Below are 144179 nucleotides of genomic sequence, written 5' to 3' on the forward strand. Positions count from 1 at the left end.
TGTCTTCCATTGCAAATTCTCTCCCACATGGAATCATCTCCCCAGGTTTGTGTTTTCGGCTTTCCTTCTGTTGGTAATAGACTGACTCAAGCCAACCCTCCAAATCTCCTTTATGGCCAGTTTGTAACCAATTTTGGTGGACCCTAGCCCTCCCCACTGCCACTGCTTCGCTCATGTGCTAACTATACTATCTTCTCTGCACTCTGAATGGCAACACTGTCTCCCACCCTCCTTCCACACTCTGCTACTCGGCCAAAGTAAGAGAGCACTGTGAGGCGCCAACCCACTGGGAGTTATGCAACCAGATCAATGGACTGCATTGACTCTTCTAGATGAAATAGATTAGAAGGGAGGCTATAAGGGCAAGCCAAGTTTCATCATGTTTTCTTTTCATATATTCATTAGCATATATGAATTTGTGAATGAATTGCCATGTAAAATATACTTATTCCTTACTCTAAATGTTGGTCAAAGGAGCTCAAAAACCACTCCCAAACCCATATGTTCAGTTTTCTTTTACGGCACCTCCTTCTCCACAGGCAGCCTGAGGTTATTCTGTGGCCACCACACGGGCACCATGGCGCTCACTTGCGCATGTAGCCCCCTCTTAAACAACAAGATTATTTCTATAAGATTCAGCTTGTAAATTGCTTTATGCCAATGTTTTATATAAACTTTGATTTCTAGTAATACCTGGGACACATAATTTTAATTTGCTCTAGGTCATAGAAATTTTCTCTTCAATTATACCAGTAGTGGATTGGAAAAATACAATTATGCAGGAGTTTTGTTTTGTTTTGTTTTGGGTACTGGGAATTCATTCAATTGGGGTGCCTCACACATGCTCAGAAAGCATTATACCACTTAGCTCTATCCCCCAGCCACCTTTTTACTTTTTAGTTTGAGACTAGTCCTGTTGGAGTTACATGAAACTGTCAAAGTTTAGGAAGTTAGTAGCAAGTTTAAAAAAAAATAGAGGTTCTATTTAGAGAAGAGATGATTTCAAAATTCACTTAGTAGGCCTGAGGAGATGATGAGAGCAGCAGTATAACTTTTTCAACCCAAATTTCAACATTAGAACACACAGAGAAGTTAGTTACTCAGTGAAACAAAAATCCATGGACAACATCCATGATGGTGTAAGTCACACAAACTTAAAGACATGCACGAGGAAAAACCACCAAACAGCCACAGGACTTGAATTCTCTCAGCGCCAGAGCAGCAGGGAGCTTGCTAGGTGAACAGAACTGGAGCACAGAAGACGGCCACAGCTCAGCACCGCACAGCCCTCTTCATGTGCACGTCAGAGGACAGCTTGCACGTGTCAGTTTGAGACAAGGTCTCTTTCTTATTCATCACTGCAGCCTACACCAGGCTGGCTGGCCCATGAACTTCTAGAATTTAGTCATTACCTCCCATGTTGAGGTAGAAGCACTGGGATTACAGATGTTTACACTGTATCCAGCTTTACATGGGTTCTGGGGATTCAAAATTGGCAAGTACTTTTATCCATTGAACTATGTTCCTATCACCCTTTCCCATTTTTAACACACACACACATAGAAGGAAAAGTTTGTGAAGTTAGAACAGCTACTTTAAAACACATAGTAAAAATTCTAGAAAACCATTTTCATATAAAAAAGGAGAAACAGAAATGAGAATTGAGACTAAGTTGCTCAAAAGGTTTTCACTGTGGTGGTGTTGGTGATGTGTGTTTCTGTTTTTGTTTTGCTGAAGATGGAGTTTTGTTGCTGGTGGAAATGTGTATTGCTAATCTGAGTTTACTGTATGTAGAATGTAGAATAAAGTAAATGAGTAGTTATGAGATATTCCAGCTATGGTTTGAATATTTGTATTTTCACAAAATTCATGTGTTGAAGTCTTAACCTCAAGGTGATGGGATTAGCAAGTAGTGCCTTTGGGGATATGATTAGATCATGAGGACCGAGTCCTCATGCATAAATTTGTGTCCCTGTACAAGATGCTCAAGTGGACTCATTCATCCCTTCTACCACATGAGGAAACAGAAAGAAGGAACATCCACGAACAGGAACTGAATCTATTGGCACCTTCATCCTGGACTTTTCAACCTCCAGAATTGTGAGAAATAATTGTGTGTGCGTGTGTGCGTGTGTGTGTGTCTGTGTGTCTGTGTGTCTGTGTGTCTGTGTGTCTGTGTGTACTCACATATGTGCACTGGTACCCTGTGGAGGTTAGAGGACAATCTCAGGGTGTTGAGTTTCTTCTTTCACCTTGTGTTTCAGTCCGAGTCTCCCCTGGAAGGCCAGTCTAGCTGGCCTACCAGCTTTGGGATTCTCCTGGCCTCTGCTTCCCATTGCTGAAGATATGTTGGGCTCACAAATGCTGCACATTGCATCTGGCTTTATGTGGGTCCTGGAGATCGAACTTGGGTGGGCAGGTTTATGAAGAAATCACCTTTAACCACTGAACAATCTCCTCAAATCAAGAAGCAAATTTTAATTGTTTAGTGTTTTGTTATTGGAGTCCAAATTGACTGGATCATTCACTACTCTATCCTTTGAAACTAGGAATCTTTATATGGAAGCAAAGAGATTCAGATCTTTGAAAAAGTGGAAAAAGCCCATAGTTCTGAATTTTAATTGGAAATCTCAGTATGACAATTAAAAATTTCATCTGTCCGACTGGAGAGATGGCTTAGTGGTTAAGTGCTTGCCTGTGAAGCCTGAGGACCCCAGTTCAAGGCTCGATTCTCCAGGTCCCACGTTAGCCAGATGCACAAGGGGGCATACACATCTGGAGTTCGTTTGCAGTGGCTGGAGGCTCTGGAGCGCCCATTCTCTCTCTCTCTCTCTCTCTCTCTCTCTCTCTCTCTCTGTCTCTCTCTCTCTCTGTCTCTCTCTCTGTGTCCATCTCTTTCAAATAAATAAATAAAAACAAACAAAAAATTTAAAAATATTTCACCTGTAAATCATGTCTGTAAGCACCTTGTAATGGACAGAATTCCCAGCTTTGCTACTTAAAAGTCTCAGAAGCAATAACCAACCTGGTAGCACTAAGCATTAGCACCCAGACTGTGCTCATGAGATCCTATTTCCCACTAGTAGAAAGTGGGATTTTTGGAACTAAGACTGAATCCCTATATAGGACAAGAAGCATACAAATGAGCTTGAGACATCTGATGTCAGCTATCAGGGAAGCTAATAATTACTAGGTAATGTCAAAGAACCCAGAAGCTCAAAGAGTCAGACTGCCAAATAGAGGACAGCTTGAACCTAAAAAAAATGCTAATAGCTGATATGAACTGAAATCTTATCAACTGTGCTAAAATCCATGGATTTTTTATGATGCTTTTTAAAAAAATAAAAGAATTGTTTAAACTCAGAGGACGATAAGGAGCCAATTTATTGTCTTGAAAACTGATAAATAGGGGAAAGCAATATTCCAAGCAAGAATCCATCTTTTCTATTTGAAACACACACATGTGGTAGATGATATGTGTTTCCTAATAAAGACATCCCAGATAATAACTGAAAAAGAAACTGTGGAATTTTAATATTGACATTTTTGCAACCCCCAGTGAAATGGATCTAAATATCAACAGCTACAAAAAGAGAGCCAGCCACACATGATTGTGTCCTGGTGAACATGCCTAATCTGTAGTTTTCCCCAAAGGGTCAAAACCCAAGTCTGATGGCGCTTCTGAATCTAATTGCCAGTTAGTAGGAATACAGAGGACAGAGGCACATGCCCACCTGCCCCAAGATAGGGTTCAATAAATAGGATTGCTCCAGATCTTCAAGAGATAAAGCAAGGTAGGTAAACATTTCTAGCTGGCTGGAGATGTAAAGACACTCAAAGAAAGCTTACTGCATGGAAAGAGAGGGTTTGTTGATGGACACTTGGGTCACACGTGACTAACAAAACATATGGAAGTAAGTGACTACAGTGAATGTCAGGATGGCAGAAACTTTGGAAGGAGAGGAGAGGTTTGCCATGGAAACAAGCCTAATGGAGAAATTTTGGGGTATCTGGAAAACCCTGTTTCTTTTTTTTAAATTTGAGGACTTTGTTGTATGAACATCTTGCATATTGGTCATCTTCCCACCATGTTACACTCTTATGTTCCTTCTCCCTCACCCTCTTCCCACTGAGAGACCTGCTCAGTGGGATTATCTGTATTCACGATGTGGTCATGACTGTGCCAGTCAGTGTCTGGTTGGGGGTAGGGAACAATGCCTCAGAAAAAACCCTGTTTCTTGATGTGAGTGTTCACACAAGAATTTGCCACGTAATAACTCATACAAGTATACACTTATTTTGTAGGGCTTTTGTAGCATTTACCTTCTTGTTTCTGAGACAAAACATTTGAACCAAAACAGCTATGGGAGAAAAGGGTTTATTTTAGCTTTTGGTTTCAAGGGGGAGCTTCCCCATGTTAGGGAAAGCGTGGCACTAGCAAGACAGCAGGGTGACTTTCTCGTCACACCAGCTGGAGGAAGGAGCCTGAGTGAGTGAGCTCTGAACACCTCCAAAGTGTGTCCTCCCAAAGACACACTTCCCCCCGCAGGGTCCACCTCCCAAAGTCCCAAAATCAGCACAACTTTCCCCAGTTGCCACCAGCTGGAGACCAAATATTCAAAACACAGGGGCCTCGGCAGGATACTTCATTCAAACCACCATAGCTTTCAAAATCTCCTTATTTCACAGCATATATAATGATGTAAAGGAATAAGAATCTCTTTAACATACATGATAGTTGTCACAACAAAGGGGGAACTTCGACAAGATTATCTCATGTGTCTTTCAAGATCTGAGGAGCTGAGACTGTGGCTTAGGGGCAGAGAGCTTGCCTTGGGCTCAGTCATCTGTGTTGCCACAAGTACTGAAAGTATCTATGCTAATACTGTTTCCAGTGATTGCTATGTGTGGCAAAAAGGAGAAAGAATAAAAATCAAGAAAAAGGCCATTAAGAAGCACAGGAAATGGTAACAGGGAAGACAGGGTGAGAACCTTGAAGTTCTAAATCCAAGAAATCTCTATTGAGGTCACTCCTTCACTTTAAATTGTGCTTAAATTTCACATAAAGAAACAAGGCTTTTCAAAGACCTATTGCTTGGAAGGTCTGGCCAGCTCTTTTGAAACTCAGGGCAGGAAAATTTCCTTTCCAAGGGACCAGCTCAGTGGTAAGAGCACTTGTCTCCCATGCACAAAGCCTTAGGTTCCATCCCCTGCAACACACACACACACACACACACACACACACAATAAAAGAAGCAAACCACTAGGCATAGTGGTATAAACAACTTTAGTCCCAGTACTTGAGGGGCCAAGGTAGGAAGAGGCTTGCCCTGAGTTTGAGGCCAGTCTAAGGCTACAGAGACCAGCCTGGGCTAGAGTGAGACCCTACTTCCAAATACAAACAAGCCAAAACAAACCAAACCAAAAACAATCAAAGCCCTAGCAATGGTGCATGCCTGTAATCTAAGTGCTTGGAAGGTTGAGACAGAAAAATCGCAAACATAGGCTGGAGAGATGGTTTAGCAGTTAAGGGCTTGCCTGTGAAGCCTAAGGACACCGGTTCGATTCCCCAGGACCCACGTTAGCCAGACGTGCAAAGGGGTGCACACATCTGGAGTTCGTTTGCAGTGGCTGGAGGCTGTGGCATGCCCGTTCTCTTTCTCCCTGCCTCTTTCTCTCTCTGTCCATCGCTCTCAAATAAATAAATAAATAAGAATAAAACAGCAACAGAAAGATCTCGAACATGAGGCCACTTGAATGATACAGCCAGAAATAATCCTTGGAGCCAGAAATGATGGTATGTACTTTTGATCTCAGCACTTGGAAGGCTAAGGTAGAAGGACTGCCATAAATCCGAGGTCAGCCTTGTTTACAAAGTGAGTTCCAGGTCAGCCTGAGCTAGAGTGATACCTGCTTCAAATATGTGTGTGTGTGTGTGTGGACACACTTAGGTCATACAACTCTAACAAAACATGTAGAAGTAAGTGATTCCTATGAAAATCAGGATGGTAGAGAAAAAAAAAAAAAAAAAAACAGTGCCACTAGATTTCCAATGCCAAGCAATATGAACATGTGTTTCCAGGGACACACCTGCTCTGTGGTTAGGAGGGACAATTTATAACTTGTAGAATGAAAGTCTGGAGAAAGAATTGACTTTCTCACTCTAACTCCCCCCCGCCTTTTCTGATTTATCCTGAATATCATTCCAAGCGACAAGTGACCTACTTAGCTGACCTCACTCACATTAGCCCATTCATATTAGTCATGTCATTCTACTCCTCCCTCCTTTTTTCCTGTCTTTTTCTTTTCTCACCAATTCTTTTAAAAATATTTTATTTATTTATTTGAGAGAGAAAGAGGGAGAAAAGCAGATAAGGAGAGAAAATGGGTATGCAAAGTCCTCCAACCACTGCAAATGAGATCCAGACGCATGTGCCACCTTCTGCATCTGGTTTACATGGGTGCTGGGGAATAGAACCTGAGTCCTTAGGCTTTGCAAGCAAATGCCTTAACCACTAATCCATCTGTCCAGCCCCTTTTTGGCCAATTCAATCTTTCCCTTATATTCTGGTTAAAACCTCCCTTCTTAGTTGATTTGTATTCATTATAAGAATAGAAATTATCCAATATTTAGGAAGTAGAATGATTCAGAATGTCATACCAATGTACTGAAGACAATAATTGGGAAAAAAAATACGTAACTGGTATAGAAGCAACTCCCACTTTGAGTCAATGTGTTAATTCCAAAATAGAAAACACATTTGTAAGAGTTTAGAACAATGAATCAAACTCATTTATGAAGTCACCATAAAATTTCAGATTACCATTTCCACACATTCATGAGAGCTTCGGGAGCTGTCAGAAAGTATCACCATAATGATTCTTCCCTGTCTATTGCTATCCCAGTTTTTGTCTTCTATGAAACCACTTCCAGCCATATATATACCAGCTAACTCCTTCCATCACCTTTTGAAAGTGTATAGGCGAGAAATTTGCCAATTGACCTGGAAAGGCAGACTGCTAGGGTCAGGAGGGCTGGGGTAGATGAGAGCTTCCTTCTCAAAAGATGGGAAGGAAGATAGCCCAGTCCCCTCATATTTGGTCCCAGTTGTGTGAAGACTCATGTAAGCTCCCGTGAAAGCCCTTTTCAGTTACAAAGAGAGAAGTTTAAGGACAAAGTCCAGTAAGCTGCGTGTGGTGAAGTAGAATGCTATAAACATAAGTGCTTTAGCTGCTAAGCTCACTTGCCTTAGAACTTATCTCCATGTGACCTAAAGAACATGTCATTGTTTAAGGTACTTTTAGGGCTGGAGAGGTGGCTTAGCATTTAAGGTGCTTGCCTGCAAAACCTAAGGACCCAAGTTTCATTCCCCAGTACCCACATAAAGCCAGGTGCACTAGGTGCATGCATCTGGAATTCTTTTGAAGTGGCTAGAGGCCCTGGTGTGCCCATTCTCTCTATATCTGCCTCTTTCCCTCTCCCTACCTTCTCTCAAATAAATAAAATATGTTTTAAAAAAACATACTTTTAACTTCTGCTACTTGTAGTAGGAAACATTCTAGCTATTACAATTCTGATTCAGGTCTTTCTTAACTCTTGTTGATGGGGCAGAGCCTGTAAGTCACACTAGGGGACTATAAGAAGTAACTAAAATGTATTAAGTAATAATAATTATTATTCATGTAATTTTATAGACTTTGCATAATAAAAGAAAAAATATATTCAACTTCAAGTAGTCATTATAGGGCAATATGATTCATAACATCAGCAAAAATTAGAAGTATATTAGAGGAATTATTTATACATCTCTTTTGAAACATGATTCATCTAGACATTATTTTGTTATTGAAACAATTCAGAACAAATAGACTCTCTTGTGTCAGTTTTCTTCATAAAGTATTAGGAGCATCTAGGATATAAATTTCTTCCCAAAGGCTATGAACCTTTTTCTTTGTGACATTTGTGAATTTTTTTTCCACTCCTGTGATCAGCAATGATATCCCAGAAAAAAGAGGGGGTGAAGAAATCTTTTAAAAAATACCAAAATACACTTAGATCTGGCTAGATTTAATATACATAATAATAAATATTGGACATAAATAAGGCTATTGAGACAAAACTTTTTTAAAAAGAAGGAAAGGAAAGTGAGAATATAAAAAAAGGAAGGGCAAAATCTGAGATTGTTCTATTTATTCCTCCCTCTCAATCTCCACCCACCCCTTTTTAAAATGCTTGAATTATTTCCAAAAATACATGACAGAAAACAGACTTAAGAATTTTCTGGATAGACTGTGATGGCTAGGGATTTTTCTACAGTGAAGGATCAAGAACCAAAAGCCAGGCAGAAAATTTCTGTTTTATCTAATTTAAAGGGCTCTTGAATCATGCACAGATATTTTTTATTATTAATAAGTGTCTCATAAATGCAGTTAGGAATGTAAGCTAAAAGGATATCTATCTGTTGTTTATAGCTACCTCAAAAACACCTTTAAAATATGATTCACCTTCTCTACATAAATCATTTTTATAAAAGTTATACAGTGGGGAGACACTAGATTGTAGAGCATAGCTGATTAAGAAAAATGCTTCTTCAAGGTATGTTGGTTGTGAAATAAACTGGGAGTTTCCTTAGAAATGAAGCAAAGTAGGAGAGCTGAATTGGATGGTATCCAGGGAAGAGATAAACTAGATTTCCAGCCTCAGGAAAATGCATAGTTTATTGTGCAATCCTAAACACTGAAATTTTTGTTCTTTCATTTTCCCTCCCTCCTTTATTTTTCCTTTCTTTTAAAATGACAAATAGGGCTGGAGAGATGGTTTAGCAGTTAAGGCACTTGCTGGTGAAGCCTAAGGACCCAAGTTCGACTCCCCTCAACCCATGTAAACCTGTTACACATTGTGGTACAGGCATCTGAAGTTCCTCCGTGGTGGCTAGAGGCCCTGGCATGCCCATTCTTCCCCTTCCTCCCTCCCCCCCTTTCTCTCGCATAAATGAATAAATAAATAAATAAGAATTGAAGCATAATAACTACTAACTAGTTTTCTGTTTCCTAATTCCTTAAGTATACTCTTACCCAATTATAATTACTCATTTGTTTTTCAGATTAACCAATTATACTTTGTTTCACATAGATACCAGTTCCATAGATATCAATTACAAGTCACTAATTCCCAATCATATTTGAATTGTTTTCAAATAATTCCTAGAGTTTTCAGAAAAAAAATACCTAGGTGCTAAACAATATAGCAGATTTGCTGAATATGAGAAAGAACCCCCTCCCCAAAACTGAGAGCCAAGCTTTAAATAATTTCACATCTTTTGGGGCTGGGGATAAGATTCAGTGATAGAGCACTTGCCTAGCATGTGCAAGGTAAAGTCCATATTCCTCCGTTTATGGAGTTAAAGCAGTTTTCTTTTATAAATTTTGTTTATTTTATTTATTTATTTGAGAGCTACAGACAGTGAGAGAAAGAGGGAGAGAGAGAGAGAAAGAAAAAGAGAGAGAGAGAGAGAGAGAGAGAGAAAGAAAAAGAGAGAGAGAGAGAGAGAGAGAGAGAGAGAGAGAATGGGTGCACCAGGGGCTTCCAGCCTCTGCAAACGAACTCCAGACGCGTGCGCCCCCTTGTGCATCTGGCTAACGTGGGCCTGGGGAATCGAGCCTGGAGCCAGGGTCCTTAGGCTTCACAGGCAAGCCTTTAACCGCTAAGCCATCTCTCCAGCCCAAAGCAGTTTATTTTTTTAAACCAAAGACTTTAGCAATTTAGTATAGAGGACTTTCACATATTTCTTAATAAATTGTTTTTATTCTAATCCCAGTATCATTTATTAATACTGATAATGTCTATACTTTAATTTTGATAAAATATAATCATATTAAAATTACCGAACTATATATGGCAAGTTAATTTCAAAGTATTTCTAAATAAATATGCTAAGGAAAACATAAACATATAATCCAACAAGTCAACTTTTTATTGTTTTCTTTTTCTTTTTGTTTGGTTTTCCATTTTTTTCAAGGTAAAGTTTCTCTCTAGGCTGACCTGGAATTCACTATGTAGTCTCAGGCTGGCCTTGAGCTCACAGCAATCCTCCTGCCTCAGCTTCCCAAGTGCTAGGATTAAAGGTGTGTGCCACCATGCCCTGCTTAGTGTTTCCTTTTATTTAGAAGCTTCATTCTTTTTTTTTTTTCTTTTAATTTTCTTGATGTGTGATACTCGGAAAACTGGGGTCTTGTTTTAGAAAGAAATCATGACATGTGGCTTCAGTAATGATCACAGTATTAAGCAGTCTCATTGCAAATAAATAGATTCAACCTTTCCTTACAAAAGAACACCACGTAGAATTTTTCTTATTTTGTTCTTGTTTAATTAAGTGTTCAGCCCAGAAACCAAATGAAAACTCCTAAACAATTTCCGACATGAGCTGAATTTTTTCTTCTGATTCATAGTGACTGAATATAACCCTTAGACAGCTATGGAAAATTAATTAGCTATGAAGAGCAAGAATTCTAGAAATAAAAATGCAGAGGCTGAAAATTGAATTAATATCTTTTTTATACCCCATGAAGATAGTTTAGCAGAATTAAAAATCCTAGGTGATTAAAATAATATTTTCAGATCTTTATTAGATGCAGTTCTTGCCAATAGTTATGTATATTGTATTAAAGCCAGATGAGTTATCCAGCATGCACAAGCAATATTTTAGTTGTGATTACAAGCTTGACCCAATGCTCCTGAAGGGTATAGAGATGAAATATCTCCTGAAGGGTCATGTGGCTTCTGACACAGCATTTTCAGAGGAGGAATTTACAGGATCATGACGGTTTTGACTTCATCCATGGAGTCATCTATTGATGGATGTAAATTTTAATGGCTTTTGGTAAGTGGTGAAAATTGTATCAGGTGGGGCCTGGTTGGAGGAAGTGGGTCGCTGAGGGTGTCTTTGAAGGGTACACTTTGTCCCCAGCTGTGGTAGTTTGAATGCCTGTCCCTCAATCGATTCAGTAGTTTTATTAAAGCTTGCAATTTAGATCTCCAGCTGCTTGGCTGGAGGAGGTGTTGCTGTGGGCAGATCCTGGGATCCAGCCCTAAGGTAGGGGGGCAGATCTGAAATTTCAGTCTAAAGAGAAGCAGAGTTGCTTGAGTTCTGCCTGGGTTCCTGAAGTGCGCTTGCTTTGTGGCATTGGTGGTGATAGTTATTTCTCTCTGTACAGATCTGTGTAAAGGAGGCCAGCTTATTCTGCCATTACAGAACTTCCCCTGAATCTGTAAGCTTCAAGTAAGTTCTCTTCCTCCCATAAACTTGTGTCTGGTTTGGAAGTTCATCCCAGCAATGTGAAGCTTACTGAAATACAAGTCCTTTCTTGCCTGACTCTCTGTCCTTCCCGGTCACCACAGGTAGAGACCCTTCTGTGCCGCATACTCCCACCACCGTGACCATCTGCCTCATGTGGGCCCAAAGTAATGTAGCCAGAGGAGGAAGGACTGACACCTCTGTTAAAATTGTTCTTTTCGGGTATTTGTCACAGTGACAAGTGTAACCTACTGTCAGGCATGCTGCTTGTTAAGCTCAGTGTTTAGTCCATGGTCCTGATGCTTCTGAATTACTTGGACACTCAGTCAGAATCTCTGAGGATGTGATGTGCATGAGAATCTGCAAGCACCTTAACCACTAAGACATCTCTCCACCCTCAATGTTTGCCTTTTAACTGGAGTGTTGAAGCCATTTATATTTAGTGTAATTATACATATAGTTGGCTTAAAATCTACCAAACTTTTGTTTTCTATTTATCAATTTATTCTTTAGTCTTTCCCTACATTCTTTTCATTTAAATTATATCATTCCAATCATTCAAGTACTAGTTTACTAGTTAACCATCTTTTAAAAAGGCTCCAGTATTTCTTTCAGTTTTCTAATATATATATTTGATCTTTTTTAGTTGTAAGTTTTTCTTCTTTTTAAAATTGATATTTTGGTTAGCATCCAAATAAATGCATTAAATTGTAACATGTCATATGTATATATGGATATATATTTTATATATACATATATGTATATAAACATATATATATATATATATTCAGTCAGCATAATGTTCTCCAGTTCAATTTTCCTGCAAAAGTTTTATTTTTATTCTTCCTTATAGCTAAATAAAATTTCTTGTGTGTATGTGCAGTTCTAATCCATTTATCTGCTGACAGACATCCATGCTTATGTCATATCTTGTCTATTGTGAATAGTGTGCGCTAAACAGGAACATGCAAGTTTCTCTGTGGTATGCTGACTTAGATTCTTTAAGCTATAAACCCAGGAGTGGCACAGATGGATCATATGGTAGGATTTTTGTTTGTTTGTTTGAGAAATTTCCATAGTGATTACACAAGTGAATAAGGATTTCTTTCCCCACATTCTAACCAGCATTTGTTGTCACTTGTTTTCCAGAAGATAACCATTCTAGGTGGAGTTAGATAGAATCTCAAAGTAATTTTAATTTGTGATTATGTGGTAGCTAAGGTTATTGAACAATTTTTTCAAACATTTACTGGTCATTGGAGTTTCTTGCTTTGAGAAGTGTTTCAAATCATGTACCCATTTATTGATTCAATAATATGTGTTTTAATGTTTAATTGTTAGGCTTATTTATAGATTCTAGAAATTATTCTGGTCAGATATATATCTTTTAACTTATTATATATCAACTTCAATTAGTACAACATTATTTAATGTATAATGATCATATCATAGTATACTTCAATTTCTCTCCATCCTTTGTACAATTGCTGTCATACATGTTAATTATAAAGATGGACCTCACCATACTTTACAACTTATTTAGAAGATTTACATCATAGCTGTCTTTTAACTTCAAAGCTTTATTAATTTTGAAGTTTTATTTATTTTTAGGTCCATTTGTTTCTGTCTATTCATCCAAATTTCCATCTGTCATCAAATTCCTTTTGTCAGAGAATGTCCTTTAAAACAAGAAATAGGAAGAAAAGAAGCAACGTCAACTTCATTTTGGAAGATATTGGGGACTTCCCCATTTTCCAGCACCCCTTCTTACCTCCTTGAGTAACAGCTCCATCTTCCTTCCTTCTCTTAAATTATGTCAATAATCTAATGAACAAAATCCTGTAAATTTATCCTCTGTTATGTGGATTTCAATTCTTGGAATTCATAATACCAGGACCTGGAGGTCTCTGATTCAGTGGAAGTTTTGTATGACTGGCAATCCAGCACCCTAACTCCTGAGTGAAAGCCCAACCGAGTGCCAGATAAGGCTTTGCCACTCTTAAAAACACCTCAGTCCCTGTATCATATTGCCGCATTGGACAGGAATTCCAATTCTATAGCACATTGATTCCAGAAGATCAGAGGGTAATTTTTCTCCTGCTTCCTGCCATCCTCATGGCAGGAAGCATGATCTGTTCTATTTCCCAGTTCTCTCTTCTCTGCAACTTGGGAACTGGATGCATTTGAAACTTGATGGATGATAGACAGTGGATTTGCAAATTTCTATAGGAAGATACTGTAGCTAGTACAGAATTTTTTTTTTTTTTTTTTTTTATTTTTTTTGTTCATTTTTTTATTTATTTATCTGAGAGTGACAGACACAGAGAGAAAGACAGATAGAGGGAGAGAGAGAGAATGGGCGCGCCAGGGCTTCCAGCCTCTGCAAACCAACTCCAGACGCGTGCGCCCCCTTGTGCATCTGGCTAACGTGGGACCTGGGGAACCGAGCCTCGAACCGGGGTCCTTAGGCTTCACAGGCAAGCGCTTAACCGCTAAGCCATCTCTCCAGCCCTAGTACAGAATTTTTGATCAACACTTTCTTTTATTCTGTTGCTATGTCCAATGTGCCATTCCATTCTCTCTGACTTACATATTTTTGAAGCTGTGTTTCAACAAAGATTTTTAAAAAATTGTTTTGTTTTTTTAAAGAAAGAGTCTCAAAACTCAAGCTGACATCAAATTCATTTTTGATACATAGCAAAGACTGGCCTTGAACTCCTGATCTTCCCGCTTCCACCTCCAAAGCGCTAGGATTGTAGTTGTGCGGCCCCATGCTTAGCCTCAAGACATCTTCTTTGGTGTTTACAGAGGATCTCGTACTATTCGAGTGTCATTTTAAGTAGTACTTCATTGTCTGTCCCCTTATCTCTCTACCAAGGAAACCTGATTCTTTTTGTCACTTTCCATCAAGCTACCCCAAATTAACCAAATCAAGATGAATGTAGTTAGGGCAAAAACCTGTCTTCCAAGGGGTGAGTGAACACCTCCCCAAGGGAAGTCAGGGAAAAGTTGGTTCTGGGACAGACATGGTAGAAACCCAAGTTATGATGACTTTTTTGAATGTGTATTTTGTAATGTGGTGTGTGCATGTGTGCATACAAGTTTGTGTGTATGTTGGCACACATATGTGTGGATGTGCATTCACAAAGTGTAGTTGCATTTGGAGGCCAGAGGTTGGGAACCTTCCTCAATTGATCTACATCTTATTTACTAATGCAGAGTCTCTCACTTGAACTTACATTGCATTGATTCAGCTAGCCTAGTTAGTCAGCCCCAGGAATCAGTTCTTGTCCTGCTTCCTAAGCATTGGGATTACAGGTAGACTGCTACATCCACTCCACGTTTACATGGGTACTGGGGATCCACACTCAGGTCCTCACACTTGCATAGCAAGCACTTTATCCATTGAGCCATCTTCCCAGCCCATAATGGATTATTTTTGAAAATCATTTCCCTGAAGAGTTCCTTACAAGGAAGTTTCTGAACTATTTTTTAAAAAAATCATATGTGAGGGCTAGAGATGTGGCTTGGCTCAGTGGTAAAGGTGATTGCCTGCAAAGCCCTGCTGGCCTGGGTTTAATTCCCCAGTACCCACATAAATACAGATGCACAAAGTGGCATATGCATCTGGAGTTCATTTGCAGTGGCTGGAGGCCCTAGTGTGCCCATTCTCTCTGTCTGTCTGTTTGTCTCTCTTCTATCTCTCCCTGCTTGCAAATAAATTTAAAAAAATTTACAAAATCATATGTGGACTATTCATGTAAGGGCATTTAGCTAAACCTTCCTGTTAGGCGGGACTGTGCTCAGAACAAAGGACCTAACGTGATGGCCATGCCCTACAATAACCCCATCACCCACATTCCTGAGCATGATCAGGACCAGCAGTTTCAAGACTCCCCTGCCGGCCAACAGCTGGTCCCCCTCCCTAGTTGGAACCTTATAAGGAGACCTCTGCTTTCTCCCATCCTTGAAATAGTTACTTTCCTCAGCCTGCCCCTGGATTCTAGCTAGCATCCCCCCACCCCTTGAAAAGACCTGCACCTTACTTAGGTCCTGGATGTGATTTCTCTGGCCTCACATCTTGGGACCAGTGAACCTCGCCCAAGAGCTGTGCCAATAAACCTGAATTAGCTTTATAGATTTGGTCTGATCTGGTTCCTCGTGTTGGTCAAGCCTTTCACTTCCTTAAGAAACTGAAAGGGTTAGTTCATTCTATTGCGAAAAAATGAGGCTGAACTACTTAAAAAAAAATGATTCAGGGACTGGGGAGATGACTCAGCAGCTAAAGGCCTTGAAAAGTCCTGCTGGCCTGTGTTTGATTCCTTAATAGCCATGTAAATGCAGATGCACCAAGTGGCACATGCGTCTGAGTTCATTTGCAGTGGCTAGAGGTTCTGGAATACCTATTCATATTCTCTTCTCTTCCTCTTTCTCTCCCCCTCTTTTCTCCTTCTTCCTCTCCCACTGCTTGAAAATAAAAATATTTTTTAAAAGTAATTTGGTCACATTGCTTTCTCTAAGGACTGTTAGTAGAAGGCCAGAATTAGAGAAAAGAAAAATAACTTTTTTTGTTTGTTTGTTTGAGGGAAGGTTGGTGGAGGTTAGGAGAGGGTCTTTTACAGCCCAGACTGGCCTTGCACTCAGACAGGCCAGGGACTATGTCACTAATCGTTGAACTCCTGCTCCTCCTGCCTCCATCTCCGAAGTGCTGGGATTACAGGTGTGGGCCATCACACCTAGCTTCTATCCTAGTTGTTTTAGTTTGTAGCGCTCAGGATTGACTCCAGGACCCTGTGACCCAGGCGAGCACTCCAAGACTATAAGCTAAACCCCTAGCCCACTGTCCTGGGTAAGTATGGTTTATTACATTATATTAATAGCTTTCCAGTCAAGGCCATTCCTATGTTTTAATTTTTTTTTTTAATTTGTTTGAACGAGAGACAAAGAGGCAGAAAGACAATGGACATCCCAGTACCTCCTGCCACTGCAAATGACTCCAGACATATGTGCTACTTTGTGCATCTGGCTCTATGTAGGTGGTGTGGAATCAAACCTGGGCCATTAGGCCTTGTTAAGCGAGCGCCTTCAACCGCTGAGCCACCTCTCTAGGCCTGTCTTCATGTTTCTTGATGCAATCTTATTTGCAGAGACACTATATTGGTGAGGGAACACTGTGTAGCCCCTTTGGTCTTTGAAAAGTGGTGCGTTCACGGACTTAAGACAAGTCGTCTGCTTTTTGGAGGCAGCGTCTTACTCTAACCCCGGATGACTTGGAACTCCCAGTGACCCTGCGACCTCAGCCTCCCAGGGTGCTGTGATTACACATGAGCCACCATGCCCAGCTGCAAGTCGGTAAATTACTTCAGCAATCCAGTTTCCAATTTATTGTTTCTGAAAGAAAGAGAATCTGATTTTTATTTTAAGGGAGGGGGAGCGCTTGCTTTTTTTTTTTTTTTTTTTTTTCTTTAAAGTGCGGCTTGCAGAAAGCCTGCCCCTTCCTGGGTGGTCCCGCCCGCAGCCCAGCGGGTCAGGCGTCGGGCGCGGTTAGGGAACGCCCCCTTCCGAGCTCGCCCAGCGCCCGGCGAGCGCCCCCTGGAGGCCGGGCCGGCCCGAGCGGGCGGGGCGCCGGCGGCTCCGCCTCCGCCCCCTCCTCTTCCCGCCCGCGGGCGCTCGCCCCTCGGGCGCCTCGGCCGTTTCCGCCTCTCGGGGAGCCCTGGCCCGGCGGGATGCGGCCGGGGCCGTGGTGGCCCGCGCTCTGGCTGCCCGTCCTGGTGGCGCTGCCCGCGGGCGCCGGGCGCGAGGAGCAGGCGGCGCTGTCAGGTAACGCGGGCGGGCGGGCGTGTCCCGCGCTTGGTCCTGGGTCGCCCCGGCTCGCCGGCCGCGCGTCCACACTTGGGTTCGGGGCTCTGGCTCCTGCTCACGCCCAAAGGCTCGTGTCTCCAGATGCTTCTTTAAACTCAGGGCGCCGGGGCTCTAGGAGGGAACAAGTGTCCCGCCCCGCCTGGCCGCCGTGACCTTGGCTTGCTGGTCGCGGTGCTGCGGTGCCTGGGCATTGTGTTGGCGCCGCGTACCTGGGCCGCGGGGCGCCCGAGCTGCTTCGGGTGTTGTGGGCGCTTAGGATCCTGACACTGAAAAGGAAGACTTAAAAACTTGAGTCTAATTCCAGAACTGATAGTAATTCGTCGTTGTCCCACCCATAATTCCTTTAAAAGATTTCCTGGATGGGTTTTCTACAAATGTCCTTTCATTATATTGGTCACTCTTGGTCTCAAGAAAGGATGTCAAGGGTGGAATATACAACCCCCCCCCCCTTCTTTTTAAAATTAAGTTGGAGCTTTACATGGATACATCATGAGGTGGATGTGTTGGTGCCATCATTTCCCTCCTCCCTGACCCCTTTCCCCTGAGGGCCTTCCTCAATGGGATTGCTGGTATTCTCTGCACGGTTTGGGTTTTGAGTTGTGAGACCAGTAGTCAGTAATGGAGAGGGGGAATAGGCAATGCCTCTGGACATTCCCTTCCACCCTGTGGCTCTAAAAGTCTTTCCAACCCCGCTTCCACAACATTCCCTGAGCCATGGTGGGCGTTTAAGTCTACTTACTTAGTCTAGTAGCAGACTCTGGATTTCTGCAACAAAACAAAGTCAGGGTATGTAAGAATAAAGGAGAGAAAGAATATAGAGTATGTAGATAGTAGCTTCTGTCAAGTCCCACAGCTCCCAGGTAAAATGCAGTGAGTTATAATCTAGGGGACTGCTGTTGGAGTGACCTTCTTGTTGGGACATTTGCGTTCAAACCACATCAGAGACTGTAGCCAGTTTTCATTAGGCACGTATTTGTTAGGTGTTAACTGCATGCTAGATAAGTGTTTAAACTTTATTGTATTATTTAATAGCCATAGATGCCCCATGAGCATTTATATTCCCACTTTACATATTAGAAAAGAAATCCTTAGTAGTAAATAAAACAAGTATATACGGATGAAGAAGGGAAACAGATTCAGTCTAAGGAGGAGGGCCCAAGGCATGGCATAGCAGCCAAGTAGAAGTAGCCATAGACCCTCAGAACCTTGGGCTCTAGTTCAGTTACTGCATTCAGACACCAGTTGTGCTATAACTTTGAGTCAGGCAGATATTCTATAGACAGGATTTTCTCATCAGTAAAATGAGAGTGTTTATGGCTAACTAGTTTCTGATATTTTCCTCACTTTTTTTTTTTTGCCTTGATGAACCCAGTGTTTTTCTTGTACTTATTTATTTTTATTATTAGATATGGACATATTTTGTATGTAAACATCCCATGTGGGTACCATCCTTTCCCTCCTCTCTGCCCCTTTACTGAAGAGGCCTTCCTCATTGTGGATGCAGGTCAAGCCCATGAAGATTGTGGGTCATGCATTATGGGGGCAGCAGTCAGTTATGGGGGAAGAGGCCAAAACAGAGGTGCAAAATGTCCCAACTTGTGGCTCTAAAAATCTTTCTGCCCCCTCTTCTGCAAAATTCCCTAAGCCATGCTGGGAGCATTTTAAGTCTACTTCAGTGATGGGCACTTAGGAGCATCGGGATCTCTGGTTTGGTAGGTATTGAGTGTCCTCAGTGTCTTTCTCATCACCCTTGTTCTGACACTAGCTTAACTAAGAAAGCAGCTTAACTAAGAAATTCTTGCTAATTTCCCCGATTCCACTGGGGTGGAGTGTGCTGGGTGGTTTAATCTCCTCAAGTCCAGTTCCCATCTAAAAAAGAGAAACAGATTCTCCAACACAGAGTGAAGCCAGCACTAGTAAATTGGGATAACCATTATTAATTTAGGGAGAATTAAAAGGGTTTAGACACTTTTATAGTCTAAGGTTAGTGGGAGCTTGACAGTGGAAAGCAGAATCATTATCTGGATATGATTCTGACTTGTTTCTCAGTTCCAAATATGATTTCCTTTCTACTGAGTGGATCTGTTAGCTAATCTAAGAGCAGTTGGTTACCTACCATGGCTGTGTGCCACTATTGCACTTGTGTGAGCATCACCTTAGGTTGTTTACTTCTGAGATAGAACCCGGTGTTTTTCAAATTTTGTGGTTTTTTTTAATATTTTTATTTTTATTTATTTATGTGAAAGGGAGAAATAGGCAGGGAGAGAGCGCGAGAGAATATGGGTGTGCCAGGGCATCCAGCTGCTGTAGACAAACTCCACACACATAGGCCCCCTTGTGCATCTGGCTTATGTGGGTCCTGGAGAATTGAACCTGAGCCCTTTGGGTTTCCAGGTAAGCACCTTAACAGCTAAGCCATCACTCTAGCCCTGTTTCCTTTCTTTTGTTTGTTTCTGCATGACTAGTAGTAATGTCTCTCAGTTTTGTTAAAGGCATACATAAATGCTTGCTTGCCAGAGCTTTTTGTTCTCTTTGAGGCATATAAGATGCCAGCTGAGTTGATAAAATGTAGTCAGCAGCTAAGAAAATGGCTACTTCCATTTCCATATGGTAAGGCTTGCCACTCCAGATGACTTTGAATACAACTGGAAACGGAACGCTGATCTGGAATGTTCCACTGACCCTGTTGGAACTCCTGGATTAGCCTAGGTCTAAGAACTTCTGCTGCTGTAAATCTATGGCTTTATGAGAAGCCCTGAGAGCAAACAGCTGGTGCAGTAAACACCCCCATTCACAGGAGATGTTCCAAAGCCCTCAGTGGATGCCTAAAACCTCAAGTGGTACTCTACCCTGTATATACTTTTCCTATATACATTTACCTATCCTAAGGTTTGGTTATAACTCAGGCATAGTAAGAGGATGGCAACTAAAAATAGATCAATTAACACAGTATAATTGGTTTTTTGAACTTAAGAATTATTTCAAGGATTTTTCATTTAATATTATTATACCTCCGTTGACCACAGAAAACCAAAGACTCACTAAATGAAACTGTGTAACATTGTTCTCCCTGTAGCTGTCCTTCCATAAAGTAGGGTCCCTTCACAACATAGTAGGCGTAGATTAGATGGTACTTACCCTTCTTGTTCTGAAAGTCTGTGTTGGACACATACACACTTCATTGGAACGGAGAACATTCAGCCTTCAGAGGCCAGGCTGCTGTCACCGTTTTTGGAGGGAAGACAGACATTTGGCGGAGGAGGCAGTTTTTCTTCAAGTATCAACTGTAATTTCCAGCCAGTGGCTTAGATCCTTAGAAACCATCTGTTTCCCTTGCAGGAAGTTCAGGTTACACAAATGGCTTCCGGGAAAAATCTCTACTTGAAATTAAAATCAGACCTGTATATACAGTAGAATGTGTTAATTTCCATTTTGTTTTCATATTATTAGAGGAATAAAAAGATCCATATTCATGTTAAAAACAAAATGGTGTTAATAGAGAAGTTATCTGTGTAACAAATAGCTTTTAGAAATCCTAACTCCATCCAGATCTATTTGGTTACATTTGAACTGCCACATGGAAATTACTGGCTTTTTTTTCCCCTGCTCTTCTCCCTCCCTTTCCTTGTACCCAAGGAAGATGGATTGAATGGAGACAATAGTAGCATAACTTTACAAGTAATTGTATAATTTAATGTTTTCATTTGTTGGGAGTTTTTCCTGTCTAAGAACCAAGGAAGGTTAGATTCCCAGGAGGAATGCTGGTGAAAGTTTTTTTTTTTTTTTAATAAGGGAGGTGATTTATGATCTGCTAAGATTTGAGAAAAGTTTGCATTTTTCACTTTTAGAACATTCTACAAGCAGGTAAAGGAACTACCTGCTCTTTTCTAAAGGAGTATTTTTGCCATATGTCTGAGTAAACTCTAACTTAAATATATTCAGCCTTAAAAAAACTAATAAATGTCAAAAGTACCATAAAGGAGTAATTTTTATACTGATCTTATTAACTAAAGCAGGTGATGTGTACTTGTCTCTTTTTCACATGTACCAAAGTATCTCCTTGTCCCCAGAAAGTCTGGCCCATATTCAGGTGGATGTCTCCTACTGAGCCCCATGTGTGCTATGTGTTTTTCATACACATAGCTGCAAAACAAGTTCAATTAATAAATTGCTTACAGTTAGGGATTAGCAACTAATAATATGATGGACAAATCTCAAAGTTTTCTCAAATAAAAGTTACTTAAAACTTTTGTGTTATTTCTGGAATTTTCCATTTAATATTTTAAAATATTTTATTAATTTATTTACACGGAGAGAGATAGGAGAGAGACAAAAGGAATGGGCATGCCAGGGCCTCCAGATGCTACAAAGTAACTCCAGATGCATGTATTACTTTGTGCATCTGGCTTCATGGGGTACTGGGAATTGAACCCAGGGTGTTAGGCTTTGTAGGCAAGCACTTTAAACTTTGAGCAATCTCTCCAGCCCCCCATTTAATATCTATTGACTATAGGTACATGTAAAGTGGAAAGGGAAGCCACAGAAAAAGGAGACCCTACAGTGCCATAATTATGTGCACTAACCATTCACAAATTGAATGGTTATTGTAAAGTGAACCGAGAAGTCTGCCTCATTGGTTCAGGTAACTTGACCTGAATTCTTTGAGAATATAAGCAAATGCCTCATGTACTTGGCTTAGGACTTAGGCACAGCTTCCCAGACACCCGCTGCTCACCAGATTGCCAGGTTAGTGAAAGGCTTGAGAGAGCCTGATGAGACTAGAGAGGAGTTACAGAGGTGATGCTCATTCTGAGACCTGGCTGTAGTAGAAGTGGCATTCAGTGTTGGTCCCACAGAACTGTTTGTTGTCTGAAAGGTGAGCCTGAGCTGGAATGGCTCACATTGTCAGGCCTTTCTTAGGATCCCACTCAGGAGTGAGGAAAAGAATCGTTTGGAGATGAAGCACCCTGCAGGGCGGGCACCTATTTCAGCCTCAAGTAGAGGCAGTGGCTCTCCCTAGGCAGTTGTAATAAAACCCTTCTGACCAAATAAATGATCACCGTTTCTGTCTTATAAGTTCCTAAAAATGCCTTTTTGTTTTCTGGATTGCATGAATTTGCCCACATCTGTCACCAGGTCACCGTAGCAGCGATCACCGGCAAAGTCTAGGGCTGCAAGAATAGAGGAAAGGTGTTCATGCCAGAGGCCAAGCAGTCATCAGTGTCAGGTTTTAACCAGTGGTAGAGTTCATACTACCACACTAGCTGTGTTTTCCCTTTCCCACCCTCAGTGGGACACAGAGAAGGTAGACACTGACCAGAGAAATGTCTCTAGAAGATGGGAGGAGAAGGCTAGGAAAGACGTGGTCTTTATAGAGACCAAGACAGGTAGGGCAACCATGATATCATCTTGTCACAAGTGGTCTTGTCTCATGCCTTGTTAGTTACCCCATGGTTTAGGATTCACTGGAGCTCATTTGGGACTAGACTTGTGGCTGACCGAATTGCTGGTCTTTTAGATATTTAGGAACTCTTTTGTGGATGGATGGAGTTACACTGCCTTTAGGAGAAGGTAATAAGAACAGAGGGCAGGGCTGGAGAGATGGCTTAGCAGTTAAGCGCTTGCCTGTGAAGCCTAAGGACCTGGGTTCGAGGCTTGGTTCCCCAGGTCCCACGTTAGCCAGATGCACAAGGGGGCGCACGCATCTGGAGTTCATTTGCAGAGGCTGGAAGCCCTGGCGCACCCATTCTCTCTCTCCCTCTATCTGTCTTTCTCTCTGTGTCTGTCGCTCTTAAAAAAAAAAAAAAAAAAAAAAAAAAGAACAGAGGGCAGCCAGAGGACCCATGACATGTTTGCGCATACTGCCTGGAGTATTTTATGGGTCCTGCATCAGCTGCACCTCAATAGCCAGGGAAGCCTCCACAGGGCAGCCTGCTTCTTTTTTTTTAAATAGATTTTATTTATTTATTTATTTATTTGAGAGCAAGAGGCACAGAGAGAGAGAGAATGGGCGTGTCAGGGCCTCCAGCCACTGCAAACCAACTCCAGATGCATGCTTTCCCCTTGTGCATCTGGCTAACGTGGGTTCTGGGGAGTTGAGCCTTGAACTGGGTTCCTTAGGCTTTACAGGCAAGTGCTTAACTGCTAAGCCATCTCTCCAGCGCCTGCATCCTGCTTCTTGAAGCATGTTTCTGGTCATCAGAAGGTCAGCCTCTTTCCATTTGTATACTCCTTAATCTGGTGAAGACTGGAGGGTCATTCAGAACAGGTTCTTTTCTTCTAATCCCTTACACAAAATCCACTGATGGACGCCATATGAGTAAAACCAAACCAAGATTATTGCCACTTCCTGCTTCCCCTTTCCCTCTTTAATCTGGAGAGGAGCAAGAAGATGGTCCTCAGCCAGGGGCTACTAACTGTGACCAGTTCAGTCATTCCTGTAGTTAGGGTACACCGGTGATGAGGTAGGGGAGGTGTAGCCTTTGACTTCCTGCTTGGCCCCACCATTGTGTGGGTTCTGCAGGTGGATGACGTGGTGTGGGCTAAACAGGGTGTGATAGTGCATCTGGAGGTTTTGGGAGGTGGGAGTGCACCATGTCTTGTGCTGGCAATGGTAAATTGGTTGGGTTTTCACTGGCTTGGCTACGCCTGCTTAAATAATCCTTTAATCCTCTTAAATTGCAACACACATGCAAATGACAAGCATTTAAATGCTGCAGGATACAGTAACTAACTCCATAGGGAAACAGCTAGTGAGAGCATAAGATGAAGAAGACAAAATAAAGCCTCGTCAGCAGCAAGCAGATGAGTATGGTTGAGTATGCATGTTTAGGCATGGGTCAGAGCCTAACACGCATCACTTGCTAGCTGGCGCAAGCTCTGCTGGGATCTGCAGAAGGAAGGCTGCAGTCCAAGGACACCCGAGGCAGGGGTGAGGACTGGAGGGTAGACAGGCTGCAGTGTCATGCTGGAGAGAAGTGAAGGGGGTCATTGAGATGCTTGGGACTTTAGAGGGGAGGGGAGATGTGATCATGGTGAGATGGGAAGTCATTGGAGGGCAGTGACGGTCTCTGAGTCATTCTTTTTTGATTGAAGGATAGGTTGTGGAGGGAAACCAGCTAGAAGGCTATTATAGTAATCTAAGTGCAAAATGCATGTGGCTTGGGTAACAAACCTTTACTCCCAAATTCAAGTAAGTACACAATACTTAACAGTGTCATCTTGCTTTTGAGAGCTATAGGTCCTGTTGATTTAAAAGATGACCTTAGGACGCAATGGAACGATTTTCTTTGAAGCAGCATTTATTTGCAAAGCCCAGGCCCCACAAAGAGGATATTTCCCTCAGACTACTAACATAAAGGGACTCTTCTGTGGGTGCGAATTTAGTCCTTAAGGTAGTGGGGCTAATTAGGAGAGGAGCTGTAGGGAGGGTCCTTGGTGACATCCATAAGAAAAGTTCCCCCAACACAGAGCACACATGTGGTGGCAAAATACCTGGCTGGAAGTGAATATTTTACAATGTCTTGGTACATGCACTGTGGACCTGTGGCCTCATGCTCTTTCTCTGCCCCACTAAGATGCACTCTTTCCCACTGACAGGTAGACCTTTCCCAAGGATTCCCAGTACAAAATTCCCAACTTTAGCTGCTTGATTTAGCCTTGATTCCTATTCCAGAACCCTATGGAAGGTTGTGCAAAGAGCATGCAATGTGGGACAATCAGCCTAGAGCTCTGCTTCCTCCTCTGTCACTTCCTAGGTGAGGACTGCTGTGCTTCTGGGTTATCAGGGCTGTCCAGTGCTTCCAGAGTTTCACAATACATTCTTTGATGTTTTATCTTTCTTTAGCAAGACTGTGCTTTCCTCCATGCTCTCCTTGACCCTGAGTTCTGTGCATCTTAGATGTGCCCAAGAATGCCTCAGCCTTGGCTATTTTATGTGCTCATAGCACTGATTTTGCATTCACTTGTGGATTCCTGGATGTAGTGATGCCATACTGGAGTATAATTTTTTTTTTTTTCTAGATAGTGTTTTACTCTAGCTCAGGCTGTCCTGGAATTAACTGTGTAGTCTCAGGATGGCCTCGAACTCACGGTGATTCTCCTACCTCTGCCTCCTGAGTGGTGGGAGGCACCACACCCAGCTCTGGAATACAAATTTTACTTTTTAATATATTGTGCTTATCAGAGACTGCTCAGCTTCATTCTGTTATTATTTGGAAACCTGACTGTTGGCATGTATTCTTATATTTTCACCTCAGATTTTTCAAATGTTGGAACTTTGTTGGCAAGTTTAAAAGCATATGCATTTTATTACTGTGTTTACAGAGTCCTCACATAACTTCCCTGCTTTGTGTAGCCTTCTGAGAGCTCTGTTTTTCATGCAGGGGGTGGGAATAAGTCTCTTTACTGTTCTTCAACTGCATACTAAGAATGTTTCAAGCCAGGGTAGGGACCTATCTAAGTTATTCAATAGTAGTCTCTAAATGGGTGTAACCGTTGACTAGTAACCACTGGTTATGTAATCCTGCCCCAACTTTGGTATAACAGGTCGTTCTGCCTTCATTTCAGGTCTGTTTGTAGAAACAGCTGAACACTTTCCTTGGAGCCATGTGTGGCTAGGTGTAGGGCCCATTCCTCTGGACACCACGAACATTCCTTTTTCCTGTTTCCTTGTTGAGAGAGGTTTTCTGTTGGGCACACTGTTTTGTATGCAAAAGAATTTATTTCAAATCCAAGCACAGCAGAAGTTCCAGAAGAAAACGAGCCCTATTACTTTTTAACTTCTGTAGCGTTTATCCCAGTAGCCTGTAATGTAGTACCTGTCTCCTCTTCTCACACACACACACACACACACACATTTTGAGGTAGGTTCTTGCTCTAGCCCAGACTAACCTGGAATTCACTATGTATCCCAGGCTGGTCTCAAACTCATGGTGATCCTCTGACCTGTCTCCTCTGTCTCCTGAGTGCTGGAATTAATGGGGTGTGCCACTACGCCCGGCAGCTTCTCCATATTTTATTGTACTATGTTACATCTACTTATTACATATGATATACAGCATGTTCTTTGTACACATGGATCTACACACTTACATTTGTTTAGCTACATCCATCTCTAGCCATACACTCCATGCTGTAGACCTAGTCCTCTTTCCTTAGTCCCACAGTGAAAAACAGTATCTGTTCAAAGCTGGATTCATCCCCCATTCCTCTCACAAACTTGCTTGCACACCAGCACTTCTGATCTGGGTGAAGGGCCTCACCATCGCTCCACGCACCAGAAACATCCTTTGCATCTTCTTCATCCAGTGGATCTCGGAAGCCTTTGATTTCACTTCCTGAGAGTCCACCAGTTTGTTCCTCCTCCTCAATAGTTTGAGTCGCATGGTGTCCGCCCCTCGTTCTGCGGGTGGAGAGGTGATCCAAGCTTCATCCTGTTGTTGGTGCCTGAAAACTTTCCAGGGCCTTGTTACTGGTGTCTTAGCCCTGCCCACACCTTACTGGTTTGTTCAGTTGAGCCACAGCAGTGCCCTGCTGAGACTGGTATTGACCTGAAGTCCCTCAGTGCTGCAGAAATAACCTCCCTTCCTTCACTCCCCCAGCTGCAGGTCTTGAAATCTTTCATGTTGCACCCAGTCTTTATTCCCTGATCTGTGTAACAGCTGGATATCCCTAAACTGAATTACTCCTTTGACTTTTCTCATCTCCATAATTTTGTACACATTTGTCACTCCTTCAGCCCAATTGTGTTCTGTTGCTTCCAATTTACACTTGAGTCTTCCACTCATATTTCATCTTTTCTGGGAAGACTCCTTAATTTCTGCCATCCATTTCCGAACCAAAGATACCCTTATTTTCTGTGCCATGTCGTTCCCTCATGAGAAATAAGATTGTCATCACTGGACTGTGATGTTTTCTGTCTCCCGCTAAGTGGGAAAGACTGAAGGACTGCAATCACTATAGAGAAGAATTTACTGGTCATAAAATGTTACAAACTGCTATTGTCTCCCTTTGAATAAGTATTTTACAAGACTGGACAATTAAATCCTTTGGAAATTACTTATTTTTTGATCTCTCAGTTTCAAGGTGTAAATCTTTGAAGGAAATGGATGTCATTAAAACCTCTGAGTCAGACTGTTACTGCTACAATGAAAATTACCACATGCAGTGGACATATGTGTGGTCAACCATTCAGGTAAGGGCCAGCTTTGACATCATGTTTTCAAGGAATTAAAATACATCACTTCAAGACTAAAACGTATGTTTTATATGGCTTATATCTGAGTATCAGGATAAACGCTAACGCAGGGGTGCACACAGTAGCTCAAGGAGGGGTGATGTGGGCCAGGACATTCACTCCTCCTTATACCTTCCCAGCTTCTTAGATCATTCCTAATGAGTATACCATCTAAGTAAATACAGGTTTCTGTATTAAAAACAGCAATTAGAATAGTCCTCAATGAGAATGTGACATTTAAAATTTCACTGAAGTAAGTTATCCAAAAGGATATCTGGGGAAAGAGTGTTCTAGGCTGAGAGGATAGTCAGAACATTGTGTCAGGAGGAACACGATGTTAACTTGTACCATTGCTAATTATATATACCAATTTGGTTGCTTGATTAAGGTTGTATCTGTTAGATCCTTCCACTTTTTGCTATTTTCCCCTTATTAATGAGTATTTTAAGGAGGTAATTTGAGCCCATGAAAATATTGCTAATAATCAAACTTATATCCCCAAGTTTTATCACCCATTTGATGATTTTCTAAATCTGTTTTTCCTTCTATGCATGTTAGACATGTATGTATATTTGTGCGTGTACACATAAGTGTGTGGGTGCGTGTGTACGTGTGCATATGGAGGCCAGAGGTCAATGGTGGGTTGCTTCCTCAGTTACTCTACATTTTATTTTTTGAGGCAGGGTCTCTCACTGAACTCTGAACTCACTTATTTGGCTAGATTAGCCTGAGATTTCTTATTGGCTAGAAAGTAAGTTAATCATAAAACTGCTAGAGTGAGTTAAAAGGAAGACAGCAGGCAGTTTGAAGGAGCTTCTATTGGCCAAATCCAAAATGATTTGGGAATTAAAATAAACAGCAAAAGTAACAAATTATAGTCCATTGGATAAACTTGCAATTCATGTGACTTTCAGGATATTAATATTAATAATACGTAGGGAAGAAATCTCTACCCTTCAGTAGATGCTAATGAATGTAAAAGGAACCGTGGAAGGCTGGGGAGAGGCTTGGTAGACTGCTGCACAAGCACAGGACCTGATTTTGGATTGCAAGAACCCATGTACATGCCCGGCATGGTGGTGTGTACCTGTAATCCCAGCCCTTGGTAAGTGGAGACAGGAGGGGCCTGAGATCCCTGGCTGGCTAATCTCGCCCAGTGAGTACTTTCCTAGACACTTTTTCATGTAGCATTTGGGACTAGGGGTGTTCCTTAGTACTGGGGTTGCATTATCATGCACATGTGCACAAACGTGCACACCCACACTGGTACTCATCCCTCCATTTTTATCTACCTGCCTTAAAACCATGAGTTCTGATAGCTCCAAAGCCACAAGGTTCATTTTAGTCTTCCAGTGTATTTCTTGGCCCAATCTAGACTATGTTGAAAGTAATTTCAGACTTGCTAAGTCATACCACTGTGAAAAGCAAACCTGGTAGCAGGAGTTGAATGTTAGTTCACAGTGTTTTAATACTCTGAGAACAAGTAGTTTATTTTGTTTTATTTACTTGAGAGAGAGAGAGAAAGAATGGGTGTACCAAGGCCTTTAGGTGCTGCAAACAAACTCCAGACGCATGCGCCACCTCATGCATCTGCCTTACATGGTTCCTAGGAAAGTGAACCTGGGTCCCTTGGCTTTGCAGGCAAGCACATTGACCGCTAAGCCATCTCTCCAGCCCATAAGTAGTTTAAAAGGTGTGCTTGAGACCAAAAATAAACCCAACATGGCTCAGGGAAATCTTGTGGAAGAGGGGGTGGAAAGAATGTCAGAGTCACATGTTGGGTCATGATTTGCAGAGACATTTATCATACCAATAACTGGGGGCTAACTCCACAATGCACGACCCATTTGCATTAACAAGGAGGGTCTAATGGGAGGGGGTAGATCACAGATGAGCCTAAATAATGGTACCAAACTGCCTGTATTTACTGAAAAGAAAACTAATAAATTAAATTTAAAAAAAAAAGGTGTGCTTGAAGGTTACTTGAATTAATCCATTCCTACTGCTCCCCTTCAGAATATGATTATAGTATTCCTTCAAGAATATAGTTTGTTTTATATGCTTCCATTTCAGATGTTATAGAATCATTGTTGATTTTGTTATTATTATTATTTTGAATATATACAACACAATATGGCTTAAAGTCAAAACATGGAGGCTGGGAGATTGCTTATGGTTAAAGGCAATTGTTTGTAAACCTGCCTTTCTGAGTTTGAATCCTGGCAAACACTCACAATCCTCATGCGCTCATGACAATGGGAGGTGGAGCCCAGAGAGTCTAGAAGCTAACAGATCAGCTAGACTAGTGCATATGCAGCAGGAAGAACAAGGGGGAAGGAGAGTACAGACACAGACACCCCAGGGTTGTGGTTGTCCCCAGACCTCCACATGAGCTCCATGGCCTGTGCCCACTCATACGTACATCTCTCTCTCTCTCTCACACACACACACACACACAGTGTGAAAGTGAAAATTCTCCACAGAAGTCTTCTTAGAGAAGTCTCAGTCCCCTTCGTCCCTTTTATTTTTTTTCTTACTGGCAGTTAGTCAGTAGTCTCTGGTGTCTGTATTTCTGTACTTCTTTGTGTAAAAGTAAGAGTGCCACTTTCTTACGTATGGAAAACTTAAAGCAGTGGGACTGAAGAGTGAGTTTAGATGAAGAAGAAGAGAGGTTTGTGTTTGTTTTTTATTACTATGATGAAATAACCATGGCACGGTAATTTCGTGAAGAAAAGTGACTTATTTGGCTCCCAGTTGAGACTGTAAGTCTAAGTAGTGTGATTCAGGCTTTTGTCTCAGGTTGGGTGACAGTGGCAGGAGCACATTTGGAAGGGACAGATCACATCTTGAAACAGAACCAGCAAGCATTTGAGGGGTTAGGCCTGTTCCTAGAGACAACTCACATTTCCCATGGGAACTCTTGTAGCCCTATCCAAGGGCAGCTCTCTCAGTGATCTAAGGCTTCCTGTTAGACCCCTTTGGAAAGTTTCACACTTCTCAGCACTGCTATGGTGGGACTTAGCTCTCAGTGTATAAACTCCTGGGGATCCCATGGAAGCCATATCAAACCATAGCAAAGACCAACTTCTGGGCCTAGGCCCTTCCTATACTAAGAGGTCACGGGGAAGAAGAGCTAGTTAGAGGAGTGAGAAAAGGGACAAGGAGCGAAGAAGGATGTGTTTGGGAAGCCCTAGAAAAAAATACAATAGGGAAGGGAATGGTGAGTAATCCCAAGCGCTTTTTGCAGGGCAGTGAGCCTGAGGGTTGACTCATTGACCATGCAACTTAGCAACTGGAGGCCCCGTGTCGGGACAGCCTTTTGGAGTGAAGCCGGAGTGTTTTCAAGAGAATGGGAGGAACTGTAAAATACAGACATAGGCAGCTTTATACAGAAATCTTACTGCAGCTTAGAAGCAAAGAAACAGGGGCTTGCTGAAACACGAGTCTGTTCTTTCCTAAGTGGGCAATGTATGTGCATAGAAATGATCTAGGGGAGAAGGAAGAAGTGCGGGTGGGCTGTACTTGAGTGGGCAAGGGTGAGGCGGGGATCCAGTGCCTGAGTTGGGAGCTTGGAGCATATAGGTTTCCTGGGGGGCAGACGGATCCCCGGCAGGCAGGGAGCGGAGTATGTGCCTGCAGATGCTGACCGTGGGCGGATATGGGGACAGAAATCGGGCCATGTTCATTTCATTTTTAGTGAGGTGAAAGGGTCATCATCCAAGAATGAGGATAGGAAGGAGATATTGGAGTATGAGGACGGCATTGTGAACGTGTGTTCAAGAGAGTAAAAGAGTGAATGGGAAGGGGTGTGTGGTGGGAATGACAGTTTTCCTGTCCCGTCTCATGTTCGTGGTTGTGCACTTGAGGTGAGGCCGCTGCGTTATGTGGCACGCGGTGCACAGATGCAGGAGGGGGTGGGTTTGGAGCTGTGCTTTGCAGGTGAGCATGATGAAGCAAGAAAGATTCAAGGCAGGCAAAGCTACATTCAGAGGAATGCTGGAGGGAACTGAGGGGGTCAAGGGGGCGAGAAGCATTGGAAAGATGCCCAGATCTGTGGTAGGGTCAAGGTGTTCAAGGGAAACTATATGTAGCCGGCGGTGGTCAGCCAGAGGCAGCATGAGCATACACACTTGTAGGGCTACAGTCATCATGAGTGGTGAGCTGAGGCAGGGTGTGGAGAGCAGGTTGCTCGGAGGAGTTTTAGCGGGTGTACTGTGTAGATGAAAGGTCCTAAGACGAATGAATGTTTAAAGGTTTGCCAGCCCAGGTTCGAAGCCAGTACTGGGCTTTTCTGTGTTCTTTCCTCAGCCAGTCTTGGGTTAATGCTTACTCCTCTGCTTGTGCTTTTACCAAGCTTAGGGAAAGTTTTGCCTGTGTTTATGAATAGATTTATTCCGGTTTTGTAGGTGAAAATCACCAGCCCAGGCCTGCTCCACATTGTGTATATCACAGGAAGTCATAACTGCCAATATCCAGAAACCATCCTATCTTTCATCAAATGTGCGAGTCATAATTTTTGGGCACCAAAGGAGTCTACAGAAATAACTCTAGTCTTCAGTCCCTCTGGAGAGCCTGTGTGCTTCCTGGTGAAGCCCATCAGGAAGGTACTTACCTACACAGTCAGTGTGAGTCGAGACAGTAAGTACACTTTCATCACACTTGACTTTGGGCTCTTTTTCCGGAGTGTCTTTCAATAAGTTGATGTGTCTCTGCTTCCAGCAATGCTGTGTATTGACACATGATGTGTGTTTTTGTCTTTTCCAGTTGTGGATTTCAAACTCTTCGGTGTATTTGTGGCAGGCATTTTCCTTTTCTTTTGTGCTAAGACGTTGAGTCGGTAAGTATTCCAGTTTTACATACTTAATTTTGTGATTCAAAAGGGTCACATTAGATGGTTTTTGATTCTAAACTAAGTATTTCCATTCCATTGTACATTTGTAGTTCTTGCTTTGCTGTTGCAAGTGATAGGGTATAAAAGAATGTTTGAAAGATCTTTAAAGATCACAAGTAGTTATTTCTGTAGCATTGGCCTTTTCATATATTTTGTTTACACATGAACACATCTTATTAGATCTTCATAATAACTGTGAACTTGGCATTACTGTTCTTATATTACTGATGAGAAAACTCACATCCATTGTCACTCAGCTAGTCAAGACTCACACTCAAGGCTTTCTGACACCAGGAGCCTCCTTGACTTGTGCTTGTGAAGGTGACAAATGTCTGCCTCTTGGATAAACGTGTGATTTTGATACTTTGTCTCTTGCAATTTCTTCTTTGAAAAACAAATCTCTTTTCTAGCATTTTACATCTTAACTTTTTCATGCTAGTTACTATTTGTCAACTATTTTTTATCATTCATTGTTCACTTTTGAGCTTCTCCTTACAGCGTAGTAGGGTGTGTGTGTGTGTGTGTGTGTGTGTGTGTGTGTGTGTGTGTGTGTGTGTAGTGTTGTCTGTGAGCTTTACAAACTGGATGATGTGTATGTAGCAGCAAGGGTAAAGCTTGGACTCTGAGGATCTGGGCTGCAGTCCTGAACCTTTCAGTTAGCAGAGAATCACTTGGGAAGGTCTTTTGACTTATTCATGATTTAGTTTTCTCCTCTATAAAATGTAGACATGAAGCCAGGCTTGGTGGCTCACACTTTTCATCCCAGTACTCAGGAGGGTGAGGTAGGAGGGTAACTATTAGTTATAGGCCAGCCTGGGCTACAGAGTAAGTTCCGGGTCAATGTAGCTACAGAGAAACTCCGACTCAAAACAGACAGACAAACAAACAACATAGGCATGGATAGCTAAGGATGCATGTAAAGCTCTCAGACAAGTACCTTCTACATGATAGGTGATCATTTACATTTACCATCATTGGATCATGTCTGAATATAAAAGATAACTCAGACGTTCTTCTCTGAGCTAGTTAACATGCTATTTACCACAGATTTCAACTATTTCAGTTTTTAGAACGAGTTACACTCTTGAACTTTTCTTAGTATCCTTTATGCTGTGGCTTTGGTTGTCATGTTAAGCATGTTTTTCTTGCTGAAAGTGCTGCCTGGAATTTGAATGGTGTTTCTCTGTTTGTCTCAACAGAAGCCCTGCTTTCTATTATTTTGCGGGGACGGTGCTAGGTGTTGTAATGCCGTTAATCTTTATGCTGCTGATGGTTAGAAGATACATTCCAAAGGTAGGTGTACCGTGTGCAAATGAATAAAATATGGAAGCGAAGGTCTTGTAGATATGAAAAGATCAATTAATTCATATTATGATGGATCCTAATTCAATCTATGTTCTTATGCTACATAATACTAGGTATCTGCTTTCCTGGAAGGTCAGGTTTTATTTATTAGTATATCTAAGGATTAAGTTTGGTGATACTTTTGATACCTCTTTTTTTTCTAGATAGTTGGTTTTTGTTTCTTGCAGGGAGGGTTGTGGTAGGTCTGATACCATTTGATTGAGGATTGCTCTCAACTTTGCAGAGTGACACTGAGTCTTTGGGGCCTTGAGTAACAGCACTGCTACCTCTGGAGCGGTTCTCAGTCTCCTGTACACCTTCAGTGAAAGAATGCCCTGAACATAACTGAGGACAGATACTACTTCAGCGCTCTGATTACAGGGCAAAATACGAGCTGCTCGTTTTTTAAATTAATTAACTAATTTATTTGTGTGGGGAACAAAGACAGAGGGAAAGGTATGGGCCAGCTCATACTCTATTATATTTATTTGGGAGTGACAGACAGAGAAACAAAGAGGCAGAGAGAGAGAGAGACAGAGAGAGAGAAGGGGCGTGCCAGGGCCTCCAGCCACTGCAAACGAACTCCAGGTGCACGTGTCCCCCTGTGCATCTGGCCAACATGGGTCTTGGGGAATCGAGCCTTGAACCAGGGTCCTTAGGCTTCACAGGCAAGCACTTAACTGCTAAGCCATGTCTCCAGCCCCGGCTCATACTTTTTAATAGTGCTTCTCCAAGTTTAGTATACATGCCAGCCACCTAGGAATCTTATTATAATGCAGTCTGGTCTAGCCACCTGCAGTGAGACCTGAGAGTACATATCCAATAGGCTCTTATATGAGACAGTGCTGCTGTTTTGAGGACTGTGCCTTGAATAGCAAAGCTTGTAGATTGTAATCTAAGTACTTGGCTTTGGTTTGACCAAAGTTTTTAACACAAAGTGTTTATTTGTTTGCTTCTACTTTTATGTGTGAATGAACCAAAAGACGTGTCACTTATTTTCTTCCGCACACAGTATAGCACGTTTGGGGCGCTAATGATTGGTTGTTGGTTTGCTTCAGTTTATGTTGTATGCCAGTTGCTGGAAGATCTGAAGTGGCTATGGTATGGAAACAGAATATATGTAATAGGTAGGTAAATATTTTAAAAGCACATTCTATTAGTGGTGGACTTGGAAGTACACCTAGAAGACTTACATTGGCTTGTTTCTCTCCAGCATCTAAATTTTCATTTTTGACTAAGGAGAGGTGCTGTGAAAAGCAACATTTTGTTTCTGTCACTTCTGTTCTTTTAGAGTTCATTTAAAACTGTTTCCCTTTATAAACTTAAGTAATAATCAAGAGTTTATGAAGTACCTGAGGAGATGGCACCTGGTAAAGTGTTTGCCATACACGCATGACCACCTGAGTTCAGATCCCTAGCACCCATATTCAGGCTGGACGTGGCAGCACACATCTGTAATCCCAGCACCAGGGAGGTGGGAAACTGGTCTAGCTGAATCAGCGAGCTCCAGGTTCAATGAGAAACCCTCAACAAATAAGGTAGAGTGATTGAGGAAGACACCTCTTGTGGACCTTTGTCCTCCACATTGCATGTACATCCACACATGTACATATACACACAAACACACATGTACATGAAATAAATGCGTAGGAAGCATCTGTCACTTTGGACTGCACATGGTGGTTAAGCTCTAACCACATCTAACCTGTAACGTAAATTCTTCTTTAAAATGTGGCTCTTTTCTTTTTATTAATATTTTCCGTGTAAAATGTAAAAAATTGTATATGTAAATGACTAATGAAAATGGTCTTTCCAGAAATACAGAGGCTGGTCTGGAGGGATTGTTTAGTGGTTAAGGCACTTGCCTATGAAGCCTAAGGACCCAGGCTTGATTCCCCAGTACCCATGCAAGCCAGATGCATCAAGGTGATGCATGTGTTTGGAGTTTGTTTGCAGTGACTAGAGGCCCTGGTATGCGCATTCTCTCCCTCCCTCCCTCTCTCTCTCTCTTCTCTCTCTTCCTCTCAAATAAATAAATTAATTAAATAAAAACAAATGCAGAGGCTAAAAACACCATTTACTTCCTTTGTTTTATGTTATAAAATTCTTGTTTTATTTTGATTAAGAAATAATGGAAACTGGCCAGGCATGGTGGCACACACCTTTACTCCCAGCACTCGGGAGGCAGAGGTAGGATCACCATGAGTTTGAGGCTACCTGAGACTACAGAGTGAATTCCAGGTCAGCCTGAGCTAAAGACCCTACCTCGAAAAACAAAAAACAAAACAAAACAAAAAATGGAAAATGGAACCCTTGAATGCCAAATTTCTTACATAACAGCTCTAAAACAAAAGTAAGTTTTTTAAAAAAATCATTTTTTTCTTTTTTTAAAAAAAGATTTATTTGATGATTTATACTCTGTAGACATTACCCTGGAGATGTCTCAAGATGTAAAATCCCATCCTTTGGGTTGTGGGTTTTTTGTTTTGTTTTGTTTTCTCCAAATCTGATCTTTAAAGTTCAAAAAAAAAAAAAAAAGATTTATTTGAGAGAGAGAAAGAGGAGAAGGAAGGAAGGAAAAAAGAAAGGAAGGAAGGAAGAAAGAAAATAAATACATAAATATATATGGGTATGCTTGGACCTCCTGTGTTTACAAACCAACTTTGTGCATTTGGGAAATCAAACTCAGACTATCAGGCTTAACAAGCAAGCACCTTTAACTGCTAAGCCATCTTTCCAGCCCCATTATTCCTTTTATGTTAATGTATTCTTGTTTTGTTTTGAAGCAGGGTCTCACTCTGTAGCTCAGGCTGGTCTCAAGCTCACAGTTATCCTGATACCTCAACCCAAGTGCTGGGATTAAAGGGGTGAGCCACCATGCCTGGTTTTGTCAATGTATTTCTAAAATACGAGCATTCTTCTATATAATCAAATGTGAAGTGTTTTAGCACTGGGAACTGAACCCAGAGCTCATTCATGCTAAACATGTGCTCTACCACTGAGTTTCATCCCCAGCCTATTACATTTTAAAAATCAATAGTTGTACAAAGTCATCTAGTACCTAGGTCATGGTAAAATTTCCCAGTCATCCTTGATGTCTAGTTTGTGTACACTAGCATTAGTCCAGAACCTCATTTTATTTATATCTGCTGTGTTCAGTAAATCTCTTTTAATCCACAGCAGTTCCTTTTAAAAAATCTTTTTAAATAATGATTTTCTTTTTGAGAGAGAGACAGAGGGAGGGAGAAAGAGGCAGAGAGAGAGTGCATGTGTAAATAAACCCCAGATGTGTGCACCCCTTGTGTACATGTGGGACATTGCTTGTTTGTCACATTTGCATTTGGCTACATGGGACCTATAGGTTTGAACAAGCATGTTAGGCTTCACAAGGCAAGCACCTTAGTCACTAAGCCATCTCTCCAGCCCCAGGTCCTTTTTATCAATCACAAGAAGCTGGGCCAGTTGTCCTTCAACTGTCTGGATTTGTCTGATGCCTCCTTTCTGGCATGATCTAACTTGTTCCTAGTTCCTGCACATCAGAAACGAGACCTTGAAGGTGTGCTGAGATACAGATCAGTCACTTCTGGTGGGGGGTATAAGAAATGGAGTGCACTTCTTGTCCTCACAGTGGAAACGGTGTCCTGTGGTTACACCAGCAGTAATGGCTGAGTATGTCATTAGAAAGGTCACCATCTGATCGCTCCTCTGTAAAGTTGCACTTTCCTTTTGTGACTAGAAGATAAAAATTAAAAGCACAGTTTATATCAGAATATGACATTCACTGTGACTTATTTCTTTTGAAAAATTTTTTATTTATTATTTAAGATAGACAGAAAGCGAAGGAGAGAGAGAGAGAGAGAAAGAAAGAAAGAATGGGCACACCAGAGCTTCTAGCCAGTGCAAACAAATTCCAGACACATGCATCACCTTGTGCATCCGGGTTATGTGGGACCTGGAACATTGAACCTGGGTCCTTAGGCCTCACAGGCAAGCACCTTTACCACTAAGCCATCTCTCCAGCCCCACTGTGACTTATTTCTGACCAAAGCATCCATGACAGCATTTGTCTGCCCAGCACACTGAACTAACATATAGACATGACTATGCCATTATAATGACTATATATCCTAAACAGAATCAGCATATTAGCTTATGTGTAGACTAGCTGTATATATGTATATATTATTTTTCAACCTTCATTGGGAAAAGAAAACAAAAACAAGGTTTTCTGATAGAGCTTACCTTTTCTTTTCCTGTTTCAATTAGCATATAGAGTAACAAATTTCCTTAGGATGTTTGCATACGAACTTAGTTTTAGAAGATTCCCCCCTCCTCAGCTCCATCTCGCAATCTCCTCTGTACCCCACTGCCCCCGTGTTCTCCCTTCACTTTCACATCACGTGTGTTGTGTTCCTCTCCCACCCTATACTTAAAGCCTCTCTTTTTTCCATCTCATGGGTTCCTTTCTAGTTTCTTGGCCTCTACCAACACCGACTCCCGCATAAATACACATTTATGACAACTCAAAGCTAGGCTGTGCATAGGAGAGAGATCATGTGGTATTTGTCTTTCTGAGCCTGGCTTCCCTCCTTACGTCAAGCTTGATTCTTCTACCAGGTTTTTTCATACTCGGCTTTATGTCACTGCACCTTCTGCTTTTCAGGCTATGTCTTGGTGGCTGGACTTTCGAGCTTTGCTGCCTGTTACAGACATGGGCCCATTGCTGAGGACGGGAACAGAAGGCTTCTGATGTGGCTGCTGCGGGCCCTTGCGCTGGCCCTCATCTATGCAGGCGTGGCCGCGCCTCAGCCCGCGTACGCAGCGGTGATCCTCCTCCTGTCCTCCCCAGGTCTGCGCTTCCCCCTGAAAGCACTCAGCTACATGAGGGGGTACGTGCCTTCTTCTGTTCCTAGCAAATCTGACATGTTGAAGTCCATTTTTATTATTTAGCAGACGTTTTCACATCCTATTTAATCTCATAAATAATTATATTTAATCTAGAGATTTCACATAGTAAGGGGGAAGGAAAACAGCTCCAAGCATCAGATCCTATTAATTTGCTTCATTAATCCTTTCAAGGTATACTACCAATTACTAGGTGATTAGAACTCACTCGAAATTTACTAAAATCACTGGCAAAATTACTTGTACTCGTTCCTACCTTTAATTTGCTCTCATCAGAGCCAAAGGCTGGTTTAGTGACATTAATTATGCTCCTGAGATAAGAATGAGGGAAAAATGAGTCATAAGTTATTTATGAAGATATTATTCAGTCCATTGTATTAAGGCCTTTCTCTTACGTTTTACGTTAAAGCTCAAGTCTTGGGCAAAGAAAGAAAGGTAAGATCACTTTGGTTGTCATAGCTTTGTTAGGCCTCTCTTCAGTCTTGGAGTCTGGGCATGTGTTTTTGTGTTATGTCATAGGTGGAGATGGCCCCTTGCCCGTGAAGTGTACTTTTGGAGACAAATGCCTACATTTATATATCTTTTAAGTGTGAAATAGAGCTTGCTTGGAGACTAAAGGGATATATTTTTTAAAATATTTTATTTTTGTTTATTGGAGAGAGAATATGGTCACAACAGAGCCTCCTGCCACTGCAAACAAACTCCAGCCGCATGTTCCACCATGTGCATCTGGCTTATGTGGGTTCTGGAGAGTCAAACCTAGGTTCTTAGGCTTCACAGGCAAGCACCTTCTCCAACCTAGAAGGCTTTTTTAATGGGGTTTAAGAAAGCTTTCCTGGAAGAAGTATCACTGGGCTAGAAGTGGACTAAAGGAAGGGACTAGAGTGGTCAGTGGGTAGTGAGGAGCTTCTCGGAGGGAGAAGACCGCATCTGATGGCATCTCCAGGCAGCAGTGCTATGCGCAGTGGCCAGGTGGGAGCACATCCCGGGCTGCGCTGAGCAAGGTGCCCCCGTGCATGGCGGGGGTTGTTCAGTGCGCACTTTAGATAAGGTATAAATCCAGATGCTTGGTGCCGAGGCAGGGGTTGATCATGAGGGCTGTGGCACCCATCAGAGCGGAGCCAGTTACCCTCGGTGTAAGCTGACTGCTGCTATGGGAAAATGAGGGTCCTGTGGTGCTGGGCTTATCATTTTCTAGGAAAACTGCAAATGTGGATTGAGGTTAGGATGTGAGTCCTTATGGGTTCAAATGTTGGAAGCAAAGCAAATATAATTAAAAATAAACTCAGCAGACAAAAATCAAACCAGAGACCATGAATGCTAATGGGCAGGTGGGATAGCCCATCTGTCTACTGACATGGAGTGTTGGGAATGGGCACCCTCTGTGGCAGGAGACATGACCTCACATGCCACCACGGTCTGAGCAAGTACGGATGAGGATCTGGAGTAGGACAGTGAGACGCAGGCTGGTAAAGGGAGTCACGGGTGGTTAGTAACACCGCCTGTGAGGAAGGCTGCGGTGGCGGGTAGCCTACGATCTGGTGACTTCGTGCATGGCAGTGTCAGCGGAGTGGAGGTGTCTGCACCCAGGCTGAAGCTGAAAGACAGCAGTACAGGTTGAAGGGTTGAGATGAAGGCATTCTCTCTGCCCCATCTGCTCAAGGCAAGCAGGGTCTGGAATTTCCAGCGGCCACTCTGCCCGGAGGAGGCTGGCCACTGCCCATCCTCCAGGCCTCTGCCTGGACCAGACTTGTGGCTTGAGGAGCCCAGGATAGAAGTCCTCCCTTCCCTTCGTCCCCAGCTGCCCCGCCAGGAGTGTGTGTTTCCTCTCAGCTGCATGGTGGTTCTGTGTGTATCTGCTGGGCATGCTGCCACAGTCCACATGCACTATAATCCTCTCTACTTTCCGTTTTACCAGCACGAAGAACTGGGAACTAAAACAGGAGCTTACAGGTTAAATAGTAAACCAGAGAAATATGCCTTGATTTTGTATCGTACCTTCTGGTTTGCAAACATTTTGATAATATGTGGCAGCTACTCCTTTGGTTACCATTGAACACTTGTAATAGGCCACTCACCGTGCCGGTCAGTTATGTAAAAGATCTCAGTCTGACTTAATATGATAAATTTTACTGCTTTTGTTATTTTTTTTTGTTGTTTGTTTTTTTTGTTTTTCGAAGTAGGTTCTCACTCTAGCCCAGGCTGACCTGGAATTCACTATGGAGTCTCAGGGTGGCCTTGAACTCACAGCAATCCTCCTACCTCTGCCTCCCGAGTGCTGGGATTAAAGGCGTGCGCCACCACGCCCGGCTGCTTTTGTTATTTTTATGAGACAAATGAGGCCCAGAACTGTGAAGGGATTACTCAAGTTCATGCATGAGTAAACCTCAAAAGCCTGGACTGTGCCCCAGTTTTCTGAGTCAAAATCTAGGGTTTCCCCAGTGGGGAATCTGGCCAGGTATTTAGAAGAACAGTATCTACCACTGCCTGCTCAATGCATTTTACCAACCATTAGACAAAGGTTTATGACTTATAGGGTCAGAAAAAGAAAATCCCAATTATGAGCCTCTTAGCAAGTATGTAGCAAAAGAAAAACTAATGGCAGTGAATATTGACACAGCTTTTGTGCAGTGTGACTCTCCCTTGGTTTAGTCAAGCATCACCACTAGGTGGAAGTAATACCCCATAAACCTGGCTTCCTGGGTTAGAGAGTAAGTCAAGTGGTATATGTCCTGCTGGGTTTCCATAAAAGGACATGTCACAGGCTTGCTTCTGTTTGTGTCCTAGAAAACCAGCAGGCCAAGCACAAAGAAGCCAGGCTTTTAGTTTCTGATTGTTTGATTAGAGCTTACTGAAGGAGAAAAATATAATTAATGTCTCTTTCAGAAACTGACTTTCAAGGGCCTTAGGACCTTGTTTGTCGTGGTCCAGGAAGCAGGGAAGCATATTAGGCTCCATGCCTGTATGTTCTCTGTGCCTCAGCCGCAGCCTGATGGTGGAGAGTGTGGGTAAGAGGGGTAGGGAGCTGGGAGGTACTACTGTTGCCGTCCGAGAGATGCATGTTTGTATGTGGGCAGAAATCCAGTAACCAAATGCTGCATGTTTTAGGAAAATGAAGCCATGGTTCACCTCAGAGCCGCTGGTAGTCAAGTATCTCACTGATGAAGAGTACCGGGAACAGACTGAGGCCGAAACCACCAGTGCTCTGGAGGAGCTGCGCCGCGCCTGCCGCCGGCCTGACTTCCCGTCCTGGCTGGCCGTCTCCAGACTGCGTGCTCCTAAAAAGTAAGCCTGCTCCGCTGCTCTGGCCAGAGCGTGGGTTCTAAGTCACTTGAAGATAACAGTATTCGGGACAGGAACTTGCACGTAGACTCCTTCCCTGGATCACATATGATGCCAAAGTTGTCCAAGTGCCTTTTCCTAGGACTCTGACTTTGCAATGGAATTGCTAAAGTCTGATTAAATACTGATCCTGTGTGTTGTATTAATCTCTGTGAGGCATTGACGTTAAGATAATGAATAGTAAACCTAAATTTATATAAAATAGTAGAAACAAGCACACAGGAGTGGGTATGTCTGGCTATATTGGGCCTCAGATGTCCGCATGGTTTTCCACTTTTCCCTCCATCACTGTCCCCAGAGGGAAAAATCACAGAAGCCATGCTCAGTACAAAGTGGCATCCTCTGGTAATACAAAGTCAGGCTTAACTGAAGGGAATAAGTAGCAAGAGCACACATTGTCTTCCAGATAAACCTTTCTATGATAACATTAATATTGTTTAAAACAAAAACTGATTAGATTTGCAGAGTTTGTTCTTGGAGCAAGCCACCTGTCCCCTGAAGAAGTCAGCATTCATGAAGAACAGTACGGTCTGGGGGGTGCCTTCTTGGAAGAGCAGCTCTTTAGTCTTCAGACTGACACTCTACCTGCAAGTTGACGTCACTCAGAGCAAGGATGCGGATAAAGGGCTAAGATCTATTAAAGTTGGGCAGAACCGTTCCAATGAACAGTGGAAAAGTCCTGTGTGGAGAAGAAACACGAGCCATACTGGGAAGCAAAGTTAATCTGTGTTGAAGATGACTTACTTCTGCTCCTTCCTGTGCTGGACGTGGACATGAAGATTCTGAGAGTCACTGCCACTTGCCTTGAATGAAGACCTTCACTGGGTACAAGGGAAACATGTTCTTCGGGGGAAGAGCAAGAATGAACCAGGTGCCTTCTGAGCACCAGAGCACTAACTCCTAGCTTAGTCTCCTGAACCGAGGTCTAAAGGCTACATTACGCTTCCTCCACCTTGGAGACACCCAAGATAACCTGAGCCAGTGTGTTCTAAAGCATAGTGGGAAGGATGCTAAGAAGAGCTCGTGAGGAGTTCGGAGTCAGCTGTGCTTGGTACAGAGTTAAATGCATGCAGGCTTCTTGGCCTTTCATGCTCTCACATTGTGAATCTTCTCCTTGTGTGGAGGGTTTCTGACTCAATTTGACCACAAACCCTTTTTCATGAAATTAATAATTTTAGAACACATGTTTGGAAAATGCCAGTGATGGTGAAATTTAGGTTTGGGGGTGTAAAATCACTTTCCCTAAGACCACAGAAGTGTAAAAGTGCAGCCTTGGTCACACCCGGCTGCGGTTTCCTATCACTCAGGTAGAAGACACTCTAATGCAGGCTGAGAACCTGTGTCTCAGGGTTGGCATCTTCTTTTTTTATATTTAAATTTTGTTTTTTAAGTAATGGCCAACTACCTAGTTTTTAGTTTATAACAGGTAAAAAAATACAGAATTATTTCTTAAGATTACATTTAAAGTCTGGATTAAATTTTTATATACATAAGGATTTAAAATTAGAATTTCGCTGGGCGTGGTGGCACACGCCTTTAATCCCAGCACTCGGGAGACAGAGGTAGGAGGATGGGCTAGAGTGAGACCCTATCTCCAAACAAACAAAACTAGAGTTTCTGTACTTTTTATATATTGAAGACATTTAACCTTTTGTGACATTTTAAAGTTGATTTTTACAAATTGGCTATATATTTTTGCAATGCTTTCCTACAAAACAGATTTATGATATTTTTTATAAAAAGCAAATCTGTTTCTTGATTTGTGATGTTTCACTCTGGACTGAAGTGAGCAGCTGTGCTTTGTACCTGAGGAAAAGTCAGAAACCCAGGTCTAAGATTTGAACATGGCTGCACTGATTCTCTGAGAATCAAATGCAGGCTTTTTTTTTTTTTTTTTAAGTGTGATGGGATCATAAAATCCCTATTTATCAAGAAAAGGGCAATAAAACAGAAACAGGAAATTCTGACACTGTTACTTAATTGAGCCACATTTAATATGCTTTGCTAAATTGTTAATGAAAGTAAGGCTAACCATTTGGAACTTTCTAGATTAACAAATGATATTTCCTCTTTGAAGCGTCTGTCAATGTTCATGGTCTGCTTTTTGCCAGACTTCTTTCAATAATGTATTTCCATTCAATTTGAGAATGTTAGCCATTTTCCGTGTGTAGACATCATTTTATTACAGTTTACTCTGAGTTTAATTTTTTGTAATTATATTTATGGGTGATGTATTTTACTACCAGGTGTGTCTATGCTTGCACTCACCAGGGGCACCTCTCAGAAGGCAATTTCTGTGGCACAAAATGTGGGGGTAGTAACTGGAGAGATATCTCAGCAGGCAAGTGAGCTTCCCTAGTACGCATGAGGATCTGAAAGGGCCTGAGTCTAGCTGGCAAAAGCCAGACATGCATACCTGTAACCCCAGTCCTGAGGATGGGCAGCAGACAGGAGAATCACTGGGCCTCACTGGGTCAAGTGTACAGTGACTGCTGGAAAGCCACAGCTATAAGCCCACCAACAAACTGCTGTGACCATCAATAAAACAGCTACACACAAGAGTCTTCCAGGACATTGTTTTTCATGTTTATTTTTAGAGGGATTTTTCATTTTGTTATGTGATACTGTGAGAAGATAAACAATTAAAAGCATTTATTGATTAGGTTTAGTATATTTCTATGGTTTTCTTCTGAATTGGGTTTATTATAGCATTAGTCACAATTTTAATCTCTTTCTAGTAATGTACAGATTCTTCCCTCCTTTCCTTCCTCCATTTTTCTTTCCCTTACTCTCCTTTTCCTCTTTTAAAGGTCTTTAAACAATGTAAGTGACCGATAAGTCACTTATAGTGGCTGTGCCCTGCACAGGAGGCAACAGTGACTTTGTGTCACACTCTCCTAGGTGTGTGTTTCTGGAAAACAACAGAACCATTTGGTGTGTTCTAGCTTACACTAGGTGCCTCACAAAAGCTGACAAGTAGCAAACAGCAAGCTGTTGGACTATTTGACACCAGAGTTGTGGGTGAGAATAGCATAGGTGCCATGCTTAACAATGATATTCAAATGCTACTTCTAAAAAATACCATTTTACATATCACAAAAATGCTTTGTGAACTAGTTGTAAAGTTTACCAGTAATAGTTGGGTCTAGTTATAGGGGGTGTCTGTATGACATTTAGATGACATTTAGGAGGCCTGCATGCAGTGTAAGTGGGAGAGTCAGATTTGAGCCTGGGGTGTGTGTGTGTGTGTGTGTGTGTGTGTGTGTGTGTGTGTGTGTGTGTGTGTATGGATCCCATGTGCTTTCTGCTCCCTCTATTGTCATTTTTTAAAAAATATTTTTTATTTTGATTTATTTGACAGAGAAAAAGGGAGAGAGGGTGAAAGAATGGGCATACCGGGGCCTCCAGCTACTGCAAACGAACTCCTGATGTGTGCGCCCACCTGTGCATCTGGCTAACGTGGGTCCTAGGCAAATGTCTTACCTGCTAAGCCATCCCTCCAGCCCTATTGTCATCTTTTTAAAATGCTGCAAAGCTGAGGTGTCATTCAGTGCAATGTCCCTGTGGAGAATGCATTTGAGTGATAAGTACATCTGCCCTGCTTATGTGGACACTTGCTAATCCCAGGTGCCTTGTAACTGCTGATTGTGGTCCAGGCTGTGCTACACAAGCCCTCATAGGTGATGGGTTACTTTACCCCAACTTCATTGCAAGGAATACTTGTGTAAGATCTGTTAAGTTACTATAGAGTTGAAACAGTATTTTCATTTATTTGAGAGAGTGAAAAAGAGATGGAGAGAGATGTAGAGAGGACAGCATGGGCGTGCCGGGGCCTGTAGCCACTGCAAACAAACTCTAGATGCATGTGCCACCTTCTGCTGCTGGGTCTACATGGGTGCCAGGGAATCAAACCCAGGCCGTGAGGCTTTACAAGCAAGTACCTTTAACTTCTGAACCATCTCCCCAGCCCTCAAATACTATTTGTAGAAGACATAGAAAATATAAGCCCAGTAACTTTGTGCCAACATGTCACACAGTGTCATATTGCCATACACATTTTGAATGCTCCAGCACCGGTCTATAACCACACTTTGAATTATGGTGTGCTTGATGAGACCTGAAAGAAAGTATTTTTGACATTTTTAAAAGACAAGTTTATAGTATAAAGGAATGTCATTGTCAAGCTATGTGGGAAAGAGCATAGTGTACAGTTGTTTAAATTATTATTTTTTATTTTTATTTATTTGAGAGAGAGAGAACGAGGCAGAGGAAGAGAGAGAGAAAGAAAATGCCAGGGCCTCCATCCACTGCAAATGAACTCCAGATGCATGCGCCACCTTGGACGTCTGGCTACATGGGTCCTGGGGAATCGAACTGCGGTTTTGGCTTTGCAGACAATTGCCTTAACCACTAAGCCATCCCTCCAGCCCAATTGCTTAAATTATTATAAAGTTCTTTACTTTTGGTAACACCTTAGATAAGCAAGAAGAATGGAACTCATAGAATAAAGATCACTTCTGCAAACCTTATGTGATTGTCATTTCTTCCATCTTTTCCTGCTCTTGTTTTGGTTAATCTTGTCTCTTAATCAAGTCATCGGAACTGAGAGCTTTATTGAACAGCTTACTGGGTATAAGCACATTCTTGTAGCATAGCACCATAGTTTGGGGGAATGGACTCTGATGAATGATTTAAGTGTCAGCAAACACTTAGGACAAGGAAGCCAGCAGCTTCCTTCTGTCCCATCTCTGCCACACAGCTATAGTGGTGCTTATGACACATGAAGCAGGCATTTGAGTTACCTCAGTTTTCCAGAGGAGGGGCCTCAGTCCATATAAACTCTTACTGGCAGAACTGGACTTAATCTAGATTCTGTAAGTCCCTGGGCTGGGGTCACAACAGGGCAAGTGGTCCTGTGGTTACATTAGCTGCCCAGAAAAGATGGAATTGGGTGAGGTGCCCACTGGTTCCAGTTACTTCCTTGTAAACTAAGCCACAGCTGGTCCTGGCATAATGACCATTACTTTCTAATTTGAAATTTCATTCCTCTTTACATTCTTTTTTTTGTTCATTTTTATTTTTTATTTACTTGAGAGCAACAGACAGAGAGAGAAAGAGGCAGATAGAGAAAGAGAGAATGGACGTGCCAGAGCCTTCGGCCACTGCAAACGAACTCCAGATGTGTGCGCCCCCTTGTGCATCTGGCTAACGTGGGTCCTGGGGAATTGAGCCTCAAACTGGGGTCTTTTGGCTTCACAGGCAAGTGCTTAATTGCTAAGCCATGTCTCCAGGCCCCTCCTTACATTCTTAATCTGTCCCTATCCAAGTATTGCTCCTTCAACTGTCCAATGGTTTAGAAGTCTTAGCCACACATTGTGTGTGTGTGTGTGTGTGTGTGTGTGTGAGAGAGAGAGAGAGAGGGAGAGAGAGGGAGAGAGAGAGAGAGAGAGAGAGGTGATTTACCTGTGTGTTCATGTAGATGTTGACACCAAGTGTCTTCTTAATAGCTCTCCACTTTTATTTCTTGAGACAGGGTCTCACCTGAACCCAGAGGCCCACAGTTTGGTTAGTCTAGCTAGCCAGCTTGACCTGGGGAACCCATCTCTACTGGAATTACAGGTGGGCTGCCACAGCCGCAATGTTTACATGGGTGCTGGGGATCTGAACTCTGGTCCTCAGGCTTGTGGAGCAAGCACATTCTCCACTGAGTCGTCTCTCAGCTCCCAGCCAAGTATTAAGGTGTAGCTGAAACAGCACAGGAGTGGTTTAGGGCTGCAGAACCAGCCTTTGTCTTGTGCCAGTGCACGAAAAGACTGAAGAATCTATAAATGGAAAAAATCACCATTTTTCTTTTGACAATCATCTCTTTCATAAGTACACCCTTATGTTCACAGGAACAATGTGATTTGGGGTCTAACTTTCCTGTGGAAATCAAGGAAACTGAGGCCTTGAGTCCTTCCAAAGGCAACGTCTTCCCCCTTCCACACCTGTACTGTCTAGTATGGTGGCCATGCAGCACAAGTGGCTGTTGGAAATTAGAAATGTAATTCCTCAGAGCCACTAGCCACATTGCAAGTGCTTAAGAGTCATACATAGCCCATGGCACCCTTCAATACTGGAGAGCAGAAGCAGAATTCACCCTCTTCCCAGCAGTTCCACTGGCCAGGCCGTGTCCTTAGGATGTTCGGGCACATACGGTTCAGGAAGGTCTGCTTTCTGACCTGCTCTGTGTGACAAAGGCAGAGGAGGTCCTCCTGCCTCCTGGGACGGCCGATAAAGGCTCTAGCACTACGCGGCTTTGAGTGTGAATTCTGGCTTCATGACCTTCGTCCCGTACCTCAAGCTCTATTAGTTTCGGAACCCTCGTATTTAGATGGAAACTGTGGTAAGTGCCATTGGAGTTTTTCTAAGAACAAAGGTGGGAATTTTATCAGCACATAATGACACCCATTTTGCAGATTTGCTTCACGATGCCATGGTTGGATTATCAGGACAGTAAAGAGGCACCGTTCTATGGCTTTCTTAGACTTTGTAGAAGGTGTATTGCTGACTGGAACATCCCGTCATTTCTTCTGTTTAAGGCTTTAAGGAATATTCGTGATTAGCATCTGGCTTCTGGGTCCATACTCACTCAGCACTTGGGTATTTACTGTCGCTACAGGCACAGGGGAAGCAGTGGACAGCAAGTCATTAAGATAGTGATTACCAGCCTGGGCTTTGTGACACCCCTGAGTCTGTCTAGGGATCTCAAGAGGAGTTATAAAATTTTCATGTCAAGTTTAATTTGAATTCACTTTAATATGTTTTTAAAGTGGCATATGGCACTTTGAGGACAGGAAGAAGTCACAAAGTCCACAAACTCATGAAGATGTAAATGACTGCACTGTTGGAGCATCTCTCACAGTAGACATTTCATAGCAAAGGCATGTTGAATTTGGTCTCATTCATTACAGAGCAAAGGACTGCTACTTGTTTGGTCACATTCTTCATTTAAGAAATATTTAAAAATGCTATTTACTTTTTATTTCAACATGTCCACTGTGCATTTCCACAAAACAGCAGGCTTTTCAAAGGAAAAAAAAAATCAGAACTATAAACACAAGGTACAAGGTTTTGACTCCCTACAGTCAGTTTTACAAATCCACATACCGTACATTCATAGGTGGGATTCAGCCTGTCACCCACTTTTACACATCTGTAATTCCACAAGCATAATAAATACATCTGATTTTTAAAGGTCACTTAAAATGAGCCATGATAATTTACAGTACAGTATGGTTCAAGTGCAAAAATAACTTATCTGTTTAATTCTATTTCTCTCAATTGTTTGAAGCTGTGTTTCTGGTGAAGCTTGACATCCAAGTACAGAATCTCTTCTCCCAGGCAGGCATAGGGTTGAGCAGAATTGAGTCATGGAGGATCTTTACTTTGCAAGTCATCCCGGCTGCTCCAAATCAGCTCTACCTGTTTGTAACTGTCTTCTGGGTTCTGTGTTCATCCTCGACATCTATATACATATAACTGGCCTTCACACAGTTAGAGCAGCATTTGCTTTCCACAGGCTTCCCCTAGGTTTCCGGATAATCTGCTTCACTCTCTAGCAGCAAGCATTTTGGGTGAGTCATCTAGCCATACTTCTTACACAGTGGCATCCCTATATCTGAAAAGTCCAGTGTCCGACTATGTTTTCTTGGGAAAGAACATTCTGAGATTTGTTTCTTCAGTCACTAGAAAGCATTTCCTATTCCCCACCCCTCTTGTTCCAGTCTTGTTCTGTTTACTATTTCACAAACAAACTGACTTAACTATGTCATTTTGAAAAAGTTGTATCCCTCCCCCAGGCACTTAAATCTTATACTATCCTTTGTAAATAGTACTGCTTAATGAAAGGAACCCTCAGGAATTCAGTGATTTTTAGTTGTTTTATTCCCTTAGCTAATTAGAGCCCAAATCACTAGAAAATAGTAAATAGTGACAGAGGCTATTTGAAAATATTAGTATATTTATAAACCCATGTCTACTGAGCCACAGGATACTGAGTTGGTTGGCGTCTTTAAAATGTTCCCTCATTTCTGGTCATTCTCAAAGCCCATTTAAAACAAAAGGCATTTTAAAGCTCTGCTTAGCTTTCAGTAGTCACTAACAGCTTTTGCTGTTTAAAGTACTATTTTCATTATATACCATATGCATATAAAAATATATTTGCTTGACATATGCAAAGTTTATAATGAAACTTAACATTCATTTAAACAAAAGCATTGTAGCACTAGTTTTTATCTGGTTATTTTTTAAATATGTCTGTTTTAAACACGGTTCTCTTCAAGACAAACAAAACTACAGATGTACTGCTCCTTCCCAGTTTGTATTAGGAACTCAATAAGTAGAATAAATAATCATAAGAGGGAAATTATATCAACATTTACCTGGAAACCCTTTCATTCCCTCCACTTGCTGAATGTAACTGCTGATGTCCACCCTTACAGCACTGGCTTGATGACCTAACAACCAGAAGTCCTCACTAAACACCATTTCCTTTAGCATCTCCAATGAGACTATGCAAGTTTCCCTTTTCCTGACAACATGTACTGTAGCTCGTGTGTGTGTTGTATGTGTGTGTGTTTCATGTCAATGAATTTAGATATTAGTAGCTTACGTATGCGGTGCTAGGCTCCTCTGGTGAGGTGTGTTCAGAGTTGGGGCCTTGCCCTCTGTCCTGGCTGAAGTGCCCAGTTCCATGCAAGGTGTAGGACAAATGGGACCCCTCAGTGTCCTCCTGCAGCTGCCTGAGCCTGTTGCCCCTCACTCCGCACACCCGGGGCCACGCTGGGATGAGCGGGGATGGGCTGAATCTGAGACGTTGCTGTGTCGGGCGGTGGCTGGTTTCTAGGTGTTTCAGAGGGAGCCTCACAGGGGACACGCTGGGTTCCGCTAGCTGGAGGATTTTCCCGATTCTCACTGGTCCCCTGGAAGTAAAACCACGTTCCACAGTGAGAGAGAGCAAATACATCCTATGCCTTATATATGCCACAGCAAACATGGGGAGATTGCTTGAAGAGCCCATTTCAGGGACCAAGAAATAGAGGAATAACAGAAATTCTTACCTTTCATCTCTTTTCCTATGTGCAACTGCCAGAGCCGCATGAAAAACATAAACACTATAAGCACACTCATCTTGTGGATAAGGAAACCCCAATACCAACATTCCTGTCACTGCTATGCAAACATCTTACATCAGCAAATATTTCCGGAGGCCCCCCCCCCCCCGACATGTGGCATGTCACCATGGGATAACCGAAATGCTGGCCAACTGCTAAGACCACTGTAGTAGGAACCAGATGATACTCTATCCAAGAGTGAGTATAAAATGGACTCTCAGCCTCAAGACAACCAGGAAACCAATGCCCCATAACTTAAGTCCTACTGTAAACCTGGGGTTTCAAAATAAGCACTAAAGGCTAAGCAAGACAGAGCAGGGTATGCCAATAACACACATGTAACCAGTGGTGAGTAACAAGTACACACACACTCACTCCGGTACAGTTCAGTAAAATGCTATAGAGTTTTGCAAGTCAAGAAACATGACTGTTGGGCTGGAGAGATGGCTTAGTGGTTGAGTGCTTGCTATGAAGCCTGAGGACCCTGGTTCAAGGCTTGATTTCCCAGTACCCATGTAAGCCAGATGCACAAGGTGGCACATGTTTGTTTGCAGTGGCCAGAGGCCCTGGGGCGCCTCTTCTTCTCTCTATTTACCTCTTTCTCTCTCTCTCTCTGTCTCTCTTCCAAATAAATAAAAAGAAAAATAAATTTTAAAAATGTGTGGTTTCTTGAAATCAGGCACATGCCTTTAATTCCAACATTTGGGAGGCAGAGGTAGGAGGATTGAAGTGAATTCAAGGCCAATTCCAGATCAGCCTGGACTACAGCCAAACCCTACCTCAGAAAAATAAATAAATAAATAAAAATAGTTTCTTTTAAATAAATACTAGTTTCAATAGCTGAATACCCACCCAAACTTTTCATTTCTGTGAGTGATTTTGCAATGTGAACAAAGTAGCATACTATAATGCCTTCATAAGAATAACCTCCACCACTCATTAGTTCTTACTGCTCTTGACTCATACCAGCAGAGAATCATCTTTGGAGCTGGATGAGCTAACGTGCCTGGGAACCCTAGGAGTACAGGAAGTAATGCAAATACTGCCACTTGGGCCACTAGCCTTTGTCCCACTTCACTTTCCTGCCTTAGAGTATGAAGGTCTTCGGGAGCGCCCCCCACCCCACGTGTAGTCCCGGTCTGAGCAGAAGTGGCGTGGGCTTATTAGCTTCAGAAACAAGGAGGGAAGACTGCATGGATGGGCAACATAGGGTTCCCAGTGAATAATCAGATTTGATAAAAAGTCCTCAAAGATTGGGTTATAAAGCCAAGATTAGTTAAGGTAGTTTGACAAATTTCTGAAAAGGAAATTACTCTCTATTTTCATGTCTTCCTCATTAATTTTTTCCTTCAGCATCCTCTAACTACACTAAATGTAGAGTTGATATGACTCTAAAAAGGAGAGCCTAATATAAACGGGGAAGTAGATTTATTCCTTTTGCTAAACTTCATAGACACCACACTCACTTTCCAAAGCCAGGATACAATTTTCATTGCATTATTACTAATTGTATAAATATGATTTGATTTTACTCCTCTGGGAATGAGGAAAAACCACACAAAGCCATCCTCCCACTGAGTTTGTGCCTGTCAGGCCCATATAGTGGTTTGTGTTGTTAATTAACTCAATTGGTATTTGTTGTATTCTCAGTGTATATAATCCAATTAGAACTCTGAATTATAGAGATTAATAAATACAATTTCCAAAAGCAAGAACCATATGTTCTTACTGCTACTGGTATCTGTCAGTGCTGAAATATGAAAGAAGTGTAAAAGTTGGAATACATTTGCTTCTTTTTAAAAAAATATTTAGTTTTATTTATTTACTTGAGAGAGGGAAAGAGAAAGAATGGGTACTCCAGGACTTCCAGCTACTGAAAACAAACTCCAGATGCATGCATATGCCACCTTGTTCATCTGGCTTACGTGGGTCCTGGGGAATTGAATGAACCAAGGTCCTTTGGCTTTGTAGGCATGCACCTTAACTACTAAGCCATCTCTGCAGCCCTAGATTTGCTTCTTTTAAGAATTATTACCTTGGGTTGGAGAGATGGCTTAGCAGTTAAGCACTTGCCTATGAAGCTTAAGGACCCCAGTTCGAGGCTCAATTTCCAGTACCCACATAAGGCAGATGCACAAGGTGGCCCATGCATCTGGAGTTTGTTTGCAGTGGCTGGAGGCCCTGGTGTGCCCATTCTCTCTCTCTCTCTTTCTGTCTCTCTCTCTCTCTTTCTCTGTCTGTCATTCTCAAATAAATAAGTAAAATATATCTTTCTAAACAAAAAAGAATTATTAGCTCTATGGTAAAGTCATTATGATATCCATAAAGCAAAACTTTCCCTCTTAAAGACTCTTAAAGGACAGTGATCTCCCAGATGACTGGGATCATTTGTTTGCACATCTGTTTTCCCACCATGCTTTGATGAACTAGAAATGAGTGGTCATGAGGGTGCTCTGGCTATCCCTGCACTGCTCACCTGTAAAGGCTGTATCTCAGAAGCACGGCTCTCTCTGGTCAACTGCATCATCTCTTTAACTTGGTAAAGCGCATAGACAAAGGTCACCCAGGGAGAGGCGCTGACCCCCCAAGCTGGCTTGTTCACATCTTCCTGTTCTTCCTGGTGTTTAGTTTTCTTGGGCGGAAGTCTGGTCTCCATGCGTGGCATGACATCCTCCGTCTGTTGCTGTACCAAGTCGATGGTTGCTATGGGAACGGGACTGGAGGGAACAGGAATTCTTTCTGCCAACATTGTCTTGTCTGGGGAGAAAAATAATGTTGAAATTATTTTTCAAGAATTTTCTACATATTTAAACAAAGGTAAAATGAAGCAAGCCTGACACATGGTGCATACCTATCATCACAGCTACTTGAGAAAAAGCCAGGATTGGTGCTTTGTTCTGAGTATCTCAGTGGAATTAAAATGCTTCTCTGAGGTTCTGTAACATGTGAGCTCTTCTCTAAAGAAACACTTCAGGTACCGAGGCCAGTGCTCCTGGAAGGGCAGGAGACCCAAAGAGCAGCCTTGGGCTGGGACCAGTGTGAACAAGAACAGGAAGGTTCAATTGGTTGACCTTTGTCACTAAAATTTTCTCAATTACACGTTATATCTGATATCACCTCCCTTTTGTATCTTGATTTTAATAAAGGCCATACCTATAGGAGATGCTTCGAGTTTAAACTTCAGACTTTTTTTTAAATTATTTTTTTATTTTTATATTTTAGAGGGAATAAGCCAGAGAGAGACAAAAAGAGAGAGGGAAAGAGAGAGAGAAAGAATTGGTGTGCCAGGTTCTCAGCCACTGCAACTGAACTCCCGACACTTGCACCACCAAGTGGCTTTGTGCAACTTTGCACGTGCCAAGCCTTTGTGTGTCTGGCTTATGTGGGATCTGGAAGGTTGGACATGGGTGCTTATGCTTCTCAGGCAAGTGCCTTAGCCACTAAGCCATCTCTCCAGCTCTTCAGGCTTTTTTTTTTTTAAATGACAGTAAAGGTACAGAAATTATTAATACCACCCCTTATCCCTAATAGTAAAATTACCATAAGGCCTTATGTGTATCTGCTTTCAATCTGAAGTCCCTTAGGAGTACCAGGAAAGTTTAAAAGCAATGAGCACCATAAAATAAAATGGACATGAGAAAACCTCAAGCAACTTAACAATCATTATATTTTTCAGCATAATAGGTAGGTCCCTTCTCTAACATGGGTTCACTTGTGAACTCTGAGAAAATGTAGCTAAGAAGGCTAGTTGTGTTCTGTTAGAACCTGTAGGTTTCTGAGGAACATGTGTAGAATTCCCACGGGTTTGGAACAATAAAACCATCAAGAAAGAATGGAGCCAGGCTTAGTGTCACATACCTGTAATCCCAGCAAGGCCAGTCTGGGTTACATGGAGACCAAGTCTCCAGCCCCACCCCCTGCACACACACAGAGAAGTGCATGTTTACCTTCCTCCTCATCTGGCACTGCCAGCCACTGGATAAGGGCAAAGAGCAGGAGAATCACCAGGCAAGCCATGCCAATTCCTCGGAAGGTTGCAGCAGCCCCTTTGAAAACAAACAGAGCAGGCCATACAGGAGCTCCAGGAAATGCAGATAACCTTTATCCCCAACTGTCAGTGTTCTAAAAGTTCAGGGCAAAAGAGGCACAGTTCTCAATGAACCCGAGAAAAGTGTCCTATAGCTCTATAGAAATGGAAAAATACAGGCCTGGGAGGTTATTTATAAACCCTGGTGCTGGTATTTGATCTGTTCAATAAAGAACCATCTTTGCATACCTTCCATCAGGATATGGAATAGTCAGCGGCACTCTCCTCTTCATAAAGACTATCTACCCACCTATTAACAAATAGGCCTGTTCATCTGTTGTTGGAACAGCAGGGCTGAAACTGGGTTGTAAAGTCTCGGGTACCTGAACCTCCTTTTTCTAGACGACTGAGCAGTCGAGAAGCCTGGAGCCAAATAACCTGAGGTCTACCTTAGCCCCTGTATTATTTCCAATAAAGGAGAGTGGATGAGGCAGATGCACTGTGTCGAACAGATCAAGTGACAAATCAATCCTGCAAACAGTTAAGATTTCCCTGGTTCAGAGTCACTTGATGGAATCACAACCATGAAGCCGCTTTTCTCCAGCACGGTTGCCAGCATGTTCTGTACTTCACTTTCAAGTGACGACACAAGAGCCTGTTCAGTTCCTCATTAGGCTCTCTGTCAGAGAAGTGCCTAGGAGATGGCTCTGCTACCTTATAAACCTGAGCACATGGACTACAATTAGATTGACCATGAAATCTAGAAAGGATAAGGCTGTGGGCAATGAATTCTCATAATCTTTGGTAAGAATTAGAATTTACTTAGACATGGCAGAAAAATCATATCTTTGCCAAAGAAAACGGGAAGAAAGAGAAAGTCACTCTTACCAAAGTAATTGACTAACACGCCTCCGATCATGGCACCACATCCTCGCCCCAAACCTAGGTGAAGACCCTGCAGAATGCCCTGCGCAGACGTCCTCAGCTCAGGGGGAACGGCGGCACTGAGGTACGAGATGCACGCTGCCCAGATAGCCGCATGGGTCACTCCTAAAGGGGAAGAACAGGTAGGAGTGAATGTCTGCCCAGAACTACTTACACCACCCATTTGTAGAGTGAATTATTTAACCAGGGACTCATAATACATACACGTGTGCCTGCGCACGCGTGCGCGCGCACACACACACACACACACACACACATAGGCAACATACATATTTTACAATAAAATATACATAACAAAATATATCATTTTAACCATCTTTAAGCATACAGTTCAGAGGTAGCAGGTATGCTCACCATCACTACCACCCATTTCCAAAATGCTTTTAGTTTTGTCATCCTAGAGAGCTCTGGCCCCTTGACCTTTCAGACCAGCTTCTAGCAACTGTCATTCTCCTTTCCCTGTCTGGAGGTATTACTGCTCTAGGTATTTGCTGTAAGTGGAATCATATAGTATTTGTTATGTTTGTGCCTCGTTTATTTTACTTTAGCAGAATGTCGGTAAGGTTTAGTCCACTTAGTAGCCTGTGTTGGAATCTCCTGTTCTTTCAGGCTGAATAATATTCTGCTGCATGGATAATATTCTGTTGTATCTGTTGATGGCCATTTGAGTTGTTTTGTCCTTTTGATTGTTGTGAATGATACTGTATAGACTGGTTCATAAGTACCTATTTGACTCACTGATTTCAGCTTTCTGGGACACACAGCTGGACGTGGAATGGCTAGCTAGTCCTGTCTTTCATTAGATGTTTAACATAACACTTTGAAGCATCAAACCATTTTTCACAGGATCTGTCCTACAGTAGCATTTTACATTTCCACCACAATGTACATGATAGCCAGTTTCTCCATGCCCTTACCAGAACTCGTCTTTGTTGATTTTTCTTTCAAATAACAGCAAGCCTAGTGAGTGTGTAGGGTCTTGCTGTATTCTTGACTTGTGTTCCTCAATGATTAGTGATGCAGAGCATCTCTGGGTGTTTATTGGCTGTTTGGGCATCGTCTTTGGAGAAATGTCTATTTGAGCTAGAAAAAGTCATGATTCCTGGGGTTGGCAGAATACCTGAGAGAGGCGGTTGTATGGAATTACTGTTAGCCCTAGACTAAGCATGGACCTAGTCTCACCTACGAAAAGTCAAAAGAGGGAGCAAAAGGGTCATGCTACTTCCAAGTAGCTCAAGAAGTTACATAGGAATACAACCCCCCCCCCCCCAGCATCCAAAGGACTTTTCACAGTGTGAGCATACAATGGAAAAGTCACCTGGGCTGACCATGCTTAAGTAGCTCCATCATGGCAAGAATGTGATTTTCCTGGGCACAGTTGATTACATGCCTCATCACTAGCTAAGAAACATCAAAGAAGCTTCCTATGTCGTATTCTTGTTTCAGTCATTATTTCAAGTTGATTGTTGTGGTGCTAAGGATTCAATTTGGCTCTCACACATGGTAGGCAAGCACTCTACCATTAAGCTACATCCCCAGAACTGAGTTATTTTTTAACTGTAAAGACAGATTAAGTGGTTGGTGGTTGTGTGTGTACTTAATTAATTTCCACAGAAGTCAAATAAATTATTTGCTTTGTGTGGCTAAACAAATGCAATACTTTAGATAATGTCAACTTTCTCAGAATTGAATAATGCCTGGAGAGATTAATTATGAATGTTGATACATTTGTACACAATGGGAATATTCTCATTTATATTATTAAAAATTCCAGGTCAGCCTGGGCTAGAGTGAAACCCTACCTCGAAAAACCAAAATTTTAAAAAAGTTAACTTTCTTTATTTTCAGATGCATCCATTCCAAAGAAATAAAATTAATTCAGTTCATTAGTAAAATGCAAACTGATGATTCATCTTTAAGAAATGATTGCAGGAGACGGGAAACTACATCATCGGTGGAAGGCTAACTTCACTGGTTACTATATGTGAACCATCAACTGCAGGAATTAAAAGCAGACCTGCACAAGCCGGGGTACTTATATGACCACAGCATTAAAATATATCTTTTGGTTGTAATTTTAGATAAATAAATCTGGAAATTATCCTCTTACATGCAAAGGCTTGATTACACACAAAAATATTCCAGTAATAACATATTCTCTCTTCCTTCCCTTCCTCCTCCTCCCTTTTCCTCTCCCCCCTGCCCCACCCTAGCAAAACTATGCTTTCTAAAACTTTGAGTCTTCTAAGATAATTAAAGCATTTTCCAGCAGGATGACTTCAGTCAGGAAGCCTTGAATCTATTTTTAGAATGCCTTGGCTGGTATTGAGAGTTGTAAAAGAATTTCTCCAGTCAGACTTGCAGACTCTCCTTATTGTTTGAGAGGGGGGCTGATTATCTAAGATCTAATATATATTGAAATATTTAAAACTGATTTCTCTGAAATAATTTGTTTTGATATATCCCATTAATGGAGCAATCAACGATCCCTCTTCCTAGAAAATAGAAAAACTAAGCAGTTAATTAGAAGAGATGGGGTGAGTAATATTACCTCAAAAGACAATTGTGGAATTATGGTTCTTCTGATTAAACTTCAATATGAAGCTCTCTACCATTACTCATAACTTCAAACTCTTGCCAGGGTGTTAGCGCAGCTGTGCTCTGGTTTTAAAGTAATAAAAGAGCAACCAGAAACCTAAAACCCTTTGAACATTTTCTATGTTTATAAGACAAGATTGAAGCAGTATTAGCAATTGTTGTGTTACCTAAAACAACTTGCTCTTAAATTTAGGAGGTGAGGGCTTAGTAGTTAAGGTACTTACCTGAGAAACTTAAGGACCCAGGTTCAATTCTCCAGTACCCACATAAGCTAGATGCACAAGATGGCGCATGTGTCTGGAGTTCATTTGTAGTGGCTAGAGGCCCTGGCATGTGCGTGCTCACTCTCTCTCTCTCTCTCTCTCTCATCTTGCCCCCCTCTCTCAAATAAATAAATAATAAAAATTTAAAACAATTTAGGAGGTGAAAGGCATAAGCTAAGAAAATCAAATAGTGGAGCTGGAGAGATGACTTAGCGGTTAAGGTGCATGCCTGCGAAACCTAAGGACCCAGGTTCAATTCTCCAGGTCCTACGTAAGCCAGATGCACATGGTGCCACATGCATCTGGAATTTGTTTGCATTGGCTAGAGGCCATGGCAGGCCCATTCTCTCTCTCTCTTTCTCTGTCTCAAATAAATAAAAATGAAAGAAAGAAAATCAAATGGTGAACTCCCTTAATTTTCACTTGAAGACCTACAAAAAAGCAGCAGATGACAGTTCTCTATTGATGAAATATGCAGTATGTATTGATACAGGCAATGGCATTATACAAGGGCTATAAAAGTTTAAACCATTAAGAATGTAATAGTTCTGAAATAAGATATGACAATAAGCAAAGCATGAGGATCTGAGTTCAAATCCACAACACTAACGCTAAAGCTGGGAACAGCTCATGTCTGTAATCCCAGCACTAGGGAAACAGAGACAAAAAGATCTCTGGGGCTCACTGGTCAGCTACTCTAGCCTAATCAGTAAGCTCGAGGTACAGCAAGATACCCTATCTTTAAAAACAAGGTAAAGAGGGCTAGAGAGATGGCTCAGTGGTTCAAATTATTATTTGTAATTACAATTATTAAAAATAATTGTAATTAATAATAAAATTTGATTAGTAATATTACAGCTTCTTATACTACAAGAAATTACGCTGTTTACATAGACTATTTATTCCTCCGAATCATAGGGACTGTTTTGTCCCCAACTTCTGAGAAGCAAATTGAGCCACAGAGAGATTAAAAGGCTCTGTTCAATGACAGAGAGAGGGCAGTAGAAGAAGATCTGAATTTAAGGTTTCTTTCTTCTTTTTATTTTTTGGTTTTTCAAGGTATGGTCTTGCTCTAGTCCAGGCTGACCTGGACTTCACCATGTAGTGTCAGAGTGGCCTCCAACTCACGGCAATCCACCTACCTCTGCCTCCCAAGTGCTGGGATTAAAGGTGTGCACCACCACGCCTGGCTTGAATTTAAGATTTCTAAATCCAGAACTGAAGTGCTACACTGTATGTCTTTACAATAACTCCTGAAGAACTCTGAAGCAAAGCTAACTGCTTGGAGAGGGATTTTTTTTTTTTTTCCAGTAATACCAAACATGCCCACGGATTTTCCTTCTTAAAAATGAAAATTCTTACTACTTCCTTACCTTCCTAAAGGGCTCACATATCATAAACACTCGCAAATATTTCATATGCTCCCAGTAGTGCCTTATCTTATAATATTTTCTAATGTGTATTTCCAAGTTGGTCAGTTCTGGCCCACAATAGAGTTCTACTTGCAACAAATGGCATTAACAAGCAAGAGAAAAAATTCTTTCTTCTCAACTAGACAGTGGCTCTTTGTGAAATAGTGTCTGGCTTCAGGAAATCACCTCATGATGCCTGGGAGAGGTGAGAACTGACTAAGTATTGGGAACTGGGATTGTTTGGTTTGTTTTGTTTTTGCCATTGATATATACTCACTGAACAAAATAAAATCACCCCATTAGCACCAGTATACAGAATCAGCTAAAACAAACCTTTATGGCTGAGAGACCAAAGCACACATTTCAACATTTCAGTTAGTTCGGTGTGCTTCTCACATGCAGGGATAGGAAAAGCTTCAGGAAGACCACGGTGAAGGTCAGCAGGAGGCTGCTTCTCCTCAGTGAAGGTCTCCGTGGGCAAGTAATAAAAGGAGTCTGCATTGACTAAGGTAATGCTGGCTGTTCTAACACATAAGCTGTTACAACAAACAGACCCTTGTTTCTTGTTTGCTTTTGTTTTCCGAGGTAAGGTCTCACTCTAGCCCAGGCTGACCTGGAGTTCACTGTGCAGTCTCAGGGTGGGCTTGAGGTCATGGCAGTTCTCCGCCCTCTGCCTGGGACTAAAGGCTCTTTCCTGGCTTGCATGAAGCCCAGTGGGCAGGAGGCAGGCGCGGAGCAGCTCTGCCCCATAGAGGCGTTCATGGACCCAGGCTGCAGACTCTCCTCTCGGTGCCTAGTTCCCTAAGTTCCCCATCCAGCTCACACAGGAGAGAGACAATAGCACGTGAGAGATCTTATGAGCCAGGTTGGAAAAAAATGACACAATATTCTGCTCCTATTCCATTTCCAGAACCAGTTACCTGGTCATACCCAACAGAAGGGATGTTGGGAAGAAGAGTCTAGCTGTATGTCCACGACGAAAGGGAAACGCAGGTCAAGGCTCCCTGGCCCGGCTCCCTGCCACAGCGGAGGCCCTCAACCACAGTGGGCTTTCCAAACTAGCACACAGGCCTGCCAAGAGCAACCTGCTTTGCAGAGCAGCCCAGATCTTCTGTGTGTCATGTGAAAGAGATGTGGGAAAGCACAGCAGTCTACCAGCGGACAGCACCTCACACTCGCCATGCATTCACCCCGCGCCGTCCGTGGACAGCGCGCCCTGGGCCAGGTGCCCGCCCAGGCGCTGAGAACGCGACAGGCCGTCCTCAGCCACCCCGGCAGCGTGTGCTGTGCACCGTGGCACAGCATGGAGCGGTGAGTGAAAGGGGGCAGGACTAACCGGAAAGAGCAGCAGTGGGCTCCTTGAGGACACACTACCTGGCACCCAGCTCAGGACTTCCCACCCAGCAGCTCTGGAGTGAAAGGACCATGGGCTAACAGGAGGCAGGCAGTGGTCTGTATGCTGGGAAATGAGGAAGAATGTGCTGTGGTAAACGGTACTCTGGGTAAGGTTGGGGGAGGCCTCCACATTCCATCTATAAGTAAAAGCACACAAGAAATAAAATAGTAGGCCTTTTCTATAAGTTTTAGCTTGCAAATTGAAAAAAAAAAAAACAAAGCAAGTTCCATTAAAAAAAAAAAATAATGTCCACCTGATGCAACAAGCTTTTGGGGCCATCATGAATGTTACATGCTGACATTATGCCTCTGGCATACTTTAAAGCAGCTTTAGGAGTAGCATCCAAAACTAAGCATGTTTAATATCAAGGCTTGGCAATACTATATTCTATTTGCTCACTGTTTTCCCACATGAGGCCACACATGAGAATGACTTCTACAGCAAAGGTGGTAAAAATGTTAAGATGACTTTAAGAAGAATTTACACTGACTAGTCACAATTCCCATATGTTTTGGTCACCAGATTGTACAGCTTAATCTCTTAGAAGGAAATTCTTGTAAAGCATTTTTTCCTTTGGTATTGACTTTTATTTCTTTAGGAATGGCTTCATCTGCACGTTATTGTATGTTATTTAATATCTACTGGACACTAACTGTGAGTCAGGTACTGTACTGTGCTAAATATTTTGTGCAGATGGGTTTATGTACTACTTGCTATCAGCTTTTCTACAGACCGAGCCTGAGAGGTAGAGGGATTGCCACCTTCCCAAAGACACAGAGCTTATAGGCAGAGGAGCTGGAATGCAAGACAAGAAAGCACCATGGTTTCCAGATCACTGCAGACACTGGGAAACTCCTGCAGGCAACTTAAAGAATGAAGAGAGGGTGTGAGTGAACCAGAGAGACAGTGTTTTTATACAGCAAGGTGTCACTTTTGAGGAGCTGTGACATGGAAGGTTCATTTTTTTAGTAAATTTTTGATATATTACTTGAGATTTCAAAATTAGAAAACACCACCTACAGTACCAGATTCAGGAAGTTCTTTGATTCAGATCGAACAGCAAACATTTATAGCACAGCTTCCAATATACACAACTCTAAGGAGAATTCAGGAAGTATAAGGCATAGGCTTTGTAGTCATAGTTTAAACTGAGGAGAAAAAACAAACTAGTCTTTATAAAGTAAAATGAGAGCAGATAAGTGCTAAACCATGTTCATACATTTGAAAACTCACAAAAAGCTGAGTATGTGGTACAACGGCCAGGATAGGATTCTTGGACCAGAAGACATTTCAAATGAATACCAAATGGGCAAGGTAAAATTTCTGCTCAGAAGGAAATCCTTTATAAGAATTGAACAACTGTAAAATACGGAGCGATAAAGAATATAATGTCTTGGGCTGGAGAGATGGCTTAGCGGTTAAGCGCTTGCCTGTGAAGCCTAAGGACCCCGGTTCGAGGCTCGGTTCCCCAGGTCCCACGTTAGCCAGATGCACAAGGGGGCGCACGCGTCTGGAGTTCGTTTGCAGAGGCTGGAAGCCCTGGCGCGCCCATTCTCTCTCTCTCCCTCTATCTGTCTTTCTCTCTGTCTGTTGCTCTCAAATACATAAAGAAAAAATTTTTTAAAAAAGACTATAATGTCTTGATACTAAATTATAAGACTCTTCTGATTAAAGATCAGTTGTAACAGGACCTGACTTTTGCAGGCTAGCCTACTGACTATAATGCTAAGCTTAGAATATCTGTCTGTTAGAGCCATTCATGTAAAAAACTGCAAGTATTTCAAGGGTTAAGTCAGACAGAAAATTTCCAATATTGATGATAACAGATAAGAATCATGTCTCGGATTTCCACTGTCAGGTAAGGGCTGGATGGTAATCCTCTTAGAATTTCTATTTGCTCTTCTAGCACAGAAGAGGGGGGGAAACCATGGTTCTTACTTGGCTGAATGGGCATTCTGTCTATGACAAGCAAAATAAAAGTTCATAAATGCCAGCCAGGCCCTCCTAGTGGTGACACTGAAAAGCCATCTTTAAAATCTTAACCCAGCTCCCCACCAGTAAAGTGTCCTACACAGAAAGAGCTGGCCTGGACCTTATTTTCACCCTTCAGTGCTGGAGCCATTAATTCAAGTAACTCAAGAGGACCTAATCAAATATTTATATTCCTGATCACAGTCACAAATGTTTAAGTGCTTCATGTGCAAAAGTAAAGGTGAAAATTCCCATGTGCTGTTAAAATTAGATCTTGAGAGAAATAAATCGCAGCCTAATCTCAATACCACCACCATTATCTAACAGTGGCTTCAGGAAATTAGGTTCACTTTCTTCTTTTTATTTATTTATGTTGTGTGTGTGTGTTCATGGGGCCTTCATGTGTGCAGGGTGAGTGAGCATGTGTGTGCTTGCATGTGGAGCAGAGGACAACTTTGTTGTTGTTCCTCAGAAATACCATCTACTTTGTGTGTGTGTGTGTGTGAGAGAGAGAGTTTGTCATTGGCACTTCACCAACTTTCTTTTTTCAATAAATTTCGCACTCCTTGTGGGCCGGAAGTGCATCTTTTGCTTCTTTTGATGGTGCCACCAGTTGCCTTCCTGGCGGCACGTTTGCTGACAAATGGTATCTGAATTCTAGAAGCATGAGGCTGGAAGAGAACACTGACTAGCAGATATCACAGTTCCAGGCAGCACCCAGTGTTCTTGTCTTATTATTTATTTATTTAATTAATTTAAGAGAGGGAAGAGGCTGATAGAGAATGGGCACACTAGGGCCTCCAACAGCTGCAAACAAACTCCAGGTGCATGTATCACCTTGTATATCTGGCTTATGTGTGTCCTGGGGAATGGAACCTGGGTCCTTAGGCTTTGCAGGCAAGTGCCTTAACCACTAAGCAATGTCTCCAGCCCCAGTGGCCTTATCTATAAATGTGTCTTTCCTACGAAAGGAAAAAAAATTATCTTGTCCTCATTCCAACAGCTAATTATTACTAGAATGGCCTGAGGATAAAGAACTCTGTTATGATTGAGAGCTTCAAGGGATGAAGGAAAGCAAGGAATTTTCTACTGAAAGAGAGAGACTGGCGCCTACACAGAATACAGCAGAGCTTTTGTCTCCTCCCCTCTTGCTGTGGTAGTTTTGGGGGTGGAGCAGGAGGAGGAATGATGAAGAGAAGGACTTCACTTGCATTGTTTTTAAGAAGACGCCCTTGCATAGTTTAAAATCAAAATATGGAAGTGCTGACTGATCAATGTCAAAATCATCAGTTAATAACCCCCCCCCCCCAGCTCTCTACCTTCCTGAGACTTTGACATGACACCAGTTAAGTAACATTTCCAGTCGATGATAAGAGGTATTTTCCCCCCTGCAGGGATGAGGGTAGGATCAGGCCCAGGGGCTGAGCACCTGCTGGGTAGGCACATGCGCCCATCTGGAACAGGTCTATCTCAGCAGCGGGCTTGTCCTACAGTTGAATCAGTCCATGTCTTGTTGTCATCCCGTCCTGTCTTTACTGCATCCTACTAAACAAGAGTCTCTTTTAAGGGCAGGGACTTCAAGGTCATTTGACAAGCAAGCCCTGTGCTGGCAGCACGAATCCAAACTGCCAAAACAAACAAGCCTTCCTTCAGTCAGAAATGTGTTCTTATGATATAAGATCTACTTCACACAATGATCCACTACCTTCTGTGGGGATGAGCAGATGTCAACAGAGGCAAAGGGCTTGTTTTGGTTGTGCAGCCAAAACACCAGCGCTCCCTCCTGCCAGGGACTGACGCCTCCTCCAGCTTTAGAAGCAGTGAGCGTGTGTGCAGAGGTGGCCACAGAGCCCTCTGTTGGTCTAGCAGATGATGCATGTACAGATTTTGCTTCAGATCAGTAACCAGACCTGTGCTGGTGCAGGGGGAAAGAAAACAAAGCAGAAGTATGATACAGCTGGCCCCAGGAAGAGAATGCCTGTTTAGTAGGTTCTGAACAGGTTCAGGTCCTCACATCGTGGGATGACATGCCCTTAGGTACATACTGGTATTTTGAAAATACGTCCCAGTCGGTAGCTTGGGATGGTAATGATGTCATCGAGCCCTGTCATAGTATAACTCCATTGTTCCTGAAGATGCCACCTGGCTTTCTCCAGTGTACTTTGGCACATGGCTCTGCCCAGGCCAGGATGCCTGGTTTGAGTCACCTGGTAGATTGCTAGTGGGTCTTTAAACACTGGCTCCCATATTATTTCCTTAGGAAAATTTTCACTAAAATCTCAGCCTTCCACTCCCTACTTCCCAAAGCTAATTACTCCCTCCATTGAGCTCCTGACTACATGGCACATTTTTCTACATGCCCATCTCACACACTGTGAAGTAATTGTACATTTACACATCTGCCTTCCAGAACAGATGGTGAGATCTACAGGCTTACTCCATTCTTACAATTATAGTACATTCAACATGCTCTTTGGCTCTTAGTAGGCACCTCATACATCTTTGATAAATAAACAGGAAAAGATGTTTCAAGTTCACAAGAAATAGCATTTATGTTTCCCTCTTATAAAATTCTTCTATTGTTCCTTTAATCTCTCATGAATGCTTAGTTTTTTTTGTTGTTTATTTGTTTTTGTGTTTTCTAGACAGAGTAGTCACAAAGTAGTCCTGGCTGGCCTCAAACTGGTTGCAATCCTCCACCCTCAACCTCTTGAGTGTTGGGATTACAAATGTAAGCCACCATGGCCAGTTTCACGAGTGCTTTTTTTGTCTAGAGTCTCTTATGCAAACAATTGTTTTCTATAGAATTTATATTAAATTGAAGGGAGAAAAAAAGGCATTTGCATGAATCATTACAATATACTTTTTCAGTAGGCATACACATATGTTGTCACGGAATCTGCACATGGCTACATATCAATAAATAAGGCAATTAAACCAGAGAAAATAGGAACCTGTAATGAGAAATTCCAAGAATTAGAGATTCCTGTAGTTCATGTTGAGAGCCTTAATATTCTGAAATGATGCAATGCTGAGATGTGTGTTTCACCTTAAGTCCCCTTTAGAGTTCTAATTATTACAAACAATAATTTGTTTTTTTTTTTTTACAAACAACAGTTTGCTGTGATGAGCCCAATGTTCAATATGTTTGTAAACAAGTTTTCATTTACCAATCATGCGATTGCTCCAGGTCTGAGAAAGCGCATTTAATGTGTGCGCACCTTGTGTCAGGCACCTAGGTGAATACAAACAATGTGCTCTTGAAGTGAGGATGCTGCTTTGCACTGCAATGGTGATCTCACAAGTGAATGTGCATTCTGTATAATCTACTTAGATGGATAAAACGCTAGCTCAGTTGCATTTGCATCCTCAGGAAAAATACTAACAGCAATGTTTAGTGGCACTCTAGACTGTTTAATACAACTAAGGATTTAGGAGCCTCGGTTGTCACAGGCCCCTCAACTGTGGTGAGCTTGCTCTGAGCCTTTAACTGGCACATTACCGTGGCTGCCAGTGAGGCCTTTGGGATCTGCTAACAGGCAGGGAGCTGTGAACACGTAAACATCCTCAATGCTCTCACCACACAGCAAGAGTCTTCCAGAAAATTTTTTTTTTTTTTTCTCGTTTTTCGAGGTAAGTTCTCACTCTGGTCCAGGCTGACCTGGAATTCACTATGTAGTCTCAGGGTGGCCTTGAACTCATGGCAATCCTCCTACCTCTGCCTCCCGAGTGCTGGGATTAAAGGCGTGCGCCACCACACCCGGCTTGTAGAGTTCTATCTTGATGGGAAATAGGGCACTGAAGGAAGAGGAGCAACTTGGGCCAGGACATGTGAGCAAAGATTTAGAAGAAAATAAAATAATAAACGAAAAAATAAAACAATCTTAACAATCTTTCTTTAGTAAGTATAGCTAACCTACAAAAGCCAACTAACCTGACAGACAAGTCCTTTCATATTTTCAAACCACCTTTTTATTTTTATTTAGAGTTTATTCTAGAGTTTCTCTTCCTATGTTTAGTCACAGAGGTATGGGTCAAACCCAACCTTGTTTAACTCAATACAAGATTGAGTGACTGAAGAACCAGCACCCTGACACAGCCCTTCTTTAACCAAGCACTTCAAAATCTCCGCCCTTCCTTTGTAGAGCCAGAAGCTGAAGGCCACTGCGCTGTCCACAGTCACAGCTCAGTTTAGCTAGGGAAATACTTTTCATTCCAGCTGTTAGCTCACCTTGAAGAACTTCCATGGGGAGGACAGTCCACGCATTTTCCAGGTAGGAAATGTAAATATAGCGAGCTGTGTTGCAGGCCAGGCCAATGTACAAAACCCTGAAACAAGCAAAGGAAAACAAATCAAATATAAACCATGAATTTTACTTAGTTTCTCCCTTCTGTAAACCATCTATGATTGACAGATGTGTTGCCAACTTAGCAGGAAGAAAGCTAAAGGATAGTTAACCTTAGCCTTGGAAGGAAGAAGAAGACTGCTGTGAACGTATTTGCCCTCAGCCTTTTCCAGATGCTCAATGTGAAAGCGAGCGTCACCCTTCCTGAAACTTAATCAGCAGCAGAGCCCATGCTTTTTTCTAAGGTAGTCTGGGCACAGTGCCAACTATAATGACATCGTTGGCTTCCTGCCAGGTGGCTGTAGGGCAAGAATGCCTGGGAATGCCACTTCATGATGATGAAGGGTGGGTAGGAGAAAAATGAGAACATAGAAACATGGATGTGGTTTTGCATATAAAACCTAGGTAACCAAACAGTTTTACAAGACTTCAATACCAGTGAATGATGAATAATGAGCTATTTGGAAATCAACTATATTTTTCTATCAATTCAGTTGATTGTTTCATTATTTTAAAAAGTAACCATGGGGGACTGGGGAGGGGGCTCATGGGTAAAGTGTTTGCTATGCAAGCAGGAGGACCTGAGGTGGGACTCCCCACAACCCACCTAATAGTTGGGCTTAGCAGCATGTGCCTATAATTCCAAAGGTGGGGAGGTAGAGGCAGGAGGATCTTAGGGCTGTTTAGGCTAGCTCATCTAGCCAAATAGGGGAGACTGTCTCAAAAAAATACAGTGCAAAGTTACTAAGGAAGATATCCAACACTGACTTCTAGTATCCACACATGCATACACACACAAACACACATCTACACACACACATGTCAACATGCAAACACACACATGTGCACACACACATACCATACCACTACACATGCAAAAAATTATCCATGATCTCATATTCTTACAAAAAGGAAAAACATAGTAATTTCTTGATTTCCCCCACCTGTACCACTACCACCACTAAAAACATAAGTCAAAACCAAACACTGCACCAAGTGTAATGCTGTAATTCCTTTCATGAGGACCTAACTCTACAGGTTGGCTTGGAAGAGATGGGGCTCCTGCCCAGTACAAAATACAGCCTGATGACAGGTTTTTCTCTCTTTCTCCCTCTTCCCTCCTTCTTTCCCTCTCTCCTTCCTTCCTTCTCTTTCCCTCATTTCTCTCAATTGTTTTCTATTTTCTGTTCATTTTTCTAACCTAATGCTTTGTTTTCTGAATTCAAGGGGACGAAACCCCAACAGTCAAAGAAAGAAATCCACATGACCATCAGTGACCTTTTCTTAATCTTGCTCAACGCTAATTTTGCATTTCTCTAAATGCTGCCTCTTTTTCCAACTCTGAATCAAGGAAAGAAAATGCTCTCGTGTCCCCAGCTGGCACTGATTCTAAGTAACAAGGAAAAGGCAGAAGTTGGGGGGGGGGCCTGAGGAGGTCCTCCATAAAGTGCTTTTGAGAAAGGCTAGGTCTTCCAGGTCTAAGAGGTGAGGCCCTGAAAAGACACCAAACTGCTGACTCCTTTGTGTTGGACATTTGGCCCCAACGAGGAACTACAAGCCTGTGTTCGCAGCTGTCCGCTCGGTAGTGCTGTGTTAGGTAGGCACTAGAGAACTAACATATCCACGCATGACATTAGAGGGTGTTCATAAAATGGAGTTTGTAATGCTTTTCTAGATCATCTTCTGGACATTCTTCTTGCTTAATGCAGAGCTGATCTTCTAGGTCCTAGAATACTCCTAGACACTGAAGTCTAGAATACAATAATATTCTGAAAAAAATGCTTTTCAGTGAGAAACAGATGCCAATCAAAGTCCACAGTGATAGTAACTTTCATCACTTTCCTGTGTCATAACAGGAGTAAGAAATATAAGCAGACAAGAAAGAGGCAATTTTAGAAACTTGCAAGAAGGTCACAATCTAAGTAATGATGGAGAGAGAAGTGAATTTTTCCCATCTAGACCCATTCTAGAAAATACTCCTTATGATAAGGGTATGAGTACCAAGGGAAATCTAAACAGGATTACCCAACAATGCTCAGATACTTAATCTACATTTGATTAAGAAAGGAGGAGTGCCTATAAAATTTCAATTTATTACACAACCTTAGTTCCTACTATTAGCAGCTTTAAGAAATAGACACAATTAATTGTGAAGTCATCCTGGAATTCCTAGTACAGTTTGGGTAAGCTAATGCCCTACTTTTCTAAATTTGAATGCCACCTAAGAGCCATACAAAAGCATAAGAAACATGAATTTTATTAGGAGGCATTTACTGACATACCACTATGTACTACACTAGACACCCTCCTGGAAGGAAATCCTCCTTGTCTTCAAAGAGAAAGCTACATAAGTAGGTTAAATAAGATATGCTAAAGAGATATGCACAGTGTTATTGCAGAACAAAGGGTCACAGACACCTGCACAAAGAGGGAAAACACCACAGGCAACAGGAAGAGTGAACACAGGTTACCAAAGCCTGAAGAGACTGAGTTGGAAAGCTACAAAGAGGATCACAGCCTAAGGATGGATAGGGAGACAGGTGATTTTTTTTTCTAGTTCAGACCTATCTAGAAATGACTTGAGACAACAAGCGGTTTGCACAGCAAGGGCGCTCTAGGCCGGCTCATCCTACACTGCACACTGGATTCTGTCCATGTGCTTTTCTACGGTCTCAAAGAACAAATACAGAGTTGTTCCTGTGCTTCAGAAAAGTAAATCCTGTCTGATTCTAGACTCATGGTTTTCCATCCTAATGGAATCATTACCTGGGTTTCTGTTTTTGGTTAGAAGTAATAATGTTCTAGCTAAGCTGGTATTCAGTATTGCTCCTAACTTTTAAAAATATTTTTATTTGTTTATTTGAGCGAGAGAGACAGAGTGAAAGTGGCAAACAGAGTGTGAATGCAGGTACACCAGGGCCTTCTGCCACTGTAAACAAACTCCAGAAGCATGTGCCACTTTGTGCATCTGGCTTGATGTGAGTACTGGGGAATGTGAGTACTGGGCAGTGAGGCCTTGCAAACAAGCATCTTTAAATTGAGGAGCCATCTCTCCAGCACTGGGCCTACATTTTTATTCTCTTCAGAGGTGTGATATGAGTAAACCATACAGCTGGTCAAACTTTTTTCTAAAGGCACATGAAAGTGTTACCACAACTATACTGGCTAGTAGAGACAGACTTAAGAAGAGCACTTGCTTCAGGAGTCACTTCTGCCATCTGAAAGCACATGTCTTGTAGTGGAGATGTTCATAGCCAAGTTGCTGCAAAATAAAATTCTATTACAAAATATTTTCTTTGCAGCCTACCTAATACAACACTATACCTAGCTCCAGCCCATGTAAAGGTCAAAGTGACCACTAGCCCCTTGTCCTCACTCACTTACCCCTGTATCCTTCAGATCTTGCTCAGCTCCATGTCATACAAGGTCCCTATGATCACAGCACCATGTGCCTCAGCACATGACTCCTCAGCTGTAACCATAGGCTATAGGCTGACTGCCTTCTCCATGCAGGCTGAGGACTTTGATATTACAGTAGCACAGTTTTATTCTTAGTTCCTGACACACTGCAGGCACTTGATAAATATTCATGAATAGCAGGAAATACCAATTAACAAATATTTGTTGAACACATTTTGTGCTAAGTGGTGGGATATATTCCATGGCAAATGATATATAAATACTCATTATGCGAGCCAGTGGGATGGCTTAGTGGTTAAGGCACTTGCTGCAAAGCCTAAGGACCCATATTCAACTCTCCAATCCCACATAAGCTACATGCACAGGGTGATACAAGCACACAAGTTCACTCATGTGACCATATGGCGCACATGTCTAGAGTTCAACTGCAATGACTGGAGGCCCTGGTACACCAATTCTCTCCTCTCTAACAAAAATATTCATTATGCACATATTTCTACCTATAATTGTGTGTACGTATTTCAAATAGCTAGTCATGGTTTAAGAATAAGTGATGAGTTCATGAAAGAATAAATTGACTTCTTCCTACACATAAGTTTACAAAACAGATGCCCAGTTTTGGCAGCATGTTTGACTAATGCACGTGACTATGCTCAAAGGCAGGTACCGCAGCACGGGCATGTGAACATGCAAATAATTCAGAGAACAGCTGACTAGTATTTGCATCTTAGGACATCCTGAAGCCTATGCAATGGAAGCCAGGACATGTGCAAAACCAGATAACAGGGCTCTACTCACCACAGGCCTATTTCAACAAAAGACAGAGTTAGTAACACATTAGCCACAAAGTTCAAAGAGTCAGCAGCCTTCCTATAGGAGTCCTGAAGGGGATTGCCAAGAAAAGTCCCTGGGGGCCACCAAGTTTCTATCACCAAACAGGTACCACTGGACACGGATGCATCCTTGTAGAACAGAGCCTGAAAACCACATTGTGTCAGAAGAGAATGAAGGAGAAACAACAGTCTCCCTCAGTGTGTGTTTTTCATTTCTACTGTCTGTGCTAGAACAAGAAAATAAAAATAAGTTTGAGTCTCTCCTGTCTTAAACCATTCTTTCCTTTGCTTCAGCTCTTTCTTCTCCAAATGACAAGCTAAGCTGCAGTGAAAAAGTCTAGGAGCCATCAGCAAGACTACCTCTATGCTAGTTCCTGGAATTATTTACATTTTCATTGCTCTTTTAATTTATCTGTACCTTTTCTTAGGTCGTGTATATGTATATACATATATATTAAGAATGTTCAAAACCAAATAGAACCTTTCTTAATGGAACCTGAGTACTAGGACAATATAATGTGCTATTATTTTACTATACTTTCCAGTTAGGGAAAGTTCAAATGATCATATACACATACAAAATTTTGTTAAGACCTTTTTCCTGATATGACCAGATATACCCATCCTGTATAGATGCTGTAACTTCCAGAGAAGAACTACAGATATTTTGGCATAGCAATTAACTTTTAAAAAGCATCAGGACACCAGGCATGGTGGCATTCGCCTTTAATCCCAGTACTCGGGAGGCAGAGATAGGAGGATCACCATGAGTTCGAGGCCAGCCTGAGACTCCATAGTGAATTCCAAGTCAGCCTGGGCCAGAGTGAGACCCTATCTCGAAAACCCAGAAAAAAAAAACAAAAAGCAACAGGAGTTTTGGTTGACTTTAACTTAAATTTGAGAGAACTGGACAAGTTCATTGAAATTCAGGGTAAGAAATATTATGACCAAATCCAAAGGAAATAATACTAGCACTATTTTGTTTGTTTTTTATTTATTTATTTGAGAGTGACAGACAGAGAGAAAGAGGCAGATAGAGAGAGAGAATGGGCACGCCAGGGCCTCCACCCACTGCAGACAAACTCCAGACGCGTGTGCCCCCTTGTGCATCTGGCTAACATGGGTCCTGGGGAATGGAGCCTCGAACCGGGGTCCTTAGGCTTCACAGGCAGGCACTTAACCAATAAGCCATCTCTCCGGCCCACTTTTTTTTTTTTTTTTTTTGACAAGACCATGGTAGGAGTGAATACAACATTTTAAGAGATGAGAGAGAGAGAGACCTGGATAAAATGATGCAGAAGAAATCTGAGGGACCTGGACACACTAAGCTGCAAGGACATTCAAGACAGTGAACAGCCTTTTCTGTAGAGTAGGTAGGCCCAATGTAAGACAGGAGCAGCAAGTACAGCAAAGGTTGCTCTCTTAGCTAGCTCACTCTCTCTCTCTTTTATTTTAGCTGACTTTGACCCTAGAAGTACCTGGGACCTCCAGCATCTGCGAAGGCCAGCCTACCTCCAAAGGAACAGAACTAATAACATAAGGTTCTGATCACATCATTTGCGTCCTGGTTAAAGCTACACCTTGAGGCTACTTGCTGGACTTTTCAGTTAGACACTACATGGTCTGTCTGGCTTCAGCCACTCTCAGTCAGGTATTCTGCCACTTCAACTGAGAGTCCCAAGTGATACACCATGGATGTCTTGTTAGGAGCAAGTTCTACATGACTGACAGCAGCCAATCAAAGGAGGCAACCATCTGTCACGAGTGGTAAGTGGGTGTAGGGGGGAGGGAGAAAACAACACTTGGGTCAAGCCAGATTCATAAGACTGCCACAACCCATGCCACCAATGTGTTGCATTCTTGGGGCTTGAAACCTGAGTTGGAGGTGTCAGCAGGTCTGGTATCTTCTGTCTTCTCTTATGGCATCATTAGGTCTCCTATAACCTAATCTCCTCTTCTCATGACAACATCGGTCATGGCAGATTAGGGTCCCTTCTAATGCCCTTATGTGAACTTAACCACCTCTGTTTAAAACTGTTTTTTTTTTAATTCAATGTACTTATTTGCAAGCAGAGAGAGACAGAGAGAATGGGTGCACCAGGGTCTCCAACTGCTACAAATGAACTCCAGAGACATGTACCACTTTTTGCATCCAGCTCCATGTGGATACTAGGGAATTGAACCAGGATTGTTGTTAGGCTTTGCAGGCACATGCCTTAACCACTGAACCATCTCTCCAGCCGTTAACCACCTCTTTAAAGACCCTAACTCCAATAGAGCCACACTCTGAAGTTCTGGGCATCAGCATCTCAATGTGCATTTTCAGAGGACACAATCTGGCAATAAAGATGATATCTATATCCTCTAGTCACTTACAATTCAAACATGCAGAAAACTTTCACAGAGGATGACAGAGGTTTCCTCAGAAGCTCCTAACTGCATGGTCTAGGTCATGCGACGGGTCCTCTGTGACAGCTTCCCAGGCCTCCGCAGTCACGTTGAAGCTGGGTGTTCGGGGAGGACTGGTAGTGCTTTGTACAACCTAATCCAGCCATATTTACTTTATCTGAGGGATAGCTATTGACTTTTCCACCAGTTGCTACAGAACAAAAGGCTTGTGCAAACAGTGCTAATTGGTGTGCTTTCTCACAGGGCAGCACAGCAGGGCACACGCTCACTGCCCTCTGGCTGAGCTGGAGGAATTCATGGCACAGACATACTTGAAGGGGGCTTTCCTAACATGTGCCCACAACTGCTTTGAATAGACTGTAAGAGTCCTGAAAGGATCTAATTGGAATTTCCAGTAAAAAGCATATAGTGTTGTATAAATGTGTAAACTACCTTTAAATACAATTCAGGTCTTCCAGAAAGAGCAGCCCCATCCTTTACAAAGTCAGCCTGAGCTAGTGTGGAGAGGTAAGATTTTTGGGGGGGTCCCATCGTCCAATAAGGTCAACTGAACGAAGCAGTCTGTAAGTTCCAACACTGCTGTCACAAATCACATCCCCCATCAGTAGCTGGACTGACTGTTGTCACCGCCTGGCTTGGATGAGTTTGCATGAGCAACTCTGGGCACACAGTTGCGGGTCAGCAATTTGAAGTCTGAGCATTGGGGCAAAGGACAAGGTTGGACAGGGAGAGGGAAAGTCTGATGGTGACTGTGCACACACCAAAGCTAACCAAAGTGGAAAGTTAAAATACTCGTGTGGGAAGTAAAAGAAGGCCAGCATCACCTCCAGGCTTCTGCTTCACAGAGACAAGGAGGGAGAGATCTGAGATAGGGAATGGGACCACAAGTATGCTTGACCCCTGATGGTCATGGTGGCGGTAACAGCCTTATTCTATTTCCTTCTGTGAGGTTAGTCTCTGGGTGGGATACAAGCAGTGTTGGTGCGGTTTCACAAGACACTGCTGTGTATTCAAATTAAGGAAGCTGGATTAATGCTTGTGTTGGTCCTGGAAGACAGCTGGCATTTTAAACTTTCACAAATCATTGAGAAGACCAGGGTAAAAGCGAAGTAGAAAAGCAAATTCCATTTAGCAGCTGTCCAATATCCTAGATCACAAAAGACACGTATCTAGAAGCAAATGTGTGTATTAGAAGATGAAATGAGGGCTGGAGAGATGGCTTAGCGGTTAAGCGCTTGCCTGTGAAGCCTAAGGACCCTGGTTCGAGGCTCGGTTCCCCAGGTCCCACGTTAGCCAGATGCACAAGGGGGCGCACGCGTCTGGAGTTCGTTTGCAGAGGCTGGAAGCCCTGGCGCGCCCATTCTGTCTCTCTCCCTCTGTCTTTCTTTCTGTGTCTATCGCTCTCAAATAAATAAATAAAAAATTAAAAAAAAAAAACTTTTAGAAGATGAAATGAGCCAAAAGGCCGTTCCTGCCCAAGTGGCCCCAGAAACCACAGGCATCTGTGCTGAGGCAGGATAGAGAGAGAACAAGGGTCCTTATTGCATTCAGGTCTTTCAACTCTGCCCAGACCCATCCATCAAGCTGTACTTACAGCACTGCAAAGTGTCTCTTAGGCCAAGATTTCAAATCCTTCCATATTTCTCTCAAAAATCAGCTTCAATGCACGACCCATTTTCATTAACAAGGAGGGTCTAATGGGAGGGGGTAGATTACAGATGAGCCTAAATAATGGTACCAAACTGCCTGTATTTACTGAAAAGAAAACTAATAAATTAAATTTAAAAAATGCCAAAAAATATCAGCTTCAAAAGGCCAAAAAGCCACACAGTCAGGTTTCTAGTAGTAATGGTCCCACTTCTCAGTGCCAACTTTATAGTTGCAGTCAGGTTTGCATTGCTGGCAGAAAACACCCAACCAAGAGAAGCTTGGAGGGGGGGGGGGGACAAAAGGTGTATTTTGGCTTATAGACTCGAAGGGAAGCTCCATGATGGCAGGGGCAAACGATGGCATGAGCAGAGGGTGGACATCACCTCCTGGCCAACATCAGATAGACAACAGCAACAGCAGAGTGTGCCAAACACTGGCAAGAGGAAGCTGGCTATAACACCCATAAGCCTGCCCCCAACAATATACTGCATCTAGGAGGATTTAATTCCTAAATTGCCATCATCTGGGCATAAAGCATTCAGAACACCTAAGTTTATGGGGGACACCTGAATCAAACCACCACATAGGCTGAGGAGAGGCCCCCCCCCAACACACGCAGATCATGTTGCATCAATCAGTCCTGCTGTCCTCCAGAGCCCTGGGGAAGTGCATCTCAGGTGGGCTCACTCAGCAGGGTATGGGAACAGTCCATGCTTGTTCCTTTCCTTGGTCCCTCATGCTTTTCCATGTGACCCACTGGGAAGACTCTTAACCACCAGATCCCAGTCTGGGTTTGAGGTCACTTCCCTCTCTTTCTTTCTTCAACTTCAGTTAGCTCTCAGGCTTAATTAATTGTAATCCCTCTCCTACTGTTGAACACCTTTATCCACTGAGCTACTTCCCAGCCTCTAGTAAACTTTTATGACAAGAACTTTGGTCTATTATTTGGAATGGAGAACTATAACTGAATGGATTTTGTTCATGCCATTCCTGTCACATTGAGGGAGGAAGCATCAACTTCAGTGTTCTCTGACTCCCTCTGGCACCATGCCCATCATTTATACTAACATTTCTATCATGTTCCCCAATTTTTTTTTACACTTTTCTAACTTAGTATGTATCTCATTTATTTCTGCTAATGATTTTCTGAAGTAAGAAGGCTCAGGGCTATTATTGATCCTAATAGCTGAGGCAATCGAACTCCTGAAAGGTCACAGCACCAAATGAACTGCAGAACTAGTCGACTTGGCCTTCTATATCTAATCCCAGCCCTCCCTAAATCACACGCCTTATAAAAATTTAAAAGGTGCCATTTTATACAGGTGCGCACACACCCATGAAGACTCTATCTTAAAATTCTGTTTCATGAACATGTGCTATAATGGTCTACCTATATTTGAAACAGATTAGATTTCTAACAAACTCTCATTCACCCATCCAAGAATAATACAATTAAGAACAAGAAAATCGTCACAGTAGTCAGCAGTAACTTATTAATCACAATGAGATAGTAATGACACCAACCCTCACCTATTATGACAATACCAATAGTAGTGTCTGTTAAGTATAAAAGACCAGGGAGGTTGGGCTGAGGTGTCGCTCTTCTCTCAGAAAGGTGGATTCTGGAAAATCACAGAAAAATCTGTCTCCTGAGCTTGCACGGTGAATCTGGCTGAAAAACGTGCATGTTACTAGGAATGTGTCCACATGTAGGAACAGGAAGATGTGTCATTGCCTGGCTCACTCCCGCAGTGCTGAGCCCTGAGTCCCTCTACTGGCATCCTATGGCTGTAAGGAAGCCTGTACCAACGTTAGGCTCTCCTCCTTCTGACTCTGTTGAGAGGGGAAGATGATCAGTTTGCTCTGGTGCAATAAGAAGATATACCTGGGTGGCTTAGACAACAGCAGACATTTATTTCTCAGTTTTGGAGCCTAGAAATCTGAGAGAACAGTTTGAACATGGTTGTGTTTGGTGGCAGTTACCTTATGAGTTTGCAGATGGATACATATTTGTGGTATTCTCACATGATAAGCCATGGGGTAGAGAAAAAGAGAGGGAGGAAAGGAAGGGCAGCAAGTGAGTGTGTGTGTGTGTGTGTGTATGCATGTGTGTGCGTGTATGTATGTGTGTGAGAGAGAGACAGAATAGGTGTGTTAGAGCCTTCAGCTATGGCAAATGAACTCCAGATGCATGTGACTGTGCATCTGACTGATGGGAGTACTGGGGAATCGAACTTGGGTCCTTAGGCTTTACAGGCAAGCACCTTAACTACTAAGCAATCTCTTCAGTCCAACCCAAGCAGTCTTTTAAATGATCTTTTTTACTGATACAGAGAAGGTATTTAACAAATCCTGCATCTGTTCATGATGAAACATGTCTATGGTATACACATTCTTTGTCTGTCTCTCTCCTCTTTCAAATAAATAAAAACATTTTAAAAAGTAAAGAAACTTGATACATATATGCAATATGAATTCTACTAACATGTAAAGAAAAATGCAATTATGAAATTTTCAGGAAAATTGATGATTGAAAAAAAATTATATCAAGTGAGGAAACCTAAGCACAGAAAGACAAATGTCCTATGTTTCTGTCATATGCAAATCTTAGCTTAGAATCATTATATATGTGTGTTTATGTAGAAGTGAGTGTGTGTGGATGCTGAAAAACTAGAAAGTGGTCCTTACTCTGAGGGGGGTCCTTACGCTGAAGAGAAGGGAAGGCAGCAGAACTTACATGACGTGAAAGTCAAAGAGGAAATACTGGTGTTGGCACATAAGTGGAGATGGGACTAGAGAGATGGTTAGAGAGGAAGGGACAAGAGCCGGGTCCACCAAAACTAAATATGTGTAAAGAAAAAATATATAAAAGAAAGAAAATTTGGAACACACAAAGGCAGAGATCAGTTCATGTCTTCTCTGTTCCAGTGCAGTGCTCATGCTTGCAGAGCCCTTGGCTCCTTTGCTGGCCTGTCGTTCTTCCCACTCCTAGGACATTCGTTCTTGGTCTCTAGTCTATGTGCCCCAGACTATCACTGGGGGAAAGAAGCTCTATTCAGCATTATGTTCAAATGCCATTTTTTCAGAGCACCTCTTAGTCTCCTCACTCCAGGTCCACTGCCTGTCTCAGGTACTTTGGGATCCTGTTCACCTCAGTAGAACACATTATTAGTCCATGAGGCCACTCTGCCCATCTCATTCACCCACTATATATCCACACAGGCCTATCATCAAGTGTGTGCTTAACAAATACTTGTTCAAGGAGTGAACTAAAAATAATTGCACTTACTATATGCTATGCTTCAAAAGCAATGCAGTGGGGATAGAGAGGTGGCTTAGCAGAAAAGTTACTTGCCTAATGACCTGGGTTTGATTTCCCAGTACTTACATAAGCCAAATGCACAAAGTGGCCCATGCACCTGGAGTTTGTCTGCAGTGGCTAGAGGCCCTGGTGCTCTCATATTCTCCCCCCCCCCACCTCTCTGCTTGCAAATATGTAAAGTATTTTTTAAATAACAAAAGAAAAACAATGCTATGGAATTAGGTACAATTATCACTCCCATTTTACCAATGAGGAAGCTGAAACCACAAAAACCATTGACTTATCCAAGGTCAGTAACAGATCTGAATTAAGTACATACACGTATCCACACACAGAGACACGCTGAGACAGAGACAGAAAGACAGGAAAGAGGAGGAAGGGAGAGATTGATTATAGGGACACTTGTAAAAAGAAGAAAGGAGGGCTAGAGAGATGACTTAGCAGTTACAGCACTTGCCTTCAAAGCCAAAGGACCCAGGTTCAATTCCCCAGGACTCATAAGCTAGATGTACAAGGTAGTACATGTGTCTGGAGTTCATTTTCAGGGCTAGGGGTCCTGGCATACCAATTTTCTCTCTCTACCTGCTTTTCTCTCTCTCTCTCTCTCTCTAATTAACAAGTAAAAAAATACTTCAATAAAGAAGAAAGAAAACAGGATAGCTAATTCACTGTCCAAACCTGGCTTAGGAAGAAGGCTGGCGTCAAGCCTAGGTCAATTAATTTTCCTTTCTCTCTCCTCCTAAATTGAATGGAATGTCTGGTCAGTGGTGATAACCCAGGACCACTGGCTAACACCCCATCAGTAAGCATTCCTCAGCACCCCCACAGCATGAAAGAGCATGGGCCAACATTACAGAACCGAGAAGGACGTAACCAAAAGGTCATTCTTCCTCTTGATAATGTTATAGCTTCAATGTATGTTATTTTAAAGGACAGAAAGCCAGCTACTAACAGTTTGCCTTTTATAGACTGCTATCCAAACATGTTTTCCACACAAAGAAGCCTAGGAGTATTGCTTTGTCTTTCAGGCTGGAAAGCCTTTTACTAGATATATTACAAAGTAAGTGTCTAAGGAAATATCTTTTCTTTTTTGCTAAAGGATCCCCCGAAATTATGTAATTGCAACTTATTACATATTTTCATGGATATGCAAAAATCTAATTAGGTAAATTACTTAGGCTTTTGACTTGTATAATAAGAAGACAGTAAGTTGATAGCAAATAACTCAAGACAACTGACAGCTGCATGTAGACACCTACGGAGCAACACAACTCACGATGTCCAGGGCAGCACTTACTTTACTTTCATACCTGGCCTGTCTCTCCTAGCCTCTCCCCACTCCAGTTGATCAGACCTCTTACATGCTAGACAAGTATTTTCCCACTGTAGCCACAGCCTTCATTTTGTAAAGAAGTATTATAATTACAGCTCAAATCAGAGTTGTTGGCTATGGTGTAATATTATTAATAGATATTATGACTCATATAGTTTTTAAAGATAATGACATAAAGCCAACTGCCAAGTATAATTATATAAAGTATATTTTTAATCATTTGTGTTTACACTATTTAGGGATGATGTATACACTGCACATATTATGAATTTTAAAAACCCTTGCTATTTTAATATATTTGAATGAGTATATCTCTTTAAAACACACCCAGCTATAATTATTTGAAACCATATTCATGTCTGTACTAGGATAATTACTTTGGTTCCCTATAAGTAGACATGGTGTTCAAGGAAAAGAACCCAGAAAATATCTACTACCAAGACATGGAAAATTATGGTTTTCCATGCCTTCTTAAAGAAAACACCATTACAAAGTACAGGTCATCTTTGCTCCTCCTTACTGTTCTTTGTTCCTTTCTCTTTATGTCTTGTCCAAAAAGCCAAGTCCAATGAGACTACAGAATGTATATTGCTTCTCCTAAGTTAATATTTTTCTAAATATGTTGCTGTAACCATAAAAATGTTTTTTTTTTAATTTTTTATTTATTTATTTATTTGAGAGCGACAGAAACAGAGAGAAAGACAGATAGAGGGAGAGAGCGAGAATGGGTGCGCCAGGGCTTCCAGCCTCTGCAAATGAACTCCAGACGCGTGCGCCCCCTTGTGCATCTGGCTAACGTGGGACCTGGGGAACCGAGCCTCGAACCGGGGTCCTTAGGCTTCGCAGGCAAGCGCTTAACCGCTAAGCCATCTCTCCAGCCCCATAAAAATGTTTAACTTAAATTTTGTGGTTAAAATCTACATAAATGCACCAAAATTTCGGTCATTCTGAAACTTCCGCTTTTCTTCCCCAGTTAACATATTTTTGGAGCTTTCCATGCTGGTATATTGTTTTATTTTATTACTTGTAACTACTGTAAAAGTCTTCTTATGGGGCTGGAGAGATGGTTTAGCGGTTAAGCACTAGCCTGTGAAGCCTAAGGACCCTGGTTCGAGGCTCGGTTCCCCAGGTCCCACATTAGCCAGATGCACAAGGGGGCGCATGCGTCTGGAATTCGTTTGCAGTGGCTGGAAGCCCTGGCACGCCCATTCTCTCTCCCCCTCTATCTGTTCTTTCTCTCTGTGCCTGTTGCTCTCAAATAAATAAATAAAAATTGAAGAAAAAAAAATTTAAAAACAAAGTCATCTTATGACTGACTATACCAGATTGAATATACTCATTCCATTTTACACTGTAGGAAAACTAGAACAAGCACAAAAGCATAACTGTATGTAATTTCTGCATATGCATAAGTGTTCCTCTGGGTAAGTTTTTACTTTAAAATATAATTTTCAAGCCACTGGGAATATCCAACTTGAGATGGCCATAGACTGTGAAGTTGTGCTCCACTGTGACTGTCCAGGTAAGGAATGTGCGGAGCAGGCTGCCCTTTGGCCCAGCGCACACCCTCACCACCACTTTGGTCTGTGAGACGGTGGTAGTCTGTAGCCACACACATTACAATAGCATGTAACAGTCCTGCCAACTGTGAACACCTCACTCCATGCAACCACTGACACTGGCACACTAGTGATTTGAAAATCCTGGATTCATTTATACTTCCTTGAAACAATGGCCTTTTGTTCCACATGAATAGCTCAATTACAAGTAGTGCTGTTATTAATAAGCCAGCCTGGTAGCTAGGGTATAATATGGGAATGTATTTCTTTGCAAAGATATTGTTTCAAGAGACTAAGAGACTCTAAAAGCCTAATTATTCCCTTTCAACCCCTGATCATAAATTCATCTGTTTTTAAGACTCTGCAGTTAACAGCTTAGTAATGTGAATATATACTTGAAATAGCTCTAAGAGGCTTTTCCTGTACAAGTGGGTATCAACATCTCTGAAGGAAAAATGGGAAAGGAGTAGGAAAATAGAAATCTACCCACACACAAATAATAATGCCTATAATTAGAATTATGCTGTATGTAAGCAATTACAGATTATAGCTTATGGACTGAGACTTTAAGAAATGGCATTAAGGAGCCGGGCGTGGTGGTGCACGCCTTTAATCCCAGCACTCGGGAGGCAGAGGTAGGAGGATTGCCATGAGTTCAAGGTCACCCTGAGATGACAGAGTTAATTCCAGGTCATCCTGGACCAGAGTGAGACCCTACCTCGAAAAACCAAAAAGAAATGGCACTAAGGAGTATATAAATAGTTGGCCTTTTACATGGCTTCTGTTTTTTTTTAATTACCAGATGTGTTATTCTCTTACTTTGCTTTTTAGTTGCTATGATATGGACTGCATGCATAAGATAGGGCTCATGTTCTTCCATATATGGAGGACATGAGCAAAAACAATTGAGAATTGCTAAAATTCTAATAAATGCAATGATTTCCAGTTTGCACAAATAAACAAATAAAACCCAAGGGTGATAACCTTGCCCAAACCGCATCTCTCCTTCACACCCAACCACTCATGTCTACAAAGACTGCAGCTGGGCGTGGTGGTGCATGCCTTTTATCTCAGCACTCAGGAGGCAGAGGTAGGAGAATCACCATGAGTTCAAGACCACCCCAAGACTACATACTAAATCTGAGGTCAACCTGGGCTAGAGAGAGACCCTAACTCCAAAAACCAAGAAAAAAAAGCAAAAGAAGATGGCAGACTGAACTTTTGGCTAAAATCAAAATGAACAACAACAACAACAAAATGCTGTTTTCATTTCATGTTCTCTAATAGAAAAGTTCTAATTTGCTCCATTTTATAATACTTGTTGTGTTAATAGGAATTCCACATGAGAATCACCCAAATGCACTAAAAGTTTTATTCTTTGTTATGTCACACCTCCTTTTAAGTTATTTTTACTGTGCTTAGAAATCAGAGCAAGGGAGAATGGAAAAGAAAGAGAAAGACTTCTGATCAGCTTCTTCTGAAACAGGCAGCGCAAACAAAAGGTCTCATTAATGTCGTGAGTGAGGGCTTATGATTATTTTTAGTGGTTCACACAGAGAATGTACCGGGGAGGGGCACATCTCACCCTCTAAAATTCCTGGGTCTTTAAATCTTTCACTACCTAGAATTTGGCTCATTTAAAACTAGAAACTGGGGCTGGGGAGATGGCTCAGCAGTTAAAAATGCCTGCCTGTAAAGCCTAATGACTCAAGTTCGATTCCCCAGTACCCACAGAAAGCCAGATACACAATGTTGCAAATGCCTCTGAAGTTCATTTGCAGTGGCTAAAGGCCCTGATGTTCCTGTTCTCCCCCTCACCACCACTTTCTCACTGTCTCTTTCTGAATGCAAATAAATAAATTAAATATTTAAAACTGAAAAAAATAAAAAATAAAACTAGACTTTGCAGTCTCCTATGACTTTCTAGGCGTTTAACATTGAAACTGAGCTGTAAAGCCAGGGCATCAATGCTAAAGGGTCGGAAACCAAGAACTTGTCCTCTGTGCTCTCAACCATCACAGCCAAATATTTTTCTTTCAAACTCAGACCCCAGTGAGCTAACAAGGCAGATTTTTACTACAGATACATCCTTTGCCACTAAAGCGACCTTTCTGCTGGGCTTCCATGGGAAGTTGGGCCACTGATAATTGGAAACAGGACTCGGCGTGGTTAGTGCCTCTGCTTCCAGCCTTCGGTCACACTGAACACTACCAGGGAGTCAAGAGACCTAGAGGGCTCCTCGAACAACTGGAAGAGATGCCCTACCTCAGTGCACTTTTCCTGATGATAGAATAACTAACGAATTCTTTGGGGTTTATGGCAACTCTGTGATGATTACAGCCCCAAGGGAGGGAAGGCCAAAGCTCAGTGTGGCCCGAGGGACTAAACTTTGTCACAGGATGGGAAATGTTGAGGATCATTTGGCGATGGTAAAAGCAGTATCTCTTTTGAAGAGTGCTGTGTGGCTAGGGTTTTTTAAACTTAATTCACAAAGAACTATTTTTAAGTATTAAAACTCATGACCTTTGATTGATCAAGAGGAAGGTAGGAAAACATTCTTTTCCTGACCCCAGTGTTTAGTACATGTTCTGAAATCTTCTTTGATATCTGCCCACTTAAAACCAAAGACCGTCTGCAAATAGCAGCTCTGTAGTCCTGAGCTTAGTGGGAAATGGAAAAGCCACCTTCCTTCTGACCAGTTACTGAGTACAGGAAGCGTCACCTCTTCCACACTGGCAGCTCAAAATGGTTCTAAAGTAATTCTGCCCATGAAAGGAGATCTGTCTTTTTTTCCCAACTGACTCTGAAAGTGGAATTTCTATGGGAAGGCACCAGGAGAGGAACAAGATACTATGTTCTAAGTCCCTCACCACAGGAAATGAATTCCTTTCGCGTTTATGCATCCAGGCTGGTGATAGGTATGCACTATCCCTGAGAGCACTGAAGAGCCATTACTCATTCTCAGTGTTCCAGGGTTCTGAGGAGCTTCCAGAGGCCCCCAAATTCTAGTCCTTTAAATTGAGCATAACTGCTTTTAAAGAGGACTATCTCAGAAAAGGAGCCTGACACATATTTGAACCTAGTGCTTAGTAAGTAAAATATGTAGCTCATATATTCTCTTTTATGCAAGTAACTTATGAGGCTGGGGACATAACTCAGTCAGGAAAGTGTTTCCCTGTTAAGCATAAGGACCTGAGTAGATCCACAGTACCCACATACAAATGCTGGACATGGTGGCACATGCCGATAATCTCAGTATGGGTCTGATAGCTATGAGAAACAGAATATATCAGAAGATTGGCAGAGAAATATTAACAAAGCTAGCTTCAGATAGATGCTGGTCACTGCAATGAACGTCAACTGTGCTCCATTTAATCTGCCTTCATAAAGAACTGTTAAGGGTAAACTACGAAAAATATGCCTACCTACAGATGACAAAGCTGAGATACTGAAGCCTCTGTAACTCGTGAAAGGCCATTAGGGCCCAAAGGGCAATGTGACTGAGACTGTGACAGTACCAGCCATGTAAAGCTGTCTTTCCTAGCTAAGCACAGGAAGAAGCTGTAATTGCAGCTGGTACTACCTCTCACTCAGGGTATTTAAGTATGTTCTCAGCACATTCCCAGCTTCCAAGTCACGCTGCGTCCCATACAAGAGCGTAGTCATCCACACCACCCCTGCCCATGCCTCTTTGCTTTGAACCTGGCTGTGCCTCCCACCTGCCTCCAGAGAAAGTTCACCTCCCTCATCAAGCGCTGATCTGGCCTTCAATAGCCCTGCCTGCACCCTCCCCCAGCACTTGCCGTACCCATTCCTATTAATCTGGGATTCTCAAAGCCTGGGTAACCATTTAACTAAATTGAACTTGCATGTATCACCATTTTTAGTTTAAATACTATCCAGTAGTACTGGCTCCTCCAGGGCACATATAAGATGATTTCAAATCTACTGTGAAAATTAAGTCTTTAAAACATTTTCATTGTAGTAAAATATTTTCAGGGAAAAAGTAATCCTCCCTTAAGAAATTAGAAGGTAGAAAAATGTTTAACATCCACCATTGTTTCGTTCAGTGTTTTAAAAATTTTTTTTGTTTATTTTTATTTATTTATTTGAGAGCAGCAGACAGACAGAGAAAGAAAGAGGCAGAGAAAGAGAGAATGGATGCGCCAGGGCCTCCAGCCACTGAAAACGAACTCCAGATGCATGTGCTACCTTGTGCATCTGACTTACATGGGTCCTAGGGAATTGAGCCTTGAACTAGGGTCTTTAGGCTTCACAGGCAAGTGCTTAACCACTAAGCCATCTCTCCAGCCCTGTTCTGTGTTTTAATCAAAAGTAGAGTTATTGTATTTCTATGTTACACCTTCACTGTGGTCACTGTCATGAGAATTCTTCCTAAGCCATAAAGGCTGCTGTATAAATCAGCATTTAATTAAGGAAACAAGCACTAACCTGTCTTAATTCAGGACTTGGTTAGAGAGGAGCTGGAAGAACTGAGTTGCTGAGTGGTGGTACACTTAGGGTGGCTGAACCCCTGAAGGTAAAAACCGAAGGGAAGTTTGTACTTGCACGAAACCAAAGATGATCTGACTTCTTATCTATGACTAGGCTAGTTCCCTAGACCTGTTTTTCCATAAACAGCCAGGACCCCTCCTGGAAGGGAGGTCTTTCATAAGACACATTGTGGTTGATCAAGTTCAGCCTCTAGAACTTGGTGGAAGGGCTAGCCTCTTTCTGAGACAGCTCCTAGCCCTAACCACTAGATCTCCCTCTGGTTCAACTGAGCCATTGATAGCCCACCACTATAAGGGGAGGGCAGGGTCTCTGACTGCTTGGGAACTTCCAGCTATGGGGCAGGTTTTCCCTCTGCTGGGTCCGGGCTGGCTCAGCCCAGGCCCAGCAGGGAGGGCCCGCTAGCCCTTACTCTCCACATGGGTTCTTTAGCTCCTCCAGTTCCCCATATGGCAGGAGTTCCTTGCACTTTCTTTTGTTTTTTTTTTGTGTTTTTTTTTGTGTGTGTGTGTGTTTTTTTTTTCCAGGCCTTTCACATGGGATCTCTAGTGACATGGGTGTCTTTCCTTGACTTTTTACTTCCTTCAATAAATATGATAATGTAGTAATTATCCTGCTCAGTCTTCTTTTTAATTCTTTGATTAAAATTAGAAACAAACCTAGGGTTTGGGTGTTCAAGGACTTTCCTGGACCCCTAGCATCCTGTTACAATGCCAGAGTACGGTGGGAGCTTCTGGCAGTCTCTCATGGTCCAGGTGGTAGTGCTGGGAGGAGGTGGTGCCCAGCTCAGGGTCTGGTCATAGATCAGACACAGAAGTCTGCGAGGGCACAGAGACGTCTTGAATTAAAGAGACAGGCTCCCAGGACCATAGTGCAGTGACACATAAAGAGAGACTCTCAGCAAGGTGTGGTGGCACATGCCTCTAATCCCAGCACTCCAGGAGAAGGACAGGTAGGTGAAACGCCCGCCTGAGACTACATAATGAATTCCGGGTCAGCCCAGGCTAGAGCAAGGCCCTACCTGGAAAAAACAAAACAAAACAAAACAAAACAAAATAAAGAGTACTTTCAGAGATGTGTGGCATGCTCTTGATCCTGCAGCTTGGTACCAGGTTACATGCATGGAAATTAAGGCCAGAGAAAGGACCACCTGGAAGGACTGAAGGAACAGTCTGGAAAGTTGATACAAATGTGCACATGAGCTAGAAAGAGGGGAAAATGTCCTGGCTTTCTCCCACCTGCCCTTCATCTGTGGATCTCAGTTGCTGGGTGATTCTCAGTCTCGGGAGCTCAGTGGGAAGCACGCAGCTGGGGTCTGATGCCAGTGGTCTGGGTGCAGCCTGAGCAAGAAGAGCTACACAAACCTTCCTGGTGCATTAGCTGGCTGAAACCACAAAGCTGAGCTCTGTAGAAGATAGGTGTGGGCCTTTATATCAATTTGACAGGACCAAGAACACCCAGTGAGGGATTATGCAGATTAGGCTAGCCTCTGGGTGTGTCTGTGAGGGATGATTGTGGGCAGGCGAGTTGCGATGGGAAGACCCACTTTAGCTGTGGGTGGCAACATCCCAGAAGCCTGGGTCCTGGACCGGAAGCTGTCCAAGCAGTTGCACTGCTCACTTTCGGGCTTCCTCACTGTACTGCATGTGATCAGCTGCCTCTTACTTCCCCACCATGCTGGACTGTAACCTCAAACTGTAAACTGACTCCTGCCCTAACCTCATTTTAAATGGGCACTCTGGTTAAGCAACAAAAAGGTAACTAATACAGTGGAATACCAGAACCTGGGAAACTCGGCCTACAGAAATCAATGCTCTTCCACACTTGTCAAAGGGCAGAGCCAAGAGAGGGAGCAAGTCCAGGAGCAAAAGCAAAACAAACAAACCAAAAAATAAAAAAAGAAAGAAAGAAAGAAAAGAAAAACAAACCCACACAAGACAAGTCTCTTGGTGGCCAGCACTAATGGTCACCCCAGCAGCATAAGTCCTTTTTTCCCCCAGCATATTCCTCTAGTGTGCACATGGTCATGTGTATATCTTCCTGGCCCTGCACCTTGCTATCTGTTCCAGGGAGTCCTGTAGTAGGGACCTCAGAGAAGCCTGGTGCCCCTTATTTTTGCATCTTCTTTTATTCCTCGAATTGGCTGGCTAGATCATGTGGATGGATACTTCGCTACCATTAAATAGTAACTGGTAGCTCACAATGGAGATATATAGTTCCTCCCTATAAACAACATTGTATGGCAGAGCGGATGTTAAATGTAAGAATTTCTGAACAAAGTGTATATTGAATAGATGTTCCTGCATTCCTTAAAATTGAAATAAATTTAAATCAAATAACATAAGTACCAGAGGAACATTGGGTAACAATGTCTTGTGAATTTACAAATGATTTATTACAACTTATTTTAGTCACAACCCTACTTAGAGTTGTTGAAATATTCATCAAGGTAAACATACACATAAGGTATATTTATAGCTCTAGTTAATCATCCTTACATAAATATGACTAGAAATACACTTGCTGTAAACTCCAAAGTCTTATGATTCCAAATAAAAAAAGAACTGGGTTTTTTTTGTGTAAATATTAAGTTTGATCCTGTTTACCTAAGAAAGTCACTTTCCAGAGAAGGACAAAATCCAAGGTCAAAATCAGAAATCATTTATTTGTGGGTGTATGTGTGCATCTTATCCCGTGAAACACTAGGAAGTGTTAAAAACTAAGTGATTCAAAACTGGATGTGCTACTTTTAAAAACTGTTTGCTGGTGAGAATTCTCCATTCTGATTCTAAAAAGAGAATTGTGAAATCCCATTTCTAACTCCATCGGGATTATTTACAAGCTTTAAGGAAATGCTAGCTCTGAAAACTCCCAGGGATAGGCCACTGCGTACTGAAAAATGGAAAGGAGTAGAGCAGGAGCACAGACATAAAGAATTTCCAAAGAGATCCGAGGAAGATCACTTCCTTGCGTACGCATGGTGTTCTTCCAGTGGAAAGGCGAAGCGGTCAGCACTCTATACGTCCAAACCCCAAAATCTCAACCACCACCACCTGACTGGGTTCCCAAAGTTGTCACCCATAGAAACATCCCTTCTGTCTATGAGAACAAATAAACTAGCACAATTATGGAATCCCCGAGGCTTTGACAGCAACTATGTAACCACAAGAGCCACCTCCTTCCCACTTCACTAAATAAGGGATATGGATACACACACACACACACATACAGGCATGCATGCATGCATGCATGCATACATACATACATACATACATATATTTGGCATAGAAAACCAGAAAAATTAAAGTTATGTGAACTGTATGTGCTTAAGTAATGAGTTAACTGTTATAATCAGGAAGGAAAAACACAGGTGAAAACACATGCAATTATATCAAAAGTGTTTGTTGTCTGCCCTAGCCAGTCCCGCGAGGCCCATGCCTACCCTCCGCTTTGCTTCCACTTTGGGGAGGAGCAACAGGAAGCCTCCCTGTACCCCACGCCCACCCCCCGGCGCCGTGGGCGGCGTGCAGGGCCGCGTTCTTACCTGATGTGGCCTATCAGTTCAATCAGCTTGTGACTAAAGAAGTAGGCCGTCAGCTCGGACACGTGGCTGAGGACGGAGCAGACGCCGAAGAGGGTGGTGGTCCCGTTGAGGTCTTCCAGATGCCAGTAGAGGAAGGTGAACACGAAGCCGTAGCCGAAGCCCATGAACCACGCCACGAAGAGCACGGAGCCGTACTGCACGCTGCACAGCAGCCGGATCAGGTCGCGGAAGCCGAAGGCGCGGCCCGCGGGCGCCTCCTCGGACGACGAGCCCGTGGAGCCGGTGGAGCCGTCCCCCTGCACCGCCGGGATCTCCACCTCCTTGCCCGCGCCCTCGCCCGCTTTGAAGTGGTTGTAGCGGAACCGGAACTGGGTGGCCACGACCAAGGCCAGGGTCATGAGCACGCCGAAGACGATGAAGACGACCTGGTAGTTGCGGTACTCGGGCGCCCTGCAGCCCTGGCCGTCCACCTGCACGTCGCTGTGCGTGTAGTCGATGCCGATGCCCACGCACAGCATGGCCAGCCCCCAGCCCAGCGAGCCCCACATGCGCTGCAGCCCGTAGCGGTCGCGGTGCCGCCCCAGATACTGCAGGGTGACGGTGTCCACGATGGTGACCGAGGAGGCGCTGAAAAACTCCCCGATGATGACCACCACCAAGATCACCAGGAATATCGCTTCCACTTCTTGTTGGTCGTAAACAAGGGTGACTTGGTCGGATGGTACAGATGTGGTGGTGGTGGTGGTGGTGGTGGTGGTGGTGACGACGACGACAGCAGCAGTGGTTGTCAGCCTGGTGACATTTCCTGTGGGCCCCGGGGTCGCCGTGTTCAGGTTCACAATCGCGTCCGCGCTGCGGGTAGTGGTTTCGGCGGGCCGAGGCTGCAGGGTGGGCTCACTCGTTGTGGCTAAAGCTGTTGAAAAGGGATCCGGGTCCGAGATATTGGATGCCACTTCCACCGTGGGTGGCAGGTCCCTTTTCTGCCGCATTTTTGGTGGCGTGGAGAGGAAAGACACAGTGGAAGAATTCACTGGCAGGGTGGTTACCAGGTGACTGACGTTGGTGGGGTGAGCTGTTGGGGGGATCTTTGGTACACATCTCAAGGTAGCGGGTTTGACAAATCCAATGCCCAGGTTGAACAAAACCCAACACAAAAGAGAAAAGAGGAGGACAATTTTGCCTTTTTTGAAACGATCTGCAACGACACCCCAAAAGGGGGCACTGCAGAATTCAATGAAGTATCGAATACCGACCAGAAGTCCGCTCTGGCTGGGTGACATTCCCAACTGTTTGTAATACACAGGCAAAAGTGGGTAGAGGGACCCATAGGCAGAGTAAAAGAAAAAATAAAAAACCTTGGAAATGAGAAGGTCATTGTTTATTTTAACGCAATGCTTCTCTATCCAGTCTATGTCCTCCTCGGGAATGGCAGACGTTTCTGTGGAGGATGGCGTTTCATTGGAAGGGGGGTCTGGTTCTCTAGAAATGCCATTGAAGGGATCAGCAAGCACGTATTTCCTCTTCTGTTCCTCTTCGTCATCAGTTAAGATTGCCACTTTATCATCTGCAGCCATGGCTTACCACCACCACCAAATGGCTGATGACCTTCAAAATTCTCACTGGTGATCTGGAAAGTAAAATGTAAGAGATGGCTTAGTGATGGAAACCACGGCGCATCCACAGACGTTCATCTTCAGGGAGGGGAGGAATTTCAAGATACAGCGGAACTCACAACTGGAGAGAATTCGTACTGCTTACAACCACGCACTCTAGGCAAAGGAAAACGAAATCCTCTTTGTGGTGACTGACTCAGTACATCGCTCAGTGGCAGGTTTAGAGCTCAGATTCGTTCCTGGTCTTTTCAGTGATTTCTATGGAAAATGAACAGGGATTGTCTAAGCCAAATATAAGAAGGTGAAAATTAACACGACTGATAGCTTCTTGCTATTCAAACAAATCTCCTGTGTTGTGAAGTCTAAAATATGTTAGAAAGTAGCTAAAGTAATTTCATTTCCAGATGAAAGCAGCAAGAATTGGATAAACCATGGGAAAGAGCCAGCTGCACTTTTGTGACTACAGCTGGTTGTAGAAACATGACAAGACCTTCCAGCACCAAAGCAGTCCAGTCATCCTCAGGCTGCACCTGTTACTCTACACGCGCACATCCGAATATCAGCAAAATGAGGCGATAACGTCTCTTAAGGGCTGCTGCTCAGTGGTACAGTGTTTGCTTGCCTCATAGGGGACACTGGATTTGGTTTCCAGCACATACATATATACATGCCAATTCAGTCTCCTAACATATATCTATTTTAGAGTATTGAGCACTTACTGTGCCAGATAACTCTTAAAGATCTTTACATGTGTCATCACAGCATGTCTCCTGTTCAGTGCATTTTAAAGATGAGAAAAAGAACAGCTGGCAAGTTGAACTAATCAGAGAGCCAGAATTTGAACTCTGCCATTATGGCTTCAATACATATGCTCTCAGAAGCTATCTCAAATGTCAAACACCACATTTGAGACAATGAATCTAAAGAAAGGAGGTGTTTCTATAGGAAGGATTAGCAATATTTCATTTTTGTTTTTGTTTTTCGAGGTAGGGTCTCACTGTAGTCCAGGCTGACTCAGAATTCACTATGTAGTTTCAGGGTGGCCTCAAACTCACAGAGACCCTCCTACCACTGCCTTCCGAGTCCTGGGATTAAAGGCATGCACCAACGTGCCTGGCTAAGATTAGTAATATTTCAGTGGTATAAATGTGTAGGAACTGTACTGCATTCTATAATTTTCCTTTCTTCTATTATAGAAATTATTTAAACAATCAAAAAGTCTTGCTTTGGGCTGAAGCGATGGCTTAGTGGTTAAGGCATTTGCCTGAAAAGCCTAAGGATCCAGGTTCAATTTCCCAATACCCATGTAAGCCAGATGCACAAGGGGGCACATCCATCTAGAGTTTGTTTGCAGTGGACGGATGCCCTGGCATGCCCATTCTCTCTTTCTATCTGCCTCTCTCTCTCTCACTCTCAAAATGGATAAACAAAATTTAAAAATAAAGTCTTGCTTTGTATCCAACTTTGCATGATCTAGTTGTAATGAATATAGTCTGATGCTAAGAGGTATGCACGTTAAATACCATAATATCAATTTAATTTTGTCATGATCTTTTTTCCCCAGTCTAAATTAACATTTTGAAAATTTTCCAGAAGCATGTATATAAACATTTTTTTAAATTTTTATTTATTAATTTGAGAGTGACAGGAATAGAGAGAAAGAGGCAGAGAGAGAGAGAGAGAGAGAGAGAGAAAGGGCACGCCAGGGCATCCAGCCACTGCAAATGAACTCCAGATGTGTGTGCCCCCTTGTGCATCTGGCTAACATGGGTCCTGGGGAATTGAACCTCAAACCAGGGTCCTTAGGCTTCACAGGCAAGTGCTTAACCACTAAGCCATCTCTCCAGATATATATATATATATATATATATATATATACACACACACACACACACACACACATATTTTAAAAATATATTTTATGGTTATTTATTTGACAGAGAAAGAGAGGAAGAGAGAATGGGTGTGCCAGGGCCTTCAGCCACTGCAAAGGAACTCCAGATGCGTGCACCCCCTTGTACACCTGGCAAGCATGGATCCTGGGAAACCAAACCTGGATCTCCTGGCCTTACAGGCAAACACCCTAACCACTCCCTCCAGCCCTATATGAACATTTTTTAATCTCTAAAAAACTCCTCCACAAACAGTAGAAATACAACTTAATGGGGATTGTATAAAAGTTTATTTTCACATCTATGTATGGCAATGTGGTGTGCATGAGTACATATATGTGGGTACATGTGTGTGTGTGCAAGTTTGCCTAGAGACCAGACATTGACGTCAGATATTTCCCTGGTCATTCTCTTTTCTACTGAGGCAGGATGTCTCATTTGAACCCAGAGCTGGCCAACGCAGCTAGTCTATGGAGCCAGTTTGCCCAGGGGAGCCTGTGTCTCTGCCTCCTGAGCACCGGGAGTGCAGGCTGGAAGCCGTGCCCTCCTGGCGCTGGGGCTCCAAGCTCATGCTTACTCAGCAAGCACTTCATCCACTAAGCCGTCTCCCCAGCCCCAAGTTAATTTGTCCTTCACCCCAAAAAGTAAGGTATCACATAGAAACTAGCTTTGGAAATGTTCATGTAGGTTTTTTCTTCTTTTTCTCTTGAGGGAAAATTCACATATTCAATCATCTAAAATAAATAATTCAGTGGCATTTAGTATATTTAAAATGTTGTATAGACAATCTCTGCCCAGCTTCAAAACCTGGTATTTTTCTTGTTCTTTTCTTTCTCCAAATCCTCTTCCTCCTTTTCCTTGTTTTTTTTTCTTTTAATTACTTATTTGGGGTGCTAAGGATGCAACCCCTCAGGCCTTGATAATGCTAGGCAAGTGCTTACTACTGAGCTACATTTCCAGCATAAGTCTTACTTTTCTTTATTTTTTTTTTAGAGTTATTTTGTTTTCATTTATTTCTTTGAGAGAGATATACAGAAAAAGGCAGGCAGAGAGAGAGAATGGGTGTACCAGTGCCTCCAGCCACTGCAAATGAATTCCAGATGCATGTACCACTTGTGCATCTGGTTTACATGGGTCCTGGGGAGTCAAACCTGGGTCCTTTGGCTTGGCAAGCAAGTGCCTTAGCCACTAAGCCATCTCTCCAGCCCACAAGTCTTTTTTTTTTTCATTGGCAAAAACAACACCAACAACAAAAACCTAATTTTTTCAACCAGAGACTTGAAGGTAAAGCACAATCCAGTCTCTCACTGCCTGGCTATGGAAAGGCTTCCTGGGTTGCTCTACGGCTGTTTCCCTTCACCCTTAAGGTCTTTTCTAATCAACTCTGGGACTCCTGTTACATTTCCTCACTTGAAAAAGTAACTCCCCCTTGAGCTCATTCTCTAAACTGAATTCCTTTGCTCAAAACTGAAAGATATGTTTGTTGTTTTATGTGCATGTGTTTACATACATATGTGTTTGCACATGTGTATATGTGTGTGGAAACCAGAGGACAACCTCAGATGTCATTCCTTAGGTGCTGTTTACCTTTTTTGTTTGTTTGTTTTTTGAGACAGGGACTTTTGTTGTAGTGCTGGCCTGGAACTCACCAAATAGGTTATATTGGCTGTTAATGAGCCCCAGGGTCTATCTGTCTCCAACTCCCTAGTGATGGGATTCCAAGTGCACACCACTACACCAAGTTTTTTAAGAAGTAATATTTATTTGATGGGCTGGAGAGATGGCTTAGTGGTTAAGGCACTTGCTATGAAGCCTAAAGACCCACGTTCAACTCTCCAGGTCCCACGTAAGCCAGACACATAATGCAATGCAAGTGTGCAAGGTCACATATGCACACAAGGTGGTCCAAGTGTCTGGAATTGGATTGCAGTGGCTGGAGACCCTGGCAAGCCAATCCTCTCTCTCCTCTCTCTCTCTCTCTCGCTCTCACTCTCGCTCTCAGTTTCTCACTCTTGCTCTTGCTCTCTCACATTAAAAGGCAAATGAAGTATTATTTATTTAGGAAAGAGAAGGATGGAAAGAGAATAGGAATGACAGGGCATCCTGAAACTATAAACTAACACCAGATGCATGTGCCACTTTATACATATGGCTCTATATGGACAGTGAGGAACTGAACCTAGGCCATCAGGCTATGTAAGCAAATACCTTTAATCACTGAGCCATCTTCCCAGCCTACTTCTTTTAAAAACATGGATTCTGGGAATTAAACTCAAGTCCTTATGCTTTCAAGGAAAGTATTTTACTGACTGAGCTATTTATCCAGCTCCTGTTATGTTTATAATGGATAAACTATAGGCTAGAGAGGTGGTAAGGCGCTTGCCTGTGAAGCCTAAGGACCCATGTACAACTCTCCAGATCCCACACAAGCCAAATGCACAAAGGAGAGGAAAGAACAAGGTTACACATGCCCACTAGGTAGTCCAAGTGTCTGCGGGTTGATTACGGAAGCTGAGGCCCTGGCCCGCCAATTATCTCTCTAAAAAATAAAAAAGTAAAAAATGGATAAAACTATGTGGCTGTTTCAGTTGAACGGGGAAAAATAAACACATTGGATTCTTACCTAAAGCTTACTCAAATGACAATAAATGCATATCTACAGAAATATGTACATAACACATGTTTGAGTCATAATCCTAACGAGACAGAAGTGAAGGGCATATTATGGCAATGAAAGAAAGTCATTTTTCATATGTAGTTTCTGGAAAAAACTGTTCTCTCATTGTTCCCTTTTTTAGGTTGTGCTCTGCCACACCAAGAAGATAAATCAAGAGAGAATAAGGATATGGGAAATAAGCAATCCCAGATTGGAGGCAGGCAAAGAGAAGGCAGGGATAATGGTGACAAGCTATTGGGACAGCAGTGATGCCCCAGACACAAGGCCATGGGTCTAACAGGATGGGTGGTAGATTAGTTAGCTTTCTTGTTGTGGCAACAAAATACCCCACAAAAGCAACTTATGGAAGAAGGGTTTATTTTGGTTTACAGTTCCCAGGGATATAGTATATCCGGGCAAGAAAGGCATTAAAACAGGAGTGAGAGGCAGCTGGTCACAGCAAGTCCACAGTCAGGAGGAAGAGAGGGAAGAATACACATGTTCAGTCAGCTCTCTCCTTTTGATATGGTGCAGGATATTTAGGCATGGTGGGTCTTCCTATATCACATAACCTACTCTAGAAAATCTCTCACAAACATGCTCAGAGATCTGTTTGCATGGTGATTCTAAATCTTGTCACTGACAACCAAGATTAACCATCACAAGTAGGAAGCCTCTAAGAGAGACTCCCAGATAAATGATGTAAGAAAAATGTCAACACATTTGAACAGGTCGTATAGATATTGATGAAGAGTTCAGGGACTACTTCATGATAAAACCAGAAAATGTGATCAACACTAGAAATGAAAACAACTTGGGCTTACATCTGGGTCCTCTATTCTGTTCCACTGATCTACATGTCTGTTTTTGTGCCAGTACCATGCTGTTTTTGTTACTATGGCTCTGTAGTATAGGTTAAAATCAGGTATGGTGATACCACCAGCCTCTTTTTTGTTGCTCAGTATTATTTTAGATATTTGAGGTTTTTTTGTGATTCCAAATGAATTTTTGGATTGTTTATTCTATTTCCATGAAGAAAGCCTTTGGAATTTTGATAGGGATTGCATTAAATATGTAGATTGCTTTAGGTAAGATTGCCATTTTCACAATATTTATTCTTCCAATCCAGGAACAAAGGATGTTTCTCCACTTTTTAGTGTCTTCTGCAATTTCTCGCATGAGTGTTTTAAAGTTCTCATTATAGAGATTCTTTACTTCCTTGGTTAGGTTTATTCCAAGGTACTTTATTTATTTATTTATTTTTTGATGCAATTGTGAATGGGAGTGATTCTCTGATTTCATCCTCTGTGTTTGTTGTTAGCATATATGAAGGCTACTGATTTCTGTGTATTTATTTTGTATCCTGCTACATTGCTGTAGGTTTTGATCAGCTCTAACAGTTTGCTAGTAGAGTCTTTAGGGTCCTTTATGTATAGAATCATGTCATCTGCAAATAATGATAACTTGATCTCTTCCTTTCCAATTTGTATCCTTTTTATGTGTGTCGCTTGCCTTATTGCTATGGCTAAGACTTCCAAAACTATATTAAATAAAAGTGGGGACAGTGGACACCCTTGTCTTGTTCCTGATTTTAGTGGAAAAGCTTCCAGTTTTTCCCCATTTAGTAATATGTTGGCTGTAGGCTTGTCAGATTGGCCACCATCATGAAAACAAATGATCATAAATGTTGGCGGGGATGTGGAAAAACAGGAACCCTTCTACACTGCTGGTGGGAATGCAATCTGGTCCAGCCATTATGGAAAACAGTGTGGAGGTTCCTAAAACAGCTAAAGATTGATCTACCATATGACCCAGCTATAGCGCTCCTAGGCATATATCCAAAGGACTCATCTCATTTCCTTAGAAGTACGTGCTCTACCATGTTTATTGCTGCTCAGTTTATAATAGCTGGGAAATGGAACCAGCCTAGATGTCCCTCAACTGATGAGTGGATAATGAAGATGTGGCACATTTATACAATGGAGTTCTACTCAGCGGTAAAGAAAAATGAAGTTATGAAATTTGCAGAAAAATGGATGGACCTGGAAAGTATTATACTAAGTGAGGTAACCCAGGCCCAGAAAGCCAAGCACCACATGTTCTCTCTCATATGTGGATCCTAGCTACAGATGATTGGGCTTCTGTGTGAGAAGGAAAATACTTGGTAGCAGAGGCCAGTAAGTTAAAAAGGAGACATAAAGGGAAGAGAAAGGAAGGGAGGAGTATACTTAATAGGTTGATATTGTATATATGTAAGTACAATGATTGTAATGGGGAGGTAATATGATGGAGAATGGAATTTCAAAGGGGAAAGTGTGGGGGTGGGGAGGGAGGGAATTACCATGGGATTTTTTTTATAATCATGGAAAATGTTAATAAAAATTTAAAAAAAGAAAAGAAAACAACTCACTCAAACTGTTACAGAAGCACACTGGAAGGTAAAATGAGATGGCTGGAGGTGTGGATAGCCAGGGGCGGGAACGAGAGTTAACTCTGTGTCTTCTACACTGAGAAGACACGCTACATGCAAGTCAGTAGACGAAGAGTACTTAAAAAGTCACCTAAAAGACAGAAAAAGTTGTCCCTCACGAGGAGAAAGGAGAAGGAAGGGCACAGAAGTCTGCTTTTTTTTTTCTTCCTGTTTGTATGTTAGCTTTAACAAACTGTAAATGTTGATATTTTTTAGAACTTTGTACATATATAACACCCATTTTAAAAAACAATTTTTCATTTCAAAAACCTGAAAGAAATTATATCAGAGGTTTTCACCATAAAGAAATTAAAAATATCTGAAAAATAGGAAAAAAATACTAGATATATGTGTGTGTTTGTATGTATACATATCTCAAAACATCATCCCAGTACTATGCATAACATTTATGTTACTATGGATCAGTTAAAAATGACATTAATTTTAAAAAGAAATAGGTGGCCCTTTGATTTTAGACTTTGCAAGATACATTAAACAGCTACTAGTACCCTTGGAGCTCTGACTAAAAATATTTTTCAGGAAAATAATTTTTCAGAATTGTATAGAAAGTGTGACTGCTTGAATTCTAATCGGGTGTCAGACAGTGATCTTTTATTAATTATTCTCCATAAGTTAAGTCTGAGACTTTGCCAAGTAGGTCATAGGACACAAAGTCCTTGAAAATGATGAAGAGCCCATGTCCGAATGTTAACCCATGATGTAAAATGTCTCACAGTAGAATCCTGATTTCAAACCTGATGCATGACTACCTCCCAAACTGCTCTTTCCTCTCCACTTTATTCAAATGATTTTTTAATCTTATTTATTTATTACTTCACAGACAGAGAGAGAGAGAATGGGCACACCAGAGCTGCAGCAAACAAACTCTAGACGCGTGCACTCCCTTGTGCGCATGTGCGACATTGCATACTTGTATCACTGTGCTTCTGGTTTATATGAAACCTGGAGATTCAAACAGAGTTTTTCGTCTTCGCAGGCAAGTGCCTTAACAACTAAGCAATCTCTCTACTTCAAATGATTTGTTGTTGTTGTTGTTGTTGTTGTTGTTGTTCTCAAAGGTAGAGTATTGCTCTTGCCCAGGCTGACCTAGAATTCACTATGTAGTCTCAGGGTGGCCTCAAACTCACAGAGGTCCTCCTACTTCTGCCTCCTGAATGCTGGGACCAAAGGTGTGCACTACCATGCCCAGCTCAAATGATGCTTTGATTATATGGGCATGTAAGGGTTTGCTTGATGTAGACATCCAGATATTAACTAATTCTCAGCTTCAACAAATGGAGGAGGAAGTATCAACAAATGCTACTCAGCTAAGGAAATGTTCTGTAACATCCTGTTCTTTTTGCATGAAATCATACTCATTGAGGATTATATGAATTTCAAACCTAAAAATACAAAGACTATTTTAACTCCAAGACATTAATTTTTAGACGATCCTTTCATGTCCATTGATGAAAAGGTACTAAAACATCAAGAAGCCGGCATAACAGTAATGAAATAAAGTCGAAATAGAGTCATCTCTGCAATCACAAGATCAAGGACAGAAGAATAAACCAGAAATGTCTGTACCATAATAACATTAAAATACTTTCCAAAAGAGTTTATCTTTGTCTCAGTTGGATTAGACACAAGTATAGATATAGCAGAAGTAAGGACTGGTACAACACATGCTAAAGGTGGGGCTTAAGGTGCTCACAAAGTGAGGGGAGACTGTTATTAAGTGGCTCTTACAGGCTGAACTTCTGCATCCTTCTAAATTTTCGGGTTGAAGGTGGGTCCTTGGATTTTGAAGTGGTTATGAGAGTGGGAGCCTCATGATGGAATTACAGCCCTTGGGGAACAGGAAGACAGAAAGATCTCTTTTCCTTGCTGAGTACAGGCCATGCAAGGACACAGTGGGAAGGCAGCTGTCTCAAAGCCAAAAAGCAAGCCCTCACCAGGAATCAAGTCTGCTGGCACTTTCACCTGAGTTCTTATCTCTACTTCCGTCACCCAGCCGTGTGTAGCATTTTACTATATAGTAACCCAAGTAGACCAAGTCAGTGATCAGCCAATACAATCCATCCATCTAACATTCTTTGAACCTTAAAGCTTTTTATTTTTTATAAGAACCTTTAAAAAAGAGCAAGAAGACATTTCAATTTCTACACAGAAATTGTGAGCTTTCCCAGGAAATCTCCATTGTTGCAGGTTTGTAGTTAGTACCAATTGGATAAGACAGGAGGTTTTTTTTGTTTGTTTGTTTTTGTTTTTAATTTGCAGAAGGCCAGGACGGTTCCTGCGCTGGCATACTCTGATAGGAATCAACACCACACTGTCAAATATAACACACCTGAACAGGCACCCTGCCTGTCCCTACACTCTTTCCAATAAAAGCTACTTCTGAATCATTGATGAGAGGCAGTGAATTCACTCTTGTTAAGATTGATAGATTTCTTCATTAAGTATTTAAATTAAAATGGCTCAAACATATATTGCTGTCTATAAATACACATTAGGAGTATGGGAATGGTTTAAATTTCTGAAGAAAAATATAGCTTCAGATAGGAGGCATTATTTGGAATAATTGTCAAAGGTCAGGTTTCTAAACATGATGATAGTAGGTGCTATGATGTAACAGTGGTGTAAGAATCAGAAGAGAAAATAATCCCTGAGTAACATTGAAGGGACAGGCTTCCTTGTGCCACTGACACTGTAAGTAAGTGTGAGTGTTGCCCAGAAACCTGGACTAAAGCTGTAAAGCAGGAGCACCATCTGTCTGGATCCTGGGAGCCAGCTCTATCTTGTTAACACTCCCTGGCCCTGCTCAAAGCTTTTGAGCAATGGGAGTCCCACAGAAGGATTCTCACTGTGGCTGCAGTTTATTGCCACTACGCACAAGGGGATACCACTATAAGCCAGCTTTGAGACCCTGTATTTACACATTATACTCTGGGACATTCAGTTCAACCTCTAAATTTTTCCAGAAGAGCATTCTTCAAAAGCACAGCAGGCAATGTCAACCCAACAGATCTTCTCTGAAGATCAGGGCTGCTTCAGCATCTGTTAGACATTTACTCAACATCATGAAGAACTATGAACTTGGCTTTGTAACAGTCACAAGGTACAAGGGTACACAAGGTGAACGACTGTTTTAGAATCTTCTTCTTCCTTCTGAGACACTGGAACACAGTTCTACTAGGGCTAAGACAAGCTGAGAGGCAAAACTGGTCCTTCTACTGTCAGTCCAGTGTCTAGCTTGGGTCTTCTAGGCACTTGGAGCTACAGCCAGTACCCCCAAAGCTGCCACCCCAGCATTCTGCTGAGATTGAGCTCCTCCCAGAACCTAGAACCTGCCATCATTCTTACAGAACCTTTCCCAGACTCCTGGAAAAACTTGTGTGCAAGATGACAAACGTATCTATAACCTGTGGCTGCCCCATCTTGACACTGTACTTGTATTTAGTAGGACAGTGGGCTGTGTCGCCACAGTCACTATTACTAATGAAAATACAACACTGAAGTAACACCTACTAAGGGCCTACTAGTCTGGCCTCATCTACTTCTCACAACGGCCGGTCTGACCACCTTCCTCCTTTATAGATAAGGAATCTGAGACATAGAAGACAAATAGCTAGGGAATAAGCAGAAGACCTGGGATTCAACCCCAGTCAGTGTGCACTCTTAGCAGGTGCAGCCTGAAATCACACCCAGAAGCTATCAAGCAAGATACCTAATGCTTGGTTCATGCCTCAAACCATTTCTTTAGAGGATACAGGATGAGCCTAAAACACAAGGGAGCATGGGATAATGTGAAAGAGTTAAGGGACAAGTCAGAAACAAAGAAACAGAAGCCACACAGTACTGCACAATTACTTAACAACAAGTTATATAATGGAGGTTCTGAGTAAAGAGTCCATGCTTCAGAGAGGAGTTGGCAAGAAGATAAGGGGCTTCCAAAGTATCCTTATTTACAGATGTTATGATTCTATATGTAAAACTACCCTAAACTCCATAAGAATACTCTTAGATCTGATAAACAGTTGCAGCAAAGTGGAGGATACAAAGTAACATACAAAACCCTTCAATAAATAGCAAGTATGCTGAAAAAGAAACCACAATGGCCTCAAGAGAAAATCTTGTAATAAATCTAATCAAAGAAAAAGACCTCTACAATGAAAATATTAAACAGTGAAGAAAAAAATCAAAGACACTCGCTAAGCACTTGGTTACCTGAAAGAGCTAAAAGGTAAGACCTTACTGCAGAAAACATCACAGTCCACCATCTCAGAATGCCAAGAGACAATGTGGGAAATGAGAGAAAAGCTAGTCTTCATCTGGTAAAACCTCGTGGTGCTAGACAGTGCTACAGGAACTACTGGGAGATAATGGTCACTAATAGCATGAATAAACAGGAGAACCTGCAAGCCACACAATCCACCAGCTGCACAAAAAGTACATACTTGTGCAATAGTGATGCACAATATTTGTGAGTTACCAACTGCCCTCCAATTGGACACAAGACCTGCTTTTATAGATGGCAGAGAACACTGCTGAGATCCAAGATCCATCAACATAAGAAAAGACAGCTGAGTACTCATAATGAGATGTGTCACCTCTACTATATCTATGAGGTCTGGAAGAAATTGCAGAGGAAGCAGCAACAGGAGTTGGCCCTAATTATCACACAGTAAATACCAATAATCCTACTGAGGAGAGCCCGCAGGGAAATGGGAACCAGGAGAGGGGATATATTACTACTTACGTTAAAAAAGAATTATAAAAAACTGAGGATACAGAATGGAAAGACCTCTCATACTTGTGTATTAGAAGAATTAATATTATGCAAGTGGCCATCTTACCAGAAGCAATCTACAGATTCAATGTAATCCTCCTTGAATGGAAGAACAAAAGACCCAGATAGCCAAAATAATCCTGAGCATAAAGAAGACTGCTAGAGGTATCATCAAATCTGATTGCAAGTTACACTACAGAGCCATAATAACAAAACAGCATGGCATTGGCATGAAAACAATGTAAATCAACAGAATAGAACAGGGAACCCAGATATAAACCCATGCAAATACAGCCTTCTGGTCTTAGACAAATATGCCAAAGATATACTTCAGAGAAAAGACAGCCACTTCAATGTATGATGCTAGGAAAAATGGATATCCATATGTGAGAGAATGAAACTAGATCCATAGCTCTTACCCTATACAAAAATTAACCCCAATGGATCAAACACTTCAATGTAAGGCCTGAGAGTCTGAAAATGTTAGAGAACAAAGTAGGGAAAACACTTCAAGATGTTAGCATAGGCAAGGACTTCATGAATAGCACTCAGTCACTTAGGAAATAAGGCCAACAACCGACAAGTGAGTCTTCATGAAACTTAAAGGCTCTCTGCATAGCAAAGGAAACCATACAGTGAGGAGAGAGCCTAAAGAATGGGAGAAGTTTTTGTTAGCAGTGCATCTGACAAAGAGTTTGCACCAAAAATACACAAAGAACTCAAAAACTAAACAAGAAATCAAACAAGCAGAAATGAGCTAATGAAATGAACAATTAATATAAAATTAAGCATAAATGTCCAATAAACATATGAAAAAACGCTCACCATCAGTAGCCATCAGAGAAATGCAAATTAAAGCTGCAATGAGATTTCATCACACTCCAGTCAAAGTGTCTTGTTTTGTTTGTCTTTGTTTTTCCAGGTAGGGCCTCACTATAGCTCAGGCTGACCTGGAATTTACTACGTAGTCTCAGGGTGGCCTAGAACTCATGGCGATCCTCCTACCTCTGCCTCCTGAGTGCTGGGATTAAAGGCATGTGCCACCGCACCTGGCAAAGTGTCAGTCTTTAGGACAACAAATCATAGCAAATTCTGGTGATGATGTGAACACAAGGGAACCCTCATACACAAGACCAGCCACTACAGAAATCAGCATGGAGTTTCTGTACAAAAAAAAAAAAAAAAAAAAAAAACCTTAAAAGAGATATGACCCAGTTATACCATTCCTAAGTACCCAAAGGACTCCCAGTGAACATATCACAAAGACATTTCACACCCGTGTCTACTGCAGCACTATTCACAATAGATAAGCTATGAAACAAACCTACATGCACATCAATAGAGGAATGGATAAAGGAAAAGTGGTAGATAGACACAAAGGAAGTTTTTCAACCATGAAGAACAAAGCTCTGTTGTTTGTTAGAAAATGGATGCAACTGGAGATCTTCAAATTAAATCAGTTTCAGAAAGACAAATATTACATGTTTTCTCTTATTTGTGGCTCCTAGGTTTCTCTATAGATACAAAAGTGATGTATGTATATAAGATATAAAAGTGGAACCAGGGCGGGAAAGATGGCTTAGCGGTTCAGCGCTTGCCTGTGAGGCCTAAGGACCCCGGTTCAAGGCTCGATTCCCCAGGACCCACGTTAGCCAGATGCACAAGAGGGCGCACGTGTCTGGAGTTCATTTGCAGTGGCTGGAAGCCTTGGCGTGCCCATTCTCTATCTCTCTCTCTCTATTTGCCCCCCCTCTCTCTCTGTCACTCTCAAATAAATAAATAAAATTAAAAAAAATAAAAATAAAAGTGGAACCAAAACTGTGTAGTGAACAGAAGGGACTAATGGGAAGGGAGGAAGAAGGAAAGGTAGAGAAGTATGGAAGGAATGTAATCAAAGTACATTATATGCTTAGATCAATGTTCTTATACAACCCAGTACCATATGCAATGAATATACACCAATGAAAAATTCATGTGTGTAGATAAAGAAAAACAGAAGAAAAGAAGAAACTTACAGTGAACTTGAACTTTGAAAGGCATTAGGGTTTACCTTAGGCTAAAGTGAGTAAGGAAAATCTTCATGGGTAGGGAATGTTAAGAAAAGAGAGGCGGGCTGGAGAGATGGCTTAGTGGTTAAGCGCTTGCCTGTGAAGCCTAAGGACCCCGGTTTGAGGCTCGGTTCCCCAGGTCCCACGTTAGCCAGATGCACAAGGGGGCGCACGCGTCTGGAGTTCATTTGCAGAGGCTGGAAGCCCTGGCGCGCCCATTCTCTCTCTCTCTCCCTCTATCTGTCTTTCTCTCTGTGTCTGTCGCTCTCAAATAAATAAATAAATAAGAAAAACAAGAGTGGCTTCTTAAAAGAATTACCCTAATTACCCTAGGGCTGTGGAGCAAATGAAGCCTCCAGACAGAACAGACTACAGAGGGCCTTGAGTATCAGGCCTAGGGCTGATGCAACACAATACGTGATAGAAAGTTAACACTCAAAATGCAGACTTTCTTTAAAAAAAAGAAAAACACAAATACTAAGACCTTAGCATCAATCATTAGATGGGACAGGTGGACAGGTACTTGGTGGCCCATGGTTCACATGGTGAAGACTGCAGTCCCTCGCTCCAGCCCAGTGGTGAGAAACACTCAGAGTCAACACATTGATGGCAGATTAAATGTTAAAAGAAAAGGAAACAGGGGTGATGGGGGCCTGGGCGGGGTTCTGAAGGAGGCTTACAGTTGTGTAGAGCAGCCCAGGAGAGAAGCAGGGGCTCTTATGCGCAGGATGTGCATGAATACTCAAGGGTAACTGGGGAATGGATCAGAGCCTGGAATTCTAGTTGTCACAGACTGGCTATGAGGCTCTGGAAAAGCTCTTAACTTCTCAAAGTTTTAACTCCTGATCGACAAATAAGGAATATTTTCCCAGCAGGGTAGCTGTGAGTGGGATGGAGGGAAGAGCATGAGGAATACTGAATGTCAGAATAGTACATGAAGTACCCAAGAACCCATTGGTATTCTTTATTTTGAGAGCAGTGGGAAGCCACTGTCAGGAAAGAAGCACCAGAGTAGAAGGCCACATTGTATTTGCAATCATTATCCTTCCATGGAACTCTTCCATTAGTGCAGGATCTTATCACTGACAGCAGCAAAAAGGGCCATGAGGGTATATTTCAGATCAGGGGGTTCTTTGTAAATTATATAGAATGCAACCTTTTACATGACCTGGAAGTAAAATAAATTTGTAATTCTGTCCTCGTTCCTTCCTTTAGCTCTGCAGATAACTCTTACACCTGAGCGATTACGTGATTTAGAGGTCATTCCCTTGTTGTCTTGCTGTGGATGGTTCCTGCCTCCCTAACGAGATTACAGACCCACCAAGAAACAGGCCACTTCACTTTGGCTATTGTCCTTTACTTTTTATTGGTCTCAAAATAAATACTGGTTAATTTTGATGAGTATGTATGATGATATGACAATCTATATGTAAGACATTTATTAATGCTCAATGTGTCCAGAGAGTAATATGGGTTAGATCAGAAAGAAATCCCATTGCTTTACTAGCTTTGCTGAAACAGTGCCTGTTTTAAGCCTTCTTTTTTTTTTTTTTTAAGAGGATAAAAACATAAACCCATCTACTACCTCATAGGGAGCCTCTAGGACTTAGTTGAAATGATATATGCAAAAAATCAATTTGGTGGTAGTGGCAGTTGCTTTATTCTGTGACATTTCATATATTTTTGCAATTATTCCAAAACATTCTTCCCAAGAGAATTTTCTAGAACTATCTGGCACCTCCCTGCTGTTTTACCTATGGATACTCATGGACTGTGTCTGTCCTAGTTTCTCAGTCTGTAGCCTATCAGATCAGGGCACTGGCTCAATAGAGAACACTGGACTAGAATGGTAATTAAGAATCTCTACAGCAAAAGTAGCTACTCATTTAAAATATATTCCTCCCTTTATTGAAGCTTTTTTTGTTTTTGTTTCTTGTTTTTTCAATGTAAGGTCTCACTCTAGTTCAAGCTGAACTGGAACTTACCCTGTACCCCAGGCTGGCCTTGTACTCACAGCAATCCTTCTACCTCAGCCTCCTGAGTGTTGGGATTAAAGACGTGTACTACCCCAGCTGAAGCATTTTACTCTAAAATCTTAAAATTTCCTTTTAATCTGTTAAAGTCAGTGGAATGAATCAATATTTTAAAGATGAGGGAAAGAGCTCTTAATCACAAAGGTTGTTTTAATAATAAAAGGCAAATGCATTTTTACTTTGTCAAAAAAAATCTCAATTTTTAAAAAATTACAATTTAAGTCCTTTAGGCCTTATCAGTCACTATAGAAGAAGATTCTTGCTTATTTGCTTTAGGCTGATGCTTAAATATTTTACTAATTCAGAATAATTTGTAGTATAAATTTGAGCAGACCTCAGAACCTCACTGCCTTCTTTCTAGTAAACTTCCTTTCTTCAACAAGCTCAGCAGAAGGAACAGTGACAATTCATTTTCAAGTACAAGAAAAATATGTGTTTTTTCAGATTCTTTGGTGAAAATCTTGAATAATATAGGGAGTAAAATGAGTGAAATTTGCTGTCAACATCTGCACTTATTTGTTAAGAGAAAGTACCCAGAACTTTTGTGAACATAAAAAAGCAAATGTGAAGCCAGGCGTGGTGGCACACGCCTTTGATCCCAGCACTTGGGAGGCAGAGGTAGGAGGATCGCCGTGAGTTCAAGGCCACCCTGAGACTATGTAGTGAATTCCAGGTCAGCCTGGGCTACAATGAAACCCTACCTCAAAAAAATAAAAAAAATAAAAAAAGTAAATGTGTATACTCATCTTTTTTTTAAAAAATTTTGTTTATTTTTTATTTATTTGAGAGCAACAGAGAGCAGGAGCGAGAGACAGAGAGGGAGAGAGAATGGGCACGCCAGGGCTTCCAGCCACTGCAAACGAACTCCAAACACATGCACCCCTTTGTGCATCTGGTTAACGTGGGTCCTGGGGAATCCAGCCTCGAACTGGGGTCCTTGGGCTTCATAGGCAAGCGCTTAACCACTATGCCATCTCTCCAGCCCTACTCATCTTTTCCTAAACAAAAATCAGTAGCCAAGTGGGACAGTGACATATCTGCATAAGGCAGTTTGTAATGTCCATTGTGTTGTAATTGCTGGAGCACAGAAGTCATCATCAGTTCAGTAGTATTACAAATAAGGATACCCAGACTATTCTGCTTATCATATTAAGAACCAAAAGGCTACAATGTGCACAGTTTTTTTTTCTACTGTATAATCTGGGATACCCACACCACAGCTCACCAAATCATCCCTGCCTAGAGAATAAGGCATCCGCTCACTCCCTTCCTGTCACAGACCACAACAGCGGACCTGAGAGCTCTGCCATGCACTTCTTCCAAGTAAGAGTGCAAACCGTTAGAACTACGTTGTTAATGCCAGGGGTCTCTGCAATCTTCAGTAAGCATATCGCACATTGATGTTCTACTTGTTTTCAAGTATATAGTCATTTCTCTAATAAGTATTAATGGTATTCTCTTCTTTCTACCTGCACACATCTTCTCTGATGGGGACCCAAGAGGAGAACCTGGGAATATGCATTAAGATGGTATCTTCTAACTAAGGAGTTCTAACTGCTCATAGGCAGCAGAACAGGTGAAGGCTGGGGAGCAGAGGGGAAGATCACAGATAATTTATCCCTGATCATTTGAAAACTGTGTCTACTATCACATTATATAAAAGAATATACATTACTTTCTTTACCAGTAAATAGAATGGAAATATTATTTATTTTTCATAGTATAAAACAATGTTTTGTTGTTGTTGTTTTGAGGTAGGGTTTCACTCTAGCTCAGGATGACTTGGAAATCATTATGTAGTCTCAGGGTGGCCTCCAACTTGTGGTGATCTTCCTACCTCTGCCTCCCAAGTGCTGGGATTAAAGGCGTGCATCACTACACCTGGCTAAAACAACAGGTTTTTTAAGGTTGCAATTGAAAACAATTATTCAAAGTTTCACAGAAGACTTGTCCTCAATACCTGATAGGTTGTTATGCTTTTGAGTAAACTTAAAACTTAAAGATGAGGAAAATAGCTTTTAATCACAAAGAAAGTTTTAATATCAATTTTTTACAAGACAAATTACAATTCAATCTGACTGGGTTAGAGGATGGTTTTTAAACCTAGTTACATAAAGTCTTCTTTCAGCCAGAGATACACTAGGTTTTTTTCTAATATTTTCAGAAAAAGACTGTGTTTGGTATATACAAGTAGGATAAAATATGGGCCCAATAACATAATAGACTAGAAATACAGAAAACTCAGTGTATGGAAAAATAATTATGATGCAATGATAAAAACATAGGGGCTGGGGCTGAGGGGATGGCTTAGCAGTTAAGGTATTTGCCTACAAAGCCAAAGGACCCAGGCTCGATTCCCCAGTACCCACATAAGCCAGATGCACAAGGTAGCACATGCTTCTGGAGTTCATTTGCATCAGCTGAAGGCCTTGGTGCACCCATTCTTTCCTCTCTCTCTCTCTCTCTCTCTCTCTCTCTCTCTCTCTCTCTCTCTCTCTTCCTCCCTACCTCTCTCTCTGTCTTTGCCTCTGCCTCTCTCAAATAAATAGATTTAAAAAAAAAAAACATAGGTACTGGAGAGGTGACTCGGTGGTTAAGGTGCTTGCTTGCAAAACCTAATGACCCAGGTTTGATTCCCTAGTATCCATACAGAGCCAGATGCACAAAATGGCACATGCATCTGGGATGTGTTTGCAATGGCTAGAAGCCCTAGTGTGCCCATTCTCTCTGTCTCTCTTCTCTCTATAGCTCTCTACTTACAAATTAATAAATAATATTTTTTAAAAGGAAAAAAAAAACATAGGCATTGGGGGTGGTGAGATTGCTTAGTGGTTAAAGGTGCTTATTGCAAGTATAAATAGCATGGAAATTCTCCAGTACCCACATAAAGCCAGATGCATGAAGTAGCACATATGTCTTGAATTTGTTTGTAGTGGCAGGAGGCCCTGGTATACCCATTCTCTCTCCCCACCCTCATAAATAAGTAAATAAACATTTTTTTAAAAAAAATACAAACCCCATAGGTAGTAGGAATACAATACTTTATAATGCTATCTTGGTATCAGATTAGAACTATGTTTATAATGGACCCTTACTAAATGCTTATTTAATAAAATACCAGTGACATTACCTAGTTATTCTGACACTACTAAACTCTAAGGAAGTCAAGAGGGATAGTTAAAGAAAGCACAATCTCCCACAGGAAAATTTGTTGTAAACAGAAACACAAATGCTGCTTTTTTTACACACATAAATGCTTCTTTTTTTACACACATCTTTTGTTAATTTTATGATTTAACCAGAATGTAGACCTCAAGGTTTAAGAAACAAGATGCATTTTTGTATAGCAGTACAACTATTAAAAAACCATTGCTACTTTTATCTCCTAAATGTACTATTGTCTAAAGCGTCTTACATGTCATCTGAAATTATTTAACTTTGTACCTTCTGCTGTTAAGGTTAAATTGACAAGTTGAGAGTTCATCATGTGGTATAAATTCTAATGATGCAATTACTTTCAGTGTGAACTTTATTATCAGTTAAAGAAAGGAAATTATTTTAATGTACATGTCATCCTAATACTTTTTTTTCTTTTTGGTTTTTTGAGGTAGGGTTTTGCTCTAGCCCAGGCTTACCTGAAATTCACTATGGAGTTTCTAGGTGTCTTCAAACTCAAGGTGATCCTCCTACTTCTGCCTTCCAACTTCTGGGGTTAAAGGTGTGCCTACCACATCTGGCTCCATTACTTTTCACAATGAAAACTATTGGGCTTATGAAGATAAATATTAACAGATACTTGCATCCACTGAGAACAAAAGCATAAACTTTCTAGAAAGCAAACATTTAAGTGCAGTTTATGGAGCAGTTCTCATAATAATCAAGATGGAAATAAAGTAAACAATTAATAATATAACTCCACATACTTGGGCTACAAAGTCACTGAGAAATCCTGTTGAAACTGAGCTGATAACCCCCTCCATGAAGACCAGCTGACAGAAAACTGGAAAAAGCCACACTGCATGCATCTCAATGGGAGAGAGGGAAATCACCAGGGAAGATACTCCACAGTGGACACTGCAAGCCTTATATTTGGCCAACCAGGCCAAATGAGCCCATGAGTGCAATAGTGGCATGTCTGTTATGGGGGAAAACAAACCACCCTCAAATTTGACTGGAGGTCCACTCCATGGGAAGGAATACATCCCTGATACTGAAAACCTACAACAGGGGTAGTCATGAGGCTTAGGGGTGTAACGTTTGCTGCTGTCTGGCTAAATGTATATACTATGCTCATCAAACTGCCCCATAAGCACTTCTCTTAATGTTCATACCCATATATTAATGATACTCTCACTTTTTCATTAGAGAACTTTCTCTTTTCAGATGGTAGTTACCTTGGGATGACTCAGAAAGCATCACAGGGCTGAGAAGAAGTGACAGAGGAGTGCTCAGCACTGCACTATCTCTATCACAGCTTCCAAGGCTCAGGGTCCATTGCAGAAGAGGAGGTGGAAAGAATGTAAGAGCCAAAGGAAGGGTAGGGCTCCTTACAACGTGCTCCTCCAGACATAAAATGGCCTGGATATCCATGACCTCACAGCACCTGACACTACCTACACAAGACCATCATAATAGGAGGAAAAGATGATGGCATCAAAATAAAAGAGAAACTGATTGAGAGGGGGAGGGGATGTGATGGAGAGTGGAGTTTCAAAGGGGAAAGAAGGGGGGAAGGAGGGAATTACCATGGGATATTGTTTATAATCATGGAAGTTGTTAATTATAAAAATAAAAAATATATTGGTTGTTAAGTTACAGTTACTTCATGAGAGAAAAAATTATAATTATACATCTATATCATGGGAAAATAGAAATTAACTAAACGTATGATGTTGAGCTGGAGAGATAGTTTAGTGGTTAAGGTGTTTGCCTGCAAAGCCAAAGGATCCAGGTTTGATTCCCCAATACCCACATAAGCCAGATGCACAAGGGGGCACATGCATCTGGAGTTCATTTGCAGTGGCTAAAGACCCTGGCATACCCCTTCTCTCTCTGTCTGTCTCCTCTCTCTCTCTCTCTCCGCTTGCAAATAAATAACTAAAATAAATCTTTAAAAAAGTATGATGTTAAGTGAAAAGAAAGAGTACGCAACCTCTACGTACAGTAATAGTTTTTATCTGTAAACCATCACAATGAAATTCATTTAGGATATAGAAAAAATCACTAAAATATTGCTAAAGTTATCTCTGTGTAATGAAATAATTTTTTTTTCTTATATTTGCCAGCAGTTTTTCTTCAATGAGCATTTTAAAGGGCATTGTTTTCAATGCCAGAGATCTGTCTGACAACTGGGACATTCTCAATCCTGAAGGATCACAGGAAGCTGCCAACTAAAGTCAGAAGTTTTATTACTGGGGAACGCCTATATCTCCAACAGAAATGACTCAAAGGGCCTGTTTCAAAGGTTTTCAATTTTGAGAAGATTTTTCACCCTCAGTACAGGCCTCAATATATAGAAAAGAATAGCAAGTTAGTAAACTACCTGCTTTGCAAGCATAAGGACCTGAATTCTATCACCAGGGGAAAAAATAAAGCCTGTAATCTGTAATCTCAGACTGAGAGAGACAGAGGCAGGTGCCTTCCTCAGTCTTGCTGGCAGTCAGCCTCCCCTACTTAGTGAGATCCAGGCCATTGCCCTGTCTCAAGTCAGCGGATAGTGCCTAGGTAATAAGAGCAGAGGTTGTCCTCTGGCCTCCACATACAAGTAAACATGCACCTGCATATGTACATGCTCACACACTCACACATGCATGCATACACACACACACAAAATATTGTTGTGTATTTAAATTCCAGTAACAAAGGAAACTTGGCGACTACAGACACCACTTTGAAAGAGCTGAGAAGGTACTCTGTAATTACTAAATAAGCATCACTCTTCTGTTTCAAATCATGTTCACCAAATCTTAAAAGTCATAGATTGCACCATTAGCAACAGAAGTTCGGCTTTATGTGTTCAGGGTGTGGCCTCGTGCTTGTGCTTCGCTTTGTTTGCCTTAAGCCCAATCAAAAGCCCTACCTTAACCTTTGTCTCTCAAGGTGACCACAATAGTCATATCTCATGGCCGCAGGGACGACCCCCTGCCACAGTTGCTGGGCTCTGCTCACAGGTGGTCCTCTTCCTCCATGGTGCACTTGGCACAGGGCGTTGCTGGGCTGGCCACATGGGAAGCAGAGGGTGTCTAACTGAGGAGTGAAGGCCATTCATACAGGGCGAGCTACCAGCCCAGACTCGTCAGTCACTTTCCCTTGGCATGGCTAACCCACAAATCAGGCTGGTTCAGGCAGCACCAGTTCCTCTTCCTAGTTCTCCTTTGTCTTCTCCACAGAGCCACACCAGTGCTGCTTCTGGCCACAGCTGACTCATGGTGTTCCTGAGACCTCGCTCTTTCCCCAGTCTAAACATTTCTTCAGAGTCATTCAAAGATGGCTTTTCCTGTTTTCCTTCTGCAGAATGTCTTTCACATCATTTTCTCATCTCAAACAGATCCAGAACAAATGACAAGGTGTCCCTGCCTTCCACATTTTGAATATGGATTTTCTAGTAGTCTGAATTGTTTTCTATCTCTGCCCTGTGATTTCGTTCCACTCGCAGCATCCTAAAATGCTTCAGGCAACACAGAGCTCACATCGACACTGCCAATCTTAGACACACCTTCAACATGCTCATTAGCACACCTGTGGCTCAGCCATGTTGATTTTACTGAACCAAGGTGGCTACTTCAGATATATACAGCAGACTGGCAGGTTTAGCTTCAGTGGGTCTGAGGCAAGGGTGCATGCAGACGCTGTTTAGAGACACAGAGTAGCAATCAAAAGTGTCCTGTCTACAGCAGACACTAACGCATACCAACTAAACCCAAGGTCTAGGCTTCACATTGCTTAATGTTTGCTTTGGTTTTTTTTGGTTTGGTATCTGCACCAACAAATCAGGCAGTGTTTGTTTTAGCAAAGGACTCTGGCAGTTTTCCAAAAGCTGCTCAATGAATTGAGACATAAATATCTTCCAAAAAGACCAAAAAAGCTATAAAGAAAGGGTAGTGAATTCATCAATGAGCTTAAGTACCAGACAGCATGTTACTTGGGACTCAATAAACAAATGAGGCTGATCCAAAACTCCGTCACCCTGAAAGGCCAGCATAGCAAATGTCCCAGAGAGCTATTTTTGGGTAACTAAGCATGGAAGAATTACAAATCCAAATGGAACATCCTTGCTAGAGACACTAGGTGTGTTCACTGCCCCCAGAGAAGTCACCTCACATGTGTAAGCTTGCTTTTCCAAAGAGGCCAGGACTACCATATCCTGGGAAATGCCATAGTAGTCTTGCTTTGAGGAAGGGATCCTTGATCCAAACTGACCTAGTTACTACAGTAAAGTTTTGTGCTTCATTTAACAGGACTTCCTAAGTCAGCATTGAATTTCTTTATGTCTGGAACTTAACTAAAACCTTAACTTAAGTGTTGGATGATGATACCTGAAATTGTCAGAATAGCTCCTCTGCAAATTCCTTTTATAATTATCTCTTCTTCAGGATCACCTGAGTTTATTCAGATTCCCTTCATGTACCAAACACTGGGAGAGTATGTGCTCTTGTTTCTGAAAAGCCTGAATGTACTTGGCTTTAGATTTCTAATTCTGAGCAAGGAAACATATTCATTTTTCAGGTTCTACATATTTCTGTTAGTTTTACACAGAACCGGGGAGAATTGTGGGATTGACTAAGCTTGATGATGAGTTGATACTCCTGGAGTTATGTTTACTAAAATAATCACACCTGGAGTCGGCCGGGATGCCAGCCTTTCCTGAGGTGACACAACAGGCAGGTGGACTCCTCCCAGCAGCTTGTTCTACAGAGAACAGAAGCCGTGTCCATGCTGCAGTCACCAGAAGACAGGAAGGAGAGGAGGCCTCAGCCCAGTCCCACAGGTCCACCATGACAGTCACCAGAACACTCTTACCGAGCAGACAAACTCGAGAGAGGTAAAAATCAGTCATCTAAAACTTGATTTCCCTCTTCCTCCAGCTCCCAGGACAACCTTACTCTTTGATCTCCCCCCCCTTTTTTTTAATAATAATTTTAGAGCAACAGACAGACAGAGAAAGAAGTAGATAGAAGCAGAGAGAGAATGGGCTCGCCAGGACCTCCAGCCACTGCAGAGGAACTCCAGACGCATGCGCCCCCTTGTGCATCTGGCTAATGTGGGTCCTGGGGAATTGAGTCTCCAACGGAGGTCCTTTGGCTTCGCAGGCAAGCGCTTAACCACTAAGCCATTTCTCCAGCCATGATCTCCCTTTCTTAACATTGAATGTTGTGTGTAAGTACACTTGATCTTCTCTTATTTGGGATTTTCATGAAATGAACTAACTCCATTCTTCTTTTCCTTTTGTAGTTTATGTAATTTAAAAAGCATACATTGGTTCTCTTTTTTAAGCTTAAGCCCTAACTTTGTAAAATGAAAAAGAAAAATCACCCCTTCATCTCTGACCCTCCCCACTTCCTTAAGGCAGCCACATTAAATAGTTTGGGAACAAAGAGTTATATTCTGTATGAAGGTTTAGGCAAATGTATATAAATCTCCTCTGCTTTTGCACTTAATACATCCTGATTTTTTTTCTTAAGCCAGCATGCCAATGCAACTGACACATGTGGTTTACATTTTTCCATTTCACCACAATGAGAATGCTAAATCAAGATTTATTGAAGATCAAAAGAAGCAAAATAAACCCATTAGTCTAATGCTAAATTTATCTGTGACAATATTGGTTTTACAATGCCTGCATGTTCAAATCTGGTGAGAATAAATTGGCAAACCCAATCCACCTCTATGCACCCACTATAAATATAGGGATTCTCCTGCATGGGAAAATGTTACCATATGCAATGTGTGTGTTGAAATGAAGTGAATTTTCAGAGGCAAGAGGCAGAGGAAAGCATCTGCATAGGTGATGAGGCTGAGTGGGTCCTGAGGAGGGAGGGAAACCATGTGGAAATTTCCTGTGCTTTGGAGACAGACAGATACCAGGTCCACTCTAACTCCACCTCTCACTGATTATGTGGTTAGTGTAAGTTGCTTAACTTTTCTAGCTTCTTTTTCATTATGCACAAAATTAGGGGAGAGACATCTGACAGAGATTAGAAACGAACTCTGAAGATGGTGCTTTCAGAGCAGTAAGTTCTCCAAGTGCCTCATTATTGTTAATAAGCAGGTATTACACATGATGTTAGTAGTGATCCAACATCCATCTGCACCACCAAATATGCTGTCTCTGTTCCAGTTTGCCTTCACGTTTATACATTTACCTTATCTGCCCAGACACAAAACGTAACTTGAAGATAAACTACTATAAACGAGCTTTAACAGCTTAAATACATGATTGAAATATGACCCCAAATGTGTCTCACACTGGGGTTCATTAACAATGTTCCAATCTTTTCCTAAACAATGCTAAATCTTATTTACAACTTGCAATGAAGACCATTCATCCTATCACCACCAATTAACTGAAATATTCTCCATTCCTGCTAATGACCAGCAGCTTTGAGTGTCAAAAGCCAAGCTTCCCAGTACAGAGCATTCTATCCTCTCCTTTTGCCCCATGAGGCCATCAATAATGTATACACCTTTTGCTGGCTAGAGCCCTGTCTTGGGGAAGGGATGCTCTGTTCACAATACAGACTTACCAAATGTTCACCCCCTTAAGGTTACGTCTCTAGTAACGGATAAACTGTATGACATCCACTCTACATTCTTCTACAGATTGACGCAATGCTGTGGACTTCTAGAAAGGTGAAGGAGAAATTTGGCTATTATATTATCCTCCCACCCTTTTATTTTATTTTATTTTTAAATAACATGTGAGGAAACTAAGGCCCAGCACAATGGGACAAACCCAAGAACACAAATATTTAGACAATAGTTGGTATTTTGAACTTCAATTCTTTAAGGTTATCCCTAAGACCAATCGACCAGGATATACGTCCCACTAGCTGGGTGACGCTGATTAAATATTTTCGGATGATGAAAACCGTCTGTTGTTTCGAATGCCCGTGGGAGAGGCAGAATGCACAATGTGCCAGGGTGAAGGGTAATAATCCACCTGCACATCCACGTGTGGACGGACGGGGTGGGGGGGAGGGTTGTAATTCTTCACCATCCTACTGAATTTCACGGGGTGAATAACTGCATGGGACAGAAACGGGACTCGTGTTTCAAAAGATTTTCGGGAACCCAGTCCCAAGTTGGAAGCTCTCCTCGTTGAGGTGGCACACCGGAAGAAAAAATGCCCCTCCACCCCACCCTGCACACCGTATTTGTTCTCCTGGGGAGGCTCACAATGTCAATTTCCCCCTGGTGCCACACAGGTGGCCACGTCCTTGTCACCGGGGCCTGTGGACGACCCCACCTCCCTTTCTCCCCGGGCCAGAGCGGGGCCGAGCCGGGCGGGACCTCGGGGCCCACCCCACGCCCTCCGCCTCCCGCAGCGGCTGCGGCCGGCCTGCGCTCCCCGGGCAGCGCCTTTGTTTTCCCCGACTCCGGTTACGTTTGCGGAAGTGCGGGGCGCGCCGGGGACGCCTCCCCGCACCCGAGGAGGATGACAGCGGGCGCGGAGCCCGGGGGAGGGCGGGGGGCGAGCGAGGCCGGCGCCCCAGAGCCGGGGTGGCGCCTGCTAGGAGCCCTCTCCCCAGCCCCGTGCCCGGTGCCCGGTGCCGGCAGCAGGTGTGCGGGCGGCGGCCGGGGTTCGGGCGCCGTCCCCGGGCCGGGGCGGGGCGGCCACACTCACCTGCAGCCGCTCAGCTGCGCGGGGCGCGGGCAGCCCGGTCCCCGGGGCGCGGGGCGGCGGCTCGGGGCGCCGGGGCGGCGGGCGGGGCGGCGCGCACCATCGCGGGCGCCCGGGCGGGTCTCGTCCTGGGGGGCTGCGGCGGGCGGGGCGGGGCGACGATGCGGCCCGGGTGGGGCGGCCGAGCGCACCCCGCCGGCGCGACCTCCGCGGCTGCTGCTCCTCCTCCTGGTCGTCGTCGTCGTCCTGGTCCTGGGCCCGGGCCTCGCCGCCGCCGCCGCCGCCGCCGCCGCCGCGCTCGCTCTCTACCGGCTGGACCCGTCTCAGCGCTGAGCGCCGGGACCGGCCGCCAGGTGCAGCGCTCCGCCTCCTGCGGCGGATGCGTCGCCTCCTCCCGGCCTCCCGCCCGCCGGGGCAGCCCCGGGGGACCCGGGACCTGGACCCAGCCCAGTGGGAGCAGCGCGCTTCGAGAAAGGGAAAGTGGACGGTGAGGTCCTGTCCCCTCCCATCCTCATCCCACCCCCCACTCCATCCCCACCCACACCCACACCTCAACACACACACACACACACACACACACACACACACTCTGTCTCTGTCTGTCTGTCTGTCTGTCTCTCTCTCTCTCTCTCTCTCTCTCTCTCTCTCTCTCTCTGTCTAATAAACAAGTAAATACTTTAATAAAGAAGAAAGAAAACAGGAGAGCTAATACACTGTCCAAACCTGGCTTAGGAAGAAGGCTGGAGTCAAGCCTACGTCAATTAATTTCCCACACCACACCACACCACACCTCAACTATCTCTCTCTCTCTCTCTCTCTCTCTCCCCCCTTCCCCTCCCCTTACCCCAACCCCCCCCTTCTCTCCAGTCCTCCCCTTCTCCCTGAGCATGAACTACAGGCCTTGGAGAGGCGTTGGGGTTTTGAAGTCACCTGGTCACTTAGTGAGCAATTAATAGGTGCTGGACATAAACTCTGTACAGGTGTGATTTCTGGCTCGTGGTGGACTGACCTCAGCTGGCCCTGCAGACAGAGGAGCCAAAGATGGGGGACAGACAACGACAACGTAGCGAGCTCCAGTTTAAGGGACTCACCAGGAACCCGTGCAGGTAGTTTCAAGCAACCTTAGCCTCCACAGTGTACAATATATGGTGCCTTGCTAAAGAGGTAGCCACGGGGGAATCACACTAAGAATTAGGTTGCATTTAATAAAATATTTTATTTATCTGAGGAAGATAAAGAGGCAGATAGAGAATGGGTGCACCGGGGCCTCCAGCTGCTGCAAATGAACCCCAAATGCATGCACCACCTTGTGCAATCTGGTTTATGAGGGTCCTGGGGAATCGAACCTGGGTCCTTTTGCTTTGCAAGCAAGCACCTTAACTGCCAAGTTATCTCTCCCACCCTAACTTGCATGTAAAAAAAAAAAAAACATGGAAAGAGTGGAGTCAGTTGTATAAAGTATTCATAAAACAAATATTTGTGTACCTGCGATGGGCTCCTGGAAATGCCAGATCCTACCTCAGAGGGTTTATGTTTTGTTCTGGCAAAAAGGGGAGTGGAGGGGAGGAAAGGACCATGGGGGAGGGAGGCTAGTTACTGATCTACACAGGCTCCATATAGAAAAGTGAATCTCAGTTATCCCAGAGATCAAAGCTGTGCTCCTGTTTCCAATAGGACAGGGTTTCTGGAGGGTCAGTATAGGAAAAAAGTGTTATTTTAATTGGCCTTGTAAAGGCAGGAGGTTTTTTTCCTGGCAGCCACCACGATTTTATTCTTTAAGTTGTGGCCATGTCCAATGGGTCATATTTAAGTTTCTCTTAATTTTTTTTTCAAGGTAGGGTCTTGCTGTAGTCCAGACTGACCTGGAATTTACTATGTAGTCTCAGGCTGGCTTCAGACTTATAATGATCCTCCTACCTCAGCCTCTTGAGTGCTGGGATTAAAGGTGTGTACCACCACACCTGGCTCTCTTAATTTTTAAAATACAAAACAAAAATCCCTTTAAAACCTCAATATGTGAAAAGAAAAGGTGACCTGCCACTCCACCTCCACCATCTTAACTTCTGTGAGCTATAACCAGTGGGTGTGGCATGGGAAATTAGCCATGCTATTCCAGAGGCCATTGCATAGCAAGGAGCCAGGAGAGGATTGAGAACATGGCTCAAATGGTGAAGTGCTTTGTTGCACAAGCACTCCAGTCTGTAGTATCCACGTGAAATACCAGGTGTGGTAGCAGCACTGGCGAGGCAGAGTTAGGAGGACCACTGGGGCTTGCTGGTTAGCCAGACTGGGCAAATCAATGGGCTGTAGATTCAGAGAGAGTTCCTGTCTCAAAAAATAAGGTAGAGAGCAATTGCACAGGATACCCAATGTTGACTTCTGTCCTATACCCCCGCCCCCTGTCTCACACACACATCTATAAAGAAGCAGCCAAGGGAACAACACACTTAGGATAGGGCACAAACAGGTAGTATATTCCATGACATCAGTCTTCTGGTTGATTAGATTAAGTTCCAAGGACCAGAGAGAAGCTGAACGCTGGTAATCACAAGGGGCCTGGCGGCCAGATCTGGTAGATACTTGCTATATTGGGAGACATAAAAATATGCATGGCTATGGGCTGGAGAGATAGCTTAGGCTTGCCTACAAAGACAAAGGACCCAAGTATGATTCCCAGGACCCACGTAAGCCAGACACAAAAGGTGACGCATGCGTATGGAATTCGTTTGGAGTGGCTGGAGGCCCTAGCACACCCATTTTCATTCTCTCTTTCTCTCTGCCTCTTTCCCTGTCTCTCAAATAAATGAAAATATTTTTTTAAATATGCATGGCTGTAATTCTAGCTTACCATATAGTTTGATGTATAGCTGTGGATTTTATGTGTAGTTCCCAGAGAACAGATTCAGCCTTCATGAATGTCAATAGTCGGTGATCATTTTAAGATTTCCTAGCTATGGGATGTTGCATGAATATTTAGCGTATCAAGAATAATTGTTGCCTACTTGATCCTTTCTCTATATTAAGCATGTGTTCACACATGCACTCACATGCACACACATATCTAAAATATGTCACAAACTTCCTTGTTCTACTCTAATTTCATTTGTCTTTCTCACATTGTCTATTTCTATTTCCTTTGGAAGAATTATTTGTTCTTAAATGCAAAATATGCACATTTTTGTAACAACAATGACAATATAAAATATCCCTAACATTCACACAGGACGTACACATGCCAGGTGGGGCTCAACCATATTTCAAGATATTTATACATGTTATCAATCCTCAGAACATTCATACTGACAACCTCCATACATACAATAGTCATAGCTTACCTCCCAGTCCTCCCCAGCCATAGGCTTGTGACTAGTTTTCAGTAGTAAGAATGAATTCCCTCCCACTGAGTGAGCCTCAAGTCCATTCAGAGAGCAGTTGGTTTCTCCCATAACAGACATGCTACCATTGTACCAGTTGGCCCATTTTGCCTGAATCCCCAGCCAAAGGGTTTGGAGAATCCACTGCTCATTAAGACTATTGAAGACTTTTCTCTCTCAGCAGGCTGCCCAGCACTTTCTAGCACTATGGCAGCTGGTCAACAGGGAGGCTTCCAGTTCAGCTCCAGCTTGATTCCTCGGGTTTTGTTTGTTTGTTTGTTTGTTTTGCCTTTTCGAGGTAGGGTCTCACTCTAACTCAGGCTGACCTGGAAATCACTCTGTAGTCTCAGGGTTTGGCCTTGAATTCATGGCAATCCTCCTACCTTTGCCTCCCCACTGCTGGGATTAAAGGCATACACCACCACACCTGGCAATTTCTCAGTTTTTTGCAGCCAAAACATGTGGTGTCTTCAGCAATAGGATCTTATTAGTTAGTCCTGGTGAGCAACCACTAGTCTTGGCCACAGCCTGTAGTATTTTGAAGACATCAGGGGTCTTCCTGACCAACAACCTACTAAAAGGTAAACCACCCTGGCACTGAAATTTTTCTGTGACAATTAATGGCTTCCAGAACCCTTGTTCTTAATCACTCATTCTTTCTTGCTCACCTAAATGCCGATACCCCCTTGAGTGTACTTCTCTCCCCCACCCCTGAAGCTTCCTCCGAGGAAGTGTATGACTCATCAGCCTTGGAGTTCCACTTCCTCTCTGACCACACTCCTTTCACACATACCATTTGTGTTTTACTTTCCCTTGGGCTCTATTCTAGGCCTTTCTTTCTTCTTGACTATGAATGCTCTTTTCACTCCCCTGACTTTAATCACAGAATCTTTGAGATGTTTCACCATCCCTGTCCTTGGGACTGCTTCTCTCCCAAGTGCCAGACCCATGTGGCTGTCATCCTGTGAGATGTCACAGGCACACTAGACTCGTGATGTCGTGCACTACTGCTTCATTGCCTTCCCCTTCTCTGCTACTGACTCTGACTTCCAGGTTCTCAAATTCAGGGTTCCCAAACTGCCACCCACCCTATTTATTGTACAAGGCCCTTATATACAAAGAATAAAAGTGGAGGACTATAATTCAGTGGAAGTAAACTTAAACCGAGACCTGAAGCAGTAATAGAAGATGGTTGCATAGAGTTCTAGAAAGACCTTCCCCATAGAAGGACCAGCCCTGAGACAAGAAAGAGCAAGGGTTCTGTGACTAGAGTAGAAAGAGTGGTAAGCTAAGGGAACTGTGAAGAGAGAAGATTGGAGAAATAGGCAGGAGCCAGGTGAGGGAGGTATTTGTACATCCCATTAAACACTTGGTACTTTTAAATGCAAAGTAGTTTGAATGCTTATGATATCTGATTTGGGCTTTTTAAAGATCATCTGGGCTGTGGTGCAGAGAATGGCAAGCTGAGGCCTGGCTGAAGAGGCAGGGCGGGCTTCGTTCGCGTCTCTAGCAGTGAGGACAGTCCACGGGTGTGCTGACCTTGGTGGCAGCAGTGGGGTGGGAGCGAAGAGGGTGGGGTTCAGACATAGTGTTTTAGAAACATGAGCATATTTGGTTGTAAATTGGATGTGGGAGTCAAGGGAAAGGAGGTGTTAGAATGACTCAGGTTTCTGACTGGAGCAACTGGGTAGGCTGTGATAACCTTTACTGAGGGAGGAGATTGTGGGAGGAATAGGTTGGAGGGAAGAAAGGAAGAATTCACAGTTGACAGAATGAGCTAGAGATGCAGGTGGGGCAGGGAAAATAGACAATGAAATCTGAGTCCAAAGCTCAGGCGACAGGCTTGGGCTAGGCAGGCATGACTGCTGAGGTGCTGTTCGTAGTTGTGAAGAGAACCATTAGGGGACAAACTTGTACAGGAAATCCAGGGAAGGTCAGCTTTCTTGCCAGTTGCCATAGGATGAGAAACAAGAACGCACCGTGATGCAAGAGGAAACTTGGAAGGATATCGTCGCTGAAGCCTCGGGAAGGGTGTGTGGTCTCCACTCTTCCCTCCCTCAGGTGCCAACAGTATTTCCATGACAGGCCTGTTGTGTTGCCTCTCACCGGCTTCATTTTTCATGTGACTTCCCTGGCACTGGTACATATCAAATACTGTATAATGATTTGAGTTCCGTGTTGAGCTGTGAACTCCTTAAGGATAGGGAATATTGGAATATTTGTCTAACGTTTTTATGAGAATAGTCCACTGTAACAGCCCACATATACTGGTTTATAAAGGATAAAATAATACTTCTGCCCCATATGAAAGAAATTATAGATAATTGGCTCAGTAGTGTTGAGGACCAGGGAACTTTTGCTCCTTTTAATCATTTTCAATGGAAAGCTTCTATGTACAAAGATAAACTTCTGTGGTATGAGGGAGAGTCATAAACATCTGTTGAATAATGGGTCATGAGTGGATAAGTGCAATAGTGATTTTAATGCTTAATTTTCTGTTGTCAACTTGAAGGGGTTTAGAATCACCATGGTCATGTCTGTAAAGGAATTTCTAGATTAGATAGTTGAGTGGAGAGGACCCACCCTTACTGTGCATGGTGACATCCATGGGCAGGGTTCCTAGACTGGATACAAAGGAGAGAGCTAGCCGAGCACTTAGCATTGTCTGCTGTCTGCTTCCTTACTGCTCTGAATGTGACTGACTGCCTGGTCATGACGGACTGTAACCTGGAACTGTAAACTGAACCAAACCCCACTTCTCTTAAATTGAATTTTGTTGTAGCAACAAGGAGTTGTCTAAAACAATAGTAATGGTGAGACTGGTTCCCTGCGGCACCCTGACCATGCTGTGTCCCTTCTGTCCTCAGCGGTGGCTTGTGGGGAATGTGAGACTACAAAGAACTCAAAAGACAATGTGAGATGGAAAGAAGAGGGAAATGACTAATTTATTTAAATCTTTATTCCGATATCCTTTTACTTAAATTTCTAGGAGGATGGTCAGAACAAAGTACAAGAAACAAACTTTGGACCTTTTCAATATTTCTATTTTAAAAAGTCTTGTTATGTTGACAAAATAAGTGTTCATGAAAAGCAGCAGTTGTCCCTTCTTTTGTTATGAGTGCCTTGATTACTGCTAACTCTGAAGCTGGCAATTGCTTTGACATAGATATTTTTCATTAGAATAGTAAATATATAGCTTAATGTTTTAAAATAAATGACAGGTATTTAAAGTAATTTTCTGCATATACTTTCTTATTTTTTTATTAGTTACTTCCAATCTTATTATGGTCTTTTAAAATAATAACAAACCAACTGTAGTGGCATATAGAAAAGAGATAGAAGGAAGAATAAAATCATTTCCTTTCCATCCATATGCTTGTCACTTAACTAGTAGGAACATGGCTATCAACAAATCAATTCTTATAACTATAATTATAATAGAAGGTGGCACACAGTGATACACTAATTAACTTTTCAAAAATAACACTTCAGTTATGATTCTCCCTCCTAAGGAAAACCTGTTAGATTCTTGTGGCCTGGAGCATAAAGTCCAAAATCATTAACCATGTCTAATTAAACATGGGTGGTTTTATCTCTTTGTGTATGATTGCTCTTACCCACCCTGGCTCATCCGGACACACATCCATCTGACTGGTCCCAGTGCAACAGGCTTTGAAACAGAGGTCCTATTCCAAGCCTTAGCCTCATTCAGGACAAACCTAAAATATCTCAGCTACATAGATTTTAATGTTATATTTAATTTATATGTTGCATATGAAATATTTATATTTTATTTTTAAACCCTTTTAAATTTTTTTTGTTTATATTTATTTATTTGAGACGACAGACAGAGAGAGAGAGGATGGGCATGCCAGGGTCTCCAGCCACTGCAAACGAACTCCAGATGCATGTGCCACATTGTGCATCTGGCTTACGTGGATACTGGGGAATTGAGCCTTGAATCATGGTCCTTAGGCTTCACAGGCAAGTGCTTAGCCACTAAGCCATCTCTCCAGCCTTCAGCTGTACTCTTATGATACATGTACTTTGTACATGTTTGCTATACTCTAATAAAAAAGGGCTTAAAAGGGGCTGGAGAGATGGCTTAGTGGTTAAGCACTTGCCTGTGAAGCCTAAGGACCCAGGTTCAAGGCTTGATTCCCCAGGACCCGCATTAGCCAGATGCACAAGGGGGCGCATGTGTCTGGGGTTTGTTTGCAATGGCTGGAGGCCCTGGTATGCCCATTCTCTCCCTCTCCCTCTCTCTCTCTCTCTCTCTCTCTCTCTCTCTCTCTCTCTCTCTCTCTCTTCCTCTCTCTCTGTCTGTCACTCTCAAATAAACAAAAAAAAATTTAAAAAGAGTACAGCTGAATAAATTATAATAAACACCATTCACCACAACAGTAAAAATGAACATTATTAGCATCTAAAAATTCTCCCTATGGGGCTGGAATCTCAGTGGCTAAAGGTGCAACCTGACAGGTTGGGTTCAATTCCTCTGTACCCATGTAAAGCCAGATGCACAAAGTGGCACATGTACCTGGAGTTCCTTTGCAGTTGCAGCAGGCCCTGGCATACCTGTATTCCCTCTGTCTGCCTTTTTATCACTCACTCAAACTAATTAATTAACTAATTAAAGATCCACTGTGGCCATTCCAAGTTATGATCCTTTCATTTTACCCCAGAGTAGATGCCACTCCAATTCTAGCCTTGCAGATTAGACTTGCTGACTTGGAAGCTTTGGTTAGATGGAACTAAATAGTATGGAATCTCTTCTGTTTGATTTCTTCTACTCCAAATTATATCACTGTAAGTATGTGGTACTTACTTAGCTCCTAGTGTGCAAAGCTGGGACACAGTCATCTTCTCTGGTGATGGTGCTTGGATAATTTACATACATGGTGCTGCTCTGGGCATCCTGTTCTTGTTCTTTGCTACATACATATGAATTCCAATCAACTATGCCTAGAAGTCTAACAATGATTTAATTACAGCTTTTCACCATTATTAGTAAACACCACTCTCCAGGGTGTTTGCAAGAACCTGTACTGCTGTCCGTGACACTCTTTGACCACTTCCTTGCCCTTGTTTGGTTTGGTAAGACTTCTTTTTTATATGGCTAAGAAGATGGCTCAGAAGATAAAGTTCTGTGATGGGTTGAATTAGATGTCCCCCATAAACTCATGTGTTTGGAATGCTTGGTCCCCAGCTGATGAGTTTGGGAGGTAGAGCCTTGCTGGAGACAGTGTGTTGTTGGGGGCAGGCTTGGGTGCGGTTACAGCCAGCTTCCCCATGCCCGAGATCTGGCTCACTCTTTTACTGTTGCCTCCACCTTCAGGGGCAGAGGTGATGTCCAGTCTGGGTTTGAGTCATCTTTTCCCTACCATCATGGAGCTTCTGCTTGAGACTATACAGCAAAAACTAAATACTTTTCTCCCAGAAACTGCTTTGGGCTTTTTTTTTTTTTTTTTTTTTTTTTTGTGAGAGACAGAGAGTTAGTAAAAGAGAGAGAATTGGCATGCCAGGGCCTCCAGCCACTGCAGTCAAACTCCAGATGTGTGCACCACCTTGTGCATATGTGAAACCTTGCTTATTTGCATCACCTTGTACATCTGGCTTATGTGGGATCTGGAGAGTCCAACATGGGTCCTTAGGCTTTACAGGCAAGTGTTTTAACCACTAAGCTGTCTCTTCAGCCCTGGGTCAAATGAGAAAGTAACTACAAGTGCTTGTCATGTAAGCATGTGGACCTGAGTTCTGATTCTCAGAATCCATGCTAAAGCCTGGTACAGTAGGCACACCTGTAATCCAAGTGCTTTGGAGGCAGGGATATGGAGAGATAAGGATCTCTAGGACTTGCTAGCTAGCAAGAATAGCCAAATTGATGAAATACAGATTTATTGAGAGACTGTCTCAAAACCTAAGGTGGAGAGTAATTGAGGAAGACACCTGACACCAACCTCTGGCATCTGCATGCACACACACCCACCTCACACACAAACCCTCCTCTTGTTTTGAAATAATTATATTTTGTAGATGTGTTACAAAGATGGGACAAAGGATTCTCAAATGCCATTCACCCAGATTTCCCCAACCTTAGCATCCTGTATGATATAATCATCTAAATAATAAATTACCCTTGGGCTGGAGAGATTGCTTAGTGGTTAAGGCACTTGCCTGCAAAGCCAAAGGACCCAGGTTCAATTCCCCAAGACCCTTGTAAGCCAGATGCACAAGCTGATGCATGTGTTTGGAGTTTGTAGAGCCGGAGGCCCTCTCCCTCTTTCTTTCTCTCTCTCTCTCTCAAGTAAAATTAAAGATAAAATATTTTTTAAAAAGGAAATTAGTCTTGCTCACAATACCCTAACTAAGCCCTTAAACAGATACCATTGAGCCTTACTAGTCTTTGTACCCATGTCTGTCTGTTCTAAGATCTAACCCAAGGTTCCATGAGACTGTGTCCCCGCCCTCAGTCTACGACAGCTCCTCAGTCATTCCCTGTCTTTTATGGCTCTGATAGCTTATAAAAGACACTGGTTAGGAGGCTTGTAGCATGATCTTTAATTTAGGAAATATAATATTTTCTCACAGGTAAATTGAGGTCATGGATTTTGGGGAAAATATTACATAGGTTATTTACAGTGCAATTCTGGGGACAGTCTCACAATATAGTCTATTAATTAGTGTTACTCTTGATACCCAGATTAAAATTCTGTGCACTAAGTTTATCTACTACTCTAGTTTGGATGTCTGTGTCACTTGACCCCATTGTGGGCATGTGACGAGGATGCTACTCTAGGAGGTGACTCAACAATCTATGTGAGGGCGCCACTCTAATGGACAGGAGTGCCAGCTTATCAAAGGAAATAAGTTTGCCCCTCCTATTTCTTTTTCCCCTTCCCTTCTTCCCTGTGAGATGGTAGCATTGTCCCTGCCCAAGGTTAGGGAAGCAAAGCAACTTGGAAGAAGAGAGAACACCAGGTCAGCCCCTCGCAATGACTTCCTGGTATTCACTTCCCAACAGTTTGTCTTTTCCAGATGTCACATGCACAGAGTCATGCACAGTGTAGACTCAGGGGTGTGACCTCTCTCACTTAGCAATTCCTGTTTAAAAGTCATTGACATTGTTGTGTGAGTTATTGTATTGTGTAGTCAAAGTTCCATTCCTTTGGGTTACTGAATAGTATTCTGTTTTGTAGATAGAACCTATTTTTTGTCCAATCATCTGTTGAAGGGTATTATATGACATTTTGCCATCTTGAAGTAGAGGTTGTTTTGATTCTGTAGCCATGGCAACTTTGGAGCAGAACAATACAGTGATAACCAGGCCGATGGCCATGGTAATGGAGCTACTGCTCCTCTCTAGTAGATGGAGGAGGGGCAGGTCATGAGGCTCACCTGGGATTCCAGGTCTTGTTCAGTCCTGCCTCCTCCCAGCTGCATGTGATCTTGGAGGAAGCTGGAAGGTGAACTAGATGGAAGACATCAAAGGCTGCTTCCATGAGATCTCCATCCAGTGATACCTCACTTGTGCTTCATGCAACAAAAGGGATATGAGTTTTTTTTATTATTATTGATTAAGCTTATATGAAGGCTGTAACCCTTCACACGGCTTTCAGTAACATATGGCAATTTGAATGACTTCCCTTTCCAGTACTGTTATTTACAGTGGTTTGATTTTTGCCTAACAGTCACATGGTGGTCTGTACTGTGGCTTCAATTGCTTTTCCCTGATGACTAAAAATATTGAGCCTCTTTATAAATACTATCCAACCCAAATTTCTTTGGTAAAGTATCTGCTTTCTAAAATGTTTTGTCCACTTTTTACTGCATTGCTATAGTCTCATTGTTAAATTTTGAGAGCTCTATATGTTATGAATACAAATCCTCTACTAGGTACATAATTTGCCAGTGGTACTGCAAGTTCATGGCTTATCTTCTCTCTGTGTATCAGTCAGTTACGTTTTAATTGCTGGAGGAAAGTGTTCAGTCAGAAGCAGGTTATGGAAGGAGAGGATTCAGCTCACTTACAGATGCAGAGGGTAGCACTTAACGTGGCAAGGACAGCGCGGTCACAGCAGAAGGCAGGCTTATGTTGTCATAAGCAAAGAGGAAATTGCAAACAATCAATGCAAATGGGGCTGGACTTTAACACCTCAAGACTGCCCCCAGCGACACATTTCCTCCAACAAGACTCCACCTCCTAAAGTTCCCCAACCTTCTAAAATCTGCCTTCAACTGGGGTTGAAGTATTCAAACGCATGAGTCTGTGGGGGCATTTTACATTCAAAGCATCTCTGACCTCTCTGTCTCCTCTCTCTCTTTTCTTTCTTCTTTTTCCTCCATTTCACTATGCTGCCCATATAGTCCAGGCTGGCCTTGAACTCACAATTCTCCTGCCTCCACCACTAACCAAACTGAGACTATAGGTGCATACCACTGTATATAGAGTTTTCATTCTCTTCGGTGGGCCTTTTACAGAACAAATTGCTTAATTTTTATGAAATCCAAATTAACCCTTAAAAGTTTTATGCTTTTTAAAAAAATTTGTTTATTTTTATTTATTTGAGAGTGACAGAGAAAGAGACAGAGACAGACAGAATGGGCTCACAAGGGCCTCCAGCCACTGCAAACGAATTGCAGATGCATGAGCCGCCTTGTACATCTGGCTTACGTGGGTACTGGGGAGTCAAACCTTGAGCCAGGGTCCTTAGGCTTCACAAGCAAGTGCTTAACCACTAAGCAATCTCTTCTGCCCCCAAATTTTATGTTTCTAATGTCATATATAGTGTTTGGCCAACGAGTAAATTTAGAGGCTGATTCATTTTTTTAAAAATAATAAAATTGACCAACTTCTACCCAGGTCCAATAGAAGATAAAGACAGAAGACACAAATTTTCATTACAAAAAAATAGGAGAGAGGATATCTGTATATCCTATTAATAGGATAGCAAAAAGTATGTGAACAATTTTATGAAAATATATTTACCAATTTTTAAGAAAGCACACATTCTTCCAGAGGTACAAACTATCAATGCTACCTTAATAAAAAATAAAGAACACAGCCGGGTGTGGTGGCGCACACCTTTAATTCCAGCAATTGGGAGGCAGAGGTAGGAGGATCCTGGTGAGTTCAAGGCCACCCTGAGATTACATAGTTAATTACAGGTCAGCCTGGACCAGAGCGAGACCCAACCTAGAAAAACCAAAAAAATTAGAGAACACAATAGAAATAAACATCTATTAATGAAATTCTATTTGTAGTATAAAACTTCACTTTAAGGAAAACCTTAAGCCTAGATGTGTTTATTTAATATTTTTATTCATTTATTTGTAAGAGTCATCATTTTTATCACTGAAGATAAATAAGTAATGAAATTTCAATAGCTGAGTAATTATTCAGTTAATATTTATCAGGTACTGAATGTTCTTGTATAGCCCTTATTTAAATGGAATTTTGCAGCAAATACTATATGAAGTAGATAACAATCTAATCAGCAGAGGAATAGATATTAATACATAACACAGAATTCAAAAATCTATGCTGTTTGAAGAAAAGTATATGACCATATTTAAACAATCCCTTTTAAATATCCTCATATAATATCATATGCAAGATTTGTTTTGGTTATAATTATATATAGGAAACTAGCTCCAGGGTCTTAATATTTATGTTAAACTTTTTGGATCTATTCCATTCTTTATTTCAACCAACATATTTATCAAGTATATAGTCTGTAACACAGTGTTCTTGTTGCTGGAAACACAGCCATGTATCAAATAGACAGGTCTGTGTTCTCAACAAGCTTATGTTCTGGAGGGCATGTATAATGTATAGCCCAAATATTACTTTCTCCCTAATGAAATGGTGCATCAACCCTGTGTCTCTGCTTTCCCCCAGTCTCAAAAGTATTTCTTGTTTATTGGAAACAACCACAATATAATAAAATGAAGATAACTTACAATCCTAACCCTGGGTATCATTGCCATGGAATACATAATGAAAGTTTTAAAATATTTCAAATTGTTTTCAAAACTTGGATTCCTGTGGTTGGAAAGATAGCTCAGCAGTTAAAGACCACTTACTTGCAAAGCCTACTAGCCCAGGTTTATTTCCCCAGTACCCAGGTAAAGCCAGATGCAAACTTTCAGGAGCAAGAGACCCTGGTATTTGTACATGTGTGTACATGCATGCATGCACACACATGCACAATACATATGCAAATAAATAAAGGCAATAAGAAATACATTAAAATTGAGTTTCTAATCTATAAATGGCTTTTTTCCATTTTGCAACATAGTAGACCATGAATATATTTTCAGTCAAATTCATAGATCTAACTCTTTTTATTGATTACATAATGTGGCACTGTATATGGACAACAACTTATTTTGGTGATCCTTCTCTTGAAAGTCATTGGAGTAATTTTTGATTTTTCCATTATGAGCAGTGCTTTTAGTGTCTTGTTTAAAAGATCTTTTCCTAACTTTGCCAAATTCACATTATGGGGGAAAAGGAAGAAAGAAGAGAAAGAGAGGAATTCCAGCTTTTAGTTGTCTTGTCTGGGGCTGGAGAACAAGAAATTGTAATTTAAAGATTATGAGTGGCCAACATCTCAGAACTTAGCATCTTGGAGATGAGGGAAATGGAGCTTGGTGGGCTCCAGACAATTTTTCTTGAAGACTTTTTCGTACAGAAGCGGTACGTATTTGGACTGAAAACCCAAAACTCAGCTGCTGGGTCAAAGAGGTTTAGAACCAAAGGCAAAGAGTTTGACAGTTGCACCTATTGGCCTCATTGCCCATATAATAGAGGGAGGAGCAGGAAGACGAGGACATAGGATTCAGAGATACAGTGCTGGCCACAGAAGGACTTTGTGTGACTCGGTGGAGGGAGAACAAAAAAAGACTACAGGAAGGACTTGTGACTCACCTGGGGAAACAGGTCAAACAGCAGTGACCCCTTGTCAGGCCTTTCTACTCGAAGCCTGGCTGGCAATGAGGACTTGAGTATGCAAGGAGAGAGAAAGGTCCGTCACGGCCAGTACTGGGACCTTAGGATAGTGGTGGGATGAAAGGCCTATGGAAGACAGCAAGTGAGGAGAGGTTAGGGCTCTCCCCTATTCAACCCATGTTCTGCTGAACTTCTTCCCGACCTAAGTTTAGCAGTTGGCTAAATATGATTGTAGTTGAAGCTGTAGAGGTAGATGTGATTGTAGATGAACAACAAATAAAGAAAAGGATTGTAAAGAAGGATGGTATATTGGAATTTTTCAGCTGACAGAGAAAACTCAATCCATCCAATCTGATTGACCATGAAAACCAGATGTGATGGCTGGAGTCTCAGAAATGGGCCATCTCAGTCTCACTTGAATCTATCCACGGGCTGTAGATCTGAGGGCAGCTGGAATATACTTCCCATAGCAGGCACCTCAAATCTTTTGAAAGCTTCTTGAATTGAGGTCATACTTGCTTCTCTATAATTTTTGCTCATTTTTTTAGTGGGTTCTATCCATGTAAAGGCTTAAACTTTGTTCTCTACAATAAAATGGTATAAAACAGTAGGTTTTACCTCTGACAATTGACCAACTAGTCTGGTAAGTATATAATTTGATCTAAAGAAGAACAATGGTATAAAAAAGCTGATCTACTTCACATAGATATAAATGAGTGATGATTACTATAGCATTGGCACCATGTAGGAAAGAGGCCTTCTTCTCTTGGAGTTGGCACTTCACGTGCCTTTTCCTGTAGTTGTCATCAATAAGCACCTGAATTTTCCACCTCTAAACATTTATCTTGATGTTGTAGAGAAGCATTCAAATATGTACCTTCAAGTACATTCTTTGTCCTATTTTACTTTTATTTGGGGGCAGTCATAGTGTTTAAACCTAGGGTCCTACACATACTAACAAGCACTGTATTGCTGAGCTATATCCCGAGCCCTTTTTATTATGATGTATGTTGAGACAGGGACTCAGTAAGTTGCCCAGGTTGGTCCTAAACTCACTTTGTAGCCCAGGAAGTACTTGAACCTGCTATTCTCCTGCCCCAACCTCCTGAGTAGCCTGTGCTGAAAAGCTTGGCTTACTATGAAATCTAGCTAGTTATAATCAAACATGTAAGTTTTAAGTACATACATCCAATTTTACCAAATGAACAGTCCTATACACCTGCCATTGAGATATAGATAATAGATCTACTGGCACCCCAGAAACCTCTCTCTTGCCCTGTCCCAGTCATTGCCTCCCCAACAGTAAAGAATACTGACTTTGCAGATTAGGTTCTTCGGGAAGCTGAATGAAATTACTATACAGCTGGACCAGTCCTTGAGCGAAGAGAGAGAAGAGGAGGGAAGGGTGTTGTGTGCCTTTTCATGTGTGTGTTGACCACATGGGTACTCTGTGTTCACTTGGACTTTCTGTCTTGTTCCCATTGATTTGTGGAAAGTCTTTATTTCTTTTACGTAGAAGTCTTTTGTCAGATATGTGTGCAGATATCTCCTGCAACACTGTGGCTTAAGTTTTTATTGCCTTATGCCGAGAAGAAAAATAACATGAAAAAAATAACTCCAATATTAGGCAGTTGTTTCCTCTAGATGTTGACAACATCTTTTTAAAAATTTCTCCACGGTTTTAAATTCTGAAAGGAACATGTAATGGACATTTTAAACAACATAAAAGGAGTGGTTAAGAAAACCTTTATTTAAAACACAATGATGCAGTTATGTAATCCACTGGAAGTGGATAGCCAAACAAGAACTTTGTCACAATTTACCTTTAATGTTACCTGTTTCTGCAAACCTGGTAGTGGCACCTGGTGGACAGTATGAGGCTTGCAGAAACTGTTAGAATGTGCTGGATTGCCAGCTTGCCAGGAGAGGTGCCTTGGTTCAGTTACATTTTATCTTCTCATTTTTCAAGTAACTAAAGAGGACCTTCAGGTGATATAAACCCAGCTCCTTTGTGGATTGTGTTTTGGCCTGAGTAGCAAATACAACAAAAATAGAGAGAGAACAAAAGATCGTGAGTCTAACAGAGAAATGGGCTGATTCTGAGCCGCTGACATAGTATGTATGACCAGCACACAGGGAAAATGTGGCACCCTTGTAAAAGCAGGAAGAAAGGTGTAACTAATGCACCAGAGTGAAGAGAATTTTTTTCTCTGGTGTATTTCTCAACATGTCATGGTGTGTTGTTGCTGTTGGTATGCTATTTGATCCCATTCTAAGAAAGAAAAGTGTGACTGTTTCCACTCATTTTTATATCATGTAACACCACTTTCCAGTGAAGATATGTGTGTTTAACCTACGTGAGATCATCATTCCTTAATTTTCATAGCTTGTGTGTGTGTTTGTTGAAACATTATAGGATATGAACTCACTGGTTTTTATGTTTCTTCTTTTTTTTAAAAAAATATTTTTTTGTTCATTATTTATTTATTTATTTGAGAGCAACAGACACAGAGAGAAAGACAGATAGAGGGAGAGGGAGAGAAAGGGCGCGCCAGGGCTTCCAGCCACTGCAAACGAACTCCAGACACGTGCGCCCCCTTGTGCATCTGGCTAACGTGGGACCTGGGGAACCGAGCCTCGAACCGGGGTTCTTAGGCTTCACAGGCAAGTGCTTAACCACTAAGCCATCTCTCCAGCCCTTATTTTTCTTCTTGATACCCATGCATTCTAGCTCTGTTCTCTACACTGCACTTACCAGCCAGAAAGGACCCTTTCCAGCCTAGGTGACTCACTGATACGGGGACATAGCACTTATAACAGTTGGTGACTGGTCTTCTGGATCGTTCATCTTTCTTATAATGCCATGGCCCTCTCAGTGCTTTCAGTAAGTTTTGGTTCCTAAGACCTACTGGTGACTCTGTTTCTTCATCATACAGTGTACTTACCGTGGGCTTGCTTATAGCCTCGCTGATACTCCTGCCACAGTTCCATAGGGACGCTGTGTTCGGGGGCTGCGGGGACGTGATGCTGTGAGTGGAGCTGCAGGGAGGACGCGTACACACATACTGTATGTCTCTCCTGTGCTGGACATGAGCAAAGCATAATTTCACAAATCCCATGACCTCTGCCCTCCACACACACATACATAGAAAATGTAAGATAGGTGAGGCGGTGCTGGGCTCCGGCTCCGGCTGCAGGGGCGGAAGAGGCGGCGGCGGCGGCGGCAGAAGCAGCGGTGGCGGGAGTCCAGGAGGCGGCTCCGGAGGCTGCTTAGGAACCGGGGACCCCGGGAGTGCCCGCGCCCTGAGCTCTCAGCTCCGGAGGCGTCATGGCAGAGTACGGGACTCTCCTCCAGGATCTAACCAATGACATCACCCTTGAAGATCTGGAACAGCTAAAGTCAGCCTGCAAGGAGGACACCCCCAGTGAGAAGAGTGAAGAGATCACTACAGGCAGTGCCTGGTTCAGCTTCCTGGAGAGCCACAATAAGCTGGACAAAGACAACCTTTCCTACATTGAACACATCTTCGAGATCTCCCGCCGTCCTGATCTACTCACTATGGTGGTTGACTATAGAACCCGAGTGCTGAAGATCTCTGAGGAGGATGAGCTGGACACCAAGCTAACCCGTATCCCCAGTGCCAAGAAGTACAAAGACATTATCCGGCAGCCCTCTGAGGAAGAGATCATCAAATTGGCTCCCCCACCGAAGAAGGCCTGAGCAAGGGGGAGGAAGAGGAGGAAGGTTGCACCTTCATCGGACCACTCCCTTCCCCATCCTCTATGGGAAGGGGCAAGGACATCTCCCTGCCCCATACCCATGTACTAACCTGGTCCTAACCCCCTTACTATGCGCATGTGTGTGCGTGTGCGCACGCTCTGGCTGTCTGTCTATATGTCTAGCTCATCTAGTTCCTCTTCCTCATGAGGGGATGGGAGTCAGGGGATGAAGGTGGTTTAGTTTCCCCACTCTTAGGAGAAGGTGGGGGCTATTTTCTACATGAACAGAAATTGGCACATTCCTCCTCTTTCCTCCACTCTCCTCCCATATATTTGAAGTGTGAAAGCAGAATCTTACCTTGAGGAGCTAAGGTGAAGATGAGGTATGGGAGAGATGGTTAGATTTAAGGAAAAGCAGTGGAGAAGGTAAAGAGGCCACTCAACCCCCACAGGAAGGGGCAGAGAAAAGCCAGGGCTCAGTGTTTATACTCTTAGGCTGTACTGGCTAGAATCTTCTTTCTTGCTATTCTTCAGGCTGGAAGGTCAGAGTGTCAGTGGTCCCTTCTAATGGGCCTAGGAGGAGTGTGTCACGGATCTAATGAGAAGACCAGATCCTTTCCTGGTCCCAAAGATCAAGCCCATAGAGAAGCCAGCATTTAGTGCCCCTCACTTCCACATTGCAGACTATGCAGGGAACATGCACCACTGAGCCTGAGATGGGACTACAGGCAGAGATGGGTCCTTTTCCATTCTTTTATTCCTGTCTACAGACTGTTGCATATACTGATGTTGAACCAAGGGAGGTTGGGAAATGAGATCCTTAGGTTTTAACTGCAACTTGACCATACCTATAGGATCCCAATGTGGATACCGCAGGCCGCCTTCCCTATCTCGGGTTTAGAACATCCCAAGCCAGAAAGAAGTTTTTTTTGTTTGTTTCTTTTGCACTGACTCCCACCCCAATTCGATCCAGGAAGGGACTTGGTCATCTTTTTCAACATGGGCTTGTGGCTGCCTCCTAGTCAGATCACTAGAGTACAGTGAGTAACCCTAGCCTCCTCCTGTCCCAAGACTGACCTGCCCTTCCCTACCTTGACCGTGCTAACTGTGTGTACATATATATTCTACATATATGTATATTAAACCCGCACTGCCATGTCTGCCCTTTTTTTGTGCTGTCTAGCATTAACTTATTGTCTAGGCCAGAGTGGGGGGTGAGCGGGGAATGCCACAGTAAAGGGTGTGGCACAGTCAAATTACTACACAGTCTAAACAGAAAAGAAAGCTTTAGGGGGTAGATCACAGATGAGCCTAAATAATGGTACCAAACTGCCTGTATTCACTGAAATGAAAACTAATAAATTAAATTTAAAAAAAAAAGAAAGCTTTAAAAGAAACAAATTTACATGTAAACTCAGGAGCTACTTTGTAGAAAGTTGAAAGTAGGAGCTTTTAGGATGTGGGTACAGAGCTTCAGGGGGAGGGGTGGGCTGGTCGTTAGAAGAGGGAAGAAGCCAGACTGGTTAGAGAACACCCTCAACTCCTAGCCCTACCCAACCTGCCCATTCCCTCTGGCCACTGCTGCAGACACCTGCCTTAACACACACACCTCGAAGACTCCATGGTTTTGCCTTAAGGGACCTTCCCAAGTCACCCCAGTCCTGATTGGCTTCTCCCTTAAGACAGATACTTGTAAAATTGGGAAGAGGGAAATTACCATGAATCGTCCTTCCATCATAACATCTGAGATGTTATATGTGTGTGAGAGAGATGGAGCCTTCCTTATGAAAGAAATGGAAGAGGCAGGATAATTTTTAGCAGTTTCTCTAAAGCAAAAAAAACTAAAACGACTAACCTGCCCTCCCACCCTTTGTGCTGCGATGAGGTGGCCCCTATTCTGTGCTCCTCTGTCTGCAGCGCGCACGGCCTTGTTCTAACTCTGGAATAAAGGTGACTGTACTGTAAAAAAAAAAAAAAAAAAGAAAGAAAATGTAAGATAAATCAGGCTGGAGAGATTGCCTAGTGGTTAAGCACTTGCCTATGAAGCCTAGGGACCCCAGTTCTAGGCTCGATTCCCCAGGACCCAGGTGGCACATGCAACTGGAGTTTGTTTACAGTGGCTAGAGTCCGTGGCACACCCATTTTTTTTCTCTCTCTCTCTCTCAAATAAATAAATAAAACTTAAAAAAGAGGTATGTTTGAATATAACATTTTAAAGAATTTCAATCCACATCATTAAACCAAGCTTGGTGACCCAGAGTATGGAGCCATGTGCAACTGCACAGGCCACAGGCTGCCAGAGCCAGGCCAGGAATCATCTGACTTCCTAAGAAATGGAAAGGGAAGAAAGTTCTTAGTTGGACATCATCATAGCTTGGATAGGAATAGGAACATTAAAAATATGGCCTAGAAAAAAGAAAATTCTCATTTAGAACTACATGTATTTTATTAGAACCAGAAATTTGGCACATTGGCATATTAGAAATAAGCAAACAAAACCTTCTCAGAAAAGGTCAGTAGTTAAAACAGCTAATCACCAGGCCATTTCCAAAGCTCTGTTTGCATGCACACCAGGCTTTGAGTTCCTTTTTAAAAAAATATGTTTATTTATTTGAATGACACGGAAAGAGTGAGTATGGGTGTGCCAGGGCCTCTGCAACTGCAAACAAACTCTACATGCATGTACCACTTTGTGCATGGGGTTTTACATGGGTTCTGAGGAATTGAACCTGGCCTATCAGGCTTTGCAAGCAAGTGCCTTTAACTGCTGAGCCATCTCCCCAGATCCTCAAGCTCCTTTCTAAGCAGACATCTGTAGTTACTTAGGCTTGCTTTTATGAACATGTTTTTCAATTCAAATATCGAGCCATATTCAAGTTGGAGCTAGTAACTACACATGGGAAAAGTTACAACTTACTTTCTCTATATTTTTATGACATTAATTACATAGAGAAAATTGCAGGCAAGCTGAGAACAAAAAGAAAATTGTGCAAACGTTTTGTTTACTTTTGGGAAAAGCAAATGTGTACACTTATATTTTATCTTTTTCTGCCATATAATGTTGGTGCCATTTTGGATGTGGTAACTCTGATTAAAGCTGATTGCAGTAATATGGCTCTAGGGCACTCTGCAGGACATGGAGCCCTGGCCCACTGTGGTGGGTGGAACCAGGCAGACTGAGTCCTATTGTGGACTGGCTCAGCAAGGTCTATAAAGCAAAGATGGATACTGGTTTGTCTACATTCTGAGCTGGCAACAGGCAGAGCAGCATAAAATTGTATTCTGGTAAAATGAGGCAGAAGGCTTCCAGGCAACTTGCCAGGGCCAAATATCTCAGAAATGTCTCATGTTTCAGAGAAGAACATATGCATTTGTACTTGAATTAAGATTCCATTATGTCTACGTTACTGGGAAGTTCCATTTCTTCGGTGTCTTGATGGATGCATGTGTTTATGGGGCTGTTAATTCTTGTGGAAAAATGCAGTGTAAGTAAAGAAGTGAGCATGGCTAGGGATTGGCTTTGGACTATGTGGGCCACCAGACCTCAGAGGTGAGGCCAGTGTTTGTGTAAACTGAGGTTGGGCCAATGCCAAAGCCTGGACAGTTCAGGTGTCCTGATTGATAGGGATTGTTAGCTGTCCCCTTATCCCTGCTTCCAGTCTTAGAGGATGGCAGCATTCTTGGGTTTAAGATGGGTACATGCCTACCCAGAAAAGAGATTATATTTTCCATGTTTTCTGACAGCTTGACATAGTCATGTGACTAGGTTGTAGCCAATGAGATGAAAAATCATCTTACCTTCTTTCTGTGGGAAATGCAAATCCAGTTGTCCTTGCCTGGGAGAAAAAAGGGCCATAGTCAGGGCTGGGGGATGAGTTCAGCTTGGTCCATACCACAGCCCACTCCACTCCTCTTCTGTGAGGAATCGCTTCCATCTCATTTAAGTAGCTGTTGTGGAGCATCTTAGCCACTTGCACTTAAACCTAATGCACACTGAAATAGAGCACTGCTGCTGGGCGTGGCGGTGGGCACCTTCAGTCCCAGCACTCGGGAGACAGAGGTAAGTGGATTGCCGTGAGTTTGAGGCAATCCTGAGACTACACAGTGAATTCCAGGTCAGCCTGGGCTAGAGCGAGGCCCTGCCTCAAAAGAGAGACAGAGAGAAATGGTGGGGAGAGTATGTTAGAAGTGAAAGTGAGTGATATTGCAGACTTCTGGGTTGATTGCCTCTGGGCAGGAGGACAGAGTGTGGTCTTTACACATAGGTGCATGGTCTGTTCTTTACACTCCCATCACTAAGACACTTATGCATCCCATTACAGTGTTATCAGAATACTCTTCCTTTCACACTTAAAAATCTCAAATGGAGGCTTGCAATAAAGAGATCCAGGGCTGAGGCAAAAGATTGGAAATATACAAAATGCATTTAGAAGCCGGACATACTATCTTATGTCAGATTTAGTTTAAAAATAATACACACAGGGCTGGAGAGATGGCTTAGCGCTTGCCTGTGAAGCCTAAGGACCCCGGTTCGAGGCTTGGTTCCTCAGGTCCCACGTTAGCCAGATGCACAAGGGGCGCACGCATCTGGAGTTCGTTTGCAGAGGCTGGAAGCCCTGGCGCGCCCATTCTCTCTCTCTCTCTCTCTCCCTCTATCTGTCTTTCTCTCTGTACCTGTCGCTCTCAAATAAATAAATAAAAATATATAAATAAAATTAAAAAAATAATAATATACACAACACACACATACACACACATGACATAGGTAGAAGGAGGAGAGACTAAAAGGATAACGGGATATAAGGAAGCAATATGTGAAGCTGGAGAGATGGCTTAGTATTAAGGTGCTTGCCTGCAAAGCCTAAGGACACAGGTTCAATTCCCTGCAAGCCAGATGCACAAGGTGATACATGCATCTGTAGTTCATTTACAGTAGCTACAGGCCCTGGCATGCCCATCCTCTCCCCTCCCCCTTCTCTCATCAAATAAAAAAAAAATTAAGAAGAGTGAGAGCAGAACTCGTTGTCATCATCAGGTAATACTTAGTAGGCATCCAGGAAGGTGGTCAGCCCTTCTTCCTCACATTGTAACTCTCACACAACAAGCAGTTGTGTGTTTAACTAAACAAAGGGCACACAAAACAGCATCTTCACTAAACATAACACATTCTGATATTTCTCATTCTTTTAGACTTCACTAATTGAACTTGTGCACTGCTGTAGGACTTGATTATCTAAGATGCAGACAACAAAGTTCTCTAAGCAAAATCAAACACCCTAAACAACTTATCATTTTATATCTATTCTTTGCACAATAATTGCCAAAGAGATATTTCAGCCTGGGTAACAAGAGCTTGACTTAGATCTGGGAAGAGAAGTCCCAAAATTTGAGAAAAAGGTATTGTAAAGGTCATTTACTAAACTATTTCAAGAACTCAAAATAATTTTTAAAATTTTATTTATTTGCAAGCAGAGAGAGAGAGAGAGAGAGAGAAGAGAGGCAGAGACACACATACACAGGCAGGATGGGCATACTGGGGCTCCAACTGCTGCAAACAAGCCCCAGATGCATGTACCACCATGCATCTGGCTTTTCATGGAAACTGGGGAATTGTACCCAGGCCCTTAGGCTTTGCAGGCAAGCGCCTTAACTGCTGAACATCTCTCCAGGCCTCAAAATAATTTTTGATAGTGGTGACTGGCATCCATAAGAATATAATTCTATTACTAATCTTGCTCATAAAATCTTAGTGATCATGAGCTCTTTGTTTTTAGAGAAACTTTATTTCTACTGCTCCCCTGCCTAGGTCAGCATAGCATTTTTATTTGGACTTCTGTGATCAAGCATGATATAATTTTACCTACCTTCAACTAAGTGATTGATTTCTCCATCCTTCCATACTAAAACTATGATGCAGTATTTGTGTATTCACTGTTCACAACAACTCTTCATGGTGGATGAAATGTGGAAGAAATTCACATGTCCATCAGCCTATGAATGCATAAACATAATGCCAGCATACATGCAGCCAGATAACATTCAGCCTTGAAACAGCAGGAAATTCTGACATACACTTCATCATGGGTGAATGCTGAAGATCATACACTAAGTCAAACAAGCCAATCACACACAAAGACAAAGACATGATTCCACTTATCTGAGGTAACTAAAGTAGCCAGATTGAGAGACAGAAAATAGAATAGTGGTTGTTAGGTTCTGGGGACAAATGGGGACTTTTATTATGGAGCTGACATTTTTGGGAAGATGAAAAGTTCTATAGATGCATGATGATGATGTTTCTATATAATGTGGACATATACTTCATCACAGAACTGCACTCAGACAAGTAAAATGGAAAATATCTATGTTACCACACTTTTACAAAGTAAAATTACCAAAGATCCTTAAAAGAAGCAAATGTTCATGACTTAGGTTTTATGATTTTATTTTGCCCTACAGTTTGAAAGTATGGAAGAAAGCTGGAATGGACAGTAATCAGGCATCAGGCCAACATAGAGGGTCTAAGAAGTCAGCACTTTCCCATAGGCATATAATGACAATTGCATGTGTAATTTTAAACTTTCTGGTATCAACATTAATTAAAGGACAAATGACCAGGTAACATTAAATGTGGCAATATATTTTATTTAAATCTACATATCTAAACCATTGTCACTTCCTATTGTAAACAATGCAAAGACTTTTAAGTATTTCATTTTTTCCATAAAATCCAGTGTTCATTTCCACTTAGAGCACATTCAGCTCGGACTAGCCACACTTGATGTGCACAGTAGCTGCCTGAGGCAGTGGACACCATTTGGACATTTAGTTCATGATTATCAGAGCAATATGGATAATCAAATCATAAGCCTTAGAATTAAAAATAACACTATAGAATGACCTCACCTGCTACACCAATGACCTGGCTTATGGTAAATTCATATGATAAACTGATAAAGATATATCTGTCATTAGGAAAAAAACATTAAAGCAACATATTTCTCATTTTAATGGAACTACTTCCTAAGTCCTAAGGATAAGACTACATCAACCCTCTGTGGCATTTTAAGTACTTTTTCTGTTTGCTGCGGTTCTTTGACCAGATGATGAGCTTGGTGATGGGCATAGTTGGTTGACTTGTTTGAAAGGATGTGTTTGTAAGCCATGTCCACATACTTTCCTTACTTTAGAAATACATACGCTGAGGTATAGAAATG

At 42.3% G+C, this 144179-nt stretch overlaps 3 protein-coding genes across 6 annotated transcripts; 2 read left to right on the top strand and 1 right to left on the bottom strand.

Annotated features, from left to right (window-relative positions):
* The first annotated feature begins 17020 nt into the window (after nucleotides 1-17020).
* Nemp2 (nuclear envelope integral membrane protein 2) lies at nucleotides 17021-44548 on the top strand. Its single transcript, XM_045148012.1, has 9 exons — nucleotides 17021-17114; nucleotides 27236-27351; nucleotides 31800-32031; nucleotides 32158-32230; nucleotides 33484-33577; nucleotides 34641-34755; nucleotides 38292-38517; nucleotides 41642-41818; nucleotides 42333-44548. Exons 1-9 carry the CDS (start codon nucleotides 17021-17023, stop codon nucleotides 42469-42471), a joined length of 1266 nt encoding a protein of 421 aa, XP_045003947.1. The 3' UTR covers nucleotides 42472-44548.
* A 4105-nt stretch (nucleotides 44549-48653) lies between these two features.
* Nucleotides 48654-118982, bottom strand: Mfsd6 (major facilitator superfamily domain containing 6). 4 transcript variants are annotated; one of them, XM_045147851.1, is made up of 8 exons: nucleotides 118918-118982; nucleotides 90571-92197; nucleotides 67874-67971; nucleotides 55946-56107; nucleotides 54978-55076; nucleotides 53507-53787; nucleotides 50977-51001; nucleotides 50696-50838 (listed from the first exon to the last, which is right to left on the bottom strand). In XM_045147851.1, the coding sequence occupies exons 2-8, from the start codon at nucleotides 92142-92144 to the stop codon at nucleotides 50828-50830; spliced, it is 2250 nt and encodes a 749-aa protein (XP_045003786.1). In that variant the 5' UTR covers nucleotides 92145-92197; nucleotides 118918-118982; the 3' UTR covers nucleotides 50696-50827. The 4 variants fall into 4 exon arrangements, with proteins under 4 accessions (XP_045003783.1, XP_045003784.1, XP_045003785.1 ...); XM_045147848.1 differs by lacking the exon at nucleotides 50977-51001 and having other exon boundaries at nucleotides 48654-50838; XM_045147849.1 differs by lacking the exons at nucleotides 50977-51001; nucleotides 118918-118982 and adding an exon at nucleotides 117818-117893 and having other exon boundaries at nucleotides 48654-50838.
* A 17476-nt stretch (nucleotides 118983-136458) lies between these two features.
* Nucleotides 136459-138252, top strand: LOC123460144 (astrocytic phosphoprotein PEA-15-like). Its single transcript, XM_045147742.1, has one exon. It carries the CDS (start codon nucleotides 136571-136573, stop codon nucleotides 136961-136963), a length of 393 nt encoding a protein of 130 aa, XP_045003677.1. The 5' UTR covers nucleotides 136459-136570; the 3' UTR covers nucleotides 136964-138252.
* Nucleotides 138253-144179: the final 5927 nt, after the last annotated feature.

The sequence above is a fragment of the Jaculus jaculus genome, chromosome 4 (genome assembly GCF_020740685.1).
Source record: "Jaculus jaculus isolate mJacJac1 chromosome 4, mJacJac1.mat.Y.cur, whole genome shotgun sequence".
NCBI classification, from domain to species: domain Eukaryota; kingdom Metazoa; phylum Chordata; class Mammalia; order Rodentia; family Dipodidae; genus Jaculus; species Jaculus jaculus.

Excerpts from the sequence above, each read along its gene's own strand:
- Mfsd6 (XM_045147848.1), bottom strand. The coding sequence starts at position 92,144 with ATGGCTGCAGATGATAAAGTGGCAATCTTAACTGATGACGAAGAGGAA. Across the intron at positions 56,108-67,873 it reads CCCCATGGAAGTTCTTCAAG|GAGTGACCCATGCGGCTATC; the intron begins GTGAGCTAACAG and ends CTTCCCCTTTAG. Across the intron at positions 50,839-53,506 it reads CTGAGATACAGCCTTTACAG|GGGACCAGTGAGAATCGGGA; the intron begins GTGAGCAGTGCA and ends TTTTACTTCCAG.
- Nemp2 (XM_045148012.1), top strand. The coding sequence starts at position 17,021 with ATGCGGCCGGGGCCGTGGTGGCCCGCGCTCTGGCTGCCCGTCCTGGTG. Across the intron at positions 32,032-32,157 it reads AGTCAGTGTGAGTCGAGACA|TTGTGGATTTCAAACTCTTC; the intron begins GTAAGTACACTT and ends TGTCTTTTCCAG. Across the intron at positions 33,578-34,640 it reads TTAGAAGATACATTCCAAAG|TATAGCACGTTTGGGGCGCT; the intron begins GTAGGTGTACCG and ends TTCCGCACACAG.
- LOC123460144 (XM_045147742.1), top strand. The coding sequence starts at position 136,571 with ATGGCAGAGTACGGGACTCTCCTCCAGGATCTAACCAATGACATCACC.